The sequence below is a fragment of the Canis lupus genome, chromosome 14 (genome assembly GCF_003254725.2).
Source record: "Canis lupus dingo isolate Sandy chromosome 14, ASM325472v2, whole genome shotgun sequence".
Taxonomy (NCBI): domain Eukaryota; kingdom Metazoa; phylum Chordata; class Mammalia; order Carnivora; family Canidae; genus Canis; species Canis lupus.
Window position 1 is genome coordinate 52,487,306 of NC_064256.1, and position 128,513 is coordinate 52,615,818.

Genomic DNA, 128,513 nt, shown 5'->3' on the forward strand with positions numbered 1-128,513 from the left:
TCATTTTAAATCCCTTTAAATTCATTTTAAACACATTATTAGACTGTATTCTAACTTTATCCTATGAAGTATCTATCCTTCTTTTAGTGTACTAAAATAAAAAAACAAGTTTTGAAAGATGACTAATTAGTAGTTATACGGGTTATAGTGTGACAGTTGCTCTTTGCATTTATTAACTTATTTGGTTTTCAGAAAACCTCATAAGGTCGGTTGCATGATTCATTTTACTGATGAAAAAACTTGAGGCACAGAGAGAGCTAATTAACTTGCCCAAGTTGAATGGAAAAGTTGGGATTTGTGCTTAAGTGACTTACCTCAAGGAGGGTGAAACCAGAAACTTGATTTCATATTTTCTTGCCACCAGGTCTTATGCACTCTCAGTATACCACAGTGCCTTTAGAGTCTAAACCAGTCTTTTCATATATATTTAATGTGAGCCACATATGTAATTTAAAATTTTCTAGTAGCCAAAATATAAAAGTAAAAAGAAACAAGTAAAACTAATTTTAATACTGTATTTTATTTAAACTAATATATCCAACTAATACGTAATGTAAATCAACATATAATCAATACAAAAGTATTAAGGAGATATTTTGTATATTTTTTTCCACTAAGTCTTTGAAATCCAGTGTGTATTTTGCAATACTTACAGGCATCTCAATTCAGACTAGCCACGCGTTCAGTACTCAAACCAGGCCTGAGCCATTAGACCTAAAGCCTTTCTGCAGAGATAAGAATAATAAGTCTAGAGAGGTGAATTCTCATACTCAAAGTTAATCAGGTGCATAAACGTCAAGGTGGTGAGCAGACTTGAAGAGAAAAATCAATCGCCAAGACCTGAAGCCTGGATGTGGTCTCTGCAGCCTTGTGTGTGAAGTGAGGCTCTGTGGCAGTCTGCCGGCTGGGTTCGCTCAGCGGCTGGTTTCCAGACCTCAATCACAGAGCCCACTTACTGCATTTCACCTCCTGCACCTTGACAGCCAAACCAGCAGGTTTCACGCTCCAGGGGAACATATGTTAAATGCCATTTGTTTATTGCTGCAAATGGGCATGAAACAGAAAGGAAAAGCCAAAAAGTTCAAATCTCCCAAATCTCCATGGACAAGGAGCCCAGAAACTTCCTCTGTCCGTTACAGATGAAATACAGGTAGGCTGGAAAGCATGTCATCATGATGTGCTTCAGTTTGGGAAGCAGGCTGGGATCCTAAGGATTTCAGAGAGTGTTGTCTTCCAGATGTTCCCCTACTTTACCTCAGATGCTGTGGACTCACAGAGGCTTACTATATTATCCTATTGACTGTTGGGAAACTCAGAATAATGCCTATATTTTTACCGTAAATTCATTCAAATTCTTCAGCTTACCAGTGCCAGAATTGATCTAAAAATACATGTAAGTAGGAGCTTAAATGAGGAATTTTTTAAATACTATCTTACTAATTAAATTACCAGATTCCATAGGATTTGAATTTTAGAGTTGAGGATCTTAAAACATCACCTAACAGTTTTTTTCAAACTTAGTTTACTTAAGGTAATGTGATAAGTTTTTTTTCAGATAAGATCATACTTGAAATTCACATATGAAACAGATAATGGTGAAGCTGCTGTGGGAAAAGTGGGATTGGGAGCAGGAGCCATACTCTACTGGTCTTTTATTGTTTGATTTGGCAACTGCCAAGGCAGCTTTGTAGAGCCTAGGGGTCTAATTAACACAGATGAGAAGCACTGATTTAGTTCATACCCCACTCCCTTTTTTTCCTCTTTGACAGGCTGGTGAAAGCTAGAGACTTGCAATTCTAAAATACTTGAATTTATGAAAAATAAGTCCGGGCACGAGTACTAGAGTGATAGAACAGTCAATAGAATGAACTGTGATGAGAAGGAACCAAGGTAGGTCAAAATTATTGCCTGGTTATGAGAATAGTACAAATTCAAGCTTGGCTGGCAAGTGGATTGATGGTCACACGCATACACATACACGCATACACTCATAGATGCATGCACACACACAGAGAAATCAGACAAGGCATTCAGTTTTGACACGAAGATAAGTTTAATTTTAGCAAATGAACATGAAGTGACAGCCATTCACATAGCATCATTTATAAGTGCTAGTCCGTCTTGAATTGGAATGTGAAAAATTAGGGCCAGCCATATGGGAGTTGTCTGCTTGTAATGGAAAACCTGGGGCCACACGGGCGGGCGGAGGTAGAGTGGAAACAGAGGGATTCTCTAACAAAGAGTACAAAGAGAAGGCCAACATCTGAGACTTGAAGAATGGATGAACAGTAAGGTATCAGAAGAACGAGAGAAAACAGTTAAGGAGATAGTAAAGGAATAGAGAGGTAGGAGGAAAATAATCCAACTATTCTCAGCCACTCCCCTGCAGCTCTCTTGACAAAACAATCAGCTTCTCTTCCTAAAACCAATGCGATAGGCTCCTAATTAGACCAGTTATGCATCTTTCTTTTTTTGCTTTTATTAAAAATAAAGACATAAATGAAAATTCATTTTATCCATACAATTATTCATTGTAGTAGGTCTTTAAAATGACTATGGATTCCCTTAAATGGAATAATTTCCTTCCTCCTTTTCTTCCTTCCTGCCTTCTTTTCTTTTACGTTTTTAAAGATTTTATTTATTTGAGAGAGAGAGGGGTGGGGAAGAGTGTGAGAGGGAGGAGGGGCAGAGAGAGAGAGAGAGAGAGGGAGAGAATTTCAAGCAGATTCTGGCACCAAGCAGAGCCCCACATGGGGTTCAATTTCATGATCCTGAGATCATGACCTGAGCTGAAACCAAGAGACACATGGCCAGCCAACTGCACTGCTCAGGGGGCTTTTCTGTTTTTTGAGTCTTGTCATTTGAGCACACTGAGGGGAACCTCTTCTTTGGAGTAGGAGTGCCACTCACTTAAAAAACCACTATAGCAGGATTCCTGGGTGGCTCAGTGGTTGAGCATCTGCCTTCAGTTCAGGGCGTGATCCTGGAGTCCTGGGATCGAGTCCTGTATTGGGCTGCCCATGGGGAGTCTGCTTCTCCCTCTGTCTCTATCTGTGTCTCTCATGAATCAATAAATAAAACCTTAAAAAAAAAAAACGAGTATAGTAACCATTTTATGCCAATATTATATAGAAAAGTAAAATATACAAATCTGCAACAGCCACCATAGTATAAAATCATGCAGTGCTCTTCCCTTGCCTTAATTTTATATTTTTATGGTAATGCTACTATTTAAATTTTATTTTGATTCTATTTGCTTTTTGTTGGGCTATCAAAGTAGATTATATTTTTTCCTATCAAATCCTTTGTCATTTAAACCATTTGGGTTATTTTGTGGACAGAATCCTTGAGTCAACCGACAAATATGTATTGAATGCCTCTTGTGTTGTAAGATTTATCTTGGGTGTTTAAGAATAATGAAAAATAAAAAGACAAGTTTTCTGCTTTTTAAGACTGCTATTAGGCTGACATGATTAATTTAATGGACTATAGGGCAAAATTAAACATTGTTGGTTTTTTATAAATATTTATTTATTTGAGAGAGAGAGCATGAGTGGGCAGGACAGGGGAAGAGAGAGAGACAATCACAAGCAGACTCCACACTGAGCACAGAGTTCGATACAGTGCTGGATTCCACAACCCTGAGATAATGGCCTGAGCCAAAACCAAGAGTTGGACCAACCAACTGCACCACCCAGATGCCCCTCATTAAACATTGTTGTAAGCAGGGCCAAACCTTGGTCACACAGTTTAACTGTCTGTTATTGGGGGGGGGGGGGGAGGCATTCACACCCTTGGGCTCTCCCTAGGAAATTTTATCCATCATCCTCTTCCTAGTCCCAATCTCAAGAGTCTAATCCCAATCTGGAGTTCCATTTGGAGGTTCTCGTTTTTAGTTTAACGTGCAGACCCCTGGTTATATTAGCATTCAATAGAGGAAGACTTCAAAACTTAGAAGAGGCACCATTAGCAGTAGACTTACAGATATCACAAAAATACTGAAGAGTGTATAGCACATAGGCATTTTGGTTTTGGGTGTCTCCTGCTGGTTTTCCTTAAATCATGTCATCTCTCAAGGACCTACTTCTGTCTTTTTCCACTACTGGCCCCACTTCTGGGTAACTTCCCTGACAAGGCCTTCTTTTAACTTGCACATCCTTTGTCAAAGAGGAACTCTTGTTCAAAGTGCCTGTCAGTGAAATAGGTGTATTAGGTAGACCATTTCTACTCATTTGTATTTTTCTTTATGGATTGAGAAAATAAGGCCCATATCAACTTGTAAATGATTCGCCCAGTGCCCCATTATCTGTTTGCTTACACTGTAGCCAGAGCTAGGGTCCTTATCTCTTTGACTCTTCATTCAGTATTTTTTCACTATATCACACAGCCTTTCTGAGCTGTATTTCCATAAACTTCTTCATAAACTTCGGTCATGTAGCAACAGCACTGAGGAAAATGATTAAAATAATATTTCTTGATAGCTATCATTATTACTGACCACTAACAATAATAAATGTAGGAATCATTGGATAACTAATGGTTACTTTCAATTATGGAAACCATAAGAATAATTTTGAAAATGAATACTCAAGAACATATGATGATCTTTATTTTCACTTTTATAGACTATCATAAAATTGCATAGCGACTCTGGGCCTTTTACTTAAATGTTATCCAAAAAAAAAAAAAAACCCTGGGAAACAAAATGGCATGTATGCCCTATTCTATCTAGTTTTATTAAACTTATGCATGGGGAAAGTGACATGGAAAAGTGAAAGTAGTTTTACTGAGGACAGGTAAGGTATAGGTCATTTTTTTACTATGCTATATCATTATCCATGTATATTTCATAATTTCCATAGTCAAAAAATAGTATATTACACAGTGTAATAACCAGCTAATTTGTTTATAAGTTGCAGAAAACATTTTTTTTTGTTACTTCGAAGTCACTTGTCATTCATTTATCAAACTGTGTAACCACTTGTCCACATAACTTGACCTCTCCAAACCTTAGTGTCTTCCTCTATAAAATGTGAGACCACAGAGCTCTCATACAGTTTGAGAATTAGCTCACTACATGGTTGTTCTCTCTGTTTTTGGTCACCTACCTTAGTCACACACAGGACTTAGCTTAGATTTACTTCTGGTTCATTTCCCAAACCAAAAGTTCAATGATGAAGTCTTCCCTTCATTGGGGGTATTTGAAGGAGTAAGTCATAGGACAAAGATGAGTACCAAATATGCTTTAAATAATGGCAGCATCAAAAAAATTTAAGTCTACATTTTTCTAAGAGAATTATTTTTTAGACGCCCACATACTTAGATGAATGAGTGAGTACGAAAAAATGACTTTTATTGCTTCTTTGTGCGTCAGTCATACCTGGGTACTGAATTGATTTACTCTTCAGAAGTGGAAGTCATAGGATTGAGTGAAAGATCCAGCAGGACAGCAGGGTGGAATCATGAAGTGGGTACATGATAGTCCACTCACTGTGACTAAGGATGAGAAGTGGAATCCTATTTGGGGCTCTTTATTTGGGAGTTATCTTTGGAAATGTAGAAGGACACATGGCTCCAGGTATCATTTCTCTTCTCCTAAATTTTTTTCTGATAAAGCTTTCTCACTTTGAATGAAATGTAGACTTTGACATCATCTGTCATTTAGTATTTAGGAACTGAATTCAACACAAAAATAAACCACAATCTTGATTTTAAGACTAAGATACAGGTGATGGGTTAGAGGTGGATGGAAGAGAAGGGGTAGTGGGGGGTGGTGGTGTAAAAGGGATAATAAGTATCTAAATAACCACAAAACAAGGATTCATGAAATACATTATTATAGGTATAAACAATGTACTGTGGATCCTGGGGGATGGATCCTAACTTCTTTTAGGAAAGGCTCCTTGGAGGAGGCCACATTTATAAAGCAAATGAAAGATGAGCATGGAAGTATGGCAAGGCATTTGATTTTGGTAATTCAGTTGAGTCTGGTGTTGAATAAGAGAATGAGAAGGAGATCAGGAGAAGATCATCCTGTGTTTCAAAATGGCGGATAATTTCTAAACAAAACATTAAATATGCATATATGACTCAAGATTTTTATAAATAGTGTATGTAATAAACCAGCTAATGAGATTACATGTTAATACTTATTAAAATTGTGTTCTATAATTATTTAGATGTCCAAGAAAACGGTAAAATCTTGCATTGAATCTCAGCCCTACCTGTGTAAAACCTGAAAGGTTGGTGGTAGAGCTGTACTGAGGACAGTACGGGCACATACAGGCTCAGTGAGAGGATGCTAGGAGCCACTGTGTATACTGGGCTGGGGCGTCCCTTTGCTATATTGACTTTGTATCACATATTCATTCTATAAAAGATTGACTGAGCAGTAATTTCTATACGCCAGGCATTGTGCTAGAAGCCAGGAATACAATAGTGAATTAGTAATTCAGTCCCTGTCCTCACAGAGCTTAGAAGCCTGAGAAGAGGCTGAGTTTGGTTGAGACAAAAATAAGCAGAGATTCAAATCCAAAGTGATATGTGCCTGATAGGAGATGTAAAGACTGCTGGGCGAGCACACAGTAGAATATGTATTTCAGACAGGAAGGATCAGGGAAGACATTCTACAGAAGTGTTGTTCAAGCCTCAGAAGGTGAACTTGAGAAGACTATAGGCAGAGGAAGGAACATATAGATCTAGAAAGCAGGGGAAGTAGGGAAAATGACAGAGACCGAGGAAACATACACAGTGTTTTCTAGGAAGTGAAAAAACAATATGGCTGAAAGCTAGAGTGTAAGGTAGGTTGAGGGTCAGAGACATAGAAGACACTGGAGAAAGAGGTCCTGGTTGTGTTGAGGAGAGATCACAGAGGGTTAAAAATGGGAGGTCAGAAGACTAGGTGCTGCTGTGGATCTCATCCACATGATGGTGGTCTGAACTTGGGGTAGGAGCCGTGAGAATGGAGGGAAGTGGGTGAATCCTAGGCACAACTTGAAGGTGGATTCCGTAAGACCTAGATGTGGCCTGGAGGCGGATTATGAGGGAGAGGAAGGGGCTATGCATGCTCTCAACTGTCTGTCTTGGCCACTGGGAAGATGGTGTCTGTTAGCTCAGTCCCATCGGTAGTGCCAGAAAAGACTGAGCACACGAAACTGCAAGGTTGCTCGTTTCTGGATACTGCCAGGCCAACATCAATTAGCATGTGGGCTATTTGCTGTGAGTGGGAGTGGCAGGGCTACGGTTTGTTTTTATTCTTCCTTTTTGAGACAATCCCTAATCATACTCGTTCAGTACAGAAAATGAGCTGCCCCCGCTTCGCTCAATTGAAATCCAAAAATGTACCAAATGACTAGACTACGGTTTTCTGTGAGGAGTTCGAAGAGGAAATCAGCTCCTCAGGCTGCCGAATGAAAATGGGTAATTACAATATTTTTAACACATTAGACTTTATTAGTTTTGAAATTAGTAAAGCTCCTTTTGTGGAACCAAAAAATTCTATCACTAGGAAACCTTTTAGAGATTACTAACAAATAATTTTACAGATGAATAAATTGTGTAGGTTAACTTATTGACTCAAGGACAATTGCCTGGTAGTTATTTTTTTTTCTTTCTAAATTGCAGCGATGATATCTTAAAAAATGTTGATTAAACAAGAGAAAGTGGGCGTATGTCATCACAGGACCCATAAGATTGTTTCATGTTGCTATCTCAGTGGTCTGGTAATTTTTGTGGTAAGATGAAAGAGCTGTTCTGACAAATCATCTGAAATAGAATATGGTATAGTTTATGTTCTTGGTGATCATGCCTGCTTTTAAATTCTTTTGTTAAGTGATTTATGCACATTTATCCAGAGCATAATTATCTTGATTAATATTGAGAAATATGGTATTTATAATCCCTATGTGTAACAAAGTGCTACATGATTAGCCCTTTAAAAATAATTAACCCTCTTGTATATAAAATTTCATAATTTCATTTCAGATTATCAAGTGCCAACTAATATTTTCAAAATTCTAATCACCCACATATAATGGATTCAGTGGAAATATGTGAGAGGGTTATTATAGCTCTGATATTACAAATCAATGGAAAATTAAACCACATTTTAGTATTTTGCAGCAACCATATTTTTCTGGTCTTCTGCCTTTTGCATTTAGTTGTTAGATGTCTATTAATTAATCTCATAAATTATTTAGAAAAATGGAGTTATTAAAGATTAGAAAAAATTTAAATATGCTATTCTATACACATATTTATTGATTTGGCTCTGTTTTCACCTAAGAATAAAAATTCCGTCTGGGATTAATAAGTATAAATAAGGGCTCCCTCTCCACTCCCTACCACAGGAAACACTGAACACATTTTATGTTGCTTATATCTTCATGACTTTTAAGGAGATGAGATTTGTCAGGATACTTTTCCTAGTAGAATATAGACCCAATCCACTATTTTTCTGAACACACAGAACCAAATTCCTTGCATCTCCTTAAATGACTAAGCAGTTACTGCTAAGCTTTTGTGTCAATTAGTAAAGACCCATGGTCAACACATTAGGAATTACTAAAACAGAATCAATCCTTTTCTTTCTTCCCCTTCAAAATTTGGGGAAGCTCTAGGGAAGCCAAATTTTCTTTTAAACATGATGACTTTGAGTTTCATCAGTTTGTAAGCCTATAATGGTAGAAGAAAAATTATGGTAACGAAAATAGTCATGGAAAAAAGTGAGAATTAAAATATAGTGACTGTTTAATATGGGATTTATGTAATATATAAATACAAAATTGATACTTATCAATTGGACACATCTAGAAAAATAGCTCCAAATACCAGTAATGACCTTAAGCATGCCAAGCCTTTCACACTTATTTCATGTGTTCCTCATCTATCTATGAAGTAGGTACTGTTATTATTCCCATTTAACAGATAGTGAGACAGAAATTTAAAAGAAGTGACTCGCCCAAGATCAAATTTTAAGTGGCGGAAACTGGCTGTGTATGTCGGTTGGATTTCAGAGGTTAGATTCTTCACCCTTATTGTGGGTACCACCAAAGAACGTATTTGAAACTCTGGGAGATGGTTTGTACAGAGAATTCTCCCTTCATTATGTGCTTCAGGCTGTATAGCTTCATCATCTTTCCTATATTCAAAGTTGGAAATGGCATTTGACAAGCTTCTGCGGAGCTTAGAAAGTCTAAGAGGGCAAAAGAGCATATGATGTTTAGCTTTTGAGATTTTCTGGGCCTAGCTGGTTCCTTTACAGCAGGTACTTTTGGCATCCCATCAGTCTTTCAGGAAGCTGCCCTTAGTCTTGTTGCTGAGACAAAATATCAATATAGCTCACTTTTTTCAAACTTCATCTGCCCTCCTGCATTCTTGTTAGTCATACTCCTTAAGTGGGCTTACTGAGTAAAGACAGAAATATAATGATTGGGTGAAGATGGGAGCACAGATGTGCATCATATGATAAAGGTCTGTTAAATGAAATATCTTCAATCAATTGTTTACCTGGCATTTTCTTTCTCCAGAAAATTCACTCTTTAAATATGCACTGAGGAGACGTTTGATTCTAGGAAGATGGGAGTAGACATCCTTTTTCTTATTTCTTCCCCTAAATACAGCTAAAAACCCTGGACATTATGTATAAAACAAATGTGAGATACTGAAAGGAAGGGCACCTGGGTGGTTCAGTTGGTTGGGTGTCTGATTCTTGGTTTCAGCTCAGGTCATGGTCTTAGGGTTGTGAAATGAGCCCAGTGTTGGGCTCTGCACTCAGTGTCGAGTCTGCTTCAGATTCTTTCCCCCTTTGCCCCTCCCTGCACTTGCTCATATGTGCTCTCTCAAATAAAGAGAGAAACTGGATTCTGAAACATAGAAAGAAGGCCGACCAGCTAGGAACCTCAGGTCCAGAAGACATAGTGGTGAATGCTCTGAATTTTCTTTTTCCTCCTAAATCTCTGACTAGGTACTAGGTACTCTGAAGGTGGCAACCCAGAAATGCCAGTGGGCTCAGATGTGGCCATGGGCCAGTGGAGACCATGTAGAAAGTTTGGACCCTAACTTTAGGGTCATTGGAGGACATGTGGGGAGCAGTATGTGTCCCTGGACATCTACCCCTATCTGGTAGTAAGGAGACTACAATCTCCCTTGCCCTGAGGCAGCATTGTCAGAGGCCTGCTAAAATACAACCATTAAAGATGACCCAGTCTTTAATATAATACTCAAAATGTCCAGGTATTAATGGAAATCACTCATCATTCCAAGGAAGATCTCAACTTGAACGAGACAAGATAATCAACAGATGCTGATACTGAAATGACATAGATGTTAGAACTATGACAAGGGTTTTGAAGCAGCCAACATAAAAGTTCAATGAACAATTATAAACACGCTAGACAAGGGAAAAAATATCAAGTCTCACCAAAGAAAAAGAAGCTATAAAGAAAATCAAATGGAAAAATTTAGAACTAAACAATGCATGGGCATAATCAGTGAACCTGAGAATAGGACAACTAGAAATTACCCAGTATGAACAACAGAGAAAAAAGACTGAAAAGAAAAAAAGCCTTAAGGACAAGTTAAGACTGCAACAAAAGATCTAACTGGGTCACTGGAGTCACAGAAGGAAAGGATAAAGTGGAGGGGGCTGAAAGAGTATTTGAAAAAATAATGGTTGAAAATTACCTAAATTTGGGAAATGACATACCCCTATAGGTTCAAAAAGATGAGCAAACCCCAAACAGGACCCAAACATATTCATGCCAAGACACATCATATCGACCTTTTGAAAATTAAGAAGAGAAAAAAAAATCTTGAAAGCAGCCAGAAAGAAGTGATACAGGAAACACACTGATTTTGGATGTCAGAGGAATTGGTGGGTTACTAGACCTTCTTGTTGATTTTAACTAGTAGTGTTCTGCCTTTGTAACTAAACTTAACTGAGCTAGCATGCAGAGAGCATTTAGTAGACATCTATAAAGTATGCTGGCCCTTGGGGGATATGTGTCCATCTCATTCTTCTTATTACCTGCTTCACAGCAGGTGTTATCCATCAGAGCAAATCCAGAAATCTGAAAGAATCTTAAAAAAAAAACAAAAAACCCAAAACCAAAAAAGCACAGAAATTTTTAATTTGGATTTCTGGACGGGCTTCAGTTCCGTGAACTACTTGAAATTAATCTAAAAATGCAAGCATGTTTTCATCAGACTCTCAAAGGAGCTAGTAGACCTTAAAAGGTTAAGAGCCACTGTAAGTTTCTGTTCTTTTCAGGCTAAAACCACATAATCCAGCCTGTGTAGAAAAGAAGCTAAAAATAGAGAAGGCATTCCTCATCCTATCTCAAAATTTCTGAGTGCTACCTCATGATAATTTTCCACTTTTAAGGGCAAAACAAGAAAATAGCAGTTTTCTTTCTAGATACCTCTGGAAATACATTGTTCATTAAAGAATGTTTGCTTGTAGTCTTATTTTGATCATTTAAAAAATAGTATCTGAAGGTGACAAAATGACCAATGCACCGTGACTTAAAATGTACTTTTTGACTTCTCCTAATGCCAGTGAAAAAGTTCAGATGTACAAGGAAGTAGCAGCAGCCTCTCTACACCATAATCAATGGGCTGGTTCATGAGCTAAGACCAACCATTCCACAATCTGCATTCCTATTTCCATCTTTAAAAAAAAAACATGTTGGGGATCTGTGGGTGGCTCAGCGGTTTAGCGCCTGCCTTCGGCCCAGGGAGCGATCCTGGAGTCCTGGGATTGAGTCCCGCATTGGGATCCCTACATGGAGTCTGCTTCTCCCTCTGCCTGTCTCTGCCTCTCTCTCTGTGTCTCTCATGAATAAATAAAATCCTTAAATAAAACGAAAAAAAAAAGCATGTAAAATTAAGTTCTATTAATTACACAATGTGTAACTGCCAATTTATCTGAACAAAAATGTTAGTGCATTCTCTTTTGAAAAAATAAATCAGCTACGACAAAAACAGATCCACGCAGTTTCTGCCTGAATAGCATGGCTGTCTCTTACTCCTACCCTCTACCCAATTTCCCATGCAAGCCAAGTGAGCTCAACCTGCAGGATGCCACTATAAAGAGGGTTTCAGGTTGCTGCTGCTTGTTTTCTAATCAAAATTAAGACTCTCAATGTTACGTGGAGAGCTAGATTGGATAATGCATGGTTTCAGTAAAAAACTTGATTACTTGCTTCCAGTAGGACCCTCATGTAGTTTGATCCAATTGGTTTGGATGAAGTCTGAGATTCTAACAAGAAGCCAGGTGATAATGCTAGTTTGAGGACATTTTGAGTATTAAGGTCAGAGAGGGTACATCTCATCTGGTTAGTCTAAAAATCAGTATAGGCCATTAACTTTTCCTTCTGTATCTGTGGATTCTCTACCAGGGGCTTCTCCTACCTTGATCCTGTCCATTTCTCATTTATCACTGATAGTGCTTTTATAAGCTAATGTGATCACTTACGGTAAGGCACTCCACCACTTAGCTGACATAAAAGTCTATACAAAGATATAAACAGAATGAACATCGCACATTAACTTAAAACATAATGGGTTTATATTTAACATAGTACTTCTCATGATGGAAATGTTAACTCAGTTAGTATAAAGCTTTTTTTTTTACATTAAATCTCGTCTCCATTTCAATGTCAATATAAAGTAACTTTTTTACATTAAATATTTTCTTCATTTCAATATTAGATACATTGAATACATTTTTCTTACTTCTCCCCCAAGAAATAAAAATTTTAATCTCTGACTGACTGTATTTAATATCTAAATACAACATTAATTTGGGAGATAACAGAACGAAAAACTAATAAAAATGTGGAGAAAAGACTCCTCAGTGATGGAGGAGGCACGGGCAATTTCCTAGGATTCTGGGTAAGGGTTTCCTTCTTCCTATTTCACTTTGAAAACTCTGAAACTATGAAATAATATGAAAATTTCAGTCATCTGACTTCTTTGACCCTTTTTCTAACTAGCACATATGAATTATAGACTACTTTTTTCAGTGTATTATTTGTTGTGATGAACCCCCCCCCACCACCACTGAACACGTATCAATTTGTTCCCACTTACAGGGAGATAATTAAGAATGTGAAAATACCCTATTTCGTGGGATCTTCTAGACACTAAAGCTCAGTTTTTAACCTCAATAACACAAAGGTTTTCCGGGCAAGGTCTGATTCAGAAGGCCCATCAAAATCACATTTGTCCATTCCTCTTTCGTGCATAGACGCCCAAACAGGCACAAATGCCTGTAATGCTGAGAGCCACACCTAACAGGAGAGCGATTGCATCTCCAGCTTCTACTGCTTCAACCACCGGCAGCACCAAAAGCAGTGAAATGACGACCAAGAACAACTGTGTTGAAACTGAGGTCATGATGTTGGGATCTTCCAGGTTATCTCCGGATCTTGAGGGCTGAAGGTTTCTAGAAATCAGACAAGGAAACAAAAAAGAAATCGTTAGAAATTCCCACCTTTCCAGAGGACAGTAAAAATCCATCAGTAGCAATCCACACACCTTTTCAATGTAAATTTCAGACCCCTCTCCTCATTTTATGGTAGGAAAAAAAAAAAAAAAAAAAAAAAAAAGAGGGGAAGTCGACAAAAGGCATTTAAAGAATGGCCTTTTGGGGCTAACCTCCCCTTTTCATGATCATCCCTCGACTCCAGCAATTTTTCCCACACGCTATCGTGCCAACGTCGTGAATCGGCTAAGCAAACTGAACGGAATGAAGAACAAAGGGAAAACACACCAGGCACTCGGAAACTTAAAACATCCTAAAAGTTAAGTAAAAATAAATAAATAAATAAATAAATAAATAAATAAATAAAAATTTACATTTTCTTAGCATTTCTGTCATCCAGGCGATGCAGACCGGTCTGGCAAAAGTCATGCAACGCAGAAGTCCGTGAGGTCGTGGGGAATTCGTGTAAACTTACCAAAGGAAGGATGTGCGTGTGGAGCGTATCCGATTGGAAACTGCCCCTTCCCGGAGTTGGGGCGCCGAGGCTAAGAGGTGCCACGTGACGGAGCCTGCGATCGCAACAGGGGGGGATTTAGGATCTACTCCCCATCCCCACCATCAGCGTCCTCATCCGGGAGGCGGCCAGGGTCCGCGCAGAGCGAGGGAGGGGCGCGAACGCACGACGGAGGGAGGGTCACTAACCCGCGGGACGAGCTCGTCGTTCAGGCAGCAGAACTAGACTTAAAGTTGGTCACTCCGCCCGCACGGGGATCAACGTCCAAATAAATCGAACCCCGAGACCAGTTCCCGCCAGGCCTTCACATTAAGACCTTAAGAACAATCCCTGCTTCGCCCCCGCGCGGTGCAAACCGGACCCCCCCCCGCGCTTTACAAACACACCGAAGCGACCCCAAATACCCTCCGGGGAGGAGTTGGCACCTTACCTTCCTGGAAGCGGCCATTAGAGGAATGGCGGAGAGGGCGGGGCCTCCGGACTACACTTCCCACAATCCCCGCTGCCGACGTAGTGGGCGGGGCCTCCGGACTACACTTCCCACAATCCCCGCTGCCGACGGCTCCCCGGGACGCGCGCCTGGCTGAGGGAGGGACGGGCGCGCCGTGCGGGCGACGAGCTGGAGCGAGCGTGCGGGGCGTCCTCCCGCGGCGGCGCAACGTGTTACCGGTGAAGTGGTTTAGTGTGTTTGTCCCAAACGCTCTCTCAGAAAGGAGACGAAGACCTGACAGCAAGTATTTTTTTTTTTCTTTACCCGCTTAACGTTTTAAGACATACAAGTAGTTCTTTTTTTTTTTTTGTTTCTGCGACTAAAATGAAGACACGACCGCGGGAAGATAGCGCCCGAGCACAGCCGTCTGCCTCGGACCCTGTGAAACGAGCGGCCTCCAGCGTTTTGCGGCGGGGGAATCCCCCGTCACCATCCTCCCGCTGTGCCCTGTGACGTGTTCGTTGATCCCCTTTTAAGCAATGGGGGGGGGGGGGGGTGTGCGTGTGTGAGAGAACACGTTGGATTAGACGTGGTTGGGAGGCGTGAAAGGCGTTTGTAGGGAAAAGCAAAGTGTAGGAAAAGTGGTTTGTGGGACGATGTGCTGTGTCGGGGCTCCGGAGCGGGGAGGACCGGCCCCCGTCGTTCGGGAGCGCGTGTGGGGCGCGCTTCGTGGCGTCTCCCCGTTTCCACCACACCCACCCTGACCTGACCGCCCCCGGGTCCTGCTGAGAAGACGTGAGGTGACTGCTTTTTTTTTTTTTTTTTTTTTTTTTAAATCAGGAACGAGTTGTTTGCGTGGGGAAGGCCACCCTTGCTGAGGGGCACCCTTGACGTGCGGTCCCTGTGAAGCCCTCAGGTGAGCCTCCGCAGGCGCCCGTGCGACGATTCCCTTGGCACCCCCCCCCCCCCCCAGGTTGTAAGTTCCTGGTGGCGCGGGTTATAGGGGTGAAGTCGCCGCCTGCACCTTCAGCTCGGCGACATGCGACCTCGCATCTTATATGTATATATATATATATATTTTTTTCTTTTCCCTTAAATGTTACCAGTCTCTCTAGACCGACGGCAAAGCTTCATAGTCCTACCTCCTAACACGCCCCCCGCAGTAGAACTGGCCGATCGTGATTATTTGAATAAATACAAACATCAAATAAATGAATTTGATAAGTACATACATTCAAATACATTTGAATAAGTAATCGTAATTATATAAATACACAAACAAATAAATAGCTAAATTGAGACAAATGCCAAATAAGCCAAACCAAGGCCTCTTGCGTATCGGAAATCCGAGGATGACTCCACAAATAGTGTGGTTAGCATTGCTTCCCTAACCTGGATTGATTGATTGATTGATTATTTATTTATTTATTTATATTTATGATAGAACTAGAGAGGCAGACACAGGCAGAGGAAGAAGCAGGTTCCACTGGGAGCCCGACGGGGGACTCGATCCTGGAACTCCAGGATCGCGCCCTGGGCCAAAGGCAGGTGTTAAACCGCCGAGCTACCCAGGGATCCCCTGGATTATTATTATTTTTTTAAAGTTCTGCCTTGGCCTCTGGCCTCATTTGCTTGGAGCTGTTAGTCTTGCCTATTTCTAATCAAGTACTTCGAAATGTACTAGGAAACATTCCCTTGTAGTTGAGCGTGAACACTTTGGGAATTCCCCCCCCCCCCCCCTTTATTTCAGTTAGCCGAAGTCAGCAAGGAGGACTTTGAAGTTAAGTGTTATTACAGGTCTGTTTCAGGTGTGTCAAGGTTGAAGATGATGGTTTGAAGTTTGGAGAGTCTGTGGATGGTAAAATGCCTTTTTTTTTGGAAAATATTAAGAGGTCATTTCATGACCTGAATCGTCTGAAACAGGGTGGCTGAAGTTGTTTGTGCAGCAGTGTTTTGGGCCCAGGTAGTTTGATTGATTGATTTATTTATTATTTATTTATTTATAAAAAGATTTTATTTATAAATTAAATATAGAGAGGCAGAGACACAGGCAGAGGGAGAAGCAGGCTCCATGCAGGGAGCGCAACGTGGGTCTCCATCCCAGGATCACACCCTGGGCTGAAGGGAGGCGTGATCACACCCTGAGCCACCCAGGGACCCCCAAGCCCAAGTAGTTTTAAAATAAAGTTAGCTTTCTCTAACAAGCACCCATCCCACTCGGGCAATTTGGCAAAGGTGTTGCCATATATGCTTTTGTGTGCCTTATCCCAGTCCCAGTATCCAAGTAGTATGGTATCCTAGTTCTCAGTTTTTTCTTACTACCCTAGTATTCAAAAAAAAAAAAAAAAAAATTAGATCATTTTTTCCTTTGCTTGAAACTCTCCATTTCTGACACGTTAAGCTGAAGTCCAGACTCTATCAAGACTCAAAAAGCTCTACATTCTGGTCTCTCTATGCTTCTCTGATGCCAACCCACCACTCACTCGTGCGTATCCATTTCAATTACATTCACCTGTTTGCTATTTCTTAAACGTGCCCATTTTGTTTCCTATTGAATTTGCCCTTGCTGTTGCCTCTGCCAGTAATACTTTTCTGGCTCTTTAGTGGCTGTTTTCTCAGTGTCCTTCAAGGTTCTGCTTAAATATCGTCTTCTTCCCAGAGTACGTCACAAAAGATACCTCTTCCATTACTGTCTATTCACTTTCTTGCCTTATTTTTTCTTCATAGTGCCTATCACTAACTGAAATTATATATGTATTTATTTATATGTGTAGTAGGTAAACAAATAAAGTGAAAATTCCATGAAGGGCAGGAAATATTCCTGTTTTATTCACTACTGAGTTCCCATCTACTAGAACAGTGTCTAGCATGATACATACTTAGAAGGTATTTTGTGATTGAATAATATTAGTATAACTACAATTTGATTACTGTTTACTTACCTTTATACTGCTCGTGGTAGAAACTACCTTATATGTAGGAAGTCAGCTTTTGGGCTAAAATATAAAGATCCTTGATGATCTAGACTGAGCTTACTTTGAGTCTTCATTCCAAATTTGGGCTTACATATTTCCCCTATAATATTATTTATGTACAAATAACATGTAGTAAGCATCTAAAACAATGTAATTTGTTCAGGAACCTGTCTATAAAGATCCCTACTTAACTTCCTCTGTCCACTTGGAGCATCAGTACTTTGACAAAAATGTTGATTAAGTCTACCTGGATCATGTATTTTTTTCCTTAGCAATACTTGAAAGGTTCGAAAGGTTCCTTTAAATACTTCTTAATGTTGGACAAACAGTATTGGCATTTTTGGTAGGACAATGCTTTGTTGTGCAGACACAATACTGCAAGATGTTTAGTATCTGTAGCCCATGCCCACTAGGTGCCAGTAGGATCCCCCAGTCATGAGGACTACCAGCTGCCCTCACACGTTGCCAAACAACTCTTTGATTGTCGATACTGTCCCTAGTTGAGAACCACTCCAGATTTCATGAACAAAATGAAAGGTGTAGTTTAGAATGGAATGAATCCAAAAAGTAAGGAGTTCACCCACATGTGTATGTGTATATATGCACACAGACATATACACAAACACCCCAAAACTGCAGTGTCTTAATGATTAGGTCCTTTTCCTCTAAATATCTTGTTTTATGTTTTGTGTTATTTATAGATTCTTTTCTTTTTCCTGTCAGCATCTCTACAAGGCAGGTTCCACTGGTCACTGTCTTATAACAGCACTGGTATGTAGATTGAAGTGAGATTTCTGTTTTTATATCTGCCACTCAGTTTAGTCTTCAAGCTGCAGAGAGCTAGTATGGTGTAGTATAAGGAATATTCCTTTTTTTCCCCTTGCCGGCTTTGTGGATTTGGGTGTTTATTCTCTCTGAGACTCAGTTTCCTTTTACAAAATGCATTGTGAGAGGATTAAATGAAACGTTTTAAAAGTGACCGAAAAGACAGCCCGGGTGCCTCAGCAGTTTAGTGCTGCCTTCAGCCCAGGGCGTGATCCCGGGGTCCCAGGATCCAGTCCCACGTTGGGCTCTCTGCATGGTTCCTGTTTCTCCCTCTGCCTGTGTCTCTGCCCCTCTCTCTCTCTCTCTCTCTCTGCCTCTAATGAATAAATAAAATCTTAAAAAAAAAAGTGACCAAAAAAATGACAAGAGATCAATACTCCTCAATTCCCGCTTTAATTCTATTTCTATATCTCTGGTTAGTGGTTAAGAGTTAGGGTCTCTGGGTCAAAGTGCTTGGTTAGAATTCTATCTCGGCTGCTTATTAGCTGTATGACAATACTAAACCTTTCTAAGACTCAGTTTATCTATCTATAAAATTGGGTAGAGCAGTATCTATTTGATACGTACAGTATGAGGATTAAAGGCATTCCTGGGATTAGAAGCTGGCATGGAGTAAGCCCTCACTGAATATTAACTATTTAATTTGTTACTATTTGCTGTTACTCAAATCCATGAAATACGAGGTCTCTCACACTCACTGTGAATGTGCTGTTCTGCATAGTATATAGCAAATGCTCGTGGAACCTTGGCTGCAGACGCATTTTAGGCCCCCTAGGTTTTGGATTGAGGGCTGATTAGAAATATTCTATTACTCTAAGTCTGTGGTAGTGATAAAACACCACCCAGTTGTTGCCTTGATGGCAGTTTCTTTTTAACTATTTTGTACCTACTGGGCGTTATATTTATGTTTAAAACCCATTCTTCACCTAGCTGGTATTACATCATTAATTCATTATATTGGATGCAGGAAGTTTTGAAAAAATAGTTGAAAGGGTGAAGACATGGGTGAATAGCCTCAAGAAATCATTCGGCTGGAATGATCTCTATGGAAAATGCAACAAGCAAGCAAACACTCTTAATTCCTTTTGAATTCTGTTTCTAATTATAGTAGCTAATCTGTAACTGTACTGCTTTTCCCATAAATTGCAGCAAAGTAAAAGGCAACATTAGAAGCTTTGCTAAAAGGGAATTGTAATAATTGAGACTCCGGACTCAGAGGAATGTATTACTTTTGATTGTTAGGGATAATTAATTGTGGATCTTGTAGGACGGATAGAAATTCTTTTTATATTATGCCTGAGAAATGGTACTTCACACAGTGAGTGAACATGGTACCAAGATTTTTACCTTACTCCATTAGCATCAGTAAGGTTTACTATCTGAAAAGGACAAATACTTCCTGTAATCCCTACTTAGACCTCATTTGCTTATACTCCACAGATGAAAAAGCTCTCTATTTTCTCAAATAGCTCACAAAAAAATCGTGATTGTTTCTTCTTAAAGTTTGTTTTTGACTTGTAAGTCAAGGGTCATATAAATGATTTTCATTAGTTAATGAGGTACAGTGTAATTGGAAATATAAACCCAGGGGTTATTAGTATTAAGTGATATAGAGATAAGGATTAATTCCTGGAATACAATAAATATAAGAATCTCTTCCACTCCTTTGACCCAGACCTCCTTTTTTGACTTTTAATATGCCTAAAGCCATCCTAATGAACTATTATCTAGCTATAACTCAGATTTAGATATTTTGTCTAGATCATAGACCGGGACAATAACTGGCATGTTGTACTATGTAGTCCGTCTTCTAAAAGAGACCATCATTTCCTTAACAGTGCTAGAGAGATGAGCAGCTTCTTCTGTGCCTAGCATCTGCCAGCAACAAGTTCTCACTGTGAACATATTTGGAAGCCACATGAACCACAATTCTTCTGAAGCATTGCCACATTCCATTTTCTCCCTCAAGCTGTCTGAATGCTCCTGCAGGCTTTTATATAGTTCCTCTTTAGCATTAAGTATCTAGGGTTATCAAATCCAGAATTTAGTCTTTCAGTTTAAGAGAAGCTAAGCCTACAGTACACCATCCTTCACTAAAATAAGAGACCACTGGTAGCCTGTGATATTCAGAGATGAAGAACATTGTTTTGGTCACTTATCTGAGCAGTAGAAGGCAAAATTTATCAAGTCAGTTGTTACCAAAGAAACGGTTTCAGAGAAGAATGGAAAAGTATTACAATTGAGTCATTGGTAGGCCCTGAATGAAGACACTTCTGGGGTCCATCAGAAAAAGCAGGATGGGCTAATATCAGGATTTTGCAGCGTATGTGTCAGGGAATTCATAAAAATCCAGATTTTCTCATTAGTAATTGAGCCAAGCCAGGTGAATAGAGGCATTTAATTGGAGCTTCACAATTAAAAAAGACTAACCCAGAGCTGGCCTGTATTTTCTTTTTTTTTAATAATTTTATTTTTTATTGGTGTTCAATTTGCCAACATACAGAATAACACCCATTGCTCATCCTGTCAAGTGCCCTCCTCAGTGCCCATCACCCATTCACCCCCACCCCCAACCCTCCTCCCCTTCCACCATCCCTAGTTCGTTTCCCAGAGTTAGGAGTCTTTATGTTCTGTCTCCCTTTCTGATATTTCCTTTTTTTTTTAAATTTTTATTTATTTATGATAGTCTCACAGAGAGAGAGAGAGAGAGGCAGAGACACAGGCAGAGGGAGAAGCAGGCTCCATGCACCGGGAGCCCGATGTGGGATTCGATCCCGGGTCTCCAGGATCGCGCCCTGGGCCAAAGGCAGGCGCCAAACCGCTGCGCCACCCAGGGATCCCCCTTTCTGATATTTCCTACCCATTTCTTCTCCCTTCCCTTCTATTCCCTTTCACTATTATTTATATTCCCCAAATGAATGAGAACGTATAATGTTTGTCCTTCTCCGATTGACTTATTTCACTCAGCATAATACCCTCCAGTTCCACCCACGTTGAAGCAAATGGTAGGTATTTGTCATTTCTAATGGCTGAGTAATATTCCATTGTATACAATGGAATACAATGTATACAATACATCTTCTTCATTCATCTTTCGATGGACACTGAGGCTCCTTCCACAGTTTCCATGAAAAACAGGAGACTTATCACCGAGATCATTACATAAGAGCTAACTAATCATTAGGAAAACAGGATGGGATAAGTAGCACTTTCCATAGCTGTTCAGCCACTGCAGAAAGAACACCTGTTGAGGCTAACTGGTGGCAGCATCTTACAGAGGTATATGGGCAAGCTGCAGATGTCATTGTTGATGTGGTTCCAGGCACCATCTAGAGCCTACTGCAGATGTGGCACTCACTTCCACCAGTGAACCTCAGTAATCTATGGGAATCAGTTACACACACAAATCTATGGTATCCAGGGAATTAGAGGAACCCAGCCTATAGGTACTGGCAAATTCAAATTTTACCTATACTGATGGGCTTCTAAGAGTAGGTTAAGAATTCTTGGATGGGACACATTCATAGTTTTGAAAAGTTGTAAGATTATCTCTTATATAGCACTTTATTCACTGTGCTAGTGGGCTGATTAAGAACATTGTTTTTGGAGAGGCCATTGGAGGCCCCAAATTTATCTCTTCGCTTACGAATTTTAAATTTGTACAAATTATCTAACTTCTTAAAATATTAAAATATTTTACTCCTTAAAATAATTTTCTGAAGGAAATATCATTACTATACCCTGTCACAATGAGGAAACTGAGACATAGTTAAGTAACTTATCTAAGGTTATCTAACTAGTGAGTGGTAGAGTCAGGATATGGGCCTAGGACAAGTCTATACTTGTCTTATATCATTGCTCATATGCTTAAAAAATTTTTTTATAGGGGAGGGGGGAGAGAGAAGGAAAGGGAGTGGGGGAGGGCAGAGGGAGAAAGAGAAAGAATCTTAAGCAGGCTTCTTGCCTAGGGCAGAGCCCACTGTGGGGATCAATCTCACAACCCAGAGATCATGAATTGATCAAGAGTCAGGCACTTAAAGGGCTGAGCAACCAAAGCGCCCCTAAAAAAGTTGTAATTAAAGTATGGTTGATGTTCAAACCTGTATGTTTTTATATGGAAGATGTCCAGAGGATCAAACGCCATTTTAATTTTCTTTGAAGTAAAGTGCTCTAGTTAGTGTTGCTTAGGAAACCTAACCATGATGAGTCATTGAGGAGTTGTTGGTGTTTGTGTACTCTTCTTTAGTCCTGAATTTGATGAATGAGTACCAATATTTGCCTAATTTCAATTGATTTTGGCTTAGATTTAATATATACATACACAAAAGTTTTCTTTCTTTTTTAAGTATGTCTGATCCAGACAGAGCAGCACACTTAGTGATACAGATATGACATGTCAGAAATATAGATTGTGATGCATTGGCAAATCTCAACTATCATAAAACCACTGAAGTTTACATAATATATAAGATTCAAAAAGAAAGAAAATAAAGTGAAAAGAACCTTTTGAAAATCTTTGCTTACAGGTCAGAAACTTAAACTAGTCACTGTCAAAGTATAGAGAGGCTATTAACAATAAGTTCAAACAGTTCATAAGGAAATATTAATTCCTCTGTATAGACCAGGTGTTCATTATGATTAAGAGCTGGTAACTATGGAAACAGCATAAAATTTATAAAATTAAAAAAATACCAGATAGAAAATGCAAATAACATAGGAGAATGAATCATGCCCCAACTGATCTTCGCTTGATTTCCCTTAAATCGAAAGACTTAAAAAATTTGTATCTGGCAACTTTCTGAGTAAATCACTCATTTTTCAGACTCTGAATCTCTGGATATCTCAGCTTGTTCATTTGGTAATGCCTTTTATCTAGAGTCAATTTATACATGATAGAATGTATAGGACTGGAGTTTTTATGGTAAGCAATAGGTGGGAGTGGTGACTTTAAACTGAGCTTGGAAACTTGAATGAGTACCTGAACCTTTTATGTAGACATTTATTGTGAATTTTCAGTTGACATATTATGATCAGTCACTTTTCAGTTTTTAAACTTATTTCTTTTGCTAAATCATATAGATGGTCTAGGTAGAGAACTTTATGGTATACTATCAGTTGCTGTGTCATGGAGTGATTTATGCTATGAAATGGCGAGCTGGAGAGCAACAATAAAGTTTCTTTACTCCTTGCCTATAATACTTTGATTGTTTATAAATCTGTTCCTTGAGTCCATTATGCCAACAGGCTACTTGTCTGTAGATATTCTAAAAGTGCTATTATTAGGATTAAAATTCTTCATAAAAATTAGGACAAAATAATCTTACTTTCTGGAAGAATGATTTTATTCAAGGAAGTTAGCAGATTTTCTCTTCAAGGGAAAATTCTTTAAAAATAGAATACGTTATTTAAAAAAATGATTGAAACTGGTTCAATTGAGGAAAAAGTCCCATACAATGCTATTCACAGTTTCATTTGATTGTGATTTGGACCTGTTTTCATGCATTTAAGTTCTCATTTCTCAGGGGAGTCAAAATAAGTAGCTGACCTCAATCTGACAGTCATAGTGAAGCCCTGCTTTTGTGAGCATGCCTATCAACACTAGGATGCATAAAAGTGAATGTGGTATGCTGTGTAAGAGAAGGGACATAATCCTTTTATCTGCTATGCTTTAGTAGGACCTGAGGTAAGAATATTCTACCTACCTTGGGTTACCAAGCTTTCAAAGGGATCTAGGGAGACAGCAGAGAGCCCAGAGATGAGTGGCAGAGTTAAAGTGATCCAAAAATCAGTCCTGGAAGAGTGTCCACTTCCCAATTACACAGGGAGTGTATATAAAAATGCAAATTTCTAAAAGTTCTCCAGGTAGTTGTTAGGTTCATCTGATCTTAGAATCTTTTTCATTGGGAAAAATAAGTTCTAAGGCTGATTATTTGGGAAGAGGAAACATAAGGGCAACTGAATAATGATGTTTAAACTTAATTAACAGTAAATATTTAATAAGACCCAGTTAGAATTATCTGTCTTACTCTCATTTCAGTTATTGATGGAACAAAAAATACAAATATTTCATGCCACTTGTGTGTATATCAAATAGCATTTTTTCTCATTTCTTATAGACTCATCTTTCTTGAAAATTTACTCATTTTAAAAAATGAATAAAACTATTCTGATGATTTCTACTTTTAGTATTGTAGAAATATCCCATTTTTTAGGAAAAAACAAAAGAGTGAAAGGGACTCAGTAACAAAATGGACAACATCCTCAGTTTTAAAACATAACCATGTAGTTGTGACTTTCACATGGTTATGTCTTACAACAATCTTCTGGGTAAAAATTAGGGTGAAGCATTAAATGCAACTCACTGAGGGTGATCAGGAAGGTGTTGTGTGGTGTTGCTAATATTTAGCTTTCTGGTGATTCAACATTAACCAAAGATTGGGTTTATAAGGCATTGGACCTATTTTCCCTAAACATTTCTTCTCTCAGTAGGTACTTGGAAAGGAGCCTAGGTAACCTGGAGTGCTGGTATTCTAAATTGCTGGCTAAAGGCCCATCCATATGCTTTGGAACTGAGACCAGCAAGCAAGATATTATTCTCTTAGGAAGATTGAGTAGCTCTAACAAGTATTCTTGCCACACAGCTACATCTGGATAAACTGGAGCTTGGGCCCATGGTCTTATGTGTTTCAGGTGTATCTCACGGATTTATCTTACTGTCCTTAATATTATGATATTTTTAAAAAAGATTTTATTTATTCATGAGAGACACAGAGAGGGAGAGAGAGGTAGAGACATATGCAGAGGGAGAAGCAAGTTCCATGTAGGGAAACTGATGTGGGACTCGATCCTGGGTCTCCTGGTGATCCAGCTTCAGGATCACGCCCTGGGCTGAAGGCAGCGCTAAACCACTGAGCCACCCAGGCTGCCCAATATTATAATATTCTTGAAGCAGCGTTCCATAAATATATGTTGAATAAATGAACAATTCAGACTTCGTAGTTTTAGTCAACGTAAAGCCCAGTTTGAATCAACATGTGTGTCATAGCCATGAAAACAGTGTAATCTTGGATTGCAGGAATAGATGTGGAATACTTAGCATGGGGAAGATAATTTCTGCTTTGCACCATATCTAGCAAGGTGATGTTCTTTTATGGATTCTCTACTTTCAGAGAAACATTAATAAACTGGATGCTAACCAGGCCTCTGATAAGACTAGAATCATTATTTGAAGAACATAGTTGAAAGACTACGGGATGTAAATGAGAAGACTCAGTGAGGCTGACCACTGTTTTTGGTGATTCAGTCCATAGGAGAGGCACTAAAAGAAAGTGGATTTGTGTAGGATGCTCAGTAGGTGAGAGAAGCATGTTTTAGCACAACATAAGGAAAAGCTTTCTAACATTCTAGGAGAGAAATTGGCTGCCTTGGTGAGCAGTGAACTCTTGATCAGAATAGGTTGGTTTAATGAATACTTGGCATGATGTAGGGAGGATTCGGACTTCAAAAGTACGATTGGCTTTAATGGATGTCCTGGAAGGTTTTCTCTGAACTTGACATTCTCTGATTCTCTTATCTCCTCCTCCCATGACCCCAAAGTCTTATGCTAGTTGTCTGGTGCTTATTACAAGGGTTTGTTTCAAGCCTCTGACACACTGCTATTTATCTTTCTGAAAGCATTATTGTTAGTATTTCTTTCAAATTGGAAGGAAAAAATGGACTATTCTATTTCTGAAAAGGAAACCTTTGCTAATAATTTGTTGACATTTATAAATACATAAAATACATGAAATATTGCTAATATTGTTGTTCAGCCTGTGTAACTGATACTATTCCATAAATAATCATGTAGGCTAAAGTGAACAGATAAAAAATGGGTCCTGTGTATTTTATGTAGACTGACAAAGGTTTATAATCTGAGGATTAAGATGTGAATTTATAATTCAGCTTTTCTGATGTGTCCTGAAAATGGACTCATTGTGGAATACCTACAAAATGCTTCCTGTCATCAGTCAGAATGATCTTAACAGACTTGTGAATATCAGGTCATTGTATGGTACATTTCTGAATATTTAAATTGTAGATCAAAGTAAGTTTTCGTATTTCATGTTCTAAATTTCATATTGTGCTTTTCTGGAAATTAACTATTTTTATTTAATTTCTGAGTGAATTAAATCCTTAAACACTAAACATAAAAATCGATTTGACTTTTGAGCATGTGAGTACCAAAATATGTGCAGTGTATAGAACTAGAAACATGATGATACTATTTATTATACTGCCTAGGTGCTTAGCTACTCAGGTAAGCAAAACCTGAAAAAAAAGTGTAGGTTTAATTTGTGGTTCTTTCTTTTCTAAGAAGTTCTCTGGAATCTGTTGTTTAGGTCAGATTTTCTACCTGTACTGCTAAGGAATTTGTTAAGAAGATATTAAAAATATTTTTATAATTATTTTCCCCCTAGATAATAAGCAATACAAATTTACTGAAATTTACCATGTGGTTTTACACTGATGGCCTATACTAACCACATGTCAAATAGTCATATGCTCTGAAGAGTCACTGGCTATTTTAGGGAAGAGTGAGAATTAACCATAGTGTGTGTGTGTATTTATTTATTTATTTATTTATTTATTTATTTATTTATTCATTCCCATATTTATTAACTCATTTTCAACATATAACAGTTCATTTTAGTGTTTGGCTAAGTGCATAAACTACAGAACTATCCAATTTTAGTTCAATTAAACTTCAAAGAGTATTACCAAAAAACCATGGATTGAATATAGTACTAATCGCTCAAAGGAATGTAAAGGGAATGTCATGATTTAATAAGTTCAGCCAATAATGTGCTTCATCTTTTTTGGATCTATTTATCTTTGAGCAGCCTTTTCTTTCTTAACTATGACAACCATAACTGAATTTGGAACTAGACTCTCAGGCGGTGCGTTTGGTGGTCCTACGGATCTGTTTCTTACTTCAACAGTGTTTGGACAGAACACACCCAGGGTTGCCCCTTCTACCAGCCAATGGCCACCCTCCAGCCTTTTTTCCGGTCGCAACCTTCGGAGCCATCTTCCTGGCCATCTTCTGCCACCGAGAGCGAACACCCAAGTTTGAATTTAATTCCTTGTCCCGGATCTACCATGAGCTCCCAGATTGGTAAGAATTACTCCACGAGGTGGAGGTGGCTGTCAGTCGCCTGGTCAATATGCATCTGCGGGCCTCCTACACCTTCCTCTCTCTGGGCTTCCATTTCGGGCCATGCGGCTCCAGAGGGTGTTGGCCACTTCCACGAGTTGGCTGAGGAGAAGCGCGGGGGCACCAAACAAGCGTTCCTTGAAGATGCAAAACCTGCGCGGTGGCACCCACTTCCAGGACGTGCAGAAGCCGTCCCAAAGTGAGTGGGGGTAAACCCTGGACGCCATGGAAGCTGCCCTGCTTCTGGAGAAGACCCTGAACCAGGCCCTTCTGGATCTGCATGCCCTGGGTTCTGCCTGCGCGGATCCCCATCTCTGTGACTTCCTGGAGAAGCACTTCCTAGATGAGGAGGTAAAGCTCATCAAGAAGATGGGTGGCCACCCCCCCAGGCTGGGCTGGGTGAGTATCTTTTCTAAAGGCTCACTCTCAAGCATGACCAGGAGCCTCCGGAGACCAGCAGCCTTTGAGGGGCTCCTCTGGCACCCCCCTTCCCTTCGGGTGCCAGGGCTTGTGCCTGAACCTTTTCCCCTGCAGCCACTAGGCAGCTTTTTAACCATCCTGAGCCCTTTCCCAAAACATGGACCAAATGGAGACAATAAAGCTTTTTGCAGCAAAAAAAGAAAAAAGAAAAAGAACTAGACTTTAAAATCACAGCATCAATAAACATTAAGCAAGGATCGAAAGAAATGATGTATATTTGATTGCATTGATCTTTACCTTAAAATTATTAATAAGAATATTTTGATGTGAAGAAAAAATTTGGTTATTAATTAACAAACCAAAGTTATATAAAGTTTAAATTTATTTTTAAAACATTTATTTTATGTTTTGAAATGTATCTACTAATACAGTGATACCTGGATATAATTTATGTATCTTATATATATATGTGAATGTTGAAAATATTTGTATTCATGAAGGTGTATAGTGTAAAAATTTGGAGATACTAATTTAGATTTGATTCACTGGAAGTAATAGGGGAGGGACATGTCATTTTATTGTTTTTGGAAAACGTAAAAAGAATTGGTCTCTGCTCCCATTTGCATCTTTTCCTTTCCTTAACAAGAACCAGGCTTTGTCATTCAATTATCGGAAGCCACTGTCAAGTTAGTGGTTTTTCTGTACTTGACAAATTTTTTTTTAAGATTTTATTTATTTATTCATGAGAGACAGAGAGAGAGACAGAGAGAGACAGAGAGACAGAGACAGAGACACAGGCAGAGGGAGAAGCAGGCTCCATGCAGGGAACCTGACATGGGACTCAATCCCAGGTCTCCAGGATCACGCCCTGGACCTAAGGCAGGCGTTAAACCACTGAGCCACCCAGGGATTTCCCTTGACAGAAATTTCTACTTAAACAGAAGATTAATTTTTGTGGGCAAGTTGCCTTTATCATGTGGGAACCTCTGCCTACATATAAAAGTTATGTTTTCTTAAAGGGATGGCACATCTGCATTTATTCACTATTGTACCCAGGTCTGTTTAGGAGTTTTCTTGTCCATGTGCTCTGGAAGAGAAGCTTAAGTCTAAGACAAATGAGACTGCCATTAGGGGGGAACAGCTGATTTAATGTCTACTGTTTAAAAACGGTAGCATCAAAACAACAACAAAACTCAAAAATACAAAGGCGTCCAAACCTAGAATCTTTTCATATTGTTTGGATTGAGGAGTGATATTGAGGTATGTTTTTCCTATCCCTACATGACAGAGAATTTTTATCAAGAAAGGATACTATATTTTGTCAAATCCTTTTTCTTCATCTATTGTTCATATGGTTCTTTTCCTTTATTAATGTGGTGTATCACATTGATTGATACGTGGATATTGAAGGATATTGTGGATATTGCCATTGCAGCCCAGGAACAAATCCCACTTGGTCTTGGTGAATAAACCAGTAGAAATGGATGTGGGAAAAGAATCCGTTGATTCAACCTTTCATTCATTTCAAAAGGAGATTTTGAAAGATTGAGAACGTGAAGTAAATGCTATCTAACTTTTTATTTTTATTAGAGAAGAGTTGAGTATAAGTCCAACAGAATACATTTCACATATCTTTAAGAATATAATGATCTGCTGAGGACAAGTCATTTTTATTCTGCTTTTCTATTTGTGCTCTTTCAATTAGAATTTTATCTAGAATATTACCCCTCTTATAATTGGGTGATAAAATTATCCAATAACTTTTGCCAAGCATTCAAAATTGTTCAGGATAAAGGGTAGAAATTAGGTAACTTTTAATACCAATGAGTTAGTTCCTAAATTTTTTAAAGCAGGGAGCCTTTGTTCCTAAGTATGAATTGACCATTGACTGTTGGCTCTGCCCTGGGAGGAGCTTTAACCATAAGTGAGATAGTTCCTTGTGGCCAAGTACACTTCTTTATGCGGAGCACAACTGTGAGCTGTCAAAAGATGGTATTTCTGACATTTGGGGGAAAGATGCTTTAACCCTGAGGAGGAAGTCTGGGTGGAGCATCCAGTACCAACTGTATTTGATAGCACAATATTCTTCACTCAGCCATACAGAATATAGAATAGCAGCTTGACAGGGAGGGTGAATCTTTATGGATTATGGCTTCTGCTACTGGTGAGATTAGGTGAAACTGTTCTTACCAGACTTGTTGCCTATGAACCATCAGAGCAGGCAGAAAATATTCATATGTTACCCTCTTCCCCACACATCACATTCAAAAGTAAAACTTAGATACTGTGTTTGAGAGTTGAACCTTAGACTTCTTATCTAAGAGATTTTGTAAATTGGACAGATAGTTTATCTTGATGCTAGCTGGGTTATCACAGAATTTAACGTTATGAACTTCTAAGTTTGAGTCACCTCAAGTGAGTTCTAAAGTATTTTTTTTGTCCTAAAATAAGGTCTAAATTTTTTTTGTTAGATAACTGCTATTATGTTAATCACTGAGAAAGTTGATAATTTTTTTTAATTGAGTTTGCTTCTAATTGTCATACTCGTTTAGATTTGGGTACCATCAAGTGTGTTAGAGCTGGGTGAGTCTGTCCTTTGTTAAGCAGACAGTTCCTAACTACTGTGAGAAGGAAACAGTTGATCAGTTTTCAGACAATTATGTGTCACTGTGATCTTGGAACAATAAAGTTTGACTTTTATATTAATAAAACTAGAAAGATCTCCTAGCAAACTCAAGCCTTGGTTTTCTAGAAACATAAACCCATCTATTTTTATATTTATGGAACTTGGATTTGATGATATCGGGGTCTCTGTCAACTGTGAATAGTTTAAAGTGGACTGGGTATATGTATGTCCAAACATTTGAATGTGGGATGCAAAGCTGAGGAGCTTCATTCTTGGATCTTTTTTTTTTTTTTTTTAATTTTTATTTATTTATGATAGTCACAGAGAGAGAGAGAGAGAGGCGCAGAGACACAGGCAGAGGGAGAAGCAGGCTCCATGCACCAGGAGCCCGATGTGGGATTCGATCCCGGGTCTCCAGGATCGCGCCCTGGGCCAAAGGCAGGCGCCAAACCGCTGCGCCACCCAGGGATCCCATTCTTGGATCTTTATATACACATACTATAGTCAAACCAGATGTCCAACAAAATGACTTGAATTTTTTCAACAAATTTATTTCAGGGAAGCTAAAAGTGAGCACACACTGTGGAAACATCAAGCAGGTAGGATAGAAGGTATCCTGGAAGAACTAACATCTAAGATGAATCCTTTAAATTGATTAAGAATTGATTATGTTAAAGGCAAGGAGAGTTTTCTAGTAAGAGGGGCAATGGGTGCAGACAACTTAGAACTTGTCTGTAGTTCATGATAGCGAAAACACAGGTAATTTTTGTCAGGATCAGTGATGAGAAGGGAGGTTAAGAGATAAGCAGAGATGTGATTATAAAAACACGTATTGTGCGCATATAAGACTTTATCCTAAGAACATGGGGAATCGTTGAAGTGAGTTAAGCAGATGAGTACCTTGACCAGATTTGCATTTTAGATTGATTACTTAGCTACAGTGCAGAGAGCGGTTGGAGGGGCCCATAATGGAAGCATGAAGACAACTGAGGAGACAAGAGATTGTGGGGGCTTAGATGGTGGACACAGGGAAATGGTGGGGAGTGAATAGATTTGAGAGGCTTTTAGTAAGAAGGCAAGTTACTGGATGTGGGAGGATGACAAGCTACTGTGACCTGCCTAAATTTTTGGTACAGGCACTGAGATAAGAAATAAGAAATAGAAATTTCTTTCTTGCTGGGGAGGGGTGGGTAATGGGGTGGAGAGGTGATAGGTTTACTCTATGTAATAATCTCTTGGTATTCTACTATAGCCTGACGTAAGGATTGAGGTACATGTAGACCTACTACTACTACCTTTTTTTTTTTTTTTTTTTTTTTTTACTGTTGGGCAAAAGAAAAGACAAGATGGAAAGATGGAGAAAGGAAGAGTATGCGGGAGGAAGGAAAAAAGGAAAGGAACCTAATTAGAACTTACAAGAAAAAAAAAGTCTTACTCCATGTCAATTGGAGGTACTTAAATAACATTACATGAGTGCAGCCATTAGTATTATCGTTGCTACCAGTAGCCATCAACCTGCATGAAACAGAGAAGGAGTTTCTCCATAAATGCTGCTTTACTGCAAAAGCAATCCTACTTCTATTTCTTTTGAATCCTGTTGCTGTGTGAAAATACCTCAGTTTGGTGAGAAAACGTTTTAGGAAACAGTTGACTTGTAAGGTATGCTGTTATGTATTTCAAATACTTCTGGCAATGAAAATAGTATTGTCTATTTTGAGGATTTTCTATGACAAGTGAAGTCTCTGATTTTTTTTTTTTTTGTATGCTTAAGGAAATCTGTAGGACAATTAGAAAATACTTTTGAAAGGGATAGAAATAGTACCACCACTAAAATATCTGGTAGAATTTATTACTAGCAATTGTTTCTATGTTGAGGAGAAAGCAGTATTTCACTCTTGAAACATTTATGAGATCATTGATTTCTCTTCCATTAACTTACATGTTTTCAGTGCTGAAGCTGGTGGAATGGTACTAGAGGCCTTTTCTTTTGCATTTACATAAATTGGAATATATACATCATATGCTAAAATGTTTGTGTAAAGGTTTGTGATATATTGTCATTTTAATATATAACTACTGTAGAATCACTTACTTTCCATTTTATCAAACTCTTGCCTCATTCCATCTTGATCACTACCCCCCTCCCCCCACACACACACATAAGACACAAGTAGCAACCCACAGGCATTGTTAAGCCCTCATAATATACACAGAAAGTTTCAGGGTGAGTCATCTTTCCCAGTTGAAACTTCAGACACTTCATTTTCTCTCTGGGCAACTGGAGAGGTACAATGGGATGAATAAACATGCTATTATGTATGAAAAGACAGGACTTTAGCTCTTAGCTCACTGTCTTATGATGTCATAACGCCAGTTTATTTTATTGCAGATATTGAATATGTGAAAGTTCTATAGCTATCTTCAGTCTGGCATGTGATCAGAGATTTTGATACTTTTGGATGTGTAAATTGGACGGGGCATGGCTGATGGCGAGAGAGAAGAGTTTTTGGTTCCCCATTCCAAGTAAGTCATCTTCATATAATGAGAACCCATTATTTTATCCTAGGAGATACAGTCTTTGCTAAATCATTTAAAAATTACCCCGAATAATACTGACATGCAGTATTTTCTCTTATCTGTTTTACCATTCTCCCTACAAGTTTCATTACAATAAGTAGAGAAATGTCACTGTTATTATTCTACATAATTTCATGAACAGTGTGTACATCTAATTAAAATAAGTTCATTAAATATTTTTCCACTAATTTTTTCTTTTCTCTTTTTAAATTTTATTTTTCATAATAAAGAATATTTTTAAGCCTCCTTTTAAAGAATATTGAGATTATTCAAAGTCAAAGAACTAGATTTATAGCCTCTGCTGCTACATTGGAGACCGTACGTTTAATGATCTAAAAAGGCTGTGATCCGTTTTAGTAATGGAATTTCCCTTTTTCTTAATTGATTGTTAGGGACAGCCATAAAAATTTGACTTTGGAAAGATATAAATGACCATTTTCAGGAAGATTCTTAAGTTTAGAAGTGTTTGCATAGATGTATATTAAACAGGATAAATAAAGGTATTCTTTTTCAAGTCTGAGAGTTTGTATTTATAAATAATATTGTCCTTTAGGCATTACAATTAGGATAAAAAGTCACGTTTATATAAACACATGACCAAAAAAAGGTACTTTCAGTCACAAAGTTCAATATTTGTGACAGAGGCAATGAGGTTTCCAAACATAAGATATTATGAGGTGTTTTAAAATCCTTTAGAAGAGCATTGGGAAGTGTCTGATGCACAGACTCCTAACTGTGAATCTCAAGATGACATCCTACAATTATTAAACATCTCCTAAAGTTTAGGGTAGAATTAATAGACTTCCAATACACGAATACACTTCTCTAAGCATAATGAGCACCCACTCTGTGACTCAGGTGTGGCTAGATAGAGTGTGATGACGTGGCCACAGACAGTGCTATAAAACCAGACCACTTCTTGTAGTTTTATTGCAGATTACTATCTTGTCTTCCACCTTCATCCTTCTGTGACCCCAATATCCTTCTTGCGCTTAGGTATTTTAATGCAGGAACCAGCATCTAATAAATTACTGTTCTACTTTTGATGACTTCAGGAGTCCACATATTTATCTTGCCCCATCCCCCCTTCTTCACATTGAAACTATTTGTTCTGCTTTATTTCCTGCTACTCTGCACTGGAGAAATATTCACCTCAAGTAATACATGATCCACTGGAAAGTGTCCAGATTCAATTTGAAAATATCCTCCTTCAACCCTTCTTTGATTTCCCCTGGTTAGGGCTAACCACTTCAGCCTTGGACCCCCAGTACATTTTTTACCTATTTGTTTTATAACCACATAATTGTTTACTGCCCTTTTCCTTCGTCTCCACTTCTACTCTAGACTGAGGCCTTTCTGAAATGGGAAGTGTGTCTTATTCATTTTATTGCTCCTATGCCTAGCAATATGGCTAGCTAATTCCAAGATGAGAAACATGTACATTTAGGTTTTCTGTTTTCCTGGATAGATTATTTAAAACAGGAAAGTCTGATGGGTAGGAAGATAGGCACATCCAGTTCATCACCACGTTCTGCCTCTTTTGCCATCTAGACATATCTTATTTCCAGACTTTCCATCTCACTCTATCTACCCAAGTTTAGTTTCTCATCTTCTCTTTACTGCATATTAAATCTTTCCCCTTGGTGTACTGTACACTTAAAAATTGTTAGGAAGATAAATGTATGTCATGTTTTCTTTATTTTACAACAACAGCAACTGTCTTCTAATAGGAAGGGAATAGACCCCCTTCCTATTAATCTTAACTCACATTCATCCTTCAGATAGCTAATAATTTATTAATATACAAATCTTCATTATCCCTTCATAATTTACAGGATAAATTCTAAGACCTTTAGCATGTTTCACAAGACTTTTTGTGATCTGACCCATAATTCTCTAATTTCCTCCCTTGTTATTTACTGCTCAAGCCATATTATGCTTTTTATATTGTCCCATTCAATGAAGTTTCTTGCCTTTGCTTGTTCTTCTTTACTTCACTTTTCTGGCAAACTCCTACTCGTGTGCAGCATATTTTAGAGATTAAGAGAGAACAGTGACATATCCTAGTTCTAATACCTATTTACAAACTATTAATACTTGGGCAAGTTACTCACCTCTCTGTGCTACAATTTTCTCATCTGTAAATCAGGTAATAATAGTATCTTCCTAGTCAGTACACAAATGTAAGCTTCATTGTTTATTTTATCCTTTAAGACTTAACAAAGAATTCTCCTTCCCTAGGAAACCTTTCAAGATTTCCCAGAATGGATTAGGTTTCTTTTCTGTGTGCTCCATAACTTTGTTCTTGGACTCAGCATATTTTGTATGGATGGTATCTTTATGTAACTGCCTTTTTATCAGATCATGAGCCCCTTAAAGGAAGAAATCATGTTTTATTTAGTTTAATATCTTTAGCATAATGCTTGTCCAGAGTAAATTCTCAGTAAATATTTGATGAATGAACCAGTGGTACAGTGGGAAGAATTCATGCTTTAGAGTCAGACGGATGTGTTCAAATTGAATACTTATTATCTCTACATCTACAGGCAAGTAATTATTTCTTTATGTATAAATAGGGATGATGCACCCCTCACTTTTAGGATTAGTGTTAGTATGTAGTCAACTGGAGTATATGAGAACTGTTGTTATTATTCTGAAAATGTATAATATTTATCTCAAAGGTAGAGTTGGTAGGCAGATACACTTTTTACCCCTTAAAGAATCATCTTAATTCTAAAGAATATATACTCTCATATATTAAGTTTTTCTAGAACTGATCTCCTATTGAATTTCCCTTGCAATACCCGTTGCTTACTGAATTCATATATTATCTGTTAATACTCAGTGGACATTTAGCATTTTTCCTTGCAGTTTTACTAATATTGTTATGTTTTCTTTGTTTGCAAATAGATTGTTAGCCTTTTGAGGACAATAATCATGTCTTACATATCTTTTCATTTTCTTCCAATTTCCTTGCCCCTTCATTACTCTTGCCCCCTTTCCCTAATATAAACTAACAGATCAATAAATAAATGTTAGTTGATGATGATGAGTGGAAACTCAAGAGCAGACAGGGGTAACTGGAATATTTTGGCTCTGAGAAGGTCCATCTCATTTGAAGTAGAATCTCAGCCAACAGTTAATGCAAAGATTGCATTGGACATGAAGGGGAATGTAGAAGACATACAAGAGACGGTCATTTCTCTGCAGGAGCTGACAGTCTACTTAGTAAGATAAAGCATACCTACAGTGAACTGTTAAGGAACAGCACTGGACAGAATGTGATTAAGCCCCACACAGTGTTCAGAGGGAGAGAAATTAGAAATTCATTCAGGTAAGGTTGAAGTCAGGAGATTGTTGAGAGGCTCAAAGGGGAAAAAGAAGCTTATAGATATTTGAGTACTTATGATGCACTAGGCATTGTGATGAGTGATGAATGTTATTTTCTGTGTGTGTGTGCATCTGTGCAGATGATAGGAACTTTTTATTCATACATTATTCAGTAAGCATTTTTAAAAATTATGGTAAAAACACAGAACATAACACTTAAACGTTGTAACCATTTTAAATGTATAGTTTATATGTTTACATTGCTGTGCAAGAGATTTCCAAAACCTTTTCAGCTTACAAAACTGAAATTGTGTACCCACTAAATAACCATTCTCTGCTTCCTGTCTTGCCTCAAACATGTATAGTTTTATCTAATTCCTATAACAAACCTTCAAGATAGTGTTAGGAATGCTATTTTAATTAAATTAGGCTTAGAGGTTGAGGAAAATTTCCCAAGGTTTATAATTAATAAAGGTAGAACCACATGAACCTTAGATCAGGAAGAGAATGAACTAGTAAGAACCCATGATTTCAGGCAAGATAGAAGAAGAGCTATGTTTTGCTTTTATGTAGGAGGTTGTTTTTATTGGTCATTCATGGACATGGTGGATTTTGCCTCTAAAATGTGCCATAAAGCATCAGATACTGCTCTACCTTCGATAACTCTCCTTCCTAGTCTTATGGTCTCTTTTGTCTGGAATGTTCCTGCTTGATTGAGAACATAAAAGAAATAATAGTGGGTTTGCTTTTTGGTCATGTGATCCTCTAAGGACACAAGGTCTTAAAGACTGTTCTTTAGAGTGAAGGATGTTGGATCAAGTTTGAGATCTTTCTAGAACTGTTCTTGAAGTAGATTGAAGGAACTTGAATGGGTCTTAATGGAAAGTTGGCCTGTTGGATCGATGGTGGCAAGGACAAGGAAGTACCTAGGTGATATATATACATATATACATAAACATACACATACACACATATACACACACACACACACACACATATATATATATGTTGCCAGATTTTCAGGTTGACAGGGAGGAGTGGAAGTGCAAATATAAGAGCCAAATATGATCTCCAACTTAGAAGAGCTCCCTCTGGTTGAGGCCTTATAAATAGATTTTTCCTGCTGAGATATATTCTGGCAATAGATTAGGCCACACATGGAGTTCTTACAGAATAGTTGTTTAAGGAAGGCACTGAGGATAGCAGATGTACTTGGGAGGATGAATCAGGAGCAGAAACCATTAACTGTGAAATAATGCATTTTATTTGTCAAGCAGTATGTGAAGTACTTTTTTGTCTAATTCTCAAGACATCTTCTTGTGGTAGACATTAGTGTCCTAATTTGACCACCTGTGTCTTAGATAGGTAAATAATTTGCCCTAGATTGGTTGGGCTGGCTATTAAACTATCATCTCTTGGCTTCAAACCCACTGTTCTGTATTTTGCTTTTTGATAGTGGGCTGGGTGTCAAAAGTCAGGCTTCTGATTTGTCAGTTGGTTAAACTCTGTTAGTGGGGGATACTAGAGGGAGATTGCAAGCAGGAGGTAGATGGAACATGGTCCTTTCTCTTTGCTCTTGTTTTCTGTTTTTCTTTCTATTTGTTTTATGTTTGCTTTATTTTCCTTTGAGCTACACCCGAGAACACTGTTTTGTCCCTGCAGCAGTGTGTTTCACTAGCAGCAGTGGAGTCCAGTTTGCAGCTTTTTCCCAGCAGTCGTAGAGTCTGCCCATAGAGACCCTCGTACCAGCGGGCTCACTATTCCTCTTCAGTGGTCTGGGGCCTAGCCCCTGTGACTCCTCCTCCTTCTGAGCTCAGGTTCCCCATACTTCTGAATAGCTTCACCTTTTTGAAAGTCTGAGTTTCAGCACTATGAGGTCTATCTTCCAGGCTTCCAACTGTTAATAATTAAAACTTTTTCTCTTTGTTCCTTCAGCATTAGGGATGGTGTCTATGCCTTACAGTTTCTGTATCTATGACAACCTAGAGGTCTCTTTTTGTCTTTTCAGTATCTAACTAATAACTTTTACTGAATTAATGACTTTTTGTTCATTTTTTTCTGTTTAAATAACTAATGTGATTTCAGTCTCTTGGTTAGAATCTGAAACAACTATATAACTACTCATCATCATCATCAAGGCCTCCATTTATTATTTACAAGATAGTAGGACCACATTTCTTTCTTGCTAGCAATCTGGCTGCCTGTGAGCTGGAGCAGATATTTTCAGGGGGCATTTGACAGCTTAATCTTGCTAGCACATAGTATCTATAAGCTTTACCTTGGTGAACATTTTTAACTTATATATTTACTATTTTTCAAGCCCCAAAGCATTTCCAGCAAAGCTTGTCATAAGGTTAGGGATCATGTTTATTTTTCCCCAGTGAATTGATAGGGCTAGGAACAGTGTCTAGCATTGTTTGGTGAGTGTATTGCTCTTCATTTATTGAACAAAGGATTGGATAAATGAGTGAATGAATGATCAGGGCTCAGCTAAAACTTCATCCTTTCCAGTGGATGGATTCTAGAAACTGACTTCCTGAATTTCAGACCTTATTGCTGATTTGTATTTCTGTTCCCATCAAGGCTTGATCTGGAACCCATTATGTTTGACTGAGGCATCAGCCATTCTCGAACCTGTCAACTTTACATTTCTTGTTTCTTTCACTGTCTACATGGTTTGAGCTATTGGCTAGGGATATACTTAAAGCTAGGTGGGTCTTCCTTGAACCATAGCATTTCCATAGTCTCTGCCTACTGCTGGATTCCACCCTAGATGTCTCTGTGGAAGTAATCTCCTCTGAGCATTGGGAAAGTCCCTTTTGTTATTAGGATTTGATTAGCAGCCAACTTCTCATACTCTGCATCCAATTAGGTGAACTCTCTCTGTCTCTGTCCCCACTCTAGCCCTCTACTACCTAGGATACTGGCCCATGCTATTCTCTCTGCCACCCTTTGGAGTTTCTACATATCTGTGGTTAAGGTTGCACAGTTTAGGATGTTTATGATTTAGATATTTTTCATCAGTCCTTATGATATGCAGCATAAGCCAAGGAAGCAAACTTTTTCCTTAATCTCACCTCAGAGGTGAAATAAAAATCCCTTTTGTGTTTAAACTTTTCTTAGTGACTTTTATGCTTTCCTGGATATATGACTGCTGAAACAAGGGTGTGTTAATAAACATACCTACATTTGTAATTGAACATGACTTGATATTATTGCCCTTCAAATTGAAATAAAAAATGATTATGTGTAATATTTAGTATTAGTATCTTGTGTCTTGTTTCCACTTGTTATTATCTCTGCTGTTTTTATTTTCCATGCAGAGAAGAAATGTTCGTACATAGATCCTTTCACCTTACTGACTTGCTGATTTTACTCTCTCCACCTGTAGTATCAGAGACCGGTAGAAACTTCTACATGACTTAGAATGTTGGAAAGCCCCATATCCATAACAGTATATCCTGTGATGATTTTTCTTTTAATAATCAGAGTTATGGTTGTCAGATTATAGTAGGAAGTGTTTCAAAGTGAGATGCTTTTGAAGTAACCACACAACTGCTTCTCCCCTCTTTCCTCTATGATTATTATTCCATTCACACGAATAAGTAGATGATTGGTTTTATGGCCAGAACCCAGCATTGAGACCTTACAGAACAGAGATAATTGGAACACAGAGCTAGATTAAGCCATAGGGCTCTACCTACAAGGGTCAGGGGAGGATATCAGCAGGAAATGACCTACTGAAGTCTCAACAAATAGTTAATGGTAGTTGGGAAGTGTGTACCAGGTAGTAGGGACCCAGAAGTGAGTTCTGGAGTATAGGCAGTATGGCCTAAAAAAACTGTGGAAACTAGGCAGGGATTTAGGTATTATAGGAATAAGAAGAGATGCAGGTCCTGGGACAAAGTTTGAGATCTGGGATTTAAGAACCCAGTTTCTTAGGCTTTCCATGCTAAGCCATTGAGTTATGGCCTAAGGCTTTGTAGGTCTTCTCACCAGTAATGAGTAAGCAATCATGAAAAGGAATCTAGGAGTTGAATGGGCTAGATAGTGAGTTGGGTCTGATGTCCTTGTGTTTAAAATTTAGAAATGGGAACATTACCATTAGGCGAGGGTTAGATACTGCTAAAGGACAAAGATAGTGCTCTTTCTTGGGATAATTCCCTTCCAGTTCACTGGTGTCTGGGTATTCTGTGATATATTGGGAGGGGGAAAGAATTAGAAAGGACATGGGAAGTCATTGTAATAAAATATTTGTGAATATCAGTTTTGGTCTGGGGTACTACTTGACCACTGTGGCATGGATGAAGATTTATGGCAAATTCAGTATCTTAAATTTCTGTAATCCACAAGTTCCTAGCTAGATGTGACTTTGCATTCTCCTCCCCTGGCCCAGAACATCTGTCAATGTATGGAAACATTTTTGTTTATTATGACTAAGGGAAGGGAAAGGGAGCTGCTCTTAATCCATCTACAGCCTGTGTATCCTACAATATGCAGGACCTACCCCCTTCCCCTCTCCTCCCACACCCTGCAACAAAAAATTATCCAGTCCAAATAGTTAGTGCCAAAGTTGAAAAACTCTGCTATACACCAAATGGACTTTGTCTTTTATTCCGGGATTCTTTGTCGCTGTGGACATGTTTCTTGGGCACTTATCATACCCCTGTAAACATTTTAAACTTATTTTGAATGTGACAGAGTCCTCTTTCAGCATACAGTTGTCTACTAGGTCTCCACAGACTAGCATTGTCAAGCCTTGTTTGCTCCATATGTGTGTTTGTGTGTGTAGAGTTTATAGGGTGGAATAGGGTAAGACTGCAGATCTTCAGACAGACTTTTACAACGGATTATTAACTTATGACTTTGACTTTTGAGACTTTTCCTCATCTGAGCTACTCAGTGAAATAGATACTCCTAACAGAAATGCAAAAATGGTTCTCTTTTTCTAAGTGTGAAGCTGTAATGTTACCTAATATTTGTTTTAATGCTGATTAGTTTCCTCAGTGCAGTTAAAAGCAACGAAACCTGGAGTGAAATCCTCTCATTCTTACAAGCATATTCTCTCTTCTTCCAGAAACAACCTAGAAAGCTGGCCTGGATTTCATAGAATCTATACACCCTGGGCTACCAATAAAATGTGTGCTGACTGGCCAGAATCTTTGTCAGTCTGTTAATCAGTTGGGTTTACTTAGAGCTACATGATTTTTTCAGAGGAATTTTTCTGTAATGGAGAATTTCTAGGCTCCTTTAATTCTAGGTCACTGAGGGACGAGATGAGTTCATTTCCCCTTGTGTTCAGGTACCTTATATGTGTCTAACATATAGAATCATAGGTTTGAAAAAGACCTGAAAGGGCTTGGCTAAATGCTATCCAAAGCCAAACCTGTCTTGCTGCCTGCCTGTTTTTATAACATTTTATTGGAACACAGAAATGCTTATGCATTTACATATTATCTTTGGCTGCTTTTGCATTAAAATAGCAGAGCTGAATAGTTGTGACAGAGATGGTATGTCCCACAAAACCTAAAATATTTATTATTTGTTTCTTTATGGAACAAGTTTGTTGACCCCAACCCAATTTTAGCTTCCTCATTTTACAGATGAAGACACTGAGTCCTAGAGAGATTTAGTGACTAGGCCAAGGTCATACTGCTAGTAGAATTGAGGTTAAAGCATGTTTTGAAGAATGAGGATGATGAACATCAGACCATTGACAAGCTGTGTTCTAATAGCAAAATGGTGGAAAAATAAATATGCTATAACTCACTTTACCTAAAGACAAAAAAACTGTCTTGATTGATTTATTTCCCCACTCTGAATCACTCAGTCATCTTTATGCCATGCATATATCACTGAAGTAAAACTTGAGTCAAGTGATAACACAATTTTATGCAGTTAGGTCTCTGTTTTCTAGAGAATAACAGAATATTTATTGGTCAGCCTCCTGTGTCTCAATATTATATTCCTCAAAAGTTGAATTATTGATAGTAAGTCAGGGAAGACATTTTGGTAATTGCTGAAATCCTGAATGTATTTAGACTGACTAACTGTCCCTGTGTTCTGCTGTGGCACCAGCTGACAGTGATGAAATCTATAGAAGTAGGACACATTTCCATAACATGAATATTCAGGGTTGGTGATGCAAGAATTATTATTAAACCACTGGGAAGGAACACGTTCTCCTTATTATTTGATTGAATACTAAATGCTGCCTTTTAAAAATAATTCAGTATAAACACTTTGTTAATGAGGAAAGAGGGATGCAAGGGGAAAAAAACTCACACATTTTCCCCTGATACATAAAAAGGAGATTAAATTAAATTTAAAATATATAGTTTGTCTAGAGGAACTATTTTTGAATCATTAACTTTATTTCATCTATATCTGTGTTATGTATATTGAAGTATAATAGATGTCAGAGTAGAGCTTGATTTAAATGGTGTATGTAAAAATAGAATATGTAAAGAAGCATGTTTAACCGTTAATAAAGACCCCTGAAAATTAATAAAATGCTGATTACAAATAATAATAATTATCACTAAAACAGTATTTGTTTCTAAGGAAAGGTATTTGCTTTTCTGTAAATGACACAGTTTATACTTACCAAAGGGTCCCAAGAACCTCTAAGAATCCTGAATATACAACTGAAGTTCCATCATATTTGACATATATCTAGTTCTTCATAGCAAAGATTTTATGTATGAGGAATAGAAAAGAAACTCTTGTCATTCATTCATCCATTGAACATGAATTGAACCTCTGCAGCATGCCAGGCAGTGTATTATTAGGCTCTGGTCCCACACAAGTGAAATAGACACAGAGGCTCCTGTCTTCTAAAAACCCATGATCTAATAATGGAGGGTACAAGGCAAATCGACAATTTCAACAGAGAATGGTATGTGTTCTATAATAGAGATAAGCCCAAGAGTCTGTTGGGCCAATTTTGCTTCCCTTTTACTAGTTTCTCGTCATCTGCTCTATGTAGTGTTTTATTTTAAATGGGAATTCTTGATGACTGTGGATCCTTTGTCCTAATAGAATTGAGGGAAGTGAAGCTAAAGTTTCAGGCATGGTCATCAAAAGGTGAAAGGGACAGTTTTTGGTCCCTCAGATCATGCTATATAGGCAAAAGTTAAACAAACAAGAGACTTGGTGAAGCAAGGTCAATGAGAGAGTGGAAGAACCAGAGAAGTGTCACAGACAGTTCTCTCTAGTACAATGGCCACTCATGCCATACTTTTTCTTCCTCCATTTCTTAAAAGGATACCAGCTCTCTATGGTACCTGGCAAGATGAGGTATTGGGAAGAATATGGATTTTGGATTCAGACAGTGCTCAAATCAGACCCATTTTCTGCAAAAATAAAAATGCACGTGCAAATATCTAGCCTACTGCTTGGCTTCAGATACCAATGTATGTGTTCAGATCAATGAATATGGTAGTTTTTTATTTTCCTCCCTTCCCTCCTTCACTAAGATGAATAATGAGCAGTAGCTATTTGCACAAGTCTGAGTGAAGAAGCTTTGTAGAGAGAGCAAAAAGTTTTTCTGGAACTGACCTGCATAGGGCAAATTCAGAAACTGGCAGATCTACATTATTTATTCAGAGAGGGAACTGCATTGTAATCACATTCCTGGATGCACGGGGTGAATGAGTGACAGCTGAACACCTCAGTCCCTGTGAGATGGCAACCTGAAATGGGTGCCTCCTAGGGAAGAGGCAGAGACCTCCTCCAAGGTCATGCAGAAGCAAGGTGGCAGGCAGCATTGCAGGGGAGGCAATTGCTAGGGGAAATGGCTGCAGGGAGGAGCTGCTATGGGAGGCTTCTTTCTAAAGTGGGGTGACAGTATGAATATGCTTCAAGATGTTAGCCACTATGGATCCTCTCCAAAGAGTCACTCTCAAAACTCTTGATTTTGACCTCGTTCTTGAGGCTTTTAGAAAGCAGTACCCTGAAGCTCTTTTGTTTGTTTTCTTTTGCTTTAATGGCGTACAACATTACAACATGGGTTTAAGTGCAGGAAAGTTTAGAGAAAGTCATTGAATGTAGGCAAAATTGAAAAGGAAACATGAGTCATGTTAATTTTACTGATATAACTCATGGCAGAAGTGGCTGAGCTTTTTGGCGGGGGGGGTGGGGTAGGGCACTGCTGGTAGGTAGTATGTTTTCATGGTTGAGATAGCTCAGAAAGGCTGTGAGCCAGAAACTGTTGTCCTGGCTAGGAAGAGGGGAAGCACATCTGAAACCACTTCCTCATCGAGTAGAGTGCCAGGGATAGAAACAAAAGAACCAAAATAAACTCAGTCATAACAAAGCATCCTTTTTCTCTCCTGCCCCACAGTTATAGGGATGAACAGCCTTGCCCAGGTCACTGTGGTGAGGAATCTATGGAAAGATGGCATTGACAATGATTTCAGAGACAAGTAGATTCGTTGCGAGTCACTGGACTCTACCTTAACCATTTGTGAGACCAAGAGGACACGCTGGACAATCTCTTGGGAATAGAAAGTTCAAAAAAGGAAACAAGCTAGAGAATGGGATAATCAATAATATTGTCATGAAACAAAATGGGAAGACAAATAGAAAGCAAAATAGGTAGGAGAGCAGTAGGCGCTGGGATTAGAGGCAATTCTAGGATGACTTCCAAAGTAGATCATGCCAACAATAGCTTGATGATAAATCAAGTATTTTATCAGGGCAGCTTGGTGCTTCCCCATCTCTTGTCCTAGAGTTGCTATTCCATCAGACGACATCTTCTTTGGTCCAGGAGTGTCCTGAGTCTGTCTGGGGAGGCGATAATACCTTCTGAGTAAACCAGAAGTCTTCACCAGAACCAAATGGGAACTGACTCTGAAGAGTCTTTATGATAGCTGCTTTTGGTCACATTCCTTATATCTGGGCTCATAGAGATAGAATTTAGATTGGGACTCTTTTCTGTTCTTGAGGAATGGAAATCAAAACTGCATATTTCAGTTTTTGTTCTTACTAGTGATAATGAACTCATTGCCATTTTATTAAAAAAAAAAGATCTGTCAGAGCATTCGCTTCTTAATGTTCAATGTAGACAACCTTACTGAGGACAGTATATCAATAATGTTCTGTTTTGTGGCATAATTAAAATAATATTTATGCCTTACATAATATGCAAAATGAAGAGTTATATTTTTGATACAAATGCAGTGACAGAGTATATAGGAACTTGTGATAGCTTTCTGTTTTTAAAAGGACAGAGCTCAATTTTTGGCACTGAATTAGAGTGATTTGCTAAGTCTAGTGTAAAAAAGCTAACTCCAGTCTAGAGCTGAAAGGGATCAATGAGACAGATAAGGAGATGTCCCCAGATGACATTAGTGGAGGGTGTCTCTCTCAGTGTAGTGCCTGTGCCATCAGGAGAAGTATGGGGAGAAGTCTAGTAAGAAGAAGGTAGACCAGGAGAGTGATGGAGTGGGCTACTGCCAAGGGCCAAACACTTCTGTTATTCCTATTATTGAGGAAATGCAATATTCCAGAGAATTCTTCTTAAGGGAGGAATATCTAGATCTTCCAGGGCAATTCTCTTCCTCTCCTGTAAGATCTGCTTGTGTCCTGCTGCTAGGTTTTGTTTGCCATCTATTGAATTGCTCCCTCAGGCATTTTCAGTACTATCCCAAGGAGAAGACTGGTCTTAATGGGTAGAGTGACTGTTTGGAGGGACTTGGGTCTTATTTGGAAAGTCAGATCCTATCTACCATGTCCTTCATCACATTCTTGCCATTGACAGTGGATGAAAATGGCTCTTCATGTTCATCCTTGGAACTTCACAGGAGGAGGGCAGCATCCCAGCATGAATAGGATACTGGCACGAGTGATTTTTAAATCTTTACTGCTCATATGAGTTTGGTAGGGCTGCCATTTAAAAATAGCACAGACGAGGTAGCTTCAATAACAGAAATTTATTTTCTCACAGTTCTGGAGGTTAGGAGGCCAAATTCAATGGGCTAGTGGGTTTGATTTCTCCTGAGGCCCCTCTCCTTCATTTATAGATGGTCTTCTTCTTGCTGTGACATGGCATTTTCTCTGTACACATATATAATTGGTATTTCTTCCTTTTCTTATAAGGACACAAATCCTTTTGACCTCATTAAACCTTAATTACCTCTTTAAAGACACTATTCCCAGATATAGTCACATTAAGGCCTTCAACATATGAATTTTGAGGGATGCATTTCAGTCTATAACACTTCTCATACAGCTGCTTTGGTGGAAAACATCAGTAGAGATACAGCATGAATAAATATAAATATGCTTGTTTTGAGCCACTAATATTTTAGGGTTGATTATTAATGCAGTGCAGCCTAGTCTATTCAGATTAATAATTGTGGCTTGTCATTTCTTGGAGTTGAGTAGCAGCATATTGTCCTGTGTAATAAGATAGGACACCTTTTAATAGGCCCTGCACTGCAATGGACCTGCATATAATCAGGTATACCAGACCATCCTGAAAGGATGTTTGCGAAGGGTGATAGGTGAGAAGTACCAATTGGAATTGCAACAGTAGTTAACAGTGGTTTATTGAGCATGACTGTGTCAAGACTTAGGGGGCACTATGACTGTCCCATAGCCCGGGGAAAAAGAGATATTAAACACAGGTTATTATTTTATTAAAATTCATATAAATGCTAATAAAACAGTATATGTTAATTTTTATCTTTCAATTTTTGGCTTCAAAGCTGGCTGGTTTCATGTAAATCAGGTCACATGATGATATTTACTATATGAACAGAGGCAAGCACTGAAAGTGTAGTGTTGTAGGCAGTGAAATTGTATCAGCTCTTTGTGGTGAGATTTGGGAGTCCTCAGCATGTAGATGATAATTGAAGTCATGGAAATGAGTGATGTCACCCATGATGGTAAGACTAATGTTGGGTGAGAAGAAAAGAGAGACAAAAATCAAGAGCCTGAGGACATCGCAATTTAAAGAGCAGGTGGACAGAACTCCTTGGAGATGTTTGAGGAAAGTCAAGAAAGTAGTACTACAAAGTCAAATGAAGAAAGTATTTTCAAGAGTAGGAATAGACAAAGAGTTAAGTAATATGAGAACTAGAATGTGCATTTGGTTTTTAGCAACAAGAAGACTTTAATGACTTTCATAAAAGTGGTTTCAGTAGAGTGGAGAAGATAGAATCAGATCTAGCATGTTGAGGTATGAATAGGAGTTGGGGAAATGGCTGTGTATACATCTCTTATAAAAAATGTGGCTGTGAAAGGAGTGAGGCAAAGTGATGGTTGAGAAGAAATAGAAATGGGAAGGGTGAATTTTTATGTTTTAAGTTATATAAAGCAAATGTAAGTTCTAATGAGGGGGGACAAAACACAAGGAGGTGAAGATACAGGAGAGACGGGTATAATCTATAGAGCTGGATCCTGACCTGATGGGGCAGACAAGGAGGGGTAAATCTGGTTAAGAGGAAAGGCTTCTCTTTTACTGTTATAATAGTGAAGGGTGAGAAGATGGTTGGAGAAGACAGTTTATAGATTTGCAGCAGAAAAGTGAAAGAATTTATGTGTGATGGTGTGGTAGTCATTAATGCTGTTATCAGTTATTTTTGGTTTCTCCTGCAGGGCATTTTGGGATTGCATTTTCTTATCTTCCTGGAGTGGTTATGAGACTTGCTTTGATTATTAAAATGTGAGCAAAACCTTCTCCACCTGGAGAGCCAGTGTGTGATTTGCCACATTCTTTTCCCTTTGCCAAAGTGATTAACAGCATTCTAAACAGTGGCTGCTCCATTAGTTTGGATCTTGAGTGAGGACAGTGCAGAGCAGACCTAGGTGATCTACAGTGGACATATAGTTTGAGCAAAAAATAAATCTTGTTTTTGTTATGTTTTTGTTTTTTACCATGTGATTTTAGAATTGCTCATTAATGCAGCATAACCTAGTTTATTTGAACTGTTGTTGTGGCTTATATTCTCTCTCAGAAGCCACAAAGGATATCCTTCTAAGCTGAGCTATAAAGTGAAATGTTTGTTTGTTTGTTTATTTATTTATTTAAAGATGTTATATATTTATTCATGAGAGACACAGAGAGAGAGGCAGAGACACAGGCAGAGGGAGAAGCAGGCTCCATGCAGGGAGCTGGACGCGACACTCGATCCCAGGTCTCCAGGATCACGCCCTGGGCTAAAGGCAGGCGCTAAACCACCGAGCCACCGGGCTGCCCTGTTACTTATTTTAAAGTCATTCTAGCTTATCAGTCATACTTACCAGTTTTACACATTTGGTTGGAAGTAGAAGAAATGACTGACGTTCATTTATTTCAGCATATTAATTTTTCTCCATATAGAAGCAGTAGTGACTCATAACAACACCAAATAGCTTTTCTGAAATCTGTAGAATAGATATGTTGTATTGAGTAGTGTTTTGTTTTGTTTTTTTTAAAGAGAGCATGTGCACGGAGGAGCTGGGAGTAGGAGGGGCAGAGGGAGAGAGAGAGAGAGAGAGAGAGAATCTTAAGCTCCACGCCTAGCATAGAGCCAACATCTCAATCCTGAGATAGGACCTGAGCTGAAATCAAGAGTCAGATACTTAACTGACTGAGTCACCTAGGGGTCCCAGTATTGAGTATTTTTAAGGTAAAGGACAAGTAGTAAAGCAAAGTTTTATAGCTAAAAACTTACTTTGCAATATCTTCTTTCTAAATTACTATAAAATAAAAAGGTAAAAAGCATTGCATGGTGTGACATGCAAAGTGAGGGAAGGACTTGTGAGTTCCTGAAGACATCAAGAAGACTTGCTTTTCTACCAAAAACACAGGCACAATTAGGGATTTCAGGACATAGAGAAAGACAGTGGAAGACCAGAGCTTGATTCACTATAAAAATATGCGAAAGCTAGTGGTTTTTTTTTTTTTTTTTTAAGCTTGTGGTTTTATTAAATCTTTCAAATACGTAACTAGTGTCCAGTTAAAAACAATTTCAATGCATAGGGCTGCATATACATATATATGAATGTGTATATATATCACACACACATATAATAAAGATTTGTTAATAAGAGGGTTTTTGGTGTTTGTTCCACTTTAACAGGATTAAAAAGAATTCCTAAGTGAAAAGCTTTGCAAGAAGGAGGAGAAACAAAGTTTCTTTTAAATTAAACTCAGTCATTACCCAGAATCATGCTTATATATGTTTAGTTGCTTAAACTATTTGAAAAACAAATGAAAACAAATGAAAAACAAATGAAAAAAAGAATAATGCATCTTCTTTTACTCTCCAATCTCTTAGCTCAGATGAAGTTCTAGGCCAAGATATTGCTATGGCTTAGAATTTCAGAGCTGTTTTGAATGAATTTGGGTAGGTTCAGAGGTTTCTTACTGAAGCTGAAATTTATAACAATATTTGCACAAATTAAGAATAGGCAAGCAAGTCACTATATCTGAAAAGAAATATATTTTATTCTAATTAATTTGGAAATATCCCATATTGCTCCAAAAATTATGGAAAATGATAAAGAACCTCAGTTGAGAAATGGAAATGCCAGAGTACCCTGCTTGTATTTCAGTGAGGCAATTGGTATTGGCTCATCCAGTTTTTATTTAGTGAGGGGTCAAAGTTATTAAAAATAGAAACAAAACAAAGCAAAATAAATGAATTAGCAGCAACATGAAACACAGATCAAGCCATTTGAAATAACATAGAAATTTGTTGGCCCATCTTTACAAGTCCAGAGGTATTTTGGGCTTCACAGTTGCCTCAACCCATATTCACATTCACTCTCTTTTCCTCTATGTTTATGGTATATTCTCAGGCTTTAAACAAGATGATGGCCACAGTTTGTGGCTTTATAATCACCCAGAAAAATATTCCAAAGAAGAAAAGATGCTGTGTACCATAGTTATATAACACTCTTTTAATATTAATAATATGGCCTAGGAAAATGGAATGTTCTCTTTGGTTAAGCTACATAAGAGTCCTATCAGGACTGAGTCATGTGTGCTGTTTGTGGAAGGGCTACCTGACAGAAAGTAGAGGGTGAATGGTAGTTGGTTATAGTCAGGCAACAGCAGTATCCATAAGATCTGTTCGTGTGATTGACAGCCTCTGTTACTTTCTCTGCTAAGGCTAAGTTCAGCGGTAGCTGATTTAAGGTGTTATTCCAGCAGCTGAATTTGGCTGTAGAGTCAAGACAGTGATTTAATTGGGATCCCTTTGAGAGACTAATTTATATAAATGTACTTAATTTTATTGCTAAGGAACACATTTCTCAGTCCTTCCCCCTACTCTAAAGAAGGTTATAAAATTCTCAAAGTTATTTGTTGCAAAGGGAACTTTCATAAGTAGTTAATGAAGTTCAGTGCTTGCACTGCAGGGTATTTGATTATTGGGAAATCTTGACATTAATCTAAAACTCTCAGCTCTCTTCTTCTATCATTAAAGGCATCTCCTCATTGGTCAGTTTATCTCCACTGATGTTGATCTCATTCTATTTTTGGACCCATTAGTTCCTTGTGAAAAGGGAAGGCTGTGGATAATGTAGCACAATGCTTTCCACCCTTCTCTTATTTCCCATTCATAGGCAATCTTTTTCCATATGGGGATCAATGAATTTAAAGCATCGCAAGACCAAGTGGGATATATTTTATTTGAGATATAATCATGTTTCCTTATCTTTTGTCCATTTTTTCTACTAAGGTTGCCCCTTCATACCCACTAGGATTTGACATTTATGCTTCACCTATAGTACCATGTCCCTGGCATGTGTGGGAAGTCTATGTGGATCAGACATATCTTGATCATTGTTCATATCTTTCTCAGCTTTACCTCTGATTCCAGCCACAGTCATGGGAGAACAGTTGCTAGCAGACTCCTATCTCTTTTCTGTTGTTTCATCTAAAAAATGAGCTATCTGTCTCTTCCTTTCTGGCTTGTGGCTTTTCTGAGTCCACAGAATGGACAATTGGGGGTGCCACTTGACACACATGCAGGTGTGGGAAAATTAATGTCGCATCAGGGAAACTTCAATCAATAGGCACTGGGACATATGGTTAAATGTTTCTCCCTCTCATTCCTCAGATAAGCATTTTTAAGGTTCACTCTAAATAACACCGTGAAAGTTCCTGAAGACAGCTGTTGCCTACAGTGTTTGTCAACTCAATTCTTTTTTTAAAAAAAAAAAGGCAAACAGTTGAAGCATAACTTACATAAAACTTCACAAATCTTATGCATATAGCCTTATGAGTGTTTACATGTATATGTAATGTACATGAAATATAAAATAGATATATTTTTTTCATGTAGCCATCACCAAGTTCAAGATATAGAATTATTTTGAGCACCTCAGAAGGTTAGCTTGTGTGACCTCTGTTTTTGTTTTTGTTTTTTAAAGATTTTTTATTTATTTCTTCACAAGAGACACAGAGAGAGGAAGAGACATAGGCAGAGAGAGAAGCAGGCTCCATGCAGGGAGCCCGATGTGGGATTCGATCCTGGATCCCAGGATCACGCCCTGCACCAAAGGCAGATGCTCAACCGCTGAGCCACTCAGGCATCCCTGACCTCTGTTTTTGAATTTAAAATAGATTCATACTATATATCCTGACCTGGGTCTGACTTCTTACATGCAATCTTATGCCAGTGGGGTTCATCTATCTTGTAGATTTAAGTGGCTGGTTCTTTTTCACTGTTGTGTAGTAGTCCACATCAAACCATTCACTAAGGATTGTTGTATTGGCTTTCTTTTCTTTCCGTTTTACTCCCCCTGGTTCCTCACCCCTATTCACTGGAATCACATCCCAAATAAACTACCTTTACCCATTTTTCCTCTCTGCACACCCCTTTTCCAGGCTCTCAGGTTATTATTGTGCTAGGAGACAGGGATTCTCATTTAGTTCTGCTCTTTACTTGATGTTTGGTACTGGGGTTCAGGTTTCCACATTTATAAAATAGGATCTCTGTGATGTGTTCTGGTCTCAAATTTTGGCAATTCAGATTGCAGTTTAAGAGGGGTGCTCTAGGGAAGATGGTGCTTAAGAAATGGAAATAAATGGTAGAATTTCATGTATAAGAGACCACGGGGTGAGAGACAGTATTTTTATACAGAGATCATCCTGGTGCCCTAAAGTCTCATCACCTGAGTAGTTGTCCACCTTGTGGCTTCTCCTGAGCTGAGTCAGATGCATCTGCAAAGGAATCACCAGATGGAGAAATCAGCACTTTAGTGTAAGGCACAGTTAGAAGGAGGCAAAGATCCTAGAATGGAGGAGCAGTGCATAATCTGTGGATTGCTTAATTTCATTTCCCTTTTTTTTTTCTGAGGTTAACTAAAACTATGAACCATTTCTGAGATGATTTATTTGGCAAGATGTACCTGAAATAAGTTTATATATATATATATATTTTTTTAATAAGTTTACATATTATAAAGGTGTGATGATTGAACTTATCTGAGATTTCAGGAGAAAAAACCCTAATCAGTGGCCCCACCCTCTCCCTGCATTCTGTGTTTCACATTAGATCAGGTAACTCATTCTAAGTAACTATTATAAATTGCACAGCCATTTTATTAATTGATTTAATATTTCATTTGTGGATATCATGAAGGGTTGCTCTTATTTAGTGATATTGTTTCCATGGTAACTAATGAATTTTAAATTATAAAATATTTGAAGAGTTGAAAAGATCAATTAGAAATACGTAACTTCAATTAATATATAAATGTTTGAAGTTATAGATGTGAAACACAACTTTTCAAAAGTGAATGAAATGTTCCAATAATTGTGGTTGAACTCTGGTGGATGGTGCATATACTGGTGATAAATCTGTGCTCTGTTACACAAATTATTTGACCATGCTGCACTTTAGGCTTTTATGTAAATGATGAACTGTGAAAGAAATAATCTTACAATCAGCCATTAATTAATTATGTATAATATAGATGCTTCCTGCCTCTCTTCCTTTATTTTCCTGCTACTTCATTCTTTATTGGCATTTTATTATAAAAAAAGAAAAAGTAAAATTAAAATAGTTTTTTTTTTTTTTTCTTTTCAATAGCTTTGTGAGGACACACTAATCAATTCATTTTTCAGGGGTTTATTTACTGAGTACACACCAAGAACTAGCATATGCTTAGATACTGTGGATACAAAAACTGTCTATTGGAAATACAGAAAATTAGCAAATAGTTATAATTGGGTAAAATAAGCCGTTTGAAGTTGTTCCTATCTGTATTTTTGCTTCTATTGCTATAATTGCATGACCAAGGCAGTGATAAAACCTCCCAAATATTTAGGGAAATACTTACAGTTACTAATTAAGTATAAAATGTAAAACTTACTGGAATTAAAGAGCTGTTTAAAGATACTGCAATTCAGAAAAGGAAGAAAGCTGAATAAGATTATGGGGTTTCATTTAAATCTTTTCATATGAGGGTTCCTCCAGTGTTACTAAATATAGGACTATTTAACTAAAAATTGCCAGAATAGGCTTCCAATATAAAAAATATTGTTTTCTTAAGTGAGTTTGTCAGAGAAGAGCATGTTTTTTGCCAAGGTGGTCTCTGCTGCTAATGCTAATCTATTTTTTTTTTTAAAAAGGTTATTTATTTATTTATTCATGAGAGCTACAGAGAGAGAGGCAGAGACATAGGCAGAGGGAGAAGCAGGCTCCCTGAGGGGAGCTTAATGTGGGACTTGATCCCAGGATTACAACCTGAGTCCAAGGCAGATGCTCAACCACTGACCCACCCGGGTGCCTCTAGTAATGCTAATCTTAAAGTAGTTGATAGCTGTGGCTGTCTGCTGCTCATACTTCCTTAAGCTGGGAAACAAGTCTTTCCCTGAAGGGAAATTTGGGTGGTGCATCTCCATGGTACTACACTTACCATGATTCTCTCAGTTTCATCTGCTGGTTTCTCCTTATCTCCCAGACATCTAAACCTTTCTAAGTTCTGAGTCTTTGGACCTGTTCTCCTTCAACAATAATGCCCTTGGTAATTCTATCCTGTCCTGTTTTTGAATACCACCTATACTCTGGCCAATCTTAAATTTATATCTGCAGTTTAGACCTTTTCCCTGAAGTTCAGGGTCATGAGTATTCAGTTGCTTCTAGATACCCCCACTTGGATACCTAATAGACGTTGCGAATTTTGTATAGCATTAAACTCCTGATTCTTCCTTTCCCCCAACCCAAACCTATTCCTCCCATAGTCTTCTCCATCTCAGTAAATTCACAACTTCCTTATTCCAGTTTCTCAGGTCAGAATTCTTGATTTCTCTCCATTTTTCACATCCCATATCCAATTCATCAGTGAACCCCATTGGTCCCACCTTTAAAATATATTCAGAATTTCATGTTTTTTTTTTGCTATTTTGTCTGTTAGCACCCTGGTCACTTCCACCACCTTTTTTTTTTTTTTTTTGCATTTCATTATGGCAATGCCCTTGTAACTAATTGGTCTCCCTTTGTCTACCTTTACCTTCCTTCTCAGCATATTAGCCAGAGTGATATTGTTAAAAAATGAGCCAGATCATGTATCTTCCCCAGTGGCTTCCCATCTCATTCAGAGAAGAAACCAAAGTCATCATGCCCTATGTGAATGGCGCCCCTTCCTCTTACCTTTCTGTATGTGTTCCCATTCTTCCCCCTTGCTTCGTCCACTTCAGCCAGGTTGGCCTCTTTGCTGTTTCTCAATCAGGCAAAACACTTTCCTGCTTGAAATATATGTGCCCATTGTTCCTCTTGTTTAGAAAACTCTTTTCCGGATTTATACATGTATACTCACCATTTCTTTCATATCTTTAATCAAATATTACATTCTTGGAGGGATCTTCTCTGTTACTGTTTATAAAATAACAACCCTCACTCCCTCCACACAATCTTCTGCCCATCTGCTTTATATTCTGTATTTATTATCATTATTGAACATAGTCTAATTTTATTTATTTATTCTCTATCTCTCCACTAAAATAAGATCAGTGGGGCATGAGTACAGAGAATATTTCTGCTTTGTTTACTGCTAGGTCCCCAGCTTCTAAAATGATAGTATTTAGTAAGAGCTCAAAAACTACATTTTGAATGACTGAATGAATGTAAGGGTAAAAGAGACTGACTGTGTCCCTACCTCCAAGAAACTTCCTCTCTGGGGAATTAATAGCTAATAAACAAGTGATTATAGTGAAAAAGTACATCATTTCAGATGTATTGGAAGATTGGGCAGGTCTAGAGGCACATTGCTGTACTAGTCCATTTAGAGCAGAATATAGTCTCAGTCATATTTTATGAAATTGGTGCAATATTTTAAAAAATTGACTTTGAATGTTCTGAAATAGGATGTGCCTTCTCCAGTTGATTCCCCACTCCTGATTATATTATATTTCACAGAATTTATATATTAAACGTACCTGCTTGGAGTCTGTAGGTGTACAAGTCAGCAAACTCTGATTTAGAAGATTCCAAGGATTTGGAGATTCTCTGAAATGTTGAGAAGGGTGTATGTTGAACCTGAAGTCTTATAAGCATTAAGGTGAATCAGAATAATTGATCTTAAATATTAATGCTATTTTTATGGTTTCAGAACATACTGGGTAAAGTGTCATATCTTGGATTTTAATGAAAGAGTAATTTTTAAAAAGGAATGTGTGTCTGACTGCTGTATTTTTAGGAGATAGATATGTGAATCAAAATGGCAACACCATATACTATTCTGAAAACGTTAGAGTTTTTAAATAGACATATTTGAAATGGGCTTTTATTTTCTTCTCTGCTCATTTTTGGGGATGAGTTGTGTGGAAGTGGAGGTTAGCACAGTTTATGATATAACAAACACCAATGCTATAGTGCTCACCTTCATCAGACCCTGGCCTGGTCATATGTTCAACTAACTTATTCGTGAATAGTGAGGTAGCATGACCTAGAATTTAGGGGTATGGACTTGAGTTAGGCTCCTGGGGTTTGAATTCAGGCTTTCCCAGTTACCAGCTGGGTAACTATGAAAAGTTACTAAACTTCTCTGTGTCTTAGTTCCCTCCTTTGCAAAATGGGAATGATAATAGTACCTACTTGGTAGGGTTGTTATGAAGATTAGATAATCTAATTTATATAAAGCACTTATAATAGTGTTTGACATTTAATAATTTCAGAATAAATGTTTGCCACTGTTACTATTCTTAAAATAATTATTATAGAGTATCCAAGAAAATCTTAGAAGATGTTAAACTTTTCTGGACACAGATTTGTTATACTGGTCACTCATGTTGCTCTCAGGCAGAAAGTAAAACGTAGAATAATAATCTTACAGTTAACAAAAACATTATTAAGGTTGATATCATTTAACATAACAATGTGGCTGTCAATTTATGGAATTTGAAAAAGAAACAGGACTTTTTTGAGATGCTAAAGGAAGAACTTTTGTAAATTTGCTTATCTTAAGATCTTAAAATTGGTTGCATTTATTTATGTATTTATTTATAAAGATTTTACTTATTTATTCATGAGAGACAGAAGGAGAAAGGCAGAGACATAGGCAGAGAGAGAAGCAGGCTCCCTCCTGAGAGCCTGATGCAGGACTCAATCCCAGGACCTGGGGGAGGGGATGGGAGGGGAATCATGACCTGAGTTGAAAGCAGATGCTTAACCGCTGAGCCACCCAGGCGCCCCAGTTGGCTGCTTTTAGACAAAACTATCTAGTGGCCTAAAATAAAATACTTCACAAATGCAATTTTGTTATAATCTTAAAAGTAGGATTCCACAAATCGGTACTACCTTTGTGTATAAATTCCTCAAGCATACTTCATAAGGATAAAGTTGCTGGGATCTTTTGTGTCCCACTTAGCGAGTCTTTGGTAACATCAAATTGGGTGATGAAGCTTTTGGCTGTGGCTCCCCTCATAGAGTATAACATTTTATTCCATACCTCAAGAACAATGAAACAGCGGATCGTCAGGGGTTCAGCAGGGCCAGTTGCTGGAGGGAAATTCTAAATTTCTCTTCCGCTCTTGAGGACATAGCTGCCTGTGGAGAATGTGAACAAGGCAGCTGACTATTTCCAGGATTGGAAAATGGAAATTAACCCTGTCATCTAATTTTGTTTACATTTGCCTTTCTTTCTTTCTTCTCTCTCTTTCTTTCTTTCTCTTTCTTTCTTTCTCTCTCTTTCTTTCTTTCTTTCTTTCTTTCTTTCTTTCTTTCTTTTTCTTCTCTTTCTTTCTTTCTTTCTTTCTTTCTTTCTTTCTTTCTTTTTCTTTCTCTTTTCTTTCTTTCTTTCTTTCTTTCTTTCTTTCTTTCTTTCTTTCTTTCTTTCTTTCTTTCTTTCTTTCTTTCTTTCTTTCTTTCTTTCTTTCTTTCTTTCTTTCTTTCTTTCTTTCTTTTTTTTCTTCTTTCTTTTCTTTCTTTTCTTCTTTCCTTCTTTCTTGTCTAGATCCACTGAAAACAGATTTGGGGACCTGCTAGGAAGGAGTGGCTATCTCCGAAGCCTGGATCATAGTACATCAGTCAGAATGAGAGGGGAGGTATATTATTGCCCCTTCAGTGACAACAATTCATTTATGTGTCTCTTGCCAACATTTAAACTTTTAGAAGCAAGTATTTTCAGGCATATTTTTTTTTTTTGGTATTTTAAAGCATTCAAACAATTAGCTAAAGTTTTCTTTTCTTTCTTTCTTTTTTTAAACAGCTCTTCTGCAGTGTGGTATGTTTTGCATTTTTTACTTAAGATGAAGACTAACCAGTATAATATACCTATGTGAGCAAATGAACAATTAATTATGTAGTTGAGGAGCATAGTTACACTAACACCTTAGGAAACATTTACTGTGTGCCAGGCCCTTTACCTCCATATTCTCAGGGAATCTATACAGCAACTGGATAACGTAGCCACTACTCTAAACTATGTAATAATAATCAAGGAAACTGAGGCTTGAATACATTTATTGTTCGAAATATGCAACTAGAAAATACCCTGTCAAGATTTGAACTCCAGTCTTTTTGATTTCTAGAGATTTCTTCAAAAACACTTGTTTCGGGGATCCCTGGGTGGCTCAGCTGTTTAGCGCCTGCCTTTGGCCCAGGGCGCGATCCTGGAGTCCTGGGATCGAGTCCCACATTGGGCTCCCGGCATGGAGCCTGCTTCTTTCCTCCTCCCGTGTCTCTGCCTCTCTCTCTCTGTGTGTCTATCATGAATAAATATATGAATAAATCTTTAAAAAAAAACAACAAAAAATCACTTGTTTCTCAGTAAAAATACCAAGATAAATGCAGGTCAAGAAATGAATACCATACCACAAATTGGTTAGGATTGAAAAAAGATATCTGCAATGTAATGAAGGAAATGAATTCTTAATTAGGTTAAAGTAAATGTTAAGGTTCAAAGGACAGATGTTTCCTATAGATTTCTGTACAACAGAGATTTGTTTGTATGAATGTATAGCTCAATTCTGTAGGAAAGCTTAAAATATTAGAAGAAAGGAAAAATAATGGGGATTTAAAGACTGTTATTATTTGTACATTTACTCCTATATGGAAATGGATTCTAATCACACAATTTTAAGTTAATGGGCTGTTCATTTTTTCATTCTCATGGTTAAATATAGCCCAGCATTTATAAATAAATTAGTGCTTTACTTATATAGGATACCGCAATTTCAGGATGTTTTCAGATGTTCTTTTCTCTCTATTTTCCTTCCTGCCTGTCTGCTGTTGTCTCTTTACCCCTCTTCCCTCCATGGAAGTTTGTGGCAGTGTTGTTAGTCAACTTGTAGTGATCAGGTTGAGAGATGGCATAAAACTCCCCCAAAGTGCAAAAGGAACAACAACCCATTCACAGGTAAAATCTCTATTTTTTTAAAGTTTATTTAAATTCAGTTTGCCAACATAAAATATAACATCCAGTGATCCTCTCATCGTGTGCTCTCTCTTTGCTTTGATTCTCACTCAGAGCTTGGCATCTTAGGCTAGAGACTTTACATGTATTCAGTGCAGAGACATAGAACCTGAGGATTGTGGCCAGTACTTTTCAGTGTGTGGTTTCAGCTTCTTACCAAATGAACAACATTTTTTCTTCCTCTGCTGGTAGAGGAGAAGAAAAGAATGGTTAGCATGTTTAAAAAAGTTTAAAGTAATAGCATTACTTTTTCATCATTTTCATCATTTGTAAAAATGAAACAATGCAGATGGGCCTGTTCCTTTTCTATCATGCCACAGTCTCATTCTTCAAATGGAGTCTACCTTAATAGTCTATAAATATCCTTCTAGACTTCTAAGCATAAATATAAGCTTGTTAGTTTCTTTTTATCACAGAAATGGAATCATACTGTACATCATTTGCAACCAGTTTTCTGTTTACTCAAAGCTATGTGAGCCTCATTCTTTAAAATGACTCCATAGTATTATATGTGCAAAATTTATTTTGTCATTTCTTTTTTTTTATTATAATTCAGACTGTTTCTAGTTTTGCATTAGAAACAAAGCTTAAATGAACATCTTCCTACTCTGAGAGCTGGTGTAAATATTTCTAAGTGTAGATCTCTCAGAGTTCAATTACTGAGTGAAAGGTACATGCATTTAACATTTTTATAAATACTGCCAAAATCCCTTCCTGATACATTATCTTAATTGCTTGCTGCCAGAATAGTATATAAGAGTCTCCTGTTTTTGCTACATTCTCACCATCTGTACATTATCAGTCTTGAAAAATGTCAGTACAATGGGTGTAGCATGGCATCTTAATATTTAAATTTATATCTCTTTTACTATTAATGAGGCTGAATATCTTCTGGGGATTATTGGTTTTTATCTTTTCTTCATGTGTATTTTGGGCTATATCTTCTTCTTAGGTATATACAAAAACAAATGTATATATTTATCAGTTAAATATGTAAGTTTTTTTCTCCTAATCAGTTATTTGAAGAATTGACAACTTTTGTTTTTTACCATCCATTCTCCCATAAGCATGTTGCTAAGTAGTAAAATAACAAAATATTAAGCAGCAGGACTAAAAAGGAGGAGAAAAAAAGCTATAAAGATATTCTCTATGTTGTATAACAAAGTTTTGAATAAGCAAATTGATTGTGTCTATCTGACACCAGACTAGCTGGTCAGCTTGGTTAATTTACTAAAATATGAGATAATACAAAATATCAAACATATTTCATACAAAATATGAAACAATACAATTGTTTCATGAAATTCTTTACTTAACTAGAATGAAAACTCCTGAACTTAGGGGCACTGTCCCTCTCCTCTCTATATTACTGGTGGTTAGCAGAGTGCCTCTTTCCTAGCTGACCCTCAGTAATGATTGATGAATAAATGGAGTAAAAGAAACCCAGGTAAACCAGCTGTCTTCTATAAAAAAAACCATAGCACCTCATTCTTTTAATGATTTTTAAACATTGGTAGTTGATATCATACTCATATAGACAATATGATGTTTTAAGCCTATGATAATTCTTTGGTAGATGCATTTTTACCATTTTTTGCCAGTTTTAAATAAGATTTTTTCCCTATGACTTGTAATATATATCTGTAAGTCATTTTAATTTTATCTGAAAAAAAATTTATCTGACTACTTTGTTACCAGGTACTCACGTTAATCCTAGTAATTGTCATTTAGAATCATTACATTTTAGGGGTGCCTGGGTGGTTCAGTTGGTTAAGTGTCTGCCTTTGGCTTGATTCATGATCCCAGGGTAGAATCAGCCCTGTTCCACCTCCCTGCTCAGCATGGAGTCCGCTTTTCTCTCTCCCTCTGCCCCTACCCCAATCATGCACATTTTCTCTCTCTCCCCTTCCCTGCCTCCCTCCTCTTTCTCTCTCTCTCTCACACACAAATAAATAAATAAAATCTAACAAAAAATAAAACCATTACATTTTAAATGCAAACATCCATATGGAATTCAAAGTAACTTATTACCAAGTGGACAGAACTCTTTTATTGACCTATTTTTTTTTTTATTGACCTATTTTATTCTTCTAAGAAAACCACTGGCATAGAGAAATGAGCATTCACATGCCTGTGAGACATCATGAAGGTGTTATCACACTAGACAAATCCTCCATTTTCCTTAGAAAGAAAGTGATTTTGTTATTCCAGGGTCCACTTTTAGTTTCTTACACCTCATGATTCATGACATATCCTCAAAGGACATTAGTGACAGTCCTTGAACCTCTAAATTATAGGTTGACCACTCTTGCTTCTCCTTTAGAAAGGGCAGTAGCAAAAGGCTACTTGATTGATGAAAATTTAGAAAAATTCCTGGTAACATTAACCACTTCAAAATAAAGTCAGGTAGTCAGGACTGTGCTGTTATTCCTATGGCATTTAGCTTAGGTTGTAAATGCCTGAATGTGTCATTCTGTTCGTCCAGAAATGTTTACTGAGCATCTACTATATGCCAGATGGTGGGTTAGGTCCTGGGGATCAAAGGCAATTAAGACAAAACGTTGCTTTCCAGGATCTCATGGTTTAAAGCCATAGTTGCTTTATTGTTTTCATTAATGGTAAATAATGTATTCAAATCAGTTCCAAGAATAGATGTAGATGCAGATTAGGGTATAGTCAGTTATTGCTCATCTACTGCAACAGGATGGTGCTGTATAGGAAGGACAGAAATCTGAAATTAGATCCAGCATTTGGAGTGGAGCATGTGTTTGGGGTACAAAAAGAGTTGCAGGTGCTGGGAGGAAATCCAGCCTATGAGGCAAAAATGATATCTGAAATCTCTGGCAATAAGTAGACAAATGTCTGTTTCTGAAGAGTCTAACACAGTGATCAGTGAGAATGTGCAGTGAGAGATAATTCAAGATCAATAATCTTACATGTACAGGCAGGTAGGCAGTTGGCATCCAAGAAGTTTGCCAGCAAATCTTGAAGTGAGCAAGGCATGGGTTGTAGGGGAAAGTTTAATCTTGGTCAGGTGGGAAGGGAAAAGAGCAGAAAGAGTTGGCATATTTCTAGTTCTAAGAATATTTTTAAGGTAGATAGTGAGTCATGATAGAATAAGGCAGAAAACTGGTTAGGCAAACTGGGGCAAACACACCTCTAGGGGGAACCTATGGCTCTTTTCTATTCTTGTACCTCCGCATGTCCCCAAACTGTGTACATATTTCCCCCTTAAGGAGGAAAGCTGTTAGGGATAGAACAAGTTTAAGGGCCCTCATCAGATCATAGTACTAGAAAGTAGAACTTTCAAAAGGATTAAAAACAGAACGCAGATGGGCATGGATTCTCTTGTTTTTTTCTTTCCAGAAATAATTAAGCATGAGTTTGTTCAAATTATCTGTGGCCATTTATTTTTCTCTTTTCAGATGCTGTTCTTCTCCCACAGGCCTGGAAGTAACTCCTTTTTGGAAACTGCACTCTCAGTTCCTTTTCCAACACCTGCCCCATCTGCCATGGAGAGGCACCGTGGAGAATGCTTTCTAACTCTCCCTTGTTCCTTTACATCTATACATGGGTTATAGACTCTGAACTCTGGATTGGCATTTTCTCTCTTTGGAGGAACATGGGGTCAAACAGTGTGAGGAAGCAGCTTTTTCTCAAGTTTGGCTCAACATGCTTTAGGTCATTTTGGCTTAAGAGAACAGGCTCACTCACAGGGTCCAGTCTAAATCTCTGTGTTCTTCATTAAATTCTGCCCTAGAGCCTTGTATTTACTGTTTTCCCTGTGTGTGACATTTCTATCTATCAGATATGCGCACAGCTCATACCTACACTTTCTTTATGTCTCTGTCCAAATGTCACCTTTTCAGAGAACCCATCTCTGGCTATGCTATATAAAATAACACTCACTCTACCTTGCGGCACTCCTACATTCCTTACACAATTTTAGTTTTCTTCATACCACACGTCATCACTTGATGTATTAGGAGCCTCCTGATCTGAATATCTGATCTGAACATCTGTTTTATTCATTAGAACAGAGCTTGATACATAGCAGGTGTTTAATAAATACATGTTGAATGAATGAAAAAGTTTATATATTAGTAAAGAATTCATAAATGTCTGTTTACAATAGGACCTACTCTCCTGGGCCTCTGGATCCTGTATGCCACAGAAGGTAGAAGTTAAGATGATGGATCCTGGAGCCTGGCCATCTGGGCTTGGTTTTCAGCTGCACCATTTACCAGTTTGATCAACCAGTTACTTATTTTTCTATCGATGTTTCTTATTTATGAAATAAATCCTTATTTTAATATAAGGATAATATTAGTAGTTGAGGGTTAAATTATATACATATAGTAAATGATACATGGAAAACACAATAGTACATCATATGTAGAAAAAGTGCTTACTAATTTTTAGCTGTTATTATCATAATATCTAGCTATCTACTTGATTTATTGGATTGTCAAATGGGCATTTCATACTTGGTATGTCCAAAACAGAACTCTTGATTTTTTCCCCCCTATACTTGTCTCCCCTCTAGTCTTCACCATCTCAGTAAATGACACGCTACCCATTGTTCACAAAATTAGATGAATCCTCTTTGATTTCTCCCTTACCTGACCTACCATATCCAATCCATTGGCAAATTGGTAAAGATTCTACCTTCAAAATATATGTGTGTCTCTGCAGCTCCATTACTATCACTCTAATCCAAGATGCCATGCTCTCCCCCTTTAACTTATCAGCACTCCAACCTTTTTTCTTTTCTCTCCTCCTGCACCTTTCTAATCCGTTATCATTTAGAAGTCACAATAATTTTTGAAAAGACTTCCCTGTTCATGTCTTTCAGTGACTTCTCATTGTAGAAAAAAATAACTTGTAGAAAAAAAAAGTTTTTTTCTACTGCTTGTAGAAAAAAAAAGTTTTTTTCTACTGCTTGTAGAAAAAAAGCCAACTCTTTTTTTTTTTGGAAAAAAAAAACAACTCTTTACAGTGACTGGCAAGGCCCTGCCTGATGTCAAACCTACCTCATTCTCCAAAATTGTTTTGTCTCACATTCCCATTGTTCTAAGTGCTTTATCCAGACTGGCTGCCTTTTCTCTTTCTTGAAACTATTTTCTACCTTTTATTGACTGAGAGCTTCTGCACTGATTATTCTTTTAATCTGGAATGCTGTTCCTTGAATTCTTTTTTTTTTTAATTTTTATTTATTTATGATAGTCACAGAGAGAGAGAGAGAGAGAGAGAGAGAGAGAGAGGCAGAGACATAAGCAGAGAGAGAAGCAGGCTCCATGCACTGGGAGCCCGATGTGGGATTCTTTCCCGGTCTCCAGGATCGCGCCCTGGGCCAAAGGCAGGCGCCAAACCGCTGCGCCACCCAGGGATCCCTGTTCCTTGAATTCTTGAATGGTTGTTTCTTTTCATTCATTCTACAGGTCTAAGAGAAAATGTTACTTGTCTCTTTGCAGAGAACTCATCATATTCTTGCTAAAATTTGAAGATTAAATGTGTATGAGTAAATGATATTTTAACTTAAGTACCCTGTTTTATTGAATCATTCTTATCTGTGCCTTTCAAGCTATATTTGTTTTCTCTAGACAACCTATTCTGACAATAAACTATTATATTGACCCTCTTAGGTAAAAATGATAAAGTTAGGACTACTTTGCTTGCACTGGGTGGGAGTGAGGAGTGAGGAAACAGATTCCCATCTGCTCATCTGTTTTGTAGCTCCCTAGGGTAATACTGATTTAGAACCCCAATTTGAAAGCCAACAGTCTGCATAATCTATACATAAATTAGGTGATTTTTGAATAGAAATATGACAACATAAGACCAAAGTATCTGGACAATGTAATGAAGTCGCTAGAATAAGAGTTTCTTACATTGTCTTATAATTTTATTTTCATGCGTTTGTTCCTACAACCACTTTTTTCTTCTTTTAAGGTCAGCAATCTGTATCTTTGGATTTTTAGCACCTAACACCTAGCCTTGCACACACAAGGCACTCAGCAAATTATTGACTAATGGCAGTGCATAGATAAAAATGGACAAAGGTGAATTGTGTAACTTTGGCTTTATGCTCTTTTGTGGCATTTACAAAAGCTTTATGTCATAACCTCATTTCACATTTTGTGCCAGTAATCTATTCATGCATAGTATGCTTATGACATGCCTACTGAGTACCTAGAGGAGCTCGGTGCCTTCCTATGGTCATGAGTTTTTTGTTTGTTTTTTACGTAATTACAAAAACCCTTGAAAGTAGCTATTACTCTCATTTTTATATGTAAAGAAAGTGAGGTTCATAGAGGCTAATTAATTAGCACCTTTTAAAATGGAAAGGATAGGATTAAAAACATGATCTTTTTGACCTCAAAGTCCATTCTCTTTCTGCTTTGAAAATGCCAAAATGTAATTTCCTGATCAGCACAGAAGAATCCTAAAAGAACCATTTTAGTTTTGGAAGTCAGAATTGTGAAGGCATTTAAAAGGCACAGATAGTATTAAAGGGCAAGTCTGTGATGATACCTGGTTTTTTCAATATATTATCTCTTTATATTAGTATTTTAAATTATTGATTATGTATCATTAATAAAGTGACATTAAATTTTTTTCACTTAATTTTAGGCTCTTTTAGAGCTTGAAAAAGAGCTCTCCTCCAGCACCTTCATTCCACAAATGTTGTTAGCATTAAAAAGTGCTCTCATTTTTTTTTTTTTAAGTGCTCTCATTTTTAAATTAAGAAGCCTAGGCCCTTTGAAGTTGTGTATTACCAAATTTTGTACCCCTGGTTAATGATAGAGTTGAGGGAGATACTACTTAGCCATAACCAGAATGAGAAGAATTGTGGGAGGTTTTTAAAAAGCAACCATCTATTCTAATTTCTAGTACCACATGTAGCATCTATTCTCCTAATGAGTAATAACTGAGAGATAAGAAAGCAAATTTCCAAAAAAAAAAAAAAAAAAAAAAAAAAAAAAGCAAATTTACATTTTTGTAAGGCAGTAATCCAGTGGGAGAATGTTAAAATGCTAACAGTTCAAAAATGGAAATCTGCAGAAAACCAGTCTGACAAAAGATAGCATCAATTTAAACAGACATAGACTCACTTTTTCTATAAATGATTTAAAATCATACTTCAAACATTGCAGTGATATTTATTAAAATAATATGGGGGAGGGAAGCAGAGAACAATACTAGAATGTAATAATTCAAAGACCTAATTTGTAGGTCTTTGAAAGAGAAAAGGGAACTATTTTAAATTAATTGTCATTCTTTCTATAGATATAATTGAATACCATCTCTATCTCTATATTTGTGTATCTGTGTACCTCTATATCTAAATGAAAAGTTCACTTTCTTTTTTTTAAAATAAATTTATTTTTTATTGGTTTTCAATTTACCAACATACAGAATAACACCCAGTGCTCATCCCGTCAAGTGCCCCCCTCAGTGCCCATCACCCATTTACCCCCACCCCCCGCCCTCCTTCCCTTCCACCACCCCTAGTTCATTTCCCAGAGTTAGGAGTCTTTATGTTCTGTCTCCCTTTCTGATATTTCCTACCCATTTCTTCTCCCTTCCCTTTTATTCCCTTTCACTATTATTTATATTCCCCAAATGAACGAGAACACGTAATGTTTGTCCTTCTCCGATTGACTTATTTCACTCAGCATAATTAAACTGTGCTGGGGCACCTGGGTGGCTCAGTAGTTGAGTATCTGCCTTTGGCTCAGGTCGTGATCCTGGGAACCTGGAATGGGAGTCCTGCATCCAGTTCCCTGCAGGGAGCCTGCTTCTCCCTCTGCCTGTGTCTCTGCCTCTCTCTCTGCATCTCTCATGAGTAAATAAATAAAATCTTAAAAAAAAAAAAAAAAAGGAAATTAAACTGTGCTTCATATAGTTCATGCCAATAGGGTTATTACCTATTTTGAGAGTCATGACACCGTTATATCCTATTGTCAAGAACCCTGGAAGTAGGGAGCAAGCATTAGCTTTTTTTCTTTTAATAAGTGAGAAAATAGAGGAAATATTTAATCATTTATAAATCATCCATAATTCATGATGATTTAACAATAAAATTATTATAAAAACTATAGAAGAATAAAGGAAAAAAGTTGATTCTAATGGGAGACTTGATGGATTCATAATGAGGATGAACTTGTGAAGGGCAAAAACAAGTGAATATCAATTCTAGTTTTGAGGTTTCAAGATTCACTGTCATGGGCAAACATGACTATTAAAAGGGAGACTGGGGACAAGTGCTGATTTTGGAAGGAGAATGATGGGATCAGTTTAGACATCTAAATGCAAATGTTCAGTTAGAAGTATGGAAGATAGTAGGACAAAAGTTAGATATTTGAGAATTAAATACACAGAAATGACATGGGAAGTGCCAAGAAAAAAAGAGTTTTTAATTTTAAGGAAAATCTTAATTTGGGACTGGAGTAGAAAGAAGACCATAGAAATAGGTAAAGGAGGTATTTTAAATAGAACATAAGGTGAAAATATAAAACAGGCTTAGAGGGAGAATCAGAAGAGTTTGGGGGGGGGTCACAGGATAAAGGAGGAGACCATTTCACAGAGGAATTGGTAAAACCTGAAACAAGAAAGTGAACTAATACTTTAGAAATGTAATAATTAAGATGTGAAAGCATCAAATCATATTTGGAGCCAGGCAGACTTGCCCAACATTTACTAGCTAAATGATTTTAATCTTATTGGGCTCTTTTTACTTAGCTGTAAAATGGTGGTAATATGTACTTAGGATTATTGTTTACACTAGAGGTAATGTAAAGTGCATATAATTGGCATATAATAAAACATAACCAACATAATTTTGACATATATGTATAGAAAATATTGTTTTTAGGACAACCTAAAAGATTGAGGATAAAGTGTTTTTTTTTTTTTTTAATAACAATTTAGCAGAAGAAATGGACCTGATGATTTGAAGGGAGATAATAGTAATTCCATAGGGAGAACACTGTCATAGACATTTATTTCTTCTTCTTTCTTGATAGAACTACTATTTTCTTTGGATGCACTCCATGAAGCCTGTGCTCCTGAGGGGAAGTTTACTTCACCCCCAGACTTGGGTCTTATTTGCCTAAGTCATATATTCCCAAGTCTCTTGGTTCCTAGGGTCCTCAGTATCTAAGTAGTTTAATTATAATGTCTCTTAGGCAGAAAAAAACAGGTCCAAACACAACTTCTCCAAACCTGGAATCATATTATCATCTATCACATCTATCACCTATCACCTATCACATATTATCACATATCACATCACCACCTTCATTACCTCAACCTTATTGATCTTTTTGTTTGTTTTTTACAAAAGCAACTGCTAAGAACCCAGCTTCTCAAAGGTATGGCATCATTGAAAAGAATGTGATGAGATGTATAGTGTTACCCTGAGATAACTGTGCATTGTCCTACAGATGTCGAATATCTCTTTGTTGCCCTCAGAAATATACTCAAGAGTGCTCAGGAGTGCTTTTTCATACAGTTTTGGAAAACTCATTTCTATGTGTAATTCTATACTCTTTTCCAGTGATTGGTTCAGGAGTATACGTATGGTCTAATTTCAGCAACTAAGGCAGAAATAATGACTTTAATAAGATGTAGATTTTATTGTTCATGTGTGGCGAGGCCAACAGATTATTGCAGATATAGTTTATTTCACAGATACCAAAAGCAGGGGTCACACAATGCCATGAGGGACCACATGCGTTTGGTCAGGCAGAGGGAATGAGGGGAAAATGTGAAGAGCTTTTATTGTAGTTTCCATATGAAGGAACAGGCAAGGCAGTGGAAACACGTTTTAGGATTGGCTAGTTTGAATAATTTTGATGGGCTCTGGGACATTGGGGCCTATCCTTAGCTGTCCTGTACTGGCACTGGGATGATTAGGGCAGGGGAATAAAGGCCCTCAGTATAAGAGCTCAATAAAAGAGGTGATTGAGGGTAAGGGTCAGGATTGTTTGGTTTGTATATAAAAAGGCACACTTGCAGGCAAGGCAGTCTTTTGCTATCTTTAGGAATTGGCTACCACTCTCCAGGGTCAGCATTGTGCCAGATGGCAAAGCATCAAAAATACATGATTAATATGATGATGAGGCATCTGAATGCTTTTTCCTAGTTCTGGTATAGCTGTGGAAATGTTCCCCTTTTCTTCCTTTGAATGTGAGAATTAGAACTGATGCCACAGTCTTGCTACCACACTGAGGATAAAACAGGGAGGTGGATAGACATAAGAGCACTGCAAGACAACAGAGTGGAGTCATTTGTATCTAGTTTACTCCTACCCTTGTCATTCTTTAGATTTTTACTTATGTGAACTAATAAATTTTCTTATTGTTTGAATTAATTTATTGTTGCTGTTTGTTATTGTTGGTTTAAGATTTCCTGTTACTCTCACCTGTGTTGTCCTAACATTTATAAAACCACCATGTGAAACCCCACAGGATCTATTTGGAAGGGATTAATTTTAGATAGGAAAGGAGAAATTTTCCAAGTCTGCTTTTGGTGATATTAAGATGTGTTACAGAGGTTTGTTGAATGTTTGCCTTCATAGAATAAAGGGAGAATACAGGCTTTTTTATTTGCATTTGCATTCAATAGATAACTGCATTTGCAGATCTAAGTGTAATACCTTTTTCAAAAATCATTCTGAAATCGCTAAACATTGCTGGATAAGGAAAGTTATGTAGCACTTCTGTAATAATTTCCCAGTTTCAATATTTCATACTAGGTAATGGTAGAAATTCATATGGAGATGAAAAATAACTTACAGGTTTTAGTGTAAGAAAACCTATTATTTTCATGTGAAGAGGTGGCTACCTGGGGACAACCTGAATCAAACCCATTTGTTCAGTTTATACTATATATATATAGGGGAAATAATAGTATTTCCCTCCCCCAAGATTCAACGATTATATTAGTAGCCCTCTTAAGTAGCATACCTAGAAGTGTGTGTGTGTGTGTGTGTGTGTGTGTGTGTGTGTCTGTGGGAATTTGTAGGAGTGTGTATATATAAATACATTATTTTTTGTTGAAGTATAGTTGACACACAATGTTACATTAGTTTCAGGTGCACAACATAGTTATTTGATATGTCCCTATGTTATGCATGCTCACCACACTTGTGGCTACCATCTGTCACCATATGATGATTACCATTGACTATATCCCCTATGATGTTTATTCTTTCCATAACTAGGGGCTTGTATCTCCCACCCCCCTTCATCCATTTGCCCATTTCCTACTTTCCTCCCCTATGGTATTCATAAGTCTGTTTCTGCTTTTTGTTTATTCTTTTGTTTTTTTTAGATTCCACATATGAGTGAAATTGTATGGTATTTGTCTTTCTTTGACTTATTTCACTTAGCATAATACCCTCTAGTTCCATCCATATTATCACAAATGGCAAGAGCACATCCTTTTTGTGACTAATATTCCAAAGCATGCACGTGTATGTGTGTGTGTGTGTGTGTGTGTGTGTGTGTGTGTGTGCGTGCACATGCGTATGTACACCACATCTTTGTTCTTTCTTCTGTGGATGGACACTTGGGTTGCTTTCATATCTTGGTTACTGTAAAAAATGTTGCAATAAACCTACGGGTGCGTAATCTTTTCAAATTAGTGTTTTCATTTTCTTTGGGTAAGTACCCAGTAGTAGAATAACTGGATCATATGATATTTCTATTTTTAATTAAAAAATTAATTTTTATTAAATTAATCCATTCACATGGCTTTTAAAAAAATTATACCAAAAGCAATTATAATGAAAAACAATATATTCCTTTACTTCCATCCAGTTTCAGTTTTCAGTGTTGACAGCTTTTAGTTCTTCCTGTGATTGCCATGCTTTTCTATATAATGTTTTTACTGTTGTGTTACTTGGTGACTTGTTTTAGTTGTTGTATAGTGACAACTTATGATTTGTATGTTTAATTTCCTTGGACTTACACCTCCCTTTCCTTATCTTCCTAATGTAGTTCTTTCATTTCTTTGAGTTAAATTAATAGTCATTATGACAGTGTAAATACTATTTGTTGTGCTAAGAAAGGTAGTAAAGTTGCATTAAATAATTGCCTTATTTTTATTTGCCTAATTTTTTTACATATATATTCTTATTTTCTATGTACTTCATTGTATCGTTTATCATATCATCTCTGTCAAGTCTACATTTTTCTTGTGAACCTGACAGAGATTTTCTTCCTCCTGCTTGTCACTTTCTGGGCCTGTTGTGCTACACTGCTGTCCAGCTATAGGTTTTCTTTCCTATTCTTCCATCATTTCTTGAATCCTATGTCCTCTAATTTCTAGGTTTGCTCATCCCTTTTGCTAAAGCACATTTTCTAAGAGAGGTAGTTGCAAGGTAATTCTACCATATTAAAGATATCTTTTATTCTGCTTTTGGGTTGGATTTAGTTTGAAAAAATTCCTCTAGTTTTGAAACTTCAAAATTCTCCATTTTCTTCTCACATCCAGTGTTGTAGAGAAATCTCATACCATTCTGGTTCTCTGATATTTTCCCTTCTCTCCAAGTCTTCCTTGTCCTTAAATTTTTCATTAATTATTTTTTTATTTTATCCAACTGTCCTCTTAATCATACTCCTTCTATTTTATCCAAGCTATGTTGATTTGCTGTAGCCTACTGATCGTCCCATATGTTACTGATTGTTTTCAACATGATAGCCAGACCTGTTCATTTACAACTCAAGTCTTACCATGTCGTTTTTTTTTGTACATAACCCTCCTTGGTTTCCATCTCAGGGTAAAAGACTTCATGTGATCTGACCCTCCTTATTTTTTTTTCCCACTCCACTTCCTGCTCTTTGCTTTCCGGCCACACTGTCCTTTTTCCAATTGTCATCTTTCAGTTGACTACCATGTTAAATTTGTTCATTTCTTGTATGTTCATCCATCCTTTTCGATCTTTATTTTTTCTCCATAGCACTCACCACCATCTCATATATATCTTACATATTTGTTTTCAGTCTTTCCCCCATGAAAATGTAAATTCTGCAACGGCAGGGATTTTAGTCTATTATTTCTCCCTGTTGTATTCTTAACACCTAAAAGAGTGCTGGCTCATTGTAGAACTTCAGTAAATATTTTTGATTAAATGATAAAGTTAAAAATAGTAACTAAGAAATAAAGTTAAAGCAGGAGTTACAAACACCAGCACAACTGGTAAGGAACACTAATATGCAACTGAGTATAAACCTGGGCAGATAGAATAAATGAGTTGCATAATTTTCATTGTGTTATGGCAACAAGAATAAATTTTATCATAGGAAAGAAGCTTTATTCCTGGACATTCTGAGAAAAAAATTTTTATGAGAACTTTTACATAAGGGCATGGAATAAATTTAATAATTATAACAAAAAAACTTCCTCATGTAATTATCATTATTAATATTTTAGAATCAGTTTTGCCTAATTAAAAACAATTCTTTAGGAGGTCAGAGTACCATTGTTCTGGATAGGTAGTTTAATAGGATAAAGTCTGAAGAATCCGAAGAATAATTATTTGTCTACCCTTCAGAATGTCTTTCTCAAATATTAGCTATTTCAATCAAGCTTTGGAAAATAGTCAGATAGTGGATTAGTCCTGACTGAGGTCTCCAGGAAGAACTGAGGTGCAGGTGATTTCTGTAATTGAAAGGAGATTCATGTCCCCTAGATATTTGTATGAATGGCCAAGACATTTTGTGGAGGAAAAGCCTTTTGTATTTTGCCTCTGTAGAGGGCTCCCATAAATCTTGGATATGACCATATGGGAGTGGGGGGGGGCAGGGAACTTTTTCTTGTTTCTTTTATAGAAAGCAATATTTGATCTGAAAAAAAAAACCCACATTGAAACTTGCTTGAAGTCCTAAGCTTCTGCCCACAATAGCCAAGTCAGAAACACAAATTTCAGAACCACTGGTATGTAGATAGGTATTGATTTTATGAAGACACGTAAGATTATGAGGAAGAAATTTCTGAGGTAGAAAGATGGCTGTGATGAGATATATTGCATAATATATTTAAGATGTGGTAGGAGAAATATGGGACATATAGTTGCCTTTCAGTTACTTCTGAAACTCCTTATTGTGCTTAGGTAATCTAGTCTTTTATGGGGCAGTGTCTAGGACCATTGGTGAAATGATGTTAGAAGCAGTAGCTACATCTGGGCCACAGAAGCAGCAATGACCCTTGTTTTGTGAAGAGTTTTTTGGAAGCTGAGTTGTAAGTGGTGGGATTGCAGGTTCTGTTGTCTGTACCAATGGCCAATGACAGAGGTGTCTTCATAGTAGTTTTTCAGCATGATTTTAGGTGTTGTTTCTCCTTCATTGCCCATAAACATATTTCTAAACAATTTGCCAAAGTGATTTTACCAGTTAATATTTCCACCAATTAATATCTCCCCTGCAGAGAGAGCTGCAGTTGTTCAACATCTTTACCAACACTTGGTATTATCTCTAATCATACATTTTAAATAAGCCATTTCTCTTTAGATCTGCCAAAATTTGTTTTATTTGTTGATTGATTGAAGCTAAGAACCATGTTTGATGCCAGAAGGGATCCTGATTCCCAGGATCAGGGAAACATGAACAGGAAGTATGGAGTGAAAAGAGAAGTCCAAAAATGTAAGAGAGAAGTTTATTGGAGTAAATCAAGTCTCAGAAGATGTGGGCATGGAGTCGTAGAATGAAAATATGGGAGCAAGGGCATAAGAGAAGCCATTAGAGAAGACACAAAAGTGTAGAGGTAAAGTAAAAATAGAACATTTTCATATGGAAACCTACAAAACAGTAAAATTTTAAAACATTCAGAGTAATAAATTTAAGTACCTTAAAATTTTACTTGAAATCCACTTCTCTATAAATGGGACCCTGTATTTGAAGTTTAACCTTAGGTAAGCCCTTGCTTTGACTATGCGTAGACTGATAATTAAAATGTACTTTTTCTTTTTAAAAAGATTTTATTTATTTATTTGAGATAGAGGAAGAGAGCATGAGTGGAAAGGGAGGGACAGAGGGACAGGGAGAAGCAGGCTTCCTGGTCTGCAGGGCTTGATCCCAAGACTCCGAGATCATGAACCAAGCCAAAGGCAGACTCTCAACAAACTGAGCCACCAAGGTGTCCTACTTTTTCTTTTAAAATATGTTTTTATACTACTTGATTTCTCACATAAAATTATAAACTTATTAATTTTCCAAAATAGCCATAACTCTTAAGAACTACCCATTCTTTTCTCATGGTTTCCATTGGAGGAGAAGGGAAACTTCTTCTTCTGGAGTTACTTTCTTTAGGATTTTTGTTGGTTCCCTCCTTCAGTATGATCCTTACTTTGCTTCCTATTGCTGCTGTAACAAGTTACTACAAACTTAGTGGATCAAACAACACAAATTTATTATCTCACAGTTTTGGAAGTCAGAAGTCTGACATATGTCTCACTGGGCTAAAAGCAAGATGATGGTAGGACTGACTTCCCTCTGTAGACTCTAGCAGTAAATCTGTTTCACCTTTCAGCTTCTTCTGGAGGCTTCTTAAAGTCCTTGGCTCATACTCCCAGTCCATTTTTAAAGCCAACAGCATTGCATCTTCAAATGCCTCTCTAACTCTGACCTTCCTGCTGGTCTATTTCATTTATAAAGACCCTTGTGAGGGATCCCTGGGTGGCACAGCGGTTTGGCGCCTGCCTTTGGCCCAGGGCGCGATCCTGGAGACCCGGGATCGAATCCCACATCGGGCTCCCGGTGCATGGAGCCTGCTTCTCCCTCTGCCTCTCTCTCTCTCTCTCTCTCTGTGACTATCATAAATAAGTAAAAATTAAAAAAAAAAAAGACCCTTGTGACTATATTGGGCCCATGCAGATAATCCAGGATAACATCTCCATCTTGAGGTCAGTTGATTAGCAACTTTAATTTCATCTGCAACCTTAACTCCCCTTTATTGTATAACTTCACATATTCAATTAGATATGCTCTTTGTGTGACAGTTATTCCGCCTATCACACTCAGAGGGAGAAGAAATCAGTATCAGTAGTGAATTTTATCTGCCTACTATAGGTATGTTATGGTCCTTTTCTTGTGAGTTCTTTTAAGGACATTTCTTTTAATACCTGGAAAAGAAGAGATAATGCCAGTGAATAAAAAAATTCATGCTTCTGAAGCCTTTCTTCATAGGCTGAGTCTTTGTGAAGTTTCATGCAAATAGTTCAGAAGTAGCATTTATCTCCTGTGGTCACTAAAATCTACATATAGTCCTGAAAATGGTTGCAAATTATGAACTTTGACAATACTCTGTAATCATCTTCTATTTTATGTATGACTTACTGTACCTGAATTGTCAGTAATGATGCTGTTACCCATGGAAGAGAAAAATAAACATTGAAAATTTTGGTCAGGCATAAAGTATGTTATTGGTATAGATCTCTAATAAAACTGATTTAGCTTTCAGCTTTCAGTGAATAAAAGCTAAGATTGACCTTAGTATTCAGTGCTTGGTATATATTTTAAAAGCCGGTGTTATTATGAATTCTGGATTCTTTATTGAATAGCACTAATTTTCATATCTAATTTATGGGCTATGAAAGGCTTTCTACTAGGTTAAAGTGAAATAATTACCACAAGTGATATGAACTACTGAATTCTATTTCATTAGAAAATCCAATTTCTCTTTTTACTCATATATTACTATTAACTTTCACTTTTATCTCATACATAGGTTTTTTAAGAGAAAGTTACAATTAGAGTTGACCTAATATGGCCTACCCATTGTCAGTTATTGTTCTGATATATATCTTTAGAATATGCAGTGTCCACAGGGATCAAATCATTTGTCGATGTGACAACTAAATAGAGGTTAAATGTATGACTTTTACTAAGATTAGTCACAACTATAGTATATTAATTTTAGCATATTGGAAATAAAGTAATATCAACACATTGAGTACTAAAAATTGGATATATTTACTTAGAAAATTTAATTGAGGGTAGGACATTTAAACTATACATCAGTCAGATCTCAAGTATTTTTAAAAGATGGTTTGATATATATATATATATATATATATATATATATAATATATTTGGTCTTCAAATTTTTGTTTTCTCACTTGTGTTTATGCTACTATTATTCTATCCCATTAATTTTTACTTCTCCAAAATTTCAGGGAAGCTATTGCATATCACCTTTCATTTAAACCACATATGGTAATATACTTAGTTTTAGATACTAAATTTTTCATATAATGTTACACTGGAACTTTTTTCTATGCCATTTAAAACATATTTAAAAATATGTCTTCATGTTTGAATAATAACTTGTTTTCAATTTTTAATATTATAAGTAACATTGAGAAGGCATTTAGACCTTTAAATTTATGTCTGAAATCATCTGAAAGTCAATTATGAGTTTTCATATGATGGCTTCATTCTTACTGTTTTTCAGATTGTCTCTGATCATGGTTTTGCTTTGAATTAATGGTTATTTAGCAGAGTGTTAAGAGTATTTTCACCCACCAAGTTTTACTTTTTTTCCATTGAACATTTAAAAACAGGTTCTGAGCTTTAGTGGATTATAATCAAACCGTATAGTTGTTTTTTTGGAATTGATTGGGAGGAGGTTTCTTTAATGTTATCAGAAGAGTAAAGAGTGAAATGGGATCTTTGAAACCCCCTTAGAGTGAGATGAAGAATTTTATTAAACTTTTTGAAGCTCTATCTGAAACCCTCTCCTCCTACTCTCCCCTCACTGCATATCTAGTTGATATTGTAGAGATAAGAGCAGTTTATCATTATTAATTTATGTTTTTTCCATTATGTTCATTTTAAGAATTTTTTTTTTATAATTCCGCTTAAAATTATCAGAGGATTTTTATTTATATCTGTAATTCAGAAATTTATCAGGAGTATCTGTGTGTAGAATAGTTTTGATAATATGTAGATCTGGTAAGTCACATCTATTTGCATATTCACTTTTATCAGTCCAGGAAAGTTTCATCAATTGTATTTTTGATATTTTATTTTGATTGTTTTGCTTATTTTAAGAAATGGCTATAATTATATGGATGTACTTTTTTTTATTCCTAGTAATTTGCAAAGCTTTGATGCCTTTCTTTTTCCTTTATATTTTTGATGAAGTTTCTCGTGTTTACCTGTATATTTCAATTCCAGTTTTTGTAGTGTCTATTGCTTCCAATAGAAACATTGTTCTTGTGTTGTATTTTTAGTTTTCTTTTAATTCTCTTGTATTTTATTCCATTCTTTTTCAATTTTATCTAGTTTAGTGTGCTTTAGGACTTTCTGCTCACTTGTTACAGTGCTGCTTCTTCCATTATCGTGAGGATGCTAAACAGTTTTCACAGATTAATTTCTTTTCTTTTTGTATGCTCTATTCATGAAACCTTGGAATCCCTTGACAACACTGCCTCCTGCTTCTCTTTCCACATTTCTGATGAGTTTGATCTGTTTAACTGGTTTGTTTATTCAGTGTTGAGTACCTACCATGTGCTGACATCATGATTAGTACTTGAAATACAACAGTTAGCAAAAGCTCTCCTCCCAGGTAGGGGCTTGTCTCATTGAGATAAGACATTATTCAAATAAGACATCGACAATTGTAAATTTGTGCCAATGATAATATTATAAGGAGCAGGTACACAAAGACTGTGAAGCTCATAAAAGGGAATTTTTAATTACTTTTCTACTTTCTTCTAAATAGTGATACCTTTCAGGTCCCTATTCTTGTCCTCCTTCTCATGTTGTACATTCTTAGAAGCTTGGTTTTAACCACTTGCATATTTTGCATCCGTGAGTAGGTGAGTCACATCTAGAACCTAGAGAGTTAACCCCATACTTGAACTCAGCATGTCTCCTAAGTTCTAACTCACATATTTTCTGCCTCCTAGGCACTGCCCCTGGATGTCTCATGGACACTAAAATTCAGTATGGTTAAAACCGGGCACAACAGCTTTCTTTTCTTCACTACAAATCCTGCTTCCCTTTTTATATTTCATGTTCTGTTAAGGATACTACCATCCAACCAGAGCCCAAACTGTTAATCTGGCATCGTTTTTTACTCTTTCTCATCTCCTTTAATCAATTGGCTCTTTGGTGAATTGTTATCAGCTGAAATCTAAAGAAGAAAATTACTGCATGCAATGAAGACCAGTCATATTTGAGTTTCTGCCCACTTCTGTGGTCTCATTTCTCATTGGTCCCCTACTTTTGCCCTAGAAATTATTATAGCTATTATAACCTATTGCAGTTTCCCAAATGTTTCTCTATCTTTAGATTTCTTTCCCTCAGTTTCCCTCTTCTAGAGCATGTGTCCTTTGAAATATAATTGATGGCACAATATTTAAGAAGAATGTAAACTCTGGAGTCAAAAAACTGGGTTCAAGTCTAAGCTATATTATCTACTATTGAGCGGTTAATGTTAATTGACCACACTGTTAATAAATTTTTAATTTTCAAACTTATTAGGTAAGAATAGTACCTACCATACATGGTATTAAGAGGATTAAGTGAGGTAAGCACAGTACGTTTTACCCGTTATGGTGGTGGTATTATTGCTATTACTATTCAGAACTTGATCAAAGAGTTGCTGTCTCTATATAACATTTTCTGGTATTTTCTGGGGGAAATTGATGAGTTTTTCACCTTGTATATTTGTTTATTTACATGTCTTTCTGTATTTTTAAGTACATTGAGATAATTTTGAAGACAGGAGATAATGTTTTTAAAATTTATATATAATCTGAGTGTAGTGCTTAGTATATGGTAAGAATGTAATAAGTATTTTTTTTGGGGGAAAACAGTGCTGATATTCTGAAATTACTACATATTGGGCCCTGCTCCTGGCAATCTCTGATGTAGCAGGGAGATTACCCTGAGAAATTTGATATTTTAAGCATTCAGATTCAGAAGGTATGGGAATCTTCAATTTCAGGAATATAGGAATATGTTCTGTCTTTGAAGGAGATTTGCGGTATGTACTGAAGGTATGATTGAAAACAATGTTGAATACTTTGAATAATATAGAATTATATTACAACTTTAGGCAGGTCAATAAGAAAGTTTTAATTAACTAGCAGTAAAGAAGTATATTCTTTGTAGAAAAGGCAGGTTTTTAAAAATTGCTATCTTCTTTGATCAGTGATATAGATGAATTCCTCCTGTTCTTGGTGACTGGCACTATCCTTGAAAGTTTACAAAGTATAAATTAAGGTTTCTTTTTGTTCAACATCATTATTAGTTACTTTAATAAGACGTTTATGATATGCCCATCAAATTTGCAGATAACACAAACCTGGGAATAAAAGTGAATATGTCAAAATCCAAAATGACCAAGAACTTAATAGGAGTAAATGTAGCATTCTAATATTTGCTAGGCTAATATTAGGTACACAAATTAGGTACACAAAACAAATTGCACAAATGCCAAATGGCTCTATCTTAAATCTTAAAATTTTTAAAAAAATTTGAGTATAGTTGACACACAATGTTACATTAGTTTCAGATGTATAACATTCTAACTTAAATCTTAAATGCAGTATGTGTCTATCTGTCTAGTATGAATTTTGGTGTATTATAAACCAAATTTTCATTGAGGGAGTAATGACCCTGAAAAGTGTTCAGGTTGTTTGGTTCTGGATGAAAATGAAAATGGCTCCTTGATTTGGCAAGTGGTTGCGGTGTTGAGGGCAACACACTGGGGTTGTAGGGGATGGGTGCTGAAAAATGGAGTGAATAGGATTACCTGGAAGATTAGTTTTCTTTTAAGAATAAGAATAGATTCCTGAATAAATTGTTTTTGTAGGTCTCCTGTGGTAAGGAGAAGGCTTGCCTATACCTGGTCGGGGGGGGGGGGGGAAATGGATAGATAAAAGAGATTTATTGATGGTGTTTTCTTACTCTTTTCTTGTCTATGAGTTTATTATGTGCCTAAATGGCTAGAGACTGAGGGACAAAGTTGAATATATTTCCTGCCACAGAGGAATTTGTATTGATGTAAACCCATTATAGTAGATAGAAACATTGATGTTATTTTGATAAGAAAGGCGGAATCATTGTAATTAATGTAACTATTGATATAATGTTGATATAGAAAGAAAAGTGAATCAAATGTTATTAAGTTCTGAAGTCTACCTTTGCTGTTAGTCTACTTAGTTTTATTTAGTCAGGCTTAAACTTTCTGAGTCTGTTACATGAGGACTAACTTTCATGTTCCTTATTTCTAGAATATTAAGTTACTTTATTAAAGTTTTAAGTCTGCCAGACCATTAATAGCCAAGCAGTTCTTTGTGTAAACAACTCATGTAATAGAACTGACCACCAAAATAATTCATGTCATCCATGGGATTGACTTTCTGTCTTATGAAATCTGGGTTAGATAGACTATTGTAGGTATGAACGATAGGAGTTGAACTTCTACTCACAATCTAGTATATCCACCCCTCTGAAAATCATCAAGTTGTTGATTATAATTTTCTTGGATCCCCAATAGTCAATATCAAGATTTAAAAAGGACAGAATGTTTTGAAACCACATATTGAAAAAAGACACTTCAATGAAATAATAAACAAGAAATTAACCTAGTTACACAAATGAATAAACGAGAGAGAAGGTTGTAAACTAAGTGTGTCAGTAGAAAATTTGTATTTTGAGGGTTTCAAAGAGATGTCCTGAAATGTGAAATAATTTATTTGTCAACAGGTTAAGTGCCTAGTAGGATGAAATGGCATAGAGTTTACAATCTAGTGGAGTTAATGCAGAAATAAATAAGTAGTTGCATAAATAAGTAGTTGCAATTATTTAAGAAGTACAAGGAAACACAACCGGTTAGAAGGATGACTGAACCCAGACATGGAGGCCAGACAGGTGCCGCAGAGGATACAATGTCTAAAATGAGATGTTAACAATGGCAAGGGGTGCAGGAGATAGGAAAAGAGTTAACAGGGGTGCAGCATGTTGAACCACTCAGAGGAGAGAGAGTGCATGGTTTGACATGTTTAGTATTTAGAATTTGCATACTTTTACAAAAGCAGCAATATAGTGAATACTTTTTAATTTTATTTTTTCAGCTTTATTGAGGTATGACTGATGAATATAAATTGTATATATATATGTTGTATAGCATGATGTTTTGATATATATTGTGAAATGATCCCACAGTCACGCTGATAAACATCTGTGTTTGGTGAGAACGCTTTGAGTCTGACTTAGCGAATTTCAGCTATACAATACATTATTATTAACTATAATCACTATACATTAGGTTTTCAGATCTTATTTATCTTGTAACTGGATATTTGTACTGCATGTCCATTATCTCCCTCCTTTCCCTCACCCCCAACCTAAACACTATTCTACTGTTACTATGAGTTGAATGTTCTTCTTTAAAGATTCTACATGTAAATAAGATCATGCAGTATTTGCTTTTCTCTGTTTTATTTCGCTTAGCATAACACTTTCTAATTTCATCCATGTAGTCAGAAATGACAGGATTTGCTTCTTTTTTTGAGATATAATTGACCTATAACATTACATTAGTTCAGGTATACAACATAATGATTAAATATTTGTATGTATTATAAAATAATCATAATAAGTCTAGTTAACATCCATTACCAGGATAGTTATGTTTTTCTTGTGATTAGAACTTTCAAGATTTACTCTCAGTAACTTTCAAAAAGCAGTACAGTTATCATTAATCATGATCTACATATTTCATGAATTATTTATTTTATAACTGAGAGTTTGTTCCTTTTGATCCTCTTTAATCATTTCATGCACCTCCTACCCACCCCTGGCTCTGGTAGTCACCAATCTATTCTTTATATCTATGATTTTTTTTTTTAAGATTCCACATATAAGTGAGATCATACAGTATTTGTCTTTTTCAGTCTGATTATTTTATTTCACTTAGCGTAATACCCTGAAGATCCATCTATATTGTCACAAACCCCAAGATTTTCTTCTTTTTTATTGCTGGATAATACTCCATTGTAAATCTATGCATATACATATATTTTATACTGCTAAATATTTTAGATACATATGTTACATATGTATATATATGGATTGGCATTTTATTTGTCCATTTATCTATCAATGGACACTTAGGTTGTTTGCACATCTTGTTTACTATATATAATGCTGCAGTGACTATGGGAGTGTAGATATCTTTTTGTGATAGTGATTTTGTATCCTTTGAATATCTATCTGGAAGTGGAATTGCTAGATCTGATAGTTATATTTTTAATTTTTTGAGGACTTAGCATATTGTTTTCCATAATCACTGTAACAGTTTACATTCCTATAAACAGTATGCAAGAGTTCCTTTTTCTCCACAGCCTCATGAACACTTGTCTTTTTGATAAATAGCCATCCTAACAGGTGTGAGGTGATACCTCATTGTGGTTTGGTTTGAATTTTTTTGTTGATTCATGATATTGAGCACCTTTTCAAATGCCTGTTGACCATTTGTATGTCTTCTTTGGGAAAATATCTATTAGGTTTTTTGTACATTAAAAAGTTACTTATTTGTTTGCTGTGGAGTTCTATGAGTTTTAAAATATATTTTAGATATTAACCCCTTTTGGATATATGATTTGCCAATATTTTTTCCCATTCTGTAGGTTCCCTTTTCATTTTGTTAACATTTTCCTTTGCTATGCAGAAACTTTTAAGTTTGATGTAGTCGTCTGTATTATGGTTTTTACCTGTGTTTTTTGGTGTCATAGCCAATAAATCATTGCAAAGACCAATGTCAAAGAGCTTTTTCTCTATGTTTTACAGTTTCAGGTCTTAACATGAAGTCTAATATGTTTTGAGCTAATTTTTATGTATGGCATAAGATAGGGATTCAGTTAACATTCTTTTTTTTTGCATGTAGATATCCAGTTTTCCTAACATAATTTATTGGTGAGATTATCCTTTTCTCATTATGTATTTTTGGCGCCTCTGTCAAAGATTGACTGCATAATGTGTGGGTTTATTTCTGGACTCTCAATTCTGTTCTGTTGGTCTTTATATCTGTTAAAGTATGCTGGTACCATACTATTTTGATTACCATAGTTTTGTAGTACAGTTTGAAATCAGGGAGTGTGATTTATTCACACTTTATTTTCTTTCTCAAGATTGCTTTGGCTATTTGAAATGTTTTGTGGTTCCAAATGCATTTTAGGATTATTTTTTTCTATTTTTGTGAAAAATGCCAGTGGAATATTCATAGGGATTTCATTAAATCTATAGATCACACTGGGTAGTATAGATATTTTAACAATATTAATTCTTCCATTGTGTGAACACAGGGTAGTTTTCAGTTTATTTGTGTCCTCTTCAACTTTTTTCATAAGTGTTTCATAGTTTCCAGTATAAAGATCTTTTGGCTCCTTGGTTAAATTTATTCCTAAGTATTTTATTGTTTTTGGTGCTTTTGTAAATGGGATTGTTTTCTTAATTTATTTTTTAGATAGTTTATTATTAGTATATGAAAATGCAACTGATTCTTTATGTTGATTGTGCAAGTTTACTGAATTCATTTACTAGTTTTAAGAGTCATTTACTAGTTTGGTGGAGTCTTCATGGATGGTTGTGTGTGTGTATTTAAATAAATTTATATGTATGTACATAGATTCATGTCATTTGCAAACAGAGAGAAGTTCATTTCCTCCTTTCTGATTTGAATGCCCTTTATTTTTATTTCTTTCCTAATTGCCCTGGGTAGGACTTCCAGTACTAGGCTGAATAGAAGTAGCAAGAGTGGGCACCCTTATTTTGTTCCTGATCTTGGTGGAAAAGCTTTCAGCTTTTTAGCATTGAATATTATGTTAACTCTAGGCTTGTTTTATATCTGGCCTTTATTTGGTTAATAGATATTCCTTGTATATTTCAGTTATTGAGAATTCTTTATCATGAAAGGATGTTCAATTTTGTCAAATGCTTTTTCTGCATCTCTTGAAATAATCATGATTATTAACTTTTATGTTGTTAATGTGGTGTATCACATTAGTTGATTGCATATGTTGAACTCTCCTTACATCCCAGGGTAAATCCCACTTGATCACGATGTATAATCCTTTTAATGTGCTGCTGAATTTGGTTTGCTGGTATTTTGTTGAGAATTTTACATCTGTGTTCCTGAGGGATATTGGCTTATAATTTTCTTTTCTTGTAGTGTTCCTCTTGGCTTTGGTATCAGGAGACTGTTGGTCTGTCAAATGAATTTGGAAGTGTTCTCTCTTTTTCCTTTCTTTGGAGGAGTGTGGGAAAGATTGGTATTATTCTTTGTTAAATGTTTAGTGAAATCACCAGTGAAACCATCTGCTCCTGGCCTAGCTTGTTCAGATGTTTTTGATTACTGATTAAAAATCCTTCTTTATTATTGACCTGTTCAGATTTTCTGTTTCTTCTTGTTTCAGTCTTGATAGGTTTTATGTTTCTAGGAACTTGTTTGTTTCTTCTAGGTTATCCAGTTTGTTCACATATAATTGTTTATAGCTGTCCCTTACGATCCTTTGTGTTTCTATGGTGGTAGAAAATACAATGAAATAATAATTAGTGCAAGTTTTCTGTCATAAGAAAGATTATATATTTACCTAAGTACTCTAATGTAGTAAATGGTTGAAGTAGAATTTGTATCTAGCTCCATATGATTGAAATGCCTGTTCTCTTTTCACTTGATTCATTGCCTCTCTTACTATTTATAACAAGGCTCTTCAAGGTGTGCCTTGATGAGCAAGCACATTCTTCTTGAATATAAAATGATCCAGAAAGAGAAATTTGTTGTGGGGTGTGATAATGTAGCTTTTATTTGTTTTATAACCACAAAGTGTTTTGCTAGAGGAAGATAGGTGGATGGGCAAGTTGGTGATTTAAACTTCCCAAAATGTTAACTAAAAACAGAGTCCTCAGCTACCCATGATACCTCCTTTTGGATTTCTTTTGTTTGCCATCTGATTGTTTAGAAAAAGCTGGGCCTGATGAACAAATAAGTAAACTCTGGGCAGGTGTTGAGCCAGGATTGGTACCTGGATAAACCTGGTTATTTAATTACTCCAGTGTGATGATTTCCCCACCCCCCAGTCTTTCCTGTCTTCATATTATCATCATGTACATGTTTGTACTTATAAAATACTTTATTTCCCTTTAAATATATTATTTTCCTTTAATTATTTTATTTGCTGTTAAAATAATTGCAAATGCATGTTTAAAATGGAAGACTTTAATAAAACATTGGAGTTCTTTTATATATGTACAGGTTTTGTTTAATAGTAAGACGAGTATCTATTTAATCCTGTGACTCTAGTGAGGTATAGTAGACAGATACATAGGATTCGCTCTTTATTTTTAAAGCGAATTTATATTCAGACTAAACTACCCTTTTCTTTTTTTTTTAAATTTTTTTATTTATTTATGATAGTCACACACAGAGAGAGAGAGAGAGAGGCAGAGACACAGGCAGAGAGAGAAGCAGGCTCCATGCACCAGGAGCCCGACGTGGGATTCGATCCCGGGTCTCCAGGATCGCGCCCTGGGCCAAAGGCAGGCGCCAAACCGCTGCGCCACCCAGGGATCCCTAAACTACCCTTTTCAATACTGTGTTTGAATGTATATTCAGAGTAAAGCACCCTTTTTAAAAAGTGTTACTCTTTTCTTTTTTTATTTTAATTTTCTTTATTTTAATTTTTATTGAAGTATAATTAATATACAGTGTTATATTAGTTTTCAGGTGTACAATATAATGGTTCAGCAGTTCTGTACATTATTTAATGCTCATCATGATAAGTGTACTCTTAATCCTCTTCACATATTTCACCTACCTTCCCACCTACCTTTCTCCTGGCAACCACCAGTTTGTTCTCTGTATTTAAGAGTCTTTTTTATCTCTTCTTTTATTTGTTTGTTTTATCAAAATTCCACATGACTAAAATCATATGGTATTTGTCTTTCTCTGACTTATTTCACTTATCGTTATATCATGAAGGTGTATGCACATTGTTGCAAGTGGCAAGATCTAATTATTTTTTTGTGATTAATATTCCATTGTGTATGTTTACCATATACAATATCTTTGTACATTCACATATTATTGGACACTTGTATTGCTTTCATATCTTTGCTATTGTAGATAATACTGCAATAAGCATAAAAGTGAATATATCTATTCAAATTAGTGTTGGTTTTGAGTACACACTAATAGGATTACTGGGTCATATGATAATTTTATTTATTTTTAGTTTTTTGAGGAACTTACCTAGTCTTTCCATAGTGACTGCTTCAGTTACCGCCAAGAGTGCACAAGGGTTTCTTTTTCTCCACATCCTTGCCGACACTTGTTTCTTGTGCCCTTCTGACAGGTTTGAAGTGATATCTCATTGTGGTTTTGGTTTGCATTTCCCTGGTGATTAGTGATGTTTTTAAGCTGGAAAATGTATATATAATACTTACTATGGACTAAATGTGTCCCTCTCAAATTCAAATGTTGAAGCCCTAAGCCCCACTGTGATGGTAGAGATGGGCCTTTGGGAGATAATTAGATTAGGTTATGAATGTAGAGCCTTTATGATGGATTAAGTGCTCTTATAAGAAGAGATACCAGAAACTATTAGAAATAACAAATAAACTCAGTAAAACTGCAGGATACAAAATTAATACATAGAACTGTTTCTATATGCCAGTAATGAAACAGTAGACAGAAATTAAGAAAGAAAGAAATTAAGAAAACAGAAGAAAATAGAAGAAATTAAGAAAACAGTTCTATTTACAGTTGTAATGAAAGAATAAAATAGCAAAGAATAAAATAGCAAAGAATAAGCTTAACCAAGGTGGTTAAAAACCTTACCCTGAAAACTAAAACAGTGGTAAAGAAATTGATGATGACACAATAAATGGAAAGATATTCCATGCTCATGAATTGGAAGAATTAATATTGCTAAAATGTCTATACTACCGAAAGCAATCTATAGATTCAGTGCAATTCCTGTCAAAATATGAATAGCATTTTTCACAATACTAGAACAAATAATCTTGAAATTTGTATGAAACCACAAATGACCCTCAATAGCCAAAGCAATCTTGAGAAAGAGGAAGAAAGCTGGAGGTATTGCAATCCTAGATTTTGATATATTACAAAGCTACAGTAGTCAAAACAGTGTAGTACTGGCACAAAAAATAGACACAGAGATCAATGGAACAGAATAGAGAGCCCAGAAATAAACCTACAATTATGTGGTCAGTTAATCTACAACGAAGGAGGCAAGAATATTTAGTGGGGAAAAGAAAGTCTGGATAGCTACCCATAAAAGAATGAAACTGAATCACTTTTTTACACCGTGCACAAAAATAACCCCAAATGGAACAAAGTCCTAAGTGTGAGACCTGAAGTCATAAAATTTTTAGGAGAAAACATAGGCAGTAATATCTTTTTGGGTGGGGGGGAGTAATGTCTTTGACATTGGCCTTTGAAACATTTTTCTAGATATATCTCTTCAGGCAATGGAAACAAAAGCAATAATAATGTATTGGGATTACAGCAAAATAAAAAAAGTTTTGCACAATGAAGGAAACTATCAGCAAAACAAAAGGCAACCTATTGAAAGGGAGAAAATATTTGCAAATGATATATCTTTTAAGGAGTTGATAGCCAAAATATATAAAGAACTTGTACAGAGGGATCCCTGGGTGGCGCAGCGGTTTGGCGCCTGCCTTTGGCCCAGGGCGCGATCCTGGAGACCCGGGATCGAATCCCACGTCGGGCTCCCGGTGCATGGAGCCTGCTTCTCCCTTTGCCTGTGTCTCTGCCTCTCTCTCTCTCTCTCTCTCTGACTATCATAAATAAATAAATTAAAAAAAATTAAAAGAACTTGTACAGAACCCCCCAAATAATCTAATTTAAAAAGGGGAGAGGGATGCCTGGGTGGCTCAGCGATTGAGTGTCTGCCTTGGGCTCGGGGCATAATCCCAGGGCCCAGGATCAAGTCCCACATCTAGCTCCTGCAGGGAGCCTGCTTCTCCCTCTGTCTGTGTCTCTGACTCTCTGTCTCTTATAAATAAATAAAATCTTTAAAAAAAATAAAAAGGACCTAAATAGTCATTTTTCTAGAGAAGACATACAGATGGCCAACAGATGAAAAGATGCTCAACATCACTAATCATCTGGGAAATGCAAATCTCAGTGAGCTTATGATCTCACACTTAGAAGAATGGCTAATCCAAAAGATAAGAAATAGCAAATGTTGATAAAGATGTAGAGGAAAGGGAACCCTTCTGCTTTGTTGGTGAAATGTAAATTGGTGCAACCACTGTGGGAACAATATGGAAGTTCCTCAAAAAATTAAAAATAGAAATACCATGTTTCAGTTATTCCACTATTGGGTATTTACCCAAAGAAAATGAATACACTAATTTGAAAAGATACATGCACCCCATATTTATTTCAGCATTATATTACAATAGCCAAGCAACCTAAGTGTCCATTGATAGATGAATGGATACTGAAGATATGTATACATGTGTGTGTATAAGCACACACACAGAGGAATATTACTCAATCATAAAAAGGATGAGATATTGCCATTTGTAACAATGTGGATGGAATTAGAGGTTATTATCCTAAGTGAAATAAGTCAGAGAAAGACAAATACCCTGTGATTTCACTTACATGTGGAATAAAATAAATGAACAAACAAAAAAACCCAGAAACAGATCCATAAATACATAGAATAAACTGGTGGTTGCCAGAGAAGAGGGAGTGATGGATGGGCAAAAAGAGGTGAAGGGGAGTATGAGGTACAGACTTCCATTTATGGAATCAGTAAGTCACAGGATGAAAGGTACAGCATAAGCAATATAATCAATTGTATTGTAATAGTTGTATGGTGACAGATGATAGCTACAGTTGTTGACTCACTATGTTATACACTTAAGAGTAGTGTAACATTGTGTGTCAGCTATACGTCATTAAAAAATTAATTAATTAAAAAAAAGACACTGGAGAGCTTGCTTTCTCTTTCCTTGAGTGCTCACAAAGGAGAGGTCATGTGAGCATACAAGGAGATGGTGGGACCCATAAACCAAGAGAAGATGTCTCAGAATTATATGGGCCCTGCTGGCATCTCGATCTTGGACTTACCAGTCTTCAGAACTGTGAGAAATAAATTTCTGTTGTTTAAATCATCTCGTCTTTGGTATCCTGTTACAGTACAAGCTGATTTATGCAGCAGCGAGCACACATCATATGAGAGTTAGGCTTAATATCTAAGCCTTAGAGATAGTAATTTCTTTTAAATACCTACGTTTATATTGAAAATTGTTACTTCTCACATCTAGTGAAGATTGTAACAGATCCATTGTGCTAGATAGGCTAGACATTACCAAATTCATTACCTAGGTGAATAATTGTCAGCCTTTCTCCCTATTATCTGTCTGACATCTTTACCAGCCTTTCCCTCCCCCCTCGACTTTGTATTCATAATGAGAAATGTTAGCAATAATAGCTTTAATAATGGCAACACTGTCTTGAATTTTTATAGCACATTTCCTCTGAGAGGTTTAAAGGGATTCAGATGAATTTCCTAGTTTTCACTGGCAAGTTTCCAATAAGAGTGTCAGAATGAATGCTACCTCAGCTTCATAGCTCTCGCTGTCATCCCCTTCATGTGACTATTTGCTTCTGTCTTACACAAACCTACTCTTTCCCTTACCCTATCTCCAGAGTCACAGGAACCTATTATTCCTTAATAGGAATTCTTAAGTGTATGTGTGTTGCTTTTCACACTCCTCTCCTCCTACCTCACGCACATCTGGGGGGTTTACAATGCTCTGAACTAAAGGATATAAGATAGACATGAAATATGAAATGCAAGAAGCTTGCCAGAAGCAACACTTAACAAAAGTGCCAATTCTATATATCAGAAATCTGACTATTTTAACCTTAGCTCATGGCATAAGACAATTTTTGCATCTAGGCAAGAATAGGAGGGAATAGGATTCACTAAAACCTGTATTCATTTTTGGAATGTGTTGGATTAAGAACTCTAAAACCGGCAGTGAAGGCTAGGAGATACAGAATAATACTTACATGCTAAGAGCAGTTGATTAACTAACATCCCCCAGTGGTTTCCTTGTTAACACTTAGTCACTGGTGTCAGTGCTGCTCATGTGATTGTGAGTCTTGGGGATGATACTGGAGTAATAGAGATTGAAAAAAAGAAGAGGAACTCTTCTTTACATTTAAAAAACATATGGAAAACTAAGAATCTCAATTCAACCATATTTTTACATCTCAAAATCTTAAAAATTATGCTGGAAAAATCAGTGCAAAACAAAATACAGAATCATGAAAACGGTCATATTTTAGTCAAACTTGAAAAATTGTAATATGAGTAAGAAATGGTGCTAAAGGAATTTATTGTTATGAGATAATAAATATTTAAATGTATATATAATTCACTTAGACAATATTCAATAATTTTGATTCCTTTTCTAAAGTGAAAGTTGGATATAATTTTTTTCTATGATGCCCTAGTAGCTAATAATTCTTCATTTTTATAACAATCTTTTTGTTTTTAAGAGAGAAAGGGGATAGGGGCAGAGGGAGAGAGAGAATCTTAAGGAGGCTCCACTCCCAGCATGGAGCCTCACACGGGGCTTGATCTCACAACCTTGAGATCATGACTTGAGCCAAAATCAGGTGAGCCATCAGGTGCCCCATAACAAACTTTTGATTTAAATATCATAATTTTTTTGTAGTTAAGATGTAGATTAGAAGATAAAGAGCTGAACATTTAGGTTACTCTATAGATTTGCAGAAATAAACATATTTTAAAACATTTCAAAAAATTATTAAGAAAATATTACCAATATTCCTATATACAATATTATATTTTTTTCTAGGGAATAATGCCATAGAATCAATGAAAACCATGTGGCATATATGCTCTCAAATTCTAAAATTAATTGATTAAAATATTCTAACTTCAGTACATATACTAGTTAGACCCTTATGACCAACCACTTTATTTTGACTGGTGATGTTAGTGTTATTCGTTGCATCTCTCTGATATTGCCTGAATTCAACCTATGATCTTATAGTCTGTTTATTATGTCAACTTGGCTAGGGTATAGTCCCAAGTTATTCAAACAATCATTTAGATATTGTTTTTGAAGGTATTTTGTGAGTGTGATTAACATTCATAATCAGTTGTAGGGAAGATTATCTTGATGATCTGTTTCAATCAATTGAAAGCCCTTATGAGCAGACCTGAGATTTTTTTGGAGAGAAAAGAAATTCCTTTTTTTTTTTTTTTTTTTTTTACAGACTTTATTTACCCATTTGAGAGAGAGGGAGAAAAAGAGAGAGAGAGAGAGCACAAGTGAGAGAAAGCACAAGTAGGGGGGCAGTTTGTGGTGGGGGAGAGGAGCAGAGAAAGAAGGAAAAGCAGACTCCCTGCTGAGCAGAGAGCCATACGTGGGGCTCCATCCCAGGACCCTGGGATCATGACCTGAACTGAAGGCAGAAGCTTAACCAACTGCGCCACAGAAAGAAGAAATTCTGCTTGTGTATGGCAGCTTCAGCTCATGCCTTAGAGTTTCCAGGCTGCCCTCCCTAACAGTCTGTTGTAGAAATTTCAGAGTTGCCTAGTTAGCCCCACCAAATGCAGTAAACCAATTTCTTGCAATAAATCCTTTAATATATATCTTCTATATTTTCTGTTTCTGTGTTCAAACTCTGATATAACCTATAAATGGTCAAGTTTGACCTCCAGTTGCCTTTCTTTGAATAGTTTTGCCAGAACCACCTTTTAGAAATCACTATAGAGAATTACTGAGTTGTTGCTAAGAGAATTGCAATAGGAACTCCATAATTTTAATATAAAGTATCTGGAGATTTTCCTTGCTTTACACCAGCTCTGCTTCCTATGGTGGTGTACCTTGCAGCTTCTTTTGCCATCGTCCTCTTTCTGTCTACTAACCAACATAGCCTTAATGTCCCCTCACCTTGATTAAACTTTAGCCAGGTTTTCTTCCTATCATCTCCTGGCCTCCCTTTCTTAGAACATTTACTTTAAACTTGTAATTGTAAATTTTTTGTTTCTTTAAGATATAAATCTTCTCCCAATCTCTTGCCAGTTTTAGAACCCAGAAATGGCTTTCTCAGGGAGTCATCCCTTTGAAAAGTAATCATTAAGGAAGACAGAGCCCCTTTCTCGAAGTCTCTGTGGGAGGGCAGGAGTCTAACCTCTATAATCAATCAGCACACATAAATGGCCTAATTACATTGACAGCCTTCCCACAAAAATCCTTTGGTACTTTTTTACCCTCACCCCAGACTTAAAAACTGTTCCACCTTTTGTTTTAGAGAAGTAGATTTAAATCTTTCTCCCCTACTGCAATAGTCTTGACCTCTATTGCATTATACTTAAAGAAAGCCTTTCTTGTCTGTTTAAATACTTTAAGTGTTATTTTTCTTTGACATTGCATAGTTAAGATTAGAGTGTGCATTTCTCTGTTATTTGATAATTTGGGGAAGTATGAATTCCTTTATATGATACTATGATGATATTGACTTTGACATAAATATTGATATTTTAACTGTATATACTATTTATCAAAATATATTTTAGGAGTTGTATACAATATTTTGTATATACAAAAAATACATACAAATTGTTATCAGATACCTATTCTAAATGAGGACTAGAAGTAGTATATGTAATGCTATAACTACTATGATAATTTAGGAAGATATCAACTTGCTAATTTCACTGTTATTTCCCTTCAGGCTTTTTAGCCCCTACTTTCCTTTTTTTAAATTTTTTTTTATTTTTCTCTAAATTCCTACCCTGAAAACTAAGAACACAAGAAAATAGTGGCTAATAGTATTTTTTTGTGACTACATGCAGTTTTTTGTTGCTATCCTAAACAGAAAACATTTGATTGCAAAATTCTAACCCACATCACGTTGCTCTTCAGCTTTTGAAAACAGAACTTAAAGTAGAAATTGTGAAAAGCCATGAAAAGTTCTATTTGAAATTCCTGTATTTGGGAAAGTACTAAAAGAATACCCCATCTCTTTCTACCATCCAAAGAATATAATCATTTCCCTGAAATCACAAGGCTAGTTTATGGCCAGTATTGATTGTTAGCTCAATATTAACCAAACCAAGGTGGCCACTGATCAGTATAATCAGAGTTTATATAATCAATATAATTGAAAGAAATATATGTAGGACCCTAGGCCCTCACCTGTATTTTTAGAGGCAAAGCTTTCCAAACATAAACAGCTTCTTTTTACCATATGCTTATCTTAAATTTTAAGAGCCTTCTTGAAGCAAGGGACTATATGTCAATTATTATGTTATAGACATTATTTATTTTGGAATTTAACAATAGATACTGAGAATGATCTCTAAGATTTTGGATTTATAGGCTGTTTTTTGAATACCTTGTGTAAAAAGAAACTCTCACTAATTTCTCTGTGAGGCAAATACCTTTTGAAATTTTTTTCTTCATTAAATATTGTAATCTTATTCAACTATGATTTCAAGAAACCAACATATAGCATACTTTATTTATATTTCCCCCAAAGGGAGTTAATATAAATATTCCCCTACATCTAACATTAAAGCCTTAAAGTAAAAAAAAAAATGCTGTGTAGCAACATGCTGGCATTCATTCCTTATAAAGAGACAGTCACATATTTAAGTTGAAGATGTATTGAAAACAGAAATCCTAAATTTGTTCTGAGTTAAAATAAATTACAGTGTATTATGAAGCTCTCTGCTTTTTGTTAATTAAAAATTTGTTCTGAAGTGATGTCAAGATACATGACATACCACTCTCAAATATCTAATATTATGTTTGTAGGATGTAAATGTGAAAGTGAGTAGAACAATTTTAAAATATTAACCAAAAGTTGGACAATTAAAATGTCTGATTATCTAAGCGTTTAATATAAAACAGAGATAAATATAGCAAGAGAAATAAAAAGAGACCCCAAATTTTGCATAAGAAGCAAACACCAAAAAAAAAAAAAAAAAAAAAAGAAGAAGCAAACACCAAACCAAGATAATATTGTGAACAGTCTGTCTTAGTTCAAACTGTTATAACAAATATACCATAGACGGGGTAAACTTCTGGAAACTGGAAGTCTGAGATCAGCATGTGGTCAGGTTCTGGTAAGGTTCTCATCCTATCTTCACATGGCAAAGGGACTAGAGAGCTCCCTGTAGCTGCTTTTATAAGGACACTAATCACATTCATGAGGACTCCATCCTCATGACTTAAAGACTTCCAAAAGGCCTTACTTCTCAATACCATTACAATGGGGGTTAGATTTCAACATAAGAATTTTGAGGGGACACATACAATTCTAGACAAAGTATTTTTTGAAGAAAGTCTGCAAAACAAAATTTTCCTTATTTATTTTCCTTTTTAAATTTATTCTTTAATGCATTACGTTATAACTGTATCTACATAGTCACTGACTTCAACATTTTGGTTTAAGGCCCTTGTGCCAACTAAAAGCATTAATAATAAAAAAGAATTCAAAGGCAAGAAAACCATCAATTTATTGCCTCATCAGTATATTTGACATTTAGTTTATTCATTTGTTCATTTACACATTTAATAGTAATTTTTGATATTTTGTGCAGAACTCTGAGTTAGGCATTCAACAGTGATCAAGAGAAACACAAGAGATAGAATTTAAATAAATAATGACACACATAACTATATGATGATTGAATTAAGTAGTATGAAGGAAAAGTAGAGGAACTGTATATTGTTATTTTCTTTTTTAAAAAAAAAAAAAAGGTTTTGATAGAGTGGTTTCTTCTGTCTCTTACAGCCATTTTCAGCCAGTAAGGTAGCAGAACAGGTGCCTGGACTGTGAGTAGACAGAGTTTGAGTCTCTGGAATTACCTCTTTTGATTTGAGAGGGCCATTGATTAGGGGGACCAGAGGGTTCTAGGGCAGAGGCAGCCTGGCTGGTTTTGTGTCACTAGTACAGCTGGGGCAGAGGTGCTTCCAGCTCTTCCTGCCCTCCAGGGCTCATGCCCCTGCAATCTGGATCCTTGTGTGTTATTACAAAAGCAAATAGGAATTGCTAAACTTATATAGCAAGGTTAAAGATTAAGATGACTCGAGATGTTTAAGGGAAGGAAAAGTCAAAGACACAGTAAAAGTATAGAAGGAAAGAAAGTAAACTAGATGAAGTAAAAAAGGCACATAATTGCTAAAAGTAGAACATTAATAAAGATAAGATTAGAAAATTAGGAAAATATACTTTTAAAATAGTTTAATAAAACATAATAAACATAATAAAATGGGTAATATTTACATATATGATGATATTTTAATATTAAAAAGCCTCAATATGAAATCCAAAAGTACTACACCACTAAGTAAAGCAAAGGCCCACAATATTAAAAGCTGGGAAAAATGGGAAAAATAAGAACAGGCTACATAAAAGTTATAAATATAGGTAAAAGTGTATTTGTGGTAGGTGTTGGGGAAGGGGGCTGAACCAGAAGTGAGGCATCTCATAAGGCAGTGGATGAATCCAGAGCATTTTTGTTTGTTTTTCTGGGCAAAGACACAGGGACCACAAACACCTCTTTGTTCCTATGCCTTCTAGAACATTCCCAGAGGATCCTGCCCTGTGAGGTCTATCCAGAGAAAGAGCTGTGATGCTACAGTCATTTGGTGCTGAGCTGATAGGGTCCTGCAGTAGCTGGAAGACATAGCCAAATTATTTCTATTTGTATGTAAAGGTAATGCATCCATAATGAGAACTAAGTCCCAACTGTCTAGCATTTTACCTAATGTTATAGATGGTATGCACATCATAAGAGGAGGTTTATTAACCATGCAGAAAATAAAAGAACATTTGTCCTATAGGAAGAATCTATACATTTGTTCTATAGGAAGAAGTATTTGGGCAGTTGTCTTCTGTAATTCCTAAGTTGATGAACTACTATCAGCAAGTTTACATGTGATCTCCTGAGTGATGGTATTGTTCTGTATTTATTAGTTCCTTCAAAGACACAAGTTTTTCCAAAATTGCTTAATTTCAAAATGTTGAAAAGCAAATTCCTGACATGCTGAGCAGTGTCAATACCAATGAAATGTTTTTATTTTTGCCAAAATGCTTAGGTAACTCTTCACGTCTGCCTTTTAATGCCAGAAAATGCAGTTTTTCAGAGCCTTATCAAGTTCATACAAGGCAAATGTACTTTCTAGAGTGCTGAGAGAACTGTATGACCAGTGGGAAGAAACACATGGGCTGCCAAATGTTCCAGCGTGGGTTCCTACGTCAGACTCGGAGGAGATGGAGACCTGTGTACAGGAGGTTTACTGGGAAGGGCCAGGGAAAGCACGTGTCACAGAGGGAGGTAAGCAGAATAGGGCAGAGGAAATGAGCAGGATTGTGATGCAGCTACAGTGAAGGTCTCAGCACTTCTTGCAGGGAGTTGTGACTTGGCGGGCTCTTCTGAACTCTTCCTGGGGAAAAGTTTCTATCTAGCCCCACATAGTCAGCTCTGACTAGCACATGGATACATTGCAGTCACTTTACTACTTTGAGTCATAGAAGATATCCAAAGGGACTGTGTTTTCAATAAGTGTTTAAACAGTTTTTAAAAGGCCCTTATTTGTTTTCTCCATGAAAAGACATATTTTATGCCAGTTATAGTGCTAAGTGCTGGAAATCAGAAATCTATAAAAATAAGTTTTATAGAGTTCAGAAGAGCCCGCCAAGTCACAACTCCCTGCAAGAAGTGCTGAGACCTTCACTGTAGCTGCATCACAATCCTGCTCATTTCCTCTGCTCCCCTCTGCCTGTGTCTTGGCCTCTCTCCCTCCCTCTCTCTCTCTCTCTTTCTCTATCATGAATAAATAAATAAATCTTTAAAAAAAATAAAAAGTCCTTGAAACTGAGTTGGTATATCAACAGATTCTATTACTTCTGTCTTTCTTGGCATCATTGTTCACAGAGAATAGTGAGGCTATCTTTGAATTATCTGTTTTTTTTTTATTTTTATTTATTTATTTTTTTATTTATGATAGTCACAGAGAGAGAGGTAGAGACACAGGCAGAGGGAGAAGCAGGCTCCATGCACCGGGATTGGATCGAATGTGGGATTCGATCCTGGGTCTCCAGGATCGCGCCCTGGGCCAAAGGCAGGCGCCAAACCGCTGCGCCACCCAGGGATCCCTATCTGTGTTTTTCTATCTAACCTTGTTGAGATACGTTTTTATGGAAAAAAAATGGGAGGAAAGGTGTGAAAAATGAAAATTTATTGAGATATTTAAAATATTTATCGCTCTTTTCTCTTTAAATGTATTTTTCAATGAATATTTTTCCTTATTTTTATGTATAAGTATATATAATATAAGCAATGCAAGTTTAAGATAAGTAACTTAGTATCATGCCAATTCCAGAGTTCGATTATAAATTGGTTTTAAATTTCAAAGTGTTTAAATGTTATTTTATAGTGTAGAAGAAATTTTTTCCTTACTGTATTTTTGACTTACTAATTAATTAGTTGAGTAATGACTAAGTGTCAGGTATGATGCTAGGCCCAGGGAATAAGACTCTGTCTTCAAAGATCCTATAGGGTAGTGGGACAATGGACAGAGAGGAACATTTACAATAAGGTATAGTAAGTGCTTGAGTACATTTATTCCTAAAATTTCTTCATATTACAAGTAATATTTGAAGGTGAAAAGAAAATAAATGTGACTTAGGAAAAAGACTACCTATTTTTGTCTTGTTTTAATCTTTTTTTTTAATTTATTATTTTATTTTATTTATTTATTTTTTTATTTTATTTATTTATTTTTATTGGTGTTCAATTTACTAACATACAGAATAACACCCAGTGCCTGTCACCCATTCACTCCCACCCCCCGCCCTCCTCCCCTTCTACCACCCCTAGTTCGTTTCCCAGAGTTAGCAGTCTTTACGTTCTGTCTCCCTTTCTGATATTTCCCACACATTTCTTCTCCCTTCCCTTATATTCCCTTTCACTATTATTTATATTCTCCACATGAATGAGAACATATAATGTTTGTCCTTCTCCGACTGACTTACTTCACTCAGCTTGTTTTAATCTTGATTCTCTTATCAGTTAGTACAATAACCTTGTAACATCTAAAAGATTTGCTCATGGGTAGAGATACCCACAATCAAATACCATTAGATGGTGTGTGTGTGTATACATATATACACACAACAAGTTTTAAATTATAAACATTAGTATGGATGAGTTGATGTTAATGTCTTTGGTAAAACCTTTGAAAAATATAGTGGGAATTTAAGTATTTACAGACCATAAAAAACAAACATAATGCAAATTGGATATATGTTTATACAAATAAATTACAAAAATGGTGTTGTGTAACAGTTTCTGAACAGTATATTATAATTAATCAGTTTAAAGTACTCAACAAAATCTTGAAATCTATCAACAATCCTCAGGCCTGCTGAGTGCTTTTGAAATCTCCAGTGGTTTTGCTTAAACAGAATAGAAGGTTAAAAATGAAAGAGTGTATGTGTCCAAGAGCCAAGGTTAACTAAGAACATAATCTTGGCTGAAACTATTCTAGGTTAGACAAATTTGTACTATTGTTCTCTGTATGATAAAGAAGTCTTAGATATTTTTTAATTTTTCAGCATTATCAGAGATGGAATAGGGTGGATGTTCACTTCTGGGCTAAGAATATATAAGAAGGTAATCTACTTCCTCCTTGACTTTGCAAAACCTTTCTTTCTAAGGTTTAGATGCATCAGCTTCCCATGATTCTGGACCTTCTTGACTTCTCATTTTGACTTGTTCGTCTCAGTTTGTGCTGCTTAGGACTGGGTTTGTAACCCTTTAAGAGGAGTCTCAGATTTTTGGTCCTACATCCAAGTCTCCCAAACATCAGCTGTGAAGTGCCACTTTCCCTTTATACAGGACACCTGCATCACACTGTTTTGGTAAACCTACTCTCATGCTCCATCTGGGAAGAGGGACCATAGTGGGAGAAACCCACTAGCTTATATTAGTGACAAACTAACCAATAGTAATGGTAGTTACTACAGATTATAGCTAGCTAAGCCATTTTACATACATTATATCATTTAATGCTCACAACACCACTCTGAGATAAACTACCATAAATATTATACTACTAAAAAATTCTGACTTTATAGAGAATGAAATTGAGATTTGTGGGAGTTAAATATCATGCTAACTAATAATTTTAGGAAAATGATTATACATCTCTACATAAAGAATTTAATAAGCAATGAACAGTCTAAAGTTTCACCAGTGTTCAAAAATGGAAGATTTGCTGAAATGTTTAATTAAAAAAGAATGTATCTCTTTATTAATATGATTTTTTTTATATCAAGACTAGGGAGGAAACTTTAGAGAATCCCACTTTAGGTAGGAAAGAGAAGAGAGAATGGGAAACTTTGTTGTTGGAGGTTTTTTTTTTTAGTTTATAATCATTCTGAAAACTATAAAGGGAGAAAAAAACAAGCCAGCCTTTTCAGAGAAGCTCGTTGAAACTTCTTCAGCATAGAACTGATGAGAGCCTTTTTACTATATGAACATTTGTTGAAATTCAATGCCCCAGGTCACAAATCCTGTCAGTAAATTCCTATAGTGCAACAGAGACCACATAGAAGTGCCAACTAGTCCAGATGTCATTCCTAAATTCATTTTCTCAAACAGAGAAATGCTTAAGGATTTAAAATTGGAACATAATCTTCAGATAAGCAATCATGAATTGGCAGAATTAGAGATTCTGAGAGAAGGCCTAAAAAAAATCCTGAAAAATAAAATGAATGTTTAGAAAGCTGATTTTGGCAAACATGTGAAATTATAGGGCAGATTTTCAATCCATTTTTTAAAACATTTTGCAAAGTTATAGTCACAGATGTTTTTCATCCCAGGCTCAGACATGAGCAATGCCCAAAGCCAATTAATTATACCAGGGCAGGGAGTGCATGATGATCATGAGATGCTCGATTGGAATTAAGATAGACCATATTCATGATACTGGCGGTGATCCTTGTGTAGCCTGTGCCCAACAGATCACAGTGTTTTCCTGTACTGCTGCTGCCGTCATTAGAATACTTTCTACAGTTTCTAGCTAGGATGAGAGCCCTTTGTTTTTTAGCTGTTGTTGTTGTTGTTTTAAAGATTTTATTTATTTATTCATGAGAGACACAGAGAGAGTGGCAGAGACACAGGAAGAGAGAGAGAAGCAGGCTCCATTCAGGGAGCCCGACGTGGGACTCAATCTCTGGAACTCCAAGATCACGCCATGGGCCAAAGGCAGGCGTTAAACTGTGGAGCCACCCAGGTATCCCTTTAGCTGTGGTCTTAACACACTTCTTGATGCTTGCCATTGAGTGAGTCTGTTTCTAGTACTTTCTGTAGTTGGCTGAGGACGTGTTCAGAAATAATTTTTCACAAATGGAATGACAACATTAACCCAATTTTCAGTATTGTTTATTACTTTGTATCTCTAGCCTCATATCCAGATAATATCCTGCAGATACTGTTAGAAGGAAGTTGGAATATGTTGTGACTTTTTGCATATCTGGGACAAGGGCCCACTCCTTATGCTAGTCAGTTATTCTCAGAACAAGTTAGTCCTTTCAGTCGGCTTGGCAGAGTTCCCAGCATATCTCATGGGCTGGTCCACATTATCACATGGTTCTCATGAGAAAGATTTCATTAGGGTAAAAAATTCCAAGAAAATAAAACAATATTAGGGGTGTTAGAAAAATCTGATATTATACTTCATGGTATAGAAAGGTGACTTAAAAACATAATTCAGTAAAATTCAAGTACAGATGAAAAAAGTAGATGTAATAGAAGCTAGGCTTGATGTTCAGTGAGGAATATAAAGTATAAAATTGTGGAGTTTTAATACCTGAGAAAAGAGTTGCAACTTATGGAGAGAAAGCAGGAGTTTTTGAACTTCCAAAAACAAAAGATGATAATAGAGTCATTAAATGAATGAGATCTTAGTGATTATTAAGTAAAATTCATTACATGATACAGGAATGCCTTCTATAACATTGCTGAAACTGGTCATCCACACATGAATTGAATTTCTGCAGTCTGGGAACTTACTACTTGTAAGTAGGCCACTCCATAAAGAAAAATAATAAGGGAATATATTTTCTTCTTAATAAGGGAAAAAGAAAAATAACAATGCACTAAAGATTTTTAATGCTTAAAAGGATTTTAATATTTTTTAGCAGAAATTTCTGAGATCTGTAGTTTAAACTCGACCGGACATGACTCTGGGCCTCAGGGCAAACATGCTACAATAGGGAAAAGAGTGTAAATATATCCTAATTACATTAGTTCCACTTAAATGTTCATATCTGGATCCTCTGTATCTAAGGTTACTTAAGAAAGTACTTTAGATCACTCTAGGGACACAATCTCTTTTTTTTAACTGAATAATAGCAAATACCTAAGATGTGAAGGGATCAGAATCGAACCCATATTTCTTTCACCATAATAAAGACTGTGTGTGTGTGTGTGTGTGTGTATGAAATAATTTGAATCATTTTCATAGAGCTCTAAGAGGGGAAAAACAAGACCCAAGTTCTATCACTGAATTAGCTTACCGGGAATAATGGTTTAAACAAGTCAAAAAAGTTTAACACATAAGGGCTCCAGCACATGATGACACCAGAACCCTAACTTTGTTTACTATTTAAGGGCCCTCTCACAAAGGACTATACATTTTGGAGGACAAAGTTTATCAAGGATCAAATTGTCATCTTTGAAAGATAGTGAAGTAAGTTAGAATCTTCCTTAATTTGTGAATTTTATTAGTTTGATCAAACTAGAATGGTTCCATCTTATTTGACATTAGGCAAAAAAGTTAATTTAAGACTAGTTAGAGATCCTTAAATCAAAACAGACAAGGCAAACATACTGCACATATTCTTGACCAATGGAAATGTGTCATTGATGGTTTCTGTACCACTAAGGAAATCTAAATGTGTTCACAATTTAGGGTTTTCATGATTTTTCATGATTACTGACTTGTTATCTCAGCTCTTGGCAAGGCAGGCAGTGCCTATCCCATACACTTTACTTCTATTTAACTTTGAATTAAGGATTATGACTTTTCAGAGACTACTGCATTCTTTTGATATAGTTGATAGGAAGAATCAAGGGAGTAGAATGTGATGGACAATCATAAAATTTAAAGGTGAGGAGCTCTTTAACATTGGCATATGGCAATTCTTGATTCTCATAGGTCGTGATAGAAATGGGGATTATTCATAAGCAAGGTATTGCAAAGCTGTGTGTGCCCCTTCCCAGTTCAATGAAATCTCTATAGTGTTTTTTTCTGCTTCATAATGAACAGACTGCCTGCTCTGGATTATAGTGACTCTTTATAAGGAAGAGTATGTCTGTGTGGGAGAATGTTATCTCTGAACAAAACTAGGTGATTTGAACATTTGTATTCCATCCTTTGAACATTTGTATTCCATGTTTACTGGTATTTTGTTCTGACCTATTTGTAGAAATAAATTAACTCTTTATTATCTCAGATGGGAAACCGGAAAATATCCTTTCCTTTCTCCTCTTCTGTAACTCTGCATCTAATTGGTTATTAGAATATGTTGAGCTTCTTTTATATCTGTCTGCCTCTCTCTTCAATTGCTAACCCCACCCGAACTTTGGTGCTTATAAACTTTACAAGGTAATACAATAGCTTACTGTTGGTTGGGTCTTTTGCCTCCTGTTTGTTTTGCCGATCTGTCTTTCACATTGCCCCTGAGATCTTCTGAAAAGAGAATTTTGATCCAATTGCCCCTTGAAAAATAAACAACTTAGGTGTCTCCCGATGGTTGACAGAATAAAGTTCAACATTCCATTTTTAAACTATGAACTCCTCTAGGATGCATTTCCTGACAATATGTTTGGTACAAAGGTTCTTTGCTCTTAAAATTTTTTGTTTTTTGCCTGTCACAAAATTTTATCAACATGTGTTGGAGGGGCAGCCTGGGTGGCTCAGCAGTTCAGTGCTGCCTTCAGCCCAGGGCCTGATCCTGCAGACCCGGGATCGGGTCCCACGTCGGGCTCCCTGCATGGAGTCTGCTTCTCCCTCTGCCTGTGTCTCTGCCCCCGCCCCCCTCTCTCTGCCTCTCATGAATAAATAAATAAAATCTTTAAAAAAAAAGCGTGTTGGAAATCTTGATTTAATTATTGACCCACTATGTTTACATAGTCCGTCTGGATTTTAGTTGTATTGCTATTCCCAGTAGTCACTGCTATACATAGGTTTTAATTAAATATGAAAATTGGGTGCCAGAATAATCTGATCTTACTTCAGTTTAGTTTTATAATTCATGCCCTTCTATGCACATTCCAGGACATCTGTTCTTCAACCCTTCCAAAACCTCTTGGCTTCATCTCCATGTAGGACTACCTTCCCACACATAGCAAAATCTTATCTTCTTATAAGGCAGACCTCTAGTTCCACATTCTTTTTTGAAGCTCTCTCTGATCTTACTGGACTTATTTCCTTCTTTGGAGTCTAACTGCATGTTCTTTTGGGCTTTTAAACTGTCATTTCCTCTACATCTTTGAAAGTTTCTTGAAGACACAGGTGATGCCTAACTCATCTTAATTGCCTCTATGGCATAGATAAACAATATTAACTTCATGAAGAAAATGCTTACTTAGTATTTATTAAGTGGAGTTTTGATAGATCAATATTTCCCTATGAATATTCTTTGAAACACTATTTCTGCAGGATGTCAGCAGTTATTGTATTAAATGAAGTTCTTTGGCCAAAGAGGTTTGGAAAATACTGGGCTCAACAGAGTCAGATACATTTTTTAAAAAACTGAGATGCTTATTAGAGCCTTAAATGCTAAAGTTCTTTAAGGGGAAAGTATTGTATCTAGTGTTTCTGGACTTACTGGCCACAGAACCTTTCATTCACTGACTGATTTGCAACTTCAAATCCAGTGAGAACTAGCTGGCTTCTGTCTTGGAGGTCAGAACAGTTCCATATTTCAAACTATACAGCTTGGGAGTTAGCTAGTTTAAGGATTAAATCTTTAATAGAATTTGGCACATGAAAATGCAGTCATCGACTTCTGAGCTAGAAGAGGCATCTTAGGAACCTCTCAGCAAGGAAAGCACTGTTAGAAGATTTTTTTTTAACTTTCCAAATGCCTAAATTACACTTAATTATTATAGAATGTATTATGTAATTAATTATAGTATTATATAATAATTTATCATAGTGCATAGGATAGAATATAGAAATTTTTACAATTAATTCTTACTTGATTTCTCCTAACTTACTTTAGTTTTATATATACATATATATTATATGTATATATATATATAATATATACATGCATATATAATATATGTGCATGTTTTCTATAGCATATGAGGATCTTGAACAATTTTGGAGATGTAGGCTGTAGACAAAAGGATACTTTTCAGAGTCAAAATGAAAGGGACTGAATAAATAGCTTTTAAGAAAGGGATTAGTCCCACTGGGGTTTAAACACCCTCATCAGTAATATGTATTTTGACTTCTTCTGACAGATGACATATGATACCACTAATTTCTTCACATTTAATATATAGTCAGTGTTGACTGGGAATTTGCACTTGGACATAATGGAAGTTGACTTGGGAAAATAAGCTTCAATTTTTGTCATTCTCTTCATCTTAAGTTATAGTCTTTTTAAGAGCTGAACGGTATCCTTTGTTTCCTTTGTGTTTTCCTTTAACTTGAGTACTGTGCTATGTACCCAGCAGATACTTCAAAGACATTGTTAGACTGACTTGCATGTAAGTCAGCACCTTCATTAGGTTTGACATGAACAACACCTTTATGGTAAGGTAGGATAGAGTGCAGGGGTGGTGGTGGGCAGAAGCATCAGCTCCCTGGAGACTGGGAGCAGAATTTAATGACCTTGTTGAGTGAGAAACAAATATAAGAATTTCCATTAGTATACTCAAAGAACAAAAACCATATCATAAAATACAAAATGAGTAATGAGGAGCTAGATCTGAGTACCTCTGAAAACATCTAAAAGTCATAATGAATTAAAGCCACCGTGAGTTAGCAACATAGAACCTTTTTTAAAAAAGGGGCATTTTCCTCAGGATATGTTAAAAAGGAGTATAGTAGGCAACATTTATGTTTGAAGTCTATCTCATGTTAAATGATGTAATTTCATGAAAGAACTTAGAAAATGTTATGAGCTAAAGAAATATAAAATGCTATTTTTTAAAAAAAATGCTATTGATTTTTTCAACTTTGTGAATCTTCCCTGAAAGATTCCTGAAAGTGTTATGCCCAGTAAATCTCTTCATGAGTAATGGCACCATTTGCAAGCTGAGATCTCAAATTCTGAAGTATAATACTGGTTATAATGCAGATAAAGTATCCTTTGTGTTTTTAACCATAATAATATGACAATCACCATACTGGGAAGATGTTCCCATGTGAAGAAGAGAGAATTCATTCTTGTCCTTGTAATACTTTTCGTGTGTTAAGAGTAATATTCCCATACTGTCAACCTGTATGTAGCTTTGTTGCTGAATATTCATTTGATTTTAGTTACACATGCTATGGAATTTCAAAGATTTGTAATATTTACAAAAACCCACATGCCTATTTTGGAAAATTTATATTGAATATTATATATGAAATAAAAAGTTTCATACTCTGCCATTAAGTCATTGAAACAATTTAACATAGGTGAGAATTATAAATAAATTATGTAACTGGAGAAAAATACCATAAACACAGTTTTACTGTAGTTTTATGGTACTGTGTAAAAGGACTCAATTTGTCATCAAATAGTGGGGAATGTACATATCAAATAAATTCTAAAGCTGAAAAGTAAAAGTTCCCTCTTTTATACAAGGCACCCAAAAATGTAGAGAGATTTTGGACAATATAATTTAATGCAGTGATGAAAAATATTTCAGCTTTGTACCTTATAAGAAGAGAATACACATTTTCAAATTGTACCTTATAAAAACTAACTCCATACCATAAACCCAAACAGCCTGTAGAGATTCCCACATCAAGAGAAATTAGAGCCCCCAGTTCTCAGGTCCAGCTGAGCTCTCTGTTTCCAGCCCCCTTAATTTATCTGCCGCAGGTCTAAGCCATCTTAAAAGAGTATCCATAGCCAGTTGAGCTGCCTACTGCTTGTTAGGTTCTCTGGAAGCAAATACCGAGATGGAGTTAATGATGAGGGTAGTTAGTAGACTTCAGCAGCTCTGTAAGGCGGGATGTGGGGGTAGTTTATTGGGCAGAGGAAGAATCTAAACTGCAGTAAAGGTCTGACAAAGCTGTTGCCAATGAAGTGTGAAGCTCTATAGTGAGTTTTGCCCCTCCAATTTGTTCAAGGTAGAGCTAGAATGGCCAGACCTTCATGTCCTTCTCTTGCTCAGGCATCAGATGTAAGTTGTTCTGGAAAGGATGTGACCTCAGATGAAGTAGCTTTCTGTACCTGAGGTGGACTCTCTGAAGGAGCTGACAGCTAGAGGTGTCTACGGACTGCATAATTTATAACTGGGTAGCAAATCGTCCTTTGAAAACACAGTCCTGGTAGTGCCTCTCCTTAGCTGCCTCACTGTCCCCCACTTGGAGCAGAGATAAGTTGCCCTGGGATGGATTGTTATACAGCAGTATTAACTGTACTATATCACACACAAAAAAAATCTAGGTAAATAAAGTTACAAAATGAAATAAATAGCAAAGCCTATTACTTAATTTAGGTATTCATTTATTTGAACTCTGTATGGGTGTTTATTTGGTCTCTGTATATAATGGAAGGAATCAAAAAGAGAAAATGTCAAGGGATAAAAAACTCTTTAATGTCAAGCTATCATAAAATTAAGGTTTGAACAATAAGTGAGACAAAAATGGGCAAAGAATTTCTGTCCTTTAACATATGTTCACATAAATGAATGAGATTCTTAGTACAGAAACATGTCAGAAAAGATATACATACATATAATGAATATATGAAAAATATTTCATCTCATGAATAAATAATTATAAAAACTATAAGAAATACCATTTTAACTTATTAAAAGTATTAAAAGAAACTGATAGTCCATGCTTATGTTGATGGGATAAGGTCATTCATATAAACCCTGATGAGAGAATTTCTAAGATTCTTCTAGAAAGCTTTTTGGCAATGTGCATTAAATAAGTCATAAAATTGTACATTCCCTCTCACCAGCAATTAAATTTCCAAAACCTACCTTGGAGAAATCTTCCAGTATTTATGTCTTAAAATGTTCATCCCAGCCTTTTATGTTTGTTAATAGCCAAATAGGGGGATAGTTTTAGTAATTGATGGGATAGACATTATATGGCCATTAAGCATGCTATTTAGCAGAAATTTTAATAGTGAGAAAAGGTGTTTACTATGTTCAATAAAATGCACAAAATCTATACAATTATAAAATCTATACAAACTATGAAAAATGTTTATAAATGTTTGAAAATGTAGTGATTTGTCCAAAATTGCTTCTATTCTTAGGAAGATTCTTAAATAGTATTAATTTCTACCCACCTTGGACAGGGGAAAGATTTTCTCTTTAAGCTCCCACCTTAATACATGACACTCGTGTCTTCACTGTGGGGGCACTTACAGGTATTCAGGACTGTTGGACATTGAGTCGTTCTCAGGCAATAATTAGCAAGTGGTTCACCCTCAGGCACCTCCAAGTACTGAGTTTCTTTCACTCACCCTTTTGGGTCTTGCGGCCAAAGGTCCCTTTCCTATTTTTGTTTTTTAATATTTATTTATTCATGAGAGACAGAGAAAGAGAGAGAAAGGCAGAGACACAGAGGAGAAGCAGGCTCCATGCAGGGAGCCTGTTGTGGGACTCGATCCCAGGACTCCAGAATCACGCTCTGAGCCAAAGGCAGGTGCCAAAGCGCTGAGCCACCCAGGGATACCTGCCCTTTCCTATTTTGGACTTCCTTTCTCTCCCCAGTTCCTTCAGGTCCAGGGATCCCCAGCTTCCTCTTATTCCTTTCTTTCAATCAGTTTTCTCCCCTAAACTGGATTCAATCAAAGTTAGACTGATGTTTTAATCTTTTTGCTTCAGTGACAGCTTGCTCATCACTGAGTAGCATCATTCAGTGCTACTGAGTATATAGGAGATATACATATCTAAGTGCTTTGGTCTAACAAATGTTTTTGTTTTGACAAATTCACATTATTGTTCTAAGACTTATGCTGGTTGGAGGAGGCTAGATGGACTGAAAATGAAATCCACCTGAAATCCTGCAGTTTCTACTTGCAACGCTATAATTCTGGGAACTTTGGAAAAGTGCATTGTATTTAGATTATAACATGGTTTGTATTCAGAGAATTCAGAAGACTTCCAGAAAAGCATTGTAAATCACACTGAATATATGTCATCTGAGTTGTAGAGAAATGTCTCAATTTACTTCCTGAGACCTTGATACTCAATTTCTCCTCTAATTTGTTTGATGACAGATATAGGCAGTGCTATGGCCTCTTACACAACTGAAAAGGAGTAGTCTTCTCTTTTTCAGAAATCCCCCTGTGCTTGACTCAAACTTTCTCTGTGAAGAAAAGAGATAATGGAAGTATGGATTCTTAAGGCTACTTTAGGTGGCGTTAATGACTGTACCATACCAACCTTTTAAGCAACCTCTCTATTCTAACTTCTCCAGTAGAGGAAAAAATCAACAGAAGCCAAGTTGGCAGCAAAGAAAGCATTTCTGCCTATGACAATGTGTCTGGGACACAAGCCATTCACCTTGAAGCACTGGTCTGTTCATTTGTGGATGGCTTAATCGATGGTCCTTTTAACAGCTAGGTCTTTTTTCCGTGGTGTGTAACCCAGTGGCTCACCCTTGCCTTTGTTTTCTGTATGTCTGTCTTTATTACTCATTAAGAGAAGGAAAGCTGTAGACCTCCACTTCTAAGGGCATTTCCTTGTCTCACAAAAGCTGGGAAGATATGGAGCAAAGGTTGGGAATAAAATAAACTATCAAACCATACAAAGTATTTGAGAAAGTATGATACAGGGAACCAGAGCTTAGTTCCTAAGAAAAGCCCTGCTACTTTTTGTAGGTGTCTGTGTTCGTCAGTTAATTTCTTCTGGGCAGCTGGGCTAAGTTTATGAGATTGTCTAAACATGGGTCTTTAAGAACACAAGTATACAACTATCTCACCAGCAGTGTATATCCTTTAAATGTCATTAAACTTAAAATATGAAATCATCGTTTAAGCTTTTATGCAGAAATAAGCAAATGATCATTATAAGAACCAAGGTCAAGAAAATGTTGGATTTTTTTGCACCAATCAATAAAAGTGAAAATGGAATAATAACTTTAAAACCTTTAAAGAAAAAAGAGTGTATTTTTTTTAAAGATTTTATTTTGGGAGGGGGAGGAGAGTGTGTCGAAGAGAGAAAAGGAGAGAATCTCAAGCAGACCCCTTGCTGAACTGGGAGCCCAATGTGGGGCTCTATCTCACGACCCTGAGATCATGACCTGGGCTGAAACAGAGTCAGATGCTTAACCAACTGAGTCACTCTGGTACCCCAAAGTATATTCTAATAAAGCTCTTTAGCTGTGCTATCATTCACAGGTGAGGTCTACTAAAATAGATACTTAAAAACTTTCAGAATACTTACTACATATATATCTTTTTTTGGTAGCTATTACTAATGGAAATCTTAGTATTCCAGAAGAAAAATGAAATGGAGTTAAAGTAGTTGAGTATGTGGAAAAGGGGGGAGAACTTGATTAGGGAGGTTGCTGGAATGTGGTTTTAAGATTACAAAAGAAAAGAACCATCCATTTAGAGATAATATGATAAAGGGTGTATGTGGGTATGGGTTGATGTTTACTGACATGACCATGGTAAATGAATTATTTTTCATTCGCTTACCTGTTAAACAAAAGCAGAACATAAAAGGTAAAAAAAAATAATTATGCAAATACTGAACCTTATTACTTACTACGAAGTAATAAGCTCGAAGTGAGAGAATGAGTTTCAGAAAGGCAGAAGTTTCCCAGTTGATTTTTTTATTTAAATAAGGGGAATAGGGGTACCTGGGTGGCTCAGTCTATTAAGCATCTGCCTTAGAGTCCTGGGATTGAGCCCCACATAAGGCAACCTGCTCAATGGGGAGCATGCTTTTCCCTCTCCCCCTACTCATATTCTCACTTGCTCTGCTCTCTCTCTCAAATAAATAGATAAAAAAATCTTAAAAAATAAAGGGAATAAAAATAAATTTGTGCTTATGTGGTTATGAATTAATAATTATAGAATAAGTAATGTCTGCCAGATGTTATATTAATCTGAATGATATTAAAATATTTCAGTTCATCCTAAAACATAAAAAGAGAATATGATCTGTATTTCAAAACCATATTAGAAAAGAGCAACATATTTGAAAAAAACTTGAAGAAAGATGACATAGCATGGAGCTATTAAAATTGTGGGGATTATATAAAACTGTTGAAAATGTTTGCATAATGTTAGGTAAAATATAATACTGAAAATGAATTATTATGTAAATTATGTAAATATACATTCATGTGAAAGATAATATGAGCATATTAGGATTATTAGGATAATGTCACTAATAGAATTAAAAGTATTAAATTATTTTAATAATAATAAATAATTATTTTAATAATTTAATAATATAATATATATTTAATAAATAATTAAGTTATTTATTAAAAGTATATTCTCACAATTCTTTATTCTAAAGAATAAGTTGATTTTGTAATAATTTACTTGAAATAATATATTTTTTAATAACATGCCTGTCTCTGCAAAGATTTTGCAAAGGAAATGTTTTATTTTTGTTTTGTAAACTATTTTAATATTCCTGCTTTACTTTTGATATGTGATAAACTAACAAGTTATACAAAAACATCACCTGTAATACTTACTTTGAATATGTGATTAACAACTTAATACAAAAGCATCACATGTTATATTATTTAAATGAAACTGTGTTTCTGGTCCGTGATGGAATTGAATTTTGCCTCAAATAATTATCAAATACTCAAAGTGGTTACTTCTGTGACTCTTTGAAAAAACCTTCTTTAATAACCATGGATATTTGCCTCATGTGAAGTTATTGCTACATCACTGGAATAATCTACCTGTCTTCAGGTTGCTTCAATATATGTTACTTTTCCCAGGATTAGTAGTCTTAGTGTATGTTTACTGGAGCTGAAATAGAAAGTGCCATCAAACAGAGTTCAAGAGGCTTATTTTCATTGAAGTCTCCCTGAGGATGGGGACCATTCCTGTATTTAATGTTGTTCATGCCATTGGAGCCACAGTCTCAGTAAGTCAAAGAATATTGAAGAAGCCCTGTAGGTCAGGGTAAGGACAGGCAACAGGATTGTTCAGTGTTGTAATGCAGCCATCCCATTTCAGCAGCATTGGGAAGTGTGGCCCTAGGTATGAGATCTGTAGATCTGATGAGGAATTGTGCTATTGCCTAGAGTCCATTTTTGATGGAATACATTTTCCTTGAAGAGGAGCCCTTTTTTTTCCAAGTGAAAATAATTATTTTCAAATGATTAAGTTCTAAATTAGGAAGAAAATGTGGATAGTATGTAGCACTCATTTTGTTCAGTCATGATCAATTACCCCAGTCCCTAGCACATCCAAATGCTGCTTTTAATACAAAGCAATGATTGAGGTCACTGGAACTCTGCTGATGATATGCAGAACTCAGAGTTATCCATGTTGGAACCTCAATGAACCTTCAAATCAGAAATGATATGAAAATGGAGAGTAGGTAAAGTTAATATAAAATAACATTAACTCATTTAACCCTTTTGAGAGCCCTGTGATGTATATATATAAAGAAGCATGGCTTGGCATATAGAACTTGAAGGTCCTTTCCTCTGCCTCCTAAAATAGACTCCATCAGGGCAGGTTGAGGTAATAAGGTCCTCTTCAAAAAGTAGTTTTATCTGACACATACCTACCATTTCTATTAGAGAAAGTAGTCTTATATCCTAAGAATACAGCAAAATAATATAGTCCTAACGGTTTAAGCAGGCCAGCTCCCTTCTTCTCATGACTCAAAAATATGACTTTTAATTTACAAATTCTTGGGATAAAATTGAGATTCAGCTTGCTTCTCTTTAGGTACTATAGTTTAGAAATTTATTTCTAGATAAGTATGTATCTCAATCAAAATCTCTATCAAAATTATTTTTAGGTGTAATAGAGTTCAATATGTAATGATTGTATTATTAGACTTATAAATAAATATTTCTTACCTTAGCATGGGAATCACACTTGGAAGTAACAAGGTATTTGAGTCTGATAGTTTTAATCTCAAGCCATAACTTTTTGCCATAGATTATCTATAAATATGGCATGTGTGCACATGCACATACACACATATGTAAATGTATATGTATATCTGTTTATCACTTGGTCAGTAAGTATTCTTTGAGAGCCTGGTAGGCATTGGTAATAAAGAGGATTCCCATCCCAATGGAACTGCATTCTAATAGAGAGAGAGAGAGAGAGAGACAATAATCATGTCAAAAACAAGATATTTCAGGTACTGATAGGTGCTCTGGAGGGGACAGATATGGTGATATAAAGAGTGACTATTGAGGCATGAATGTGTTATTGCAGCTGGGGAGCAGTGAATACTTCCCTGAGGTGGTGGAGGTAGATGTGAGTTAGGATCTTAGTGGAGAGGAAATGACAGCCATACAAGTCTGGGGGAAGAGTTCTGAACAGAAAGGACTAGCAAGTGCATAAACATTGGGATGGGAAAGAAAATTCAGTGATTCTGGAGCTTTATATAAAAAAAATTGGAGAAGAATGAAGTTGGGGAGCAATGAAGTTGAAGCAGTGGGCAGGGCCAGATTATATTAAGCCTTTTAAAGTCAATAAATATAGTTGAGACCCTAAAGTGTATTGGGAAGCTGTTGCAGGGATGTAGCAGGTGAGGAATATGATCTCACTTCCAATTTAGGAAGATGTCTGTGATAAAATTCCTCCTACTCTTTGTGTTTCAAATTTACTAGTTTGGCAAGGTCTGCCAATTTTATCTCTGTGATTGCCCATTCACCCGTCTATTTTCGCCATTCCCACTGTCACTATTTTAGTTCAAGTCTTTATTTTCTTGAGTTATTACTATGACCTACTAATTTGCTTCCCTGCTTCCGGTCTTTTCTGTTTCTGATACATTCTAATTTCTCTTGTTAGATTCCTTTGTCTTAACTCATTAGCCTGGCAATGCTTTTAGAGTTAGGTCCTGTATCCCTATGGAGAAGGCTTTCAGAAAGAAGTCCTGTGTTTGTACCCAGGGGCTTCACAGGGTAGAGCTAGCATTGTTATGTTTATTTGAGGAATTGAATTTCTCAAAAGGGAGAGATTCATTTTTAAGAAGAATTTCAGCTCACTGGCTTGATCTGAAGATAAGGGGTCAATATTGGAAAAGAACGCTAATATTGAATGTAGTTTAAGCATGCCACAGAAGTTTCCCTTTAGCTCAGCCTCCTGGACTGAAGCAAAATTCCCAAGGGAAGTTGAATGTCATAAACAGAAATCCTTTAAAAGAAAATGAAAAACACACTGTAGCAATACTTTGTGTCCTCATTAAGGGTATGCCATGAACAGCCCTTATTAGAAAACCTGTGGATCCCAAAGACAAATCCTGGTAACAAAAATGAGGTTACAAAGTGCTCAAGAAAGATTAAGCAGTGGCATCTTCTGACTGTCTAATGGAGAAAATCATCAGCAGTTATTGTAATGATTCTAATAGTTTTAAGTTTTAACTTTACCAGATACAAACTTTATTCAAATTTGGGCCAATCTTGTACAACTCAGTGAGTTATTCAGGGCACTGTTTGGCTATTAGTGGAAATCATCACAGACAGACCCATAGATAAGTGGATGAAATCAGTGGAGAACACATTGTGCTGCGGGTTTATATTACAGCAATTAATCTAGCATCTGGGAGGAACACAGACTAAGGCCTTAACATCATTCCTCCATCAGAATCATTCCTCATTTAGCTCATTTGGGAGGCCTCGCCAAAGCTTGAAAATAAAGGATCGTAGATGAAAGTTGCCACATCCTGTTGAGAATGGGCAATTATCCTTTATTCGATTTCCAACTTTCCTTGTAAACATGCCAACAGATAAAATGTTGGTTTGAGAGTAGGGCTGTTAGAATTAACGTTTTCTCACCACATAAGTAAAGCATGTGTCCTTAGGCCTCATTTCCTGGAGATGGCTATGGGCCTACCAAGCAATATCTTTCAGTGCCTACTTCTCCATGACAGCAAGTAGCCATTATAAAAGGGAATAACATGTCAAGTCTGGACCACTAGCCTATTTTTGTGATCACACCATACTGATCACTTGAAGATAGTTTTAATGTTTTCCCTTGGAACATTGGGTTCCAAGCATGGGAAGATAGGGCTTTTGCTTTCTCAGGTTTTGTCTACAAGGGCCTGTGCTCATTACTGATTGTCCTACACAGGAATGCTGATGCATGGTTGCCACAGGTTGCAGCCATATGGGCTATGTAGTCAGCCATACAGAGATATTGGGGGAATAGGTTGGCACACGGGAATCCAGGGGTATTCTTTAGAATAGATTTTGAAAATTTTGAATCACAATCCTAAGTCTTGACTGCCAGTTACTAACTAGTTTTGTGTATCTTCAAGATTGCATTTATTTGTATTGTGATAAAAAACACATAAAATTTACCACCTTGACCATTTTTAAAATGACAACAGTTATTGCTGTTACCTAGAATCATGTTGTTTTAGGACAAATATCCAGAACTTTTTCATCTTGCAAATCTGAAACTCTATACCAGTTATACAATAGCTCCTCATTTCTCCATCTCTTCAGCCCCTACTAATAACCATTCTACTTCTTGTTTGTATAAATTTGACTATTTTTGATACTTCATTTAAGTGGAATCATCCAGTATTTGGCTTTTTTTTTGATTGGCTTATTAACGTGATGTCTTAAAAATTCACCATGTTGTAGTATGTGGCAAGATTCTTTCCTTTTTAAGGCTACATGATGAACAATGTTCCAGTGTATATATATACCACATTTTATTTATCCATTCATTTTGTTATCTGTAAAATGGGAAACAATCAATTATTTTTACCTCAGAATTATTTTTTATTATATTTTTTGTATATTTTTTATTGGAGTTCGATTTGCCAACATATAGCATAACATCCAGTGCTCATCCCATCAAGTGCCCCCCTCAGTGCCTGTCACCCAGTCACTCCAACCCCCCCCCCACCTCCCCTTCCACTAACCCTTGTTCGTTTCCCAGAGTTAGGAGTCTCTCCTGTCCTGTCACCCTCTCTGATATTTCCCACTCATTTCTCTCCTTTCCCCTTTATTCCCTTTCACTACTTTTTATTATTCCCCAAATGGTTGAGACCATATAATGTTTGTCCTTCTATTGACTTACTTCACTCAGCATAATACCCTCCAGTTCCATCCACATCGAAGCAAATGGTGTGTATTCATCGTTTCTAATGGCTGAGTAATATTCTATTGTGTATATAGACCACATCTTCTTTATCCATTCATCTTTCGATGGACACCGAAGCTCCTTCCACAGTTTGGCTGTTGTGGACATCGCTGCTGTAAACACTGGGGTGCAGGTGTCTCGGCGTTTCATTGCATCTGTATCTTTGGGGTAAATCCCCAGCAGTGTAATTGCTGGGTCGTAGGGTAGCTCTATTTTTAACTCTTTGAGGAATCTCCACAGTTTTCCAGTGTGGCTGTACCAGTTCACATTCCCACCAACAGTGCAAGAGGGCTCCCCTTTCTCCACCTCCTCTCCAACATTTGTGGATTCCTGCTGTGTTAATTTTCCCCATTCTCACTGGTGTGAGGTGGTATCTCATTGTGGTTTTGATTTGTATTTCCATGATGGCAAGTGATGCAGAGCATTTTCTCATGTGCTTGTTAGCCATGTCTATGTCTTCTTTGGTGAAATTTCTGTTCATGTCTTTTGCCCATTTCATGATTGGATTGTTTGCTTCTTTGCTGTTGAGTTTAATAAGTTCTTTATGGATCTTGGATACTACCCTTTATTTGATATGTCATTTGCAAATATCTTCTCCCATTCTGTAGGTTGTCTTTTAGTTTTGTTGACTGTTTCTTTTGCTGTGCGGAAGCTTTTTATCTTGATGAAGTCCCAATAGTTCATTTTTGCTTTTGTTTCCCTTGCTGTCATAGATGTATCTTGCAAGAAGTTGCTGTGGCCAAGTTCAAAAAAGGGTGTTGCCTGTACTCTCCTATAGGATTTTGGTGGATTCTTGTCCACATTTAGATCTTTCATCCATTTTGAGTTTATCTTTGTGTCGGTGTAAGAGAATGGTCTAGTTTCATTCCTCTGCACGTGGCTGTCCAGTTTTCCCAGCACCATATATTGAAGAGACTGTCCTTTTTCCAGTGGATAGTCTTTCCTGCTTTGTCGAGTATTAGTTGACCATAGAGTTGAGGGTCCATTTCTGGGTTCTCTGTTCTGTTCCATTGATCTATGTGTCTGTTTTTGTGCCAGTACCACACTGTCTTGATGACCACAGCTTTGTAGTACAACCTGAAATCTGGCATTGTGATGCCCCCACCTCTGGTTTTCTTTTTCAGTATTTCCTTGGCTATTCAGGGTCTTTTCTGATTCCACACAAATCTTAAGATTATGTGTTCCAACTCTCTGAAGAAAGTCCATGGTATTTTGATAGGGATTGCATTAAATGTGTAAATTGCCCTGGGTAGCATTGACATTTTCACAATATCAATTCTTCCAATCCATGAACATGGAATATTTTTCCATCTCTTTGTGTCTTCCTCAATTTCTTTCAGAAGTGTTCTGTAGTTTTTAGGGTATAGATCCTTTACCTCTTTGGTTAGATTTATTCCTAGGTATCTTATACTTTTGGGTGAAATTAATTTCTCTTTCTTCAGTCTCATTGTTAGTGTATAGAAATGCCACTGATTTTTGGGCATTGATTTTATATCCTGCCACACTGCTGAATTGCTGTATGAGTTCTAGCAATCTTGGGGTGAAGTCTTTTGGGTTTTCTATGTACAGTATCATGTCATCTGCAAAGAGGGAGAGTTTGATTTCTTCTTGGCCAATTTGAATGCCTTTTATTTCTTTTTGTTTGATTGCTGAGGCTGGACTTCTAGTATTATGTTCAATAGCAGTGGTGAGGGTGGACCTCCCCATAGTGTTCCTGATCTTAAGGGAAAGGCTCTCAGTGTTTCCCCATTGAGAATGATATTTGCTGTGGGCTGTGATGCTGAGGAATGTTCCCTCTGTCCCTACACTCTGAAGAGTTTTGATCAGGAATGGATGCTGTATTTTATCAAATGCTTTCTCTGCATCTATTGAGAGGATCATATGGTTCTTGTTTTTTTCTCTTGTCTATCACATTGATTGCTTTCTGAGTGTTGAGCCAGCCTTGCATCCTGGGGATAAATCCCACTTGGTAATGGTGAATAATCTTCTTAATGTATTGTTAGATCCTATTGGCTAGTATCTTGTTGAGAATTTTTGCATCTGTGTTCATCAGGGATATTGGTCTATAATTCTTTTCTGTTGGGGTCTTTGTCTGGTTTTGGAATAAAGGTGATGCTGGCCTCATAAAACGCCTTTGGAAGTATTCCATTCCTTTCTATCTTTCAGAACAGCTTTAGTAGAATAGGTATTGTTTTTTTTTAAACGTTTGATAGAATTCCCCTGGGAAGCCATCTGGTCCTGGACTTTTGTGCCTTGGGAGGTTTTTGATGACTGCTTCAATTTCCTCCCTGGTTATTTGTGGCTTTCCAGAAATGCATCCATTTCTTCTAGATTGTCTAATTTATTGACATATAGCTGCTCATAGTATGTTTTTAAAATTGTTTGTATTTCCTTGGTATTGGTTGTGATGTCTCCTTTTTCATTCTTGATTTTAATAATTTGAGTATTTTTTTCATTTTAATAAGGCTGGATAATGGTTTATCCATCTTATTAATTCTTTCAAAGAACCAACTCCTGGTTTTATTGATCTGTTCCACAGTTCTTCTGGTCTCTATTTCATTGAGTTCTACTCAAATCTTTATTAACTCTCTTCTTCTACTTGGTGTAGATTTTATTTGCTGTTTTTTCTCCAGTTCCTTTAGGTGCGAGGTTAGCTTGTGTATTGAGTTTTTTCTAATTTTTTCAGGGATGCTTGTATTGCTATTTATTTCCCTCTTAGGACTGTTTTTGCTGTATCCCAAAGATTTTGAGTGGTTTTATCTTCATTTTCATTAGTTTCTATGAATATTTTTCCCCTAAAGATTGTATTTATTTATTCATGAGACACACAGAGAGGCAGAGACACAGGTAGAGGGAGAAGCAAGCTCCCCACAGGAAGCCCGATGTGAGACTTGATCCCAGGAGCCCGGGATCACGCCCTGAGCCAAAGGCAGACACTCAACCACTGAACCACCAGGCACCCCTCCATGAATCTTTTTAATTCTTCTCTAATTTCCTGGTTGACCCTTTCATCTTTTAGCAGGATGCTCTTTAACCTTTAACCTTTAAACTTTATTTTGAGTTTCTTCCAAATTTCTTCTTGTGATTGAGTTCTAGTTTCAAAGCATTATGGTCTGAAAATATGCAGGGGACAATCCCAGTCTTTTGGTATCAGTTCAGACCTGATTTGTGACCCAGGATGTGGTCTATTTTGGAGGAAATTCCATGTGCACTTGAGAAGAACGTGTATTCTGTTGTGTTTGGATGGAAAGTTCTGTGAAATCCATCTGGTCTAGTATATCATTTAAAGCTCTTGTTTCTCTGCAATGTTGTGCTTAGAAGATTTGTCATTTGTAGAAAGTGCCGTGTTTAAGTCTCCTACTTAAATGTCTTTACTTTGGTTATTAATTGATTGATATGCTTGGCAGCTCCCACGTTAGGGGCATAAATATTCATGATTGTTAGGTCTTCTTGTTGAATAGACCCTTTAAGTATGATATAGTATCCCTCTTCATCTCTTACTACAGTCTTTGGGACAAACTTTAGTCTATCTCATATGAGGATTGCTACCCCAGCTTTATTTTAAGGACCATTTGAATGGTAAATGGTTCTCCAACCTTTCATTTTCAGGCTGGACGTGTCCTTAGGTCTAAAATGAGTCTCTGGTAGACAGCAAATATATGGGTCTTGCTTTTTTATCCAGTCTGAAACCCTGCCTCTTTTGATGGGATAATTTAGCCCATTTAGGTTCAGAGTTACTATTGAAAAATAGGAATTTAGTGTCATCATAACACCTATTCAGTTCCTGTTTTTGTGGATTATTTCTTTGGGCTTCCTCTTTCTTTTACAGGGTCCCCCTTAATATTTCTTGAAGAACGGGTTTGGTGGTCACATATTTATCCAGCGTTGCTGGATAAAGTATTCTTGGCTGCATGTTCTTCTCATTTAGTGCCATGAATATATCCTGACAGCCCTTTCTGGCCTGACAGGGCTCTGTGAAAAGGTTTGATGTTAATCTAATATTTCTCCCCATATAAGTTAGGGATCTCTTGTCTCTCTTTGTTTTAAGGATTTTCTCTTTATCTTTGGAATTTGCAAGTTTTACTATTAAATATTGAGGTATTGAATGGTTTTTATTGATTTGGGGGGAGACCTCTCTGTCTCCTGGCTCTGAATGCCTGTTTCCCTCCCCAAGTTAGGGAAGTTGTCAGCTATGATTTGTTCAAATATGCTTTCTGGCCCTCTGGCCCTCTTGGCACTCTCTGAAATCCCAATTATATGTAGATTTTTCCTTTTGAGGCTGTCATTTATTTCTCTTAACCTTTCCTCATGATTTTTCAATGTTTTTCTCTTTTTTTCCTCAGCTTCCTTCCTTGCCATCATCTTGTCTTCTGTGTTGCTCACTCTTTCTTCTACCTCATTAACGCTCATCGTTAGGACCTCCGTTTGGATTGCATCTTATTTAATTGGTTTTTAATTTTGGCCTGATTAGATCTAAATTCTGCAGTCATGAAGTCTCTTGAATCCTTTATGCTTTTTTCCAGAGCCACTAGTAGCTTTATAATTGTGCTTCTGAACTGGCTTTCTGACATCAAATTATAATCCAAACTCTGTAACTCTGTGGCAGAGAGTGCTGTTTCTGAATCTTTCTTTTGTCGTGAGTTCTTCCTTCTAGTCATTTTGCTTAGTGCAGAGTGGCCTCTAGTTGTATATACTATAAATCCCTCTGACTTCCCCCTGGAGCTTTCAAATGCTGATTGGGTCAAGAACTTGCTCTTCCCCTATTCTTCCAGCTGGTCTTCTGGGGTAGGGTCCACTGTGCTGATTCTCAGGTGTGTGTACCTTGTGAAAAGCAAAAGCCTTTCTCTCTGTAGTGTTCCAGCTATTCTCTCTTTAAATCTCAAGTTGGATTTGTAGGTGTTCAGGATGGTTTGAAAGTTATCTAGGTAAGTTGGTGGGACCATGTGAGGTGAGGACCCATACCCCTCTGCCATCTTGCCCCACCTTCTACCTCAAAGAATTAGTATCATCTTTTAGTATAAATGCTGAAGCAGTGCATGCTTTTTACTCTTACTTTGAAAAATTATGTTATAGCACAAAGTATTGGTCAAAGGTTTATGAAATCTGCATTTGAAGTTTGGCTCTGCTTCCGGTTTTTGCAACACACCAATAGTCTGTATATGGCTCTTATATCACTTAGGAGGGGTAGGATCTTAGCTGAATCTCAGTCTCTTCATCTATAAAAATTATTGAGTCTAAACCAGGTGACTGAAATAACTGAACTTTAAAATCAATTTAAAAAACTCTGTCAATAAACAGACATCTTATGCCTTACTTTGGTATTTTTTTGGTATTTAAAAAAATGTTATGTGACTAAAAATAAGGTACTTTGTAGTTTTAAAATCTACTTTTCCAAAACTGTATGTTCCAACCACTCCCTTCTTTTCCTTGTCAAAGTTTAATAACAGACACTGTCCACTACATGCCCTCAAAATATCCTATAGAATTGTATTAAACTTTAAGGCATATTGGAGAATTCTATGACTTGTACTTTTGAACTTTAGGTAGTTTCCCACTGCATCAGTTCTTCTGGCATTTTCAGGATCTGTGCCAAAAGTGCGATTGGCCTGCCACTAAGGACTTCTCTTAACTATCAAAATGATGAGCTTATCATATATAGAGAGAGGTCTATATTTTGAAGAACTGTGGATACTAAATATGTAACATTAATAAACATTACATTCATTTTTGTTTAAATTGAAAAAAATAGAACAATGTTAGCAAGTTTGAAAATACCAAACTAAGAAATATGCTGCCTGGCTAAACGTCTGATGATTAAATGATTGAACAAAAGGAGACAAGAACTAGGAAGATACAGAAGTTTACTGATCCCTCTCCCTTCCCTGTTCCAGGGTGCCAGGTAGCTTCATCACCTTGTCATGAAGTTATTTAAGAGCAAGATTTATGGTAGAGATGGAGCAGGCCACGGTCATCAAAGGAGTGTGAAGTAAGAAACATATCAGAATAGATGGAGCTTTCTGATTACAGTTAGATTTTTATTAAGGTTGATTATCAACACTTCAGATTAAATTAAATTAGAAAAACTCTGATTTCTCAAAGACAATGTTAAGATCTAGCAATCTTAGAATAACTTCATTTCCAATTTTATGCCATTGGAATTTTATACTGACAAATTCTTCAATAAAAACCTAAACTCTTAACAATTTATAAAGGATGAAATGTGTTTTTTTTTGTGAATATCTAAATGTTTGGCCATCAAGAATCTTAAAAATAATGATGTATATAGTTTTTTACATATTTAAAATTAAGGCTGTGTATCCTATCAATAATAAATTATTTACATTCTTTGCTGTTATTATCTGGATATGCAACTATTAAAAACATAGACTCACTAGAGAGTATTTTGATGAAACAGAATGAAAATCACAACAAAAACTTTAATAAGATATTTTAGACAAGGCTTTTTATTGTATCTATATGTAATCTCTATCCTTAGTGAATATGATGCCTAATGCCATTCAATTATAAGTGATGAGAATGCTAAATAAAAATTCCCATTCCATATGAGTTAAAATTATAGGTTCATATGACATAAATCTTTATTTTGAACAGAAAGGCATACCCAATTTTTATTAATGCAAAATTATTTTCTTCCTGTTACTTTAAAATAAATATTAAATAATAGGAGTTTGAGGGAGTATCAGATTATTTGTTGGTGCTGATAGTAAACATGTTGCAGTCTGGTTACAAGGACATTTTATAGATTCCTGTGGTTTCTGTCCATACATGAGAAGAAGACTGATCAGGTAGTTACAAAGAAACATAGATGAAGAAACAATTAATTTTAGCTGATAGTGAATATAGTAATTTAGGAAACCTTCATAAAAGACATAATGCTTGAGCTTGCTTTGAATTGTGACAGTGTTCACTGGGCAAAGGGGAGATGTCCATCACAGAGGATGCAGTATAAGTGCAAGGCACACAAGTGTGGAGCACTGTGGTTTGTGTGCACACAGAAATGAGGCAGGGAAGAGATCAAGAAGAAAACCAGATGATTGATGAATAATTAGAAGTGGAGGAAGGAGAAAATGCGATTAAAGATAATGCTAAGATTTTAAGTCATTCATTTGTCCTTAACAACATTTTTGATTGCTGTACACATGTGTACTACAGTGTTTTGATCAAAATCTTATAAAGGCATATACAAACAGGAAATCTCTTGTCATCAAACATTAGGAAAGAAAATATTTATAACACTGATAATAATCATGTTAAATAAAATCTCTTCCTGAAAGAAAAGCACAAATCAATTTTAAATATAAGGGGTAAGCAAACCTTGTGGCCTTTATGCATTGTTAGAGATGCTGTCTAAACTATGGCAATCAACAAATTCTGCTCTAATCCAGGAAATGTAAAATCAATCTTAAGCCTTTTAATGCTTTATTCAAGTGTGTGTGTGGAAAGTCGTAGAGGAGGGAAAGACAGGAGGGAAGGAGGGAGAAATGGGAGAGAGATTTTAGACATATTCTTTTAAGAAGGACACGTCAGGTAGATACAACATGCATAATCTGCACAGAGATGAGCTTCATTGTACGTGAAAATGCAGGAATTATTTAATTGGTTAAACTGTAAATAGAAGAAGTATATAAGCAATTGAATTTATTTAGAGGTTTTTTTTTTATAGAAGTAAGCATCCATGATAGATAGTTGAAGAGAAATAGAGCAGAGTCCATTATAACATTGCTGTTTCTTCAATAATAATATCAGATATAACAAGGGTTTCTTGCTCCCTCCCTATTTCTGGTAAGGGAGTATAAACTTCACCACCACTCCATATGTACACTAAAATGTCTTCAGCTATTTTTGCAAGTCCCCAGAGAGGATGAGTGTTCCTGAATAGATGCTCTCAATTACTATGTGTTTCTTTTTCTTTTGGTCCATGTTTCTTTTGGAGATGTCACCAAAAATTTATGAAGGTGTATTACTCTCTTCCTGCTTCTTGATTTGTTTCCTGTTACTCCTTGTTAATACACTTCTGTACCAAGATCTCACTGGTTTGAAGTTGTTCTTTTAAAGAGATTCCCCCCAACACACATCTGTGTGTTTTACCCTATCACAGAGGTCCCAAATATGTATCAGTTTTATTCTCTAAAACTCACATCATGCATGAAGAATTATTTCAGCATCAAGATGCTTGAACATCTTTTCCTTGTACATAAACAGGAGTTCAGGAAGGTTGGCCTGAAAGCTAGGACTCTACCTGAAACAAGGCTTGCTTTTTTTTTTTTTTAATTTTTTTTTTTTTTTTTAATTTATGATAGTCACACAGAGAGAGAGAGAGAGAGAGGCAAAGACACAGACAGAGGGAGAAGCAGGCTCCATGCACCGGGAGCCCAACGTGGGATTCGATCCCGGGTCTCCAAGATCGCGCCCTGGGCCAAAGGCAGGCGCTAAACCGCTGCGCCACCCAGGGATCCCAAGGCTTGCTTTTTATGCTAAATCTTTTCTTGTCTTTGAATTAAGGTTTAGAATTTATAAGTAATTATTTGACATTAAACTTTTTAACAATCCTATATAGATAGGTAGGACAGATAATTATCATCACCATTTAATAGACCAGAAACCTGAAACTTGGAAAACTGTATTTACTCAGCAAGTAATTGCATAGCTGAAACTCAAATCCAAGTTGTCAGAGTCTAGATCTGGTCCACGATTCTCAACTGTCTCCACAGTGATGAAGATATGCTGTGTGTCAAATGCCATCCATTAATGTGTAACAACTGCAATCACAGAATGAAATTACATCCTTAGCTGAAAGTAGATTCCCCTTACTGCTTAGGGGTACCTTATCAAAACCACAATTTCTCTCCCAACAAAAATACACATTAGTGGGCAGCCCTGTGCAAATATACACATCACATTCTTTTTTTTAAATTTTTATTTATTTATGATAGTCACACAGAGAGAGAGAGAGAGAGAGAGAGAGGCAGAGACACAGGCAGAGGGAGAAGCAGGTTCCATGCACCGGGAGCCCGACGTGGGATTCGATCCCGGGTCTCCAGGATCGCGCCCTGGGCCAAAGGCAGGCGCTAAACCGCTGTGCCACCCAGGGATCCTACACATCACATTCTTTTGCAACTAGATCCAAAGATTTTAGGGATGTCCTTAACCACAGAGCTATATTTATTTTATTTTATTTTTTAAAGATTTCATTTATTCATGAGAGAGAGAGAGAGGTAGAGACATAGGCAGGGGGAGAAGCAGGTTCCCTATGGGGAGCCTTATGCGGGTCTCAATCCCAGGACCCCAGGATCATGACCTGAGCCAAAGTCAGGTGCTCAACCACTGAGCCACCCATGTATGGGACAGAGCTATATTTAAAGGAATGTCTGCATGTTGCATACTGATCCTGTTCTCTAAGGCAGGTTTTATCAAAGAGGTTTTACTGTGTGTATTTCAGTGCTAGTGTATATATTTCTTTTGATATCAAAATCGTTTATCCAAGGCATATGTCCTTATTAAAAAATATTAAAAATGCATAAAAGTGAGTCTACATGGTGAAGGAGAAATTTAATTGAAAAACCCAAAGTTCTATTTTCTTGAAAGTTGTATTAACAAGTTATGGTTTCTTATCATGTTTACAGTAATGAATTGAACTGTTGAATAATATGTGTATATTTGAATTAAATTATATATATAATCTATATATATTATATATGTACATGTATATATACAAACATATATTTAGTTGCTTCTTCAGATTACTTAGAGCAAATTTGAGCAAACATTTCTTGCACAGACATTTAACAAAGTATTTTTAATAACTAAAAGATTTATGTCTGCACGACCTGTCTAGTCAATTGAATGATTGATCAATATCTGATTGATTTCAGTAACCTGTGTGAATCTTATGAAGGATGGTAGTAGAGGTAAAGGCTCAACCTCTGTGGTTTTCAACCTTGGTTGCCCTTTTGAATCACCTGAGGATGAACTCCAATTTTAGGAATTTTGACTTGACTGTGTAAAGTGTGGCCTGAACAATGGGATTTTTAAAAAGCTTCTCTAGTGGTTCTAGTTTACAATCACTGCCCTAATGCCTTTGTTTTCCCTTAAATGGGAGAACTCTTAAACAGCACAAGAAAGAGTATATTATTTATAATCTGTCAAGCTAGGACAAATTGAGATTATTTTTGAGGAGAGGAGCTGTATTTAACAAGAATATGGGTGACCAAAGTAATAAATTCAGCCCACTCTTTTATAAATCTTTTTTCCTTCTTATAAATTACATACAACAGATAAAATCTGAATTGATAAACATCAACTATATGCTGATTATGTAGTCTATGCAATTAACCTTTCTGCCTTGCCTGATGAGTTATAACCATGATTATATTTAATCAGAATTATGGAATGTAGTTTCTGAAAGTCTCACCTGAGCCTTTTGATGCATCTCCTTATTCTTAACATGTCACAAAATATCTTGTATGTGAGGTTACATTTTTGAATCATAGTTTAATAAACACAATCAAAAGTCTTTTTTAAAAAAAACCCTCAAGGCCTAATTCCTCACCAGAGTAAGTTTCAGCTTTTTGAACCATGTCTAGAGTGGTTTAGGGAGCTGGAATAAGAGGGGAGGAAGAGGAAGAGCTTTAGAGAGCCCAAGGAATGTGGATCTAGTTTAATTTCTTAACTCATATTTATAATGATGTCTTTCCTGGATATTTCTTTTTCCTGCACCCCCATTTCAGGAAATATAAAATTAGCAATTGAAGATATGTGCAGTTACCTGAGGAGTAAGAAGAGTAGATTTAGAAGGATGATCTCGGGGCTGATTTCTGCTAAATGATGTTGTGCCTCTCTCCACTCCTGCAGTTAGCCTATGCAATAACTAGCAGAATTGTACCTGGAAAGACTGGGAGCAAAGGGCTATCTCTGGAGAAGCTTTCAATTTTAAATGTAGATCATTAGATCAGAAATGGAGTGAAAGTGAATAAAATCCAAATACATTTTTATCATTTACATATGCCTCCAATTCTTTTTTCTTCCTGTCCCTATACTACACTGTAATGCTAGTTTGTTTGTTTATTTTTTTGATTATAGGCAACACACAATGTTACATTAGATTCAGGTGTACAACTTAGTGATTTGACAAGTTTATGCATTATACTATGTTCACCACAGGTAGGTTGCCATCTGTGCCATTATATCTCTACTACAGTGTCATTGGTTGTATTCTTTATGGTCTGCTTTCTATGTCCATGGTTTACCCATTCCATACCTGGAGGCCTGTGTCTCCCATTGCCCTCACCCATTTTGCTCAAGCCCCCTCGCTCTCTGGCAACCATCAGTTTGTACTCAGTATTTACACATCTGATTTTGCTCTTTTCTTTGTTTATGCATTTTTTTAGATTCCATTTATGCATGGAATCTTAACGGTATTTTGTTTTCCACAGTCTGCCTTATTTTACTTAGCATAATACTCTCTAGTTCTGTCCGTATTGTCACAAATGGCACAGTCTCATCCTTTTTTTATGGCTGTGTCATATTCCCTTAGAACTATAATGCTAGTTTAGCCATTAAATCTTTTTCTTAAAACCTGGAATTTCATTTTAAGAATGTTGGGCAATAGGGGCACCTGGATGGCTCACTCGGTTAAGCATCCAACACTCGATTTCAGCTCATGATTTCAGGATCATCAGATTAAGCCCAGCATCAGGTTCTATGCTCAGCAGGCAGTCCGTTTATCTCTCTCTGTTCCTCTTACAATCAAAAGAAAAGAAAAGAAAAGAAAAGAAAAGAAAAGAAAAGAAAAGAAAAGAAAAGAAAAGAAAAGAAAAGAAAAGAAAGAAAAAAGAAAAGAAAAGAAAAGAAAAGAAAAGAAAAGAAAAGAAAAGAAAAGAAAGACGAAAGAAAGAAAAAGAAAAATGGACAACAGATACCCTCCCTCAAATGATGGTATAAATCCAGGTTTTTTAAAAAAAAAAAATCCAGGTTTACAAAACTGATGGAAATGATTAAAAGATAATTAACATATCAAAGACTATACAATCATCAGTGTAATAATTATGGAAATATGTCAGCATTCAACCCTAAATGTTAATAACTATGCTTAATAATAATGAGAACATTTATTGAACTTAAAGGGCTAAGCACATTTTTAATTTATGTGCATTACTTTATTTAAACCTCATTATAAACCTATATTCTGTAGGACTTGTTGTCACTCCCATTTAACAAATGTAGAGATTGAGGCATAGAGAGAGAGAGAGAATCTGCCCAAGGTCCAGGCCAGGCTATGAACTTGGACATTTTGTTTCTGGAGTCTACATTGATAATCCCTACACAATATAACCTATATACAAAATAGTTTGAACCAGTTGGAGAAAAAATGGAAGAATTTGTATTTCTGAGAAGATTGGTCCATTATAACAGCAAGTTAAGTGGTGGAACATCAAGTATCTCATTCATATTCCCCCCTTAAGAGAACATAAGGGACCTATGTTACCAGGAAAGACATGAAAAATGATCCTTACTTCCTTAGATAAGTAGGACTGAGAACTGGGACTGGGATGCTCCCCAACTTGCAGTTGATAAAGCAGGAAGACACAATAATTTAGGAATAACTGTTTTAGGATTGACAGCAGTAAACAGAGGAATATGAGCAGAGAAAAAT

General features: G+C 36.5%; 1 protein-coding gene and 1 pseudogene across 2 annotated transcripts; one reads left to right on the forward strand and one right to left on the reverse strand.

Annotated features, from left to right (window-relative positions):
• Positions 1 to 12,550: 12,550 nt before the first annotated feature.
• On the reverse strand, positions 12,551 to 14,580 carry SMIM30 (small integral membrane protein 30). 2 transcript variants are annotated; one of them, XR_007401941.1, is made up of 3 exons: positions 14,189 to 14,213; positions 13,962 to 14,055; positions 12,551 to 13,447 (listed from the first exon to the last, which is right to left on the reverse strand). XR_007401941.1 is itself a non-coding variant. In XM_025464692.3 (3 exons), exon 3 carries the CDS (start codon positions 13,396 to 13,398, stop codon positions 13,219 to 13,221), a length of 180 nt encoding a protein of 59 aa, XP_025320477.1. In that variant the 5' UTR covers positions 13,399 to 13,447; positions 13,962 to 14,055; positions 14,431 to 14,580; the 3' UTR covers positions 12,551 to 13,218. The 2 variants fall into 2 exon arrangements, 1 of the variants encoding a protein (XP_025320477.1); XM_025464692.3 differs by lacking the exon at positions 14,189 to 14,213 and adding an exon at positions 14,431 to 14,580.
• Positions 14,581 to 14,736: 156 nt separating this feature from the next.
• On the forward strand, positions 14,737 to 96,683 carry LOC118350545 (ferritin light chain-like; annotated as a pseudogene).
• The last annotated feature ends 31,830 nt before the right edge of the window (positions 96,684 to 128,513 follow it).

Bases quoted from the DNA above. Each gene is read 5' to 3' on its own strand.
- SMIM30 (XM_025464692.3), bottom strand. From the start codon at position 13,398: ATGACCTCAGTTTCAACACAGTTGTTCTTGGTCGTCATTTCACTGCTT.